This window comes from Nicotiana sylvestris, chromosome 8 (genome assembly GCF_000393655.2).
Source record: "Nicotiana sylvestris chromosome 8, ASM39365v2, whole genome shotgun sequence".
NCBI lineage: Eukaryota > Viridiplantae > Streptophyta > Magnoliopsida > Solanales > Solanaceae > Nicotiana > Nicotiana sylvestris.
In genome coordinates this window covers 225878712-226022890 of record NC_091064.1, presented here as the reverse complement: position 1 = coordinate 226022890, position 144179 = coordinate 225878712, and positions in this window count along the sequence as shown.

The window sequence follows — 144179 nt, the reverse complement described above, 5'->3', positions numbered from 1 at the left end:
ATAGCCCATGCCTTCCGCCTTGGGCCCGGATGGATCCGTCGTGGAATCGCCTAATATTTGTCTCGGACATCAAATACGGCGTAAGAAACAATTTCCACCCACTCGAAATGACCGCATTATATTTTTTTGGCATTTACATCCATAAAACTGCAAATCCGCGCGAGTCCCAAATTTTTGTGTGCTATAGCCCATCCCTTCCGCCTTGGGCCCGGATGGATCCGTCGTGGAATCGCCTAATATTTGTCTCGGACATCAAATACGGCGTAAGAAACAATTTCCACCCACTCGAAATGACCGCATTATATTTTTTTGGCATTTTACAGCCATAAAACTGCAAATCCGCGTGAGTCCCAAATTTTTGTGTGCTATAGCCCATGCCTTCCGCCTTTGGCCCGGATGGATCCGTCGTGGAATCGCCTAATATTTGTCCCGGACTTCAAATACGGCTTAAGAAACAATTTCCACCCACTCTAAATGACTACATTATGTTTTTTGGCATTTTACAGCCATAAAACTGCAAATCCGCGCGAGTCCCAAATTTTTGTATGCTATAGCCCATGCCTTCCGCCTTGGGCCCGAATGGATCCATCATGGAATTGCCTAATATTTGTCCCGGACATCAAATACGGCGTAAGAAACAATTTCCACCCACTCGAAATGACCACATTATATTTTTTTGGCATTTTACAGCCATAAAACTGCAAATCCGCACGAGTCCCAAATTTTTGTGTGCTATAGCCCATGCCTTCCGCCTTGGGCCCGGATGGATCCGTCGTGGAATCGCCTAATATTTGTCCCAGACATCAAATACTGCGTAAGAAACAATTTCCACCCACTCGAAATGACCACATTATATGTTTTGGCATTTTACATCCATAAAACTGCAAATCCGCGCGAGTCCCAAATTTTTGTGTGCTATAGCCCATGCCTTCCGCCTTGTGCCCGGATGGATCCGTCGTGGAATCGCCTAATATTTGTCCCAGACATCAAATACGGCGTAAGAAACAATTTCCACCCACTCGAAATGACCACATTATATTTTTTGGCATTTTACATCCATAAAACTGCAAATCCGCGCGAGTCCCAAATATTTGTGTGCTATAGCCCATGCCTTCCGCCTTTGGCCCGGATGGATCCGTCGTGGAATCGCCTAATATTTGTCCCGGACATCAAATACGGCGTAAGAAACAATTTCCACCCACTCGAAATGACCACATTATATTTCTTTGGCATTTTACACCCATAAAACTGCAAATCCGCGCGAGTCCCAAATTTTTGTGTGCTATAGCCCATGCCTTCCGCCTTGGGCCCGGATGGATCCGTCGTGGAATCGCCTAATATTTGTGTCGGACATCAAATACGGCGTAAGAAACAATTTCCACCCACTCGAAATGACCGCATTATATTTTTTGGCATTTTACAGCCATAAAACTGCAAATCCGCACGAGTCCCAAATTTTTGTGTGCTATAGCCCATGCCTTCCGCCTTGGGCCCGGATGGATCCGTCGTGGAATCGCCTACTATTTGTCCCGGACATCAAATACGGCCTAAGAAACAATTTCCACCCACTCGAAATGACCATATTATATTTTTTGGCATTTTACAGCCATAAAACTGCAAATCCGCGCGAGTCCCAAATTTTTGTGTGCTATAGCCCATGCCTTCCGCCTTGGGCCCGGATGGATCCGTCGTGGAATCGCCTAATATTTGTCTCGGACATCAAATACGGCGTAAGAAACAATTTCCACCCACTCGAAATGACCGCATTATATTTTTTTGGCATTTACATCCATAAAACTGCAAATCCGCGCGAGTCCCAAATTTTTGTGTGCTATAGCCCATGCCTTCCGCCTTGTGCCCGGATGGATCCGTCGTGGAATCGCCTAATATTTGTCCCAGACATCAAATACGGCGTAAGAAACAATTTCCACCCACTCGAAATGACCACATTATATTTTTTTGGCATTTTACAGCCATAAAACTGCAAATCCGCGTGAGTCCCAAATTTTTGTGTGCTATAGCCCATGCCTTCCGCCTTTGGCCCGGATGGATCCGTCGTGGAATCGCCTAATATTTGTCTCGGACATCAAATACGGCGTAAGAAACAATTTCCACCCACTCGAAATGACCGCATTATATTTTTTTGGCATTTACATCCATAAAACTGCAAATCCGCACGAGTCCCAAATTTTTGTGTGCTATAGCCCATGCCTTCCGCCTTGGGCCCGGATGGATCCGTCGTGGAATCGCCTACTATTTGTCCCGGACATCAAATACGGCGTAAGAAACAATTTCCACCCACTCGAAATGACCATATTATATTTTTTGGCATTTTACAGCCATAAAACTGCAAATCCGCGCGAGTCCCAAATTTTTGTGTGCTATAGCCCATGCCTTCCGCCTTGGGCCCGGATGGATCCGTCGTGGAATCGCCTAATATTTGTCTCGGACATCAAATACGGCGTAAGAAACAATTTCCACCCACTCGAAATGACCGCATTATATTTTTTTGGCATTTACATCCATAAAACTGCAAATCCGCGCGAGTCCCAAATTTTTGTGTGCTATAGCCCATGCCTTCCGCCTTGGGCCCGGATGGATCCGTCGTGGAATCGCCTAATATTTGTCCCGGACATCAAATACGGCCTAAGAAACAATTTCCACCCACTCGAAATGACCATATTATATTTTTTGGCATTTTACAGCCATAAAACTGCAAATCCGCGCGAGTCCCAAATTTTTGTGTGCTATAGCCCATGCCTTCCGCCTTGGGCCCGGATGGATCCGTCGTGGAATCGCCTAATATTTGTCTCGGACATCAAATACGGCGTAAGAAACAATTTCCACCCACTCGAAATGACCGCATTATATTTTTTTGGCATTTACATCCATAAAACTGCAAATCCGCGCGAGTCCCAAATTTTTGTGTGCTATAGCCCATGCCTTCCGCCTTGTGCCCGGATGGATCCGTCGTGGAATCGCCTAATATTTGTCCCAGACATCAAATACGGCGTAAGAAACAATTTCCACCCACTCGAAATGACCACATTATATTTTTTTGGCATTTTACAGCCATAAAACTGCAAATCCGCGTGAGTCCCAAATTTTTGTGTGCTATAGCCCATGCCTTCCGCCTTTGGCCCGGATGGATCCGTCGTGGAATCGCCTAATATTTGTCTCGGACATCAAATACGGCGTAAGAAACAATTTCCACCCACTCGAAATGACCGCATTATATTTTTTTGGCATTTACATCCATAAAACTGCAAATCCGCACGAGTCCCAAATTTTTGTGTGCTATAGCCCATGCCTTCCGCCTTGGGCCCGGATGGATCCGTCGTGGAATCGCCTACTATTTGTCCCGGACATCAAATACGGCGTAAGAAACAATTTCCACCCACTCGAAATGACCATATTATATTTTTTGGCATTTTACAGCCATAAAACTGCAAATCCGCGCGAGTCCCAAATTTTTGTGTGCTATAGCCCATGCCTTCCGCCTTGGGCCCGGATGGATCCGTCGTGGAATCGCCTAATATTTGTCTCGGACATCAAATACGGCGTAAGAAACAATTTCCACCCACTCGAAATGACCGCATTATATTTTTTTGGCATTTACATCCATAAAACTGCAAATCCGCGCGAGTCCCAAATTTTTGTGTGCTATAGCCCATGCCTTCCGCCTTGGGCCCGGATGGATCCGTCGTGGAATCGCCTAATATTTGTCCCGGACATCAAATACGGCCTAAGAAACAATTTCCACCCACTCGAAATGACCATATTATATTTTTTGGCATTTTACAGCCATAAAACTGCAAATCCGCGCGAGTCCCAAATTTTTGTGTGCTATAGCCCATGCCTTCCGCCTTGGGCCCGGATGGATCCGTCGTGGAATCGCCTAATATTTGTCTCGGACATCAAATACGGCGTAAGAAACAATTTCCACCCACTCGAAATGACCGCATTATATTTTTTTGGCATTTACATCCATAAAACTGCAAATCCGCGCGAGTCCCAAATTTTTGTGTGCTATAGCCCATCCCTTCCGCCTTGGGCCCGGATGGATCCGTCGTGGAATCGCCTAATATTTGTCTCGGACATCAAATACGGCGTAAGAAACAATTTCCACCCACTCGAAATGACCGCATTATATTTTTTTGGCATTTTACAGCCATAAAACTGCAAATCCGCGTGAGTCCCAAATTTTTGTGTGCTATAGCCCATGCCTTCCGCCTTTGGCCCGGATGGATCCGTCGTGGAATCGCCTAATATTTGTCCCGGACTTCAAATACGGCTTAAGAAACAATTTCCACCCACTCTAAATGACTACATTATGTTTTTTGGCATTTTACAGCCATAAAACTGCAAATCCGCGCGAGTCCCAAATTTTTGTGTGCTATAGCCCATGCCTTCCGCCTTTGGCCCGGATGGATCCGTCGTGGAATCGCCTAATATTTGTCTCGGACATCAAATACGGCGTAAGAAACAATTTCCACCCACTCGAAATGACCGCATTATATTTTTTTGGCATTTTACAGCCATAAAACTGCAAATCCGCGTGAGTCCCAAATTTTTGTGTGCTATAGCCCATGCCTTCCGCCTTTGGCCCGGATGGATCCGTCGTGGAATCGCCTAATATTTGTCCCGGACTTCAAATACGGCTTAAGAAACAATTTCCACCCACTCTAAATGACTACATTATGTTTTTTGGCATTTTACAGCCATAAAACTGCAAATCCGCGTGAGTCCCAAATTTTTGTGTGCTATAGCCCATGCCTTCCGCCTTTGGCCCGGATGGATCCGTCGTGGAATCGCCTAATATTTGTCCCGGACTTCAAATACGGCTTAAGAAACAATTTCCACCCACTCTAAATGACTACATTATGTTTTTTTGGCATTTTACAGCCATAAAACTGCAAATCCGCACGAGTCCCAAATTTTTGTGTGCTATAGCCCATGCCTTCCGCCTTGGGCCCGGATGGATCCGTCGTGGAATCGCCTAATATTTGTCCCAGACATCAAATACTGCGTAAGAAACAATTTCCACCCACTCGAAATGACCACATTATATGTTTTGGCATTTTACATCCATAAAACTGCAAATCCGCACGAGTCCCAAATTTTTGTGTGCTATAGCCCATGCCTTCCGCCTTTGGCCCGGATGGATCCGTCGTGGAATCGCCTAATATTTGTCCCGGACTTCAAATACGGCTTAAGAAACAATTTCCACCCACTCGAAATGACCACATTATATTTTTTGGCATTTTACATCCATAAAACTGCAAATCCGCGCGAGTCCCAAATTTTTGTGTGCTATAGCCCATGCCTTCCGCCTTGGGCCCGGATGGATCCGTCGTGGAATCGCCTAATATTTGTCCCGGACATCAAATACGGCGTAAGAAACAATTTCCACCCACTCGAAATGACCACATTATATTTTTTGGCATTTTACAGCCATAAAACTGCAAATCCGCGCGAGTCCCAAATTTTTGTGTGCTATAGCCCATGCCTTCCGCCTTGGGCCCGGATGGATCCGTCGTGGAATCGCCTAATATTTGTCCCGGACATCAAATACGGCGTAAGAAACAATTTCCACCCACTCGAAATGACCACATTATATTTTTTGGCATTTTACAGCCATAAAACTGCAAATCCGCGCGAGTCCCAAATTTTTGTGTGCTATAGCCCATGCCTTCCTCCTTTGGCCCGGATGGATCCATCGTGGAATCGCCTAATATTTGTCCCAGACATCAAATACGGCGTAAGAAACAATTTCCACCCACTCGAAATGACCACATTATATTTTTTGGCATTTTACATCCATAAAACTGCAAATCCGCGCGAGTCCCAAATTTTTGTGTGCTATAGCCCATGCCTTCCTCCTTTGGCCCGGATGGATCCATCGTGGAATCGCCTAATATTTGTCCCGGACATCAAATACGGCGTAAGAAACAATTTCCACCCACTCGAAATGACCACATTATATTTTTTTGGCATTTTACAGCCATAAAACTGCAAATCCGCGCGAGTCCCAAATATTTGTGTGCTATAGCCCATGCCTTCCGCCTTTGGCCCGGATGGATCCGTCGTGGAATCGCCTAATATTTGTCTCAGACATCAAATACGGCGTAAGAAACAATTTCCACCAACTCGAAATGACCACATTATATTTTTTTGGCATTTTACAGCCATAAAACTGCAAATCCGCGCGAGTCCCAAATATTTGTGTGCTATAGCCCATGCCTTCCGCCTTTGGCTTGGATGGATCCGTCGTGGAATCGCCTAATATTTGTCCCGGACATCAAATACGTCCTAAGAAACAATTTCCACCCACTCGAAATGACCACATTATATTTTTTGGTATTTTACAGCCATAAAACTGCAAATCCGCGCGAGTCCCAAATATTTGTGTGCTATAGCCCATGCCTTCCGCCTTTGGCCCGGATGGATCCGTCGTGGAATCGCCTAATATTTGTCCCGGACATCAAATACGGCGTAAGAAACAATTTCCACCCACTCGAAATGACCACATTATATTTCTTTGCCATTTTACACCCATAAAACTGCAAATCCGCGCGAGTCCCAAATTTTTGTGTGCTATAGCCCATGCCTTCCGCCTTGGGCCCGGATGGATCCGTCGTGGAATCGCCTAATATTTGTCCCGGACATCAAATACGGCATAAGAAACAATTTCCACCCACTCGAAATGACCACATTATATTTTTTGGCATTTTACAGCCATAAAACTGCAAATCCGCACGAGTCCCAAATTTTTGTGTGCTATAGCCCATGCCTTCCGCCTTGGGCCCGGATGGATCCGTCGTGGAATCGCCTAATATTTGTCCCGGACATCAAATACGGCCTAAGAAACAATTTCCACCCACTCGAAATGACCATATTATATTTTTTGGCATTTTACAGCCATAAAACTGCAAATCCGCGCGAGTCCCAAATTTTTGTGTGCTATAGCCCATGCCTTCCGCCTTGGGCCCGGATGGATCCGTCGTGGAATCGCCTAATATTTGTCTCGGACATCAAATACGGCGTAAGAAACAATTTCCACCCACTCGAAATGACCGCATTATATTTTTTTGGCATTTACATCCATAAAACTGCAAATCCGCGCGAGTCCCAAATTTTTGTGTGCTATAGCCCATCCCTTCCGCCTTGGGCCCGGATGGATCCGTCGTGGAATCGCCTAATATTTGTCTCGGACATCAAATACGGCGTAAGAAACAATTTCCACCCACTCGAAATGACCGCATTATATTTTTTTGGCATTTTACAGCCATAAAACTGCAAATCCGCGTGAGTCCCAAATTTTTGTGTGCTATAGCCCATGCCTTCCGCCTTTGGCCCGGATGGATCCGTCGTGGAATCGCCTAATATTTGTCCCGGACTTCAAATACGGCTTAAGAAACAATTTCCACCCACTCTAAATGACTACATTATGTTTTTTGGCATTTTACAGCCATAAAACTGCAAATCCGCGCGAGTCCCAAATTTTTGTATGCTATAGCCCATGCCTTCCGCCTTGGGCCCGAATGGATCCATCATGGAATTGCCTAATATTTGTCCCGGACATCAAATACGGCGTAAGAAACAATTTCCACCCACTCGAAATGACCACATTATATTTTTTTGGCATTTTACAGCCATAAAACTGCAAATCCGCACGAGTCCCAAATATTTGTGTGCTATAGCCCATGCCTTCCGCCTTGGGCCCGGATGGATCCGTCGTGGAATCGCCTAATATTTGTCCCAGACATCAAATACTGCGTAAGAAACAATTTCCACCCACTCGAAATGACCACATTATATGTTTTGGCATTTTACATCCATAAAACTGCAAATCCGCGCGAGTCCCAAATTTTTGTGTGCTATAGCCCATGCCTTCCGCCTTGTGCCCGGATGGATCCGTCGTGGAATCGCCTAATATTTGTCCCAGACATCAAATACGGCGTAAGAAACAATTTCCACCCACTCGAAATGACCACATTATATTTTTTGGCATTTTACATCCATAAAACTGCAAATCCGCGCGAGTCCCAAATATTTGTGTGCTATAGCCCATGCCTTCCGCCTTAGGCCCGGATGGATCCGTCGTTGAATCGCCTAATATTTGTCCCGGATATCAAATACGGCGTAAGAAACAATTTCCACCCACTCGAAATGACCACATTATATTTCTTTGGCATTTTACACCCATAAAACTGCAAATCCGCGCGAGTCCCAAATTTTTGTGTGCTATAGCCCATGCCTTCCGCCTTAGGCCCGGATGGATCCGTCGTTGAATCGCCTAATATTTGTCCCGGACATCAAATACGGCGTAAGAAACAATTTCCACCCACTCGAAATGACCACATTATATTTCTTTGGCATTTTACACCCATAAAACTGCAAATCCGCGCGAGTCCCAAATTTTTGTGTGCTATAGCCCATGCCTTCCGCCTTAGGCCCGGATGGATCCGTCGTTGAATCGCCTAATATTTGTCCCGGATATCAAATACGGCGTAAGAAACAATTTCCACCCACTCGAAATGACCACATTATATTTCTTTGGCATTTTACACCCATAAAACTGCAAATCCGCGCGAGTCCCAAATTTTTGTGTGCTATAGCCCATCCCTTCCGCCTTGGGCCCGGATGGATCCGTCGTGGAATCGCCTAATATTTGTCTCGGACATCAAATACGGCGTAAGAAACAATTTCCACCCACTCGAAATGACCGCATTATATTTTTTTGGCATTTACATCCATAAAACTGCAAATCCGCGCGAGTCCCAAATTTTTGTGTGCTATAGCCCATCCCTTCCGCCTTGGGCCCGGATGGATCCGTCGTGGAATCGCCTAATATTTGTCTCGGACATCAAATACGGCGTAAGAAACAATTTTCACCCACTCGAAATGACCGCATTATATTTTTTTGGCATTTACATCCATAAAACTGCAAATCCGCGCGAGTCCCAAATTTTTGTGTGCTATAGCCCATCCCTTCCGCCTTGGGCCCGGATGGATCCGTCGTGGAATCGCCTAATATTTGTCTCGGACATCAAATACGGCGTAAGAAACAATTTCCACCCACTCGAAATGACCGCATTATATTTTTTTGGCATTTTACAGCCATAAAACTGCAAATCCGCGTGAGTCCCAAATTTTTGTGTGCTATAGCCCATGCCTTCCGCCTTTGGCCCGGATGGATCCGTCGTGGAATCGCCTAATATTTGTCCCGGACTTCAAATACGGCTTAAGAAACAATTTCCACCCACTCTAAATGACTACATTATGTTTTTTGGCATTTTACAACCATAAAACTGCAAATCCGCGCGAGTCCCAAATTTTTGTATGCTATAGCCCATGCCTTCCGCCTTGGGCCCGAATGGATCCATCATGGAATTGCCTAATATTTGTCCCGGACATCAAATACGGCGTAAGAAACAATTTCCACCCACTCGAAATGACCACATTATATTTTTTTGGCATTTTACAGCCATAAAACTGCAAATCCGCACGAGTCCCAAATTTTTGTGTGCTATAGCCCATGCCTTCCGCCTTGGGCCCGGATGGATCCGTCGTGGAATCGCCTAATATTTGTCCCAGACATCAAATACGGCGTAAGAAACAATTTCCACCCACTCGAAATGACCACATTATATTTTTTGGCATTTTACATCCATAAAACTGCAAATCCGCGCGAGTCCCAAATTTTTGTGTGCTATAGCCCATGCCTTCCTCCTTTGGCCCGGATGGATCCATCGTGGAATCGCCTAATATTTGTCCCGGACATCAAATACGGCGTAAGAAACAATTTCCACCCACTCGAAATGACCACATTATATTTTTTGGCATTTTACATCCATAAAACTGCAAATCCGCGCGAGTCCCAAATTTTTGTGTGCTATAGCCCATGCCTTCCTCCTTTGGCCCGGATGGATCCGTCGTTGAATCGCCTAATATTTGTGTCGGACATCAAATACGGCGTAAGAAACAATTTCCACCCACTCGAAATGACCACATTATATTTTTTTGGCATTTTACAGCCATAAAACTGCAAATCCGCACGAGTCCCAAATTTTTGTGTGCTATAGCCCATGCCTTCCGCCTTTGGCCCGGATGGATCCGTCGTGGAATCGCCTAATATTTGTCTCAGACATCAAATACGGCGTAAGAAACAATTTCCACCAACTCGAAATGACCACATTATATTTTTTTGGCATTTTACAGCCATAAAACTGCAAATCCGCGCGTGTCCCAAATATTTGTGTGCTATAGCCCATGCCTTCCGCCTTTGGCCAGGATGGATCCGTCGTGGAATCGCCTAATATTTGTCCCGGACATCAAATACGTCCTAAGAAACAATTTCCACCCACTCGAAATGACCACATTATATTTTTTGGCATTTTACAGCCATAAAACTGCAAATCCGCGCGAGTCCCAAATATTTGTGTGCTATAGCCCATGCCTTCCGCCTTTGGCCCGGATGGATCCGTCGTGGAATCGCCTAATATTTGTCCCGAACATCAAATACGGCGTAAGAAACAATTTCCACCCACTCGAAATGACCACATTATATTTCTTTGGCATTTTACACCCATAAAACTGCAAATCCGCGCGAGTCCCAAATTTTTGTGTGCTATAGCCCATGCCTTCCGCCTTAGGCCCGGATGGATCCGTCGTTGAATCGCCTAATATTTGTCCCGGACATCAAATACGGCATAAGAAACAATTTCCACCCACTCGAAATGACCACATTATATTTCTTTGGCATTTTACACCCATAAAACTGCAAATCCGCGCGAGTCCCAAATTTTTGTGTGCTATAGCCCATGCCTTCCGCCTTAGGCCCGGATGGATCCGTCGTTGAATCGCCTAATATTTGTGTCGGACATCAAATACGGCGTAAGAAACAATTTCCACCCACTCGAAATGACCGCATTATATTTTTTGGCATTTTACAACCATAAAACTGCAAATCCGCGCGAGTCCCAAATTTTTGTATGCTATAGCCCATGCCTTCCGCCTTGGGCCCGAATGGATCCATCATGGAATTGCCTAATATTTGTCCCGGACATCAAATACGGCGTAAGAAACAATTTCCACCCACTCGAAATGACCACATTATATTTTTTTGGAATTTTACAGCCATAAAACTGCAAATCCGCACGAGTCCCAAATTTTTGTGTGCTATAGCCCATGCCTTCCGCCTTGGGCCCGGATGGATCCGTCGTGGAATCGCCTAATATTTGTCCCAGACATCAAATACTGCGTAAGAAACAATTTCCACCCACTCGAAATGACCACATTATATGTTTTGGCATTTTACATCCATAAAACTGCAAATCCGCGCGAGTCCCAAATTTTTGTGTGCTATAGCCCATGCCTTCCGCCTTGTGCCCGGATGGATCCGTCGTGGAATCGCCTAATATTTGTCCCAGACATCAAATACGGCGTAAGAAACAATTTCCACCCACTCGAAATGACCACATTATATTTTTTGGCATTTTACATCCATAAAACTGCAAATCCGCGCGAGTCCCAAATTTTTGTGTGCTATAGCCCATGCCTTCCTCCTTTGGCCCGGATGGATCCATCGTGGAATCGCCTAATATTTGTCCCGGACATCAAATACGGCGTAAGAAACAATTTCCACCCACTCGAAATGACCACATTATATTTCTTTGGCATTTTACACCCATAAACCTGCAAATCCGCGCGAGTCCCAAATTTTTGTGTGCTATAGCCCTTGCCTTCCGCCTTGGGCCCGGATGGATCCGTCGTTGAATCGCCTAATATTTGTGTCGGACATCAAATACGGCGTAAGAAACAATTTCCACCCACTCGAAATGACCACATTATATTTTTTTGGCATTTTACAGCCATAAAACTGCAAATCCGCACGAGTCCCAAATTTTTGTGTGCTATAGCCCATGCCTTCCGCCTTTGGCCCGGATGGATCCGTCGTGGAATCGCCTAATATTTGTCTCAGACATCAAATACGGCGTAAGAAACAATTTCCACCAACTCGAAATGACCACATTATATTTTTTTGGCATTTTACAGCCATAAAACTGCAAATCCGCGCGTGTCCCAAATATTTGTGTGCTATAGCCCATGCCTTCCGCCTTTGGCCAGGATGGATCCGTCGTGGAATCGCCTAATATTTGTCCCGGACATCAAATACGTCCTAAGAAACAATTTCCACCCACTCGAAATGACCACATTATATTTTTTGGCATTTTACAGCCATAAAACTGCAAATCCGCGCGAGTCCCAAATATTTGTGTGCTATAGCCCATGCCTTCCGCCTTTGGCCCGGATGGATCCGTCGTGGAATCGCCTAATATTTGTCCCGAACATCAAATACGGCGTAAGAAACAATTTCCACCCACTCGAAATGACCACATTATATTTCTTTGGCATTTTACACCCATAAAACTGCAAATCCGCGCGAGTCCCAAATTTTTGTGTGCTATAGCCCATGCCTTCCGCCTTAGGCCCGGATGGATCCGTCGTTGAATCGCCTAATATTTGTCCCGGACATCAAATACGGCATAAGAAACAATTTCCACCCACTCGAAATGACCACATTATATTTCTTTGGCATTTTACACCCATAAAACTGCAAATCCGCGCGAGTCCCAAATTTTTGTGTGCTATAGCCCATGCCTTCCGCCTTAGGCCCGGATGGATCCGTCGTTGAATCGCCTAATATTTGTGTCGGACATCAAATACGGCGTAAGAAACAATTTCCACCCACTCGAAATGACCGCATTATATTTTTTGGCATTTTACAACCATAAAACTGCAAATCCGCGCGAGTCCCAAATTTTTGTATGCTATAGCCCATGCCTTCCGCCTTGGGCCCGAATGGATCCATCATGGAATTGCCTAATATTTGTCCCGGACATCAAATACGGCGTAAGAAACAATTTTCACCCACTCGAAATGACCACATTATATTTTTTGGAATTTTACAGCCATAAAACTGCAAATCCGCACGAGTCCCAAATTTTTGTGTGCTATAGCCCATGCCTTCCGCCTTGGGCCCGGATGGATCCGTCGTGGAATCGCCTAATATTTGTCCCAGACATCAAATACTGCGTAAGAAACAATTTCCACCCACTCGAAATGACCACATTATATGTTTTGGCATTTTACATCCATAAAACTGCAAATCCGCGCGAGTCCCAAATTTTTGTGTGCTATAGCCCATGCCTTCCGCCTTGTGCCCGGATGGATCCGTCGTGGAATCGCCTAATATTTGTCCCAGACATCAAATACGGCGTAAGAAACAATTTCCACCCACTCGAAATGACCACATTATATTTTTTGGCATTTTACATCCATAAAACTGCAAATCCGCGCGAGTCCCAAATTTTTGTGTGCTATAGCCCATGCCTTCCTCCTTTGGCCCGGATGGATCCATCGTGGAATCGCCTAATATTTGTCCCGGACATCAAATACGGCGTAAGAAACAATTTCCACCCACTCGAAATGACCACATTATATTTCTTTGGCATTTTACACCCATAAACCTGCAAATCCGCGCGAGTCCCAAATTTTTGTGTGCTATAGCCCTTGCCTTCCGCCTTGGGCCCGGATGGATCCGTCGTTGAATCGCCTAATATTTGTGTCGGACATCAAATACGGCGTAAGAAACAATTTCCACCCACTCGAAATGACCACATTATATTTTTTTGGCATTTTACAGCCATAAAACTGCAAATCCGCACGAGTCCCAAATTTTTGTGTGCTATAGCCCATGCCTTCCGCCTTTGGCCCGGATGGATCCGTCGTGGAATCGCCTAATATTTGTCTCAGACATCAAATACGGCGTAAGAAACAATTTCCACCAACTCGAAATGACCACATTATATTTTTTTGGCATTTTACAGCCATAAAACTGCAAATCCGCGCGAGTCCCAAATATTTGTGTGCTATAGCCCATGCCTTCCGCCTTTGGCCTGGATGGATCCGTCGTGGAATCGCCTAATATTTATCCCGGACATCAAATACGTCCTAAGAAACAATTTCCACCCACTCGAAATGACCACATTATATTTTTTGGCATTTTACAGCCATAAAACTGCAAATCCGCGCGAGTCCCAAATATTTGTGTGCTATAGCCCATGCCTTCCGCCTTTGGCCCGGATGGATCCGTCGTGGAATCGCCTAATATTTGTCCCGGACATCAAATACGGCGTAAGAAACAATTTCCACCCACTCGAAATGACCACATTATATTTCTTTGGCATTTTACACCCATAAAACTGCAAATCCGCGCGAGTCCCAAATTTTTGTGTGCTATAGCCCATGCCTTCCGCCTTAGGCCCGGATGGATCCGTCGTTGAATCGCCTAATATTTGTCCCGGACATCAAATACGGCGTAAGAAACAATTTCCACCCACTCGAAATGACCACATTATATTTCTTTGGCATTTTACACCCATAAAACTGCAAATCCGCGCGAGTCCCAAATTTTTGTGTGCTATAGCCCATGCCTTCCGCCTTAGGCCCGGATGGATCCGTCGTTGAATCGCCTAATATTTGTGTCGGACATCAAATACGGCGTAAGAAACAATTTCCACCCACTCGAAATGACCGCATTATATTTTTTGGCATTTTACATCCATAAAACTGCAAATCCGCGCGAGTCCCAAATTTTTGTGTGCTATAGCCCATCCCTTCCGCCTTGGGCCCGGATGGATCCGTCGTGGAATCGCCTAATATTTGTCTCGGACATCAAATACGGCGTAAGAAACAATTTCCACCCACTCGAAATGACCGCATTATATTTTTTTGGCATTTACATCCATAAAACTGCAAATCCGCGCGAGTCCCAAATTTTTGTGTGCTATAGCCCATCCCTTCCGCCTTGGGCCCGGATGGATCCGTCGTGGAATCGCCTAATATTTGTCTCGGACATCAAATACGGCGTAAGAAACAATTTCCACCCACTCGAAATGACCGCATTATATTTTTTTGGCATTTACATCCATAAAACTGCAAATCCGCGCGAGTCCCAAATTTTTGTGTGCTATAGCCCATCCCTTCCGCCTTGGGCCCGGATGGATCCGTCGTGGAATCGCCTAATATTTGTCTCGGACATCAAATACGGCGTAAGAAACAATTTCCACCCACTCGAAATGACCGCATTATATTTTTTTGGCATTTTACAGCCATAAAACTGCAAATCCGCGTGAGTCCCAAATTTTTGTGTGCTATAGCCCATGCCTTCCGCCTTTGGCCCGGATGGATCCGTCGTGGAATCGCCTAATATTTGTCCCGGACTTTAAATACGGCTTAAGAAACAATTTCCACCCACTCTAAATGACTACATTATGTTTTTTGGCATTTTACAACCATAAAACTGCAAATCCGCGCGAGTCCCAAATTTTTGTATGCTATAGCCCATGCCTTCCGCCTTGGGCCCGAATGGATCCATCATGGAATTGCCTAATATTTGTCCCGGACATCAAATACGGCGTAAGAAACAATTTCCACCCACTCGAAATGACCACATTATATTTTTTTGGCATTTTACAGCCATAAAACTGCAAATCCGCACGAGTCCCAAATTTTTGTGTGCTATAGCCCATGCCTTCCGCCTTGGGCCCGGATGGATCCGTCGTGGAATCGCCTAATATTTGTCCCAGACATCAAATACGGCGTAAGAAACAATTTCCACCCACTCGAAATGACCACATTATATTTTTTGGCATTTTACATCCATAAAACTGCAAATCCGCGCGAGTCCCAAATTTTTGTGTGCTATAGCCCATGCCTTCCGCCTTGTGCCCGGATGGATCCGTCGTGGAATCGCCTAATATTTGTCCCAGACATCAAATACGGCGTAAGAAACAATTTCCACCCACTCGAAATGACCACATTATATTTTTTGGCATTTTACATCCATAAAACTGCAAATCCGCGCGAGTCCCAAATTTTTGTGTGCTATAGCCCATGCCTTCCTCCTTTGGCCCGGATGGATCCATCGTGGAATCGCCTAATATTTGTCCCGGACATCAAATACGGCGTAAGAAACAATTTCCACCCACTCGAAATGACCACATTATATTTCTTTGGCATTTTACACCCATAAAACTGCAAATCCGCGCGAGTCCCAAATATTTGTGTGCTATAGCCCATGCCTTCCGCCTTTGGCCTGGATGGATCCGTCGTGGAATCGCCTAATATTTGTCCCGGACATCAAATACGTCCTAAGAAACAATTTCCACCCACTCGAAATGACCACATTATATTTTTTGGCATTTTACAGCCATAAAACTGCAAATCCGCGCGAGTCCCAAATATTTGTGTGCTATAGCCCATGCCTTCCGCCTTTGGCCCGGATGGATCCGTCGTGGAATCGCCTAATATTTGTCCCGGACATCAAATACGGCGTAAGAAACAATTTCCACCCACTCGAAATGACCACATTATATTTCTTTGGCATTTTACACCCATAAAACTGCAAATCCGCGCGAGTCCCAAATTTTTGTGTGCTATAGCCCATGCCTTCCGCCTTGGGCCCGGATGGATCCGTCGTTGAATCGCCTAATATTTGTGTCGGACATCAAATACGGCGTAAGAAACAATTTCCACCCACTCGAAATGACCGCATTATATTTTTTGGCATTTTACAGCCATAAAACTGCAAATCCGCACGAGTCCCAAATTTTTGTGTGCTATAGCCCATGCCTTCCGCCTTGGGCCCGGATGGATCCGTCGTGGAATCGCCTAATATTTGTCCCGGACATCAAATACGGCATAAGAAACAATTTCCACCCACTCGAAATGACCATATTATATTTTTTGGCATTTTACAGCCATAAAACTGCAAATCCGCGCGAGTCCCAAATTTTTGTGTGCTATAGCCCATGCCTTCCGCCTTGGGCCCGGATGGATCCGTCGTGGAATCGCCTAATATTTGTCCCGGACATCAAATACGGCCTAAGAAACAATTTCCACCCACTCGAAATGACCACATTATATTTTTTTGGCATTTTACAGCCATAAAACTGCAAATCCGCACGAGTCCCAAATTTTTGTGTGCTATAGCCCATGCCTTCCGCCTTTGGCCCGGATGGATCCGTCGTGGAATCGCCTAATATTTGTCTCAGACATCAAATACGGCGTAAGAAACAATTTCCACCAACTCGAAATGACCACATTATATTTTTTTGGCATTTTACAGCCATAAAACTGCAAATCCGCGCGAGTCCCAAATATTTGTGTGCTATAGCCCATGCCTTCCGCCTTTGGCCTGGATGGATCCGTCGTGGAATCGCCTAATATTTGTCCCGGACATCAAATACGTCCTAAGAAACAATTTCCACCCACTCGAAATGACCACATTATATTTTTTGGCATTTTACAGCCATAAAACTGCAAATCCGCGCGAGTCCCAAATATTTGTGTGCTATAGCCCATGCCTTCCGCCTTGGGCCCGGATGGATCCGTCGTGGAATCGCCTAATATTTGTCCCGGACATCAAATACGGCGTAAGAAACAATTTCCACCCACTCGAAATGACCACATTATATTTTTTGGCATTTTACAGCCATAAAACTGCAAATCCGCGCGAGTCCCAAATTTTTGTGTGCTATAGCCCATGCCTTCCGCCTTGGGCCCGGATGGATCCGTCGTGGAATCGCCTAATATTTGTCCCGGACATCAAATACGGCATAAGAAACAATTTTCACCCACTCGAAATGACCACATTATATTTTTTGGCATTTTACAGCCATAAAACTGCAAATCCGCACGAGTCCCAAATTTTTGTGTGCTATAGCCCATGCCTTCCGCCTTGGGCCCGGATGGATCCGTCGTGGAATCGCCTAATATTTGTCCCGGACATCAAATACGGCCTAAGAAACAATTTCCACCCACTCTAAATGACCACATTATATGTTTTGGCATTTTACAACCATAAAACTGCAAATCCGCGCGAGTCCCAAATTTTTGTGTGCTATAGCCCATGCCTTCCGCCTTGGGCCCGGATGGATCCGTCGTGGAATCGCCTAATATTTGTCTCGGACATCAAATACGGCGTAAGAAACAATTTCCACCCACTCGAAATGACCGCATTATATTTTTTTGGCATTTTACAGCCATAAAACTGCAAATCCGCGTGAGTCCCAAATTTTTGTGTGCTATAGCCCATGCCTTCCGCCTTTGGCCCGGATGGATCCGTCGTGGAATCGCCTAATATTTGTCCCGGACTTCAAATACGGCTTAAGAAACAATTTCCACCCACTCTAAATGACTACATTATGTTTTTTGGCATTTTACAGCCATAAAACTGCAAATCCGCGCGAGTCCCAAATTTTGTATGCTATAGCCCATGCCTTCCGCCTTGGGCCCGAATGGATCCATCGTGGAATTGCCTAATATTTGTCCCGGACATCAAATACGGCGTAAGAAACAATTTCCACCCACTCGAAATGACCACATTATATTTTTTTGGCATTTTACAGCCATAAAACTGCAAATCCGCACGAGTCCCAAATTATAGCCCATGCCTTCCGCCTTGGGCCCAGATGGATCCGTCGTGGAATCGCCTAATATTTGTCCCAAACATCAAATACGGCGTAAGAAACAATTTCCACCCACTCGAAATGACCACATTATATTTTTTGGCATTTTACATCCATAAAAGTGCAAATCCGCGCGAGTCCCAAATTTTTGTGTGCTATAGCCCATGCCTTCCGCCTTGTGCCCGGATGGATCCGTCGTGGAATCGCCTAATATTTGTCCCAGACATCAAATACGGCGTAAGAAACAATTTCCACCCACTCGAAATGACCACATTATATTTTTTGGCATTTTACATCCATAAAACTGCAAATCCGCGCGAGTCCCAAATTTTTGTGTGCTATAGCCCATGCCTTCCTCCTTTGGCCCGGATGGATCCATCGTGGAATCGCCTAATATTTGTCCCGGACATCAAATACGGCGTAAGAAACAATTTCCACCCACTCGAAATGACCACATTATATTTCTTTGGCATTTTACACCCATAAAACTGCAAATCCGCGCGAGTCCCAAATATTTGTGTGCTATAGCCCATGCCTTCCGCCTTTGGCCTGGATGGATCCGTCGTGGAATCGCCTAATATTTGTCCCGGACATCAAATACGTCCTAAGAAACAATTTCCACCCACTCGAAATGACCACATTATATTTTTTGGCATTTTACAGCCATAAAACTGCAAATCCGCGCGAGTCCCAAATATTTGTGTGCTATAGCCCATGCCTTCCGCCTTTGGCCCGGATGGATCCGTCGTGGAATCGCCTAATATTTGTCCCGGACATCAAATACGGCGTAAGAAACAATTTCCACCCACTCGAAATGACCACATTATATTTCTTTGGCATTTTACACCCATAAAACTGCAAATCCGCGCGAGTCCCAAATTTTTGTGTGCTATAGCCCATGCCTTCCGCCTTGGGCCCGGATGGATCCGTCGTTGAATCGCCTAATATTTGTGTCGGACATCAAATACGGCCTAAGAAACAATTTCCACCCACTCTAAATGACCGCATTATATTTTTTGGCATTTTACAGCCATAAAACTGCAAATCCGCACGAGTCCCAAATTTTTATGTGCTATAGCCCATGCCTTCCGCCTTGGGCCCGGATGGATCCGTCGTGGAATCGCCTAATATTTGTCCCGGACATCAAATACGGCCTAAGAAACAATTTCCACCCACTCTAAATGACCATATTATATTTTTTGGCATTTTACAGCCATAAAACTGCAAATCCGCGTGAGTCCCAAATTTTTGTGTGCTATAGCCCATGCCTTCCGCCTTGGGACCGGATGGATCCGTCGTGGAATCGCCTAATATTTGTCTCGGACATCAAATACGGCGTAAGAAACAATTTCCACCCACTCGAAATGACCGCATTATATTTTTTTGGCATTTTACATCCATAAAACTGCAAATCCGCGCGAGTCCCAAATTTTTGTGTGCTATAGCCCATGCCTTCCGCCTTTGGCCTGGATGGATCCGGCGTGGAATCGCCTAATATTTGTCCCGGACTTCAAATACGGCTTAAGAAACAATTTCCACCCACTCTAAATGACCACATTATGTTTTTTGGCATTTTACAGCCATAAAACTGCAAATCCGCGCGAGTCCCAAATATTTGTGTGCTATAGCCCATGCCTTCCGCCTTTGGCCCGGATGGATCCGTCGTGGAATCGCCTAATATTTGTCCCGGACATCAAATACGGCCTAAGAAACAATTTCCACCCACTCGAAATGACCACATTATATTTTTTTGGCATTTTACAGCCATAAAACTGCAAATCCGCGCGAGTCCCAAATTTTTGTGTGCTATAGCCCATGCCTTCCGCCTTGGGCCCGGATGGATCCGTCGTGGAATCGCCTAATATTTGTCCCGGACTTCAAATACGGCCTAAGAAACAATTTCCACCCACTCGAAATGACCATATTATATTTTTTGGCATTTTACAGCCATAAAACTGCAAATCCGCACGAGTCCCAAATTTTTGTGTGCTATAGCCCATGCCTTCCGCCTTGGGCCCGGATGGATCCGTCGTGGAATCGCCTAATATTTGTCTCAGACATCAAATACGGCGTAAGAAACAATTTCCACCCACTCGAAATGACCACATTATATTTTTTTGGCATTTTACATCCATAAAACTGCAAATCCGCGCGAGTCCCAAATTTTTGTGTGCTATAGCCCATGCCTTGCGCCTTTGGCCCGGATGGATCCGTCGTGGAATCGCCTAATATTTGTCCCGGACTTCAAATACGGCGTAAGAAACAATTTCCACCCACTCGAAATGACCACATTATATTTTTTGGCATTTTACAGCCATAAAACTGCAAATCCGCACGAGTCCCAAATATTTGTGTGCTATAGCCCATGCCTTCCGCCTTTGGCCCGGATGGATCCGTCGTGGAATCGCCTAATATTTGTCCCGGACATCAAATACGGCCTAAGAAACAATTTCCACCCACTCGAAATGACCACATTATATTTTTTTGGCATTTTACAGCCATAAAACTGCAAATCCGCGCGAGTCCCAAATTTTTGTGTGCTATAGCCCATGCCTTCCGCCTTTGGCCCGGATGGATCCGTCGTGGAATCGCCTAATATTTGTCCCGGACATCAAATACGGCCTAAGAAACAATTTCCACCCACTCGAAATGACCACATTATATTTTTTGGCATTTTACAGCCATAAAACTGCAAATCCGCGCGAGTCCCAAATTTTTGTGTGCTATAGCCCATGCCTTCCGCCTTGGGCCCGGATGGATCCGTCGTGGAATCGCCTAATATTTGTCTCGGACATCAAATACGGCGTAAGAAACAATTCCACCCACTCGAAATGACCGCATTATATTTTTTTGGCATTTTACAGCCATAAAACTGCAAATCCGCGCGAGTCCCAAATTTTTGTGTGCTATAGCCCATGCCTTCCGCCTTTGGCCCGGATGGATCCGTCGTGGAATCGCCTAATATTTGTCCCGGACTTCAAATACGGCTTAAGAAACAATTTCCACCCACTCTAAATGACCACATTATGTTTTTTGGCATTTTACAGCCATAAAACTGCAAATCCGCGCGAGTCCCAAATATTTGTGTGCTATAGCCCATGCCTTCCGCCTTTGGCCCGGATGGATCCGTCGTGGAATCGCCTAATATTTGTCCCGGACATGAAATACGGCCTAAGAAACAATTTCCACCCACTCGAAATGACCACATTATATTTTTTTGGCATTTTACAGCCATAAAACTGCAAATCCGCACGAGTCCCAAATTTTTGTGTGCTATAGCCCATGCCTTCCGCCTTGGGCCCGGATGGATCCGTCGTGGAATCGCCTAATATTTGTCCCGGACTTGAAATACGGCCTAAGAAACAATTTCCACCCACTCGAAATGACCACATTATATTTTTTTGGCATTTTACAGCCATAAAACTGCAAATCCGCACGAGTCCCAAATTTTTGTGTGCTATAGCCCATGCCTTCCGCCTTGGGCCCGGATGGATCCGTCGTGGAATCGCCTAATATTTGTCCCGGACATCAAATACGGCCTAAGAAACAATTTCCACCCACTCGAAATGACCACATTATATTTCTTTGGCATTTTACACCCATAAAACTGCAAATCCGCGCGAGTCCCAAATTTTTGTGTGCTATAGCCCATGCCTTCCGCCTTTGGCCCGGATGGATCCGTCGTGGAATCGCCTAATATTTGTCCCGGACTTCAAATACGGCATAAGAAACAATTTCCACCCGCTCGAAATGACCACATTATATTTTTTGGCATTTTACAGCCATAAAACTGCAAATCCGCGCGAGTCCCAAATTTTTGTGTGCTATAGCCCATGCCTTCCGCCTTTGGCCCGGATGGATCCGTCGTGGAATCGCCTAATATTTGTCCCGGACTTCAAATACGGCATAAGAAACAATTTCCACCCACTCGAAATGACCACATTATATTTTTTGGCATTTTACAGCCATAAAACTGCAAATCCGCGCGAGTCCCAAATATTTGTGTGCTATAGCCCATGCCTTCCGCCTTGGGCCCGGATGGATCCGTCGTGGAATCGCCTAATATTTGTCCCGGACATCAAATACGGCCTAAGAAACAATTTCCACCCACTCGAAATGACCACATTATATTTTTTTGGCATTTTACAGCCATAAAACTGCAAATCCGCACGAGTCCCAAATTTTTGTGTGCTATAGCCCATGCCTTCCGCCTTTGACCCGGATGGATCCGTCGTGGAATCGCCTAATATTTGTCCCGGACTTCAAATACGGCCTAAGAAACAATTTCCACCCACTCTAAATGACCACATTATGTTTTTTGGCATTTTACAGCCATAAAACTGCAAATCCGCGCGAGTCCCAAATATTTGTGTGCTATAGCCCATGCCTTCCGCCTTTGGCCCGGATGGATCCGTCGTGGAATCGCCTAATATTTGTCCCGGACATCAAATACGGCCTAAGAAACAATTTCCACCCACTCTAAATGACCACATTATGTTTTTTGGCATTTTACAGCCATAAAACTGCAAATCCGCGCGAGTCCCAAATATTTGTGTGCTATAGCCCATGCCTTCCGCCTTTGGCCCGGATGGATCCGTCGTGGAATCGCCTAATATTTGTCCCGGACATCAAATACGGCATAAGAAACAATTTCCACCCGCTCAAAATGACCACATTATATTTTTTGGCATTTTACAGCCATAAAACTGCAAATCCGCGCGAGTCCCAAATTTTTGTGTGCTATAGCCCATGCCTTGCGCCTTTGGCCCGGATGGATCCGTCGTGGAATCGCCTAATATTTGTCCCGGACTTCAAATACGGCCTTAAGAAACAATTTCCACCCACTCTAAATGACCACATTATGTTTTTTGGCATTTTACAGCCATAAAACTGCAAATCCGCGCGAGTCCCAAATATTTGTGTGCTATAGCCCATGCCTTCCGCCTTTGGCCCGGATGGATCCGTCGTGGAATCGCCTAATATTTGTCCCGGACATGAAATACGGCCTAAGAAACAATTTCCACCCACTCGAAATGACCACATTATATTTTTTTGGCATTTTACAGCCATAAAACTGCAAATCCGCACGAGTCCCAAATTTTTGTGTGCTATAGCCCATGCCTTGCGCCTTTGGCCCGGATGGATCCGTCGTGGAATCGCCTAATATTTGTCCCGGACTTCAAATACGGCGTAAGAAACAATTTCCACCCACTCGAAATGACCACATTATATTTTTTGGCATTTTACAGCCATAAAACTGCAAATCCGCACGAGTCCCAAATATTTGTGTGCTATAGCCCATGCCTTCCGCCTTTGGCCCGGATGGATCCGTCGTGGAATCGCCTAATATTTGTCCCGGACATCAAATACGGCCTAAGAAACAATTTCCACCCACTCGAAATGACCACATTATATTTTTTGGCATTTTACAGCCATAAAACTGCAAATCCGCACGAGTCCCAAATATTTGTGTGCTATAGCCCATGCCTTCCGCCTTGGGCCCGGATGGATCCGTCGTGGAATCGCCTAATATTTGTCCCGGACATCAAATACGGCCTAAGAAACAATTTCCACCCACTCGAAATGACCACATTATGTTTTTTGGCATTTTACAGCCATAAAACTGCAAATCCGCTTGAGTCCCAAATTTTTGTGTGCTATAGCCCATGCCTTCCGCCTTGGGCCCGGATGGATCCATCGTGGAATCGCCTAATATTTGTCCCGGACTTCAAATACGGCTTAAGAAACAATTTCCACCCACTCTAAATGACCACATTATGTTTTTTGGCATTTTACAGCCATAAAACTGCAAATCCGCGCGAGTCCCAAATATTTGTGTGCTATAGCCCATGCCTTCCGCCTTTGGCCCGGATGGATCCGTCGTGGAATCGCCTAATATTTGTCCCGGACATCAAATACGGCCTAAGAAACAATTTCCACCCACTCTAAATGACCACATTATGTTTTTTGGCATTTTACAGCCATAAAACTGCAAATCCGCGCGAGTCCCAAATATTTGTGTGCTATAGCCCATGCCTTCCGCCTTTGGCCTGGATGGATCCGTCGTGGAATCGCCTAATATTTGTCCCGGACATCAAATACGGCATAAGAAACAATTTCCACCCGCTCGAAATGACCACATTATATTTTTTGGCATTTTACAGCCATAAAACTGCAAATCCGCGCGAGTCCCAAATTTTTGTGTGCTATAGCCCATGCCTTCCGCCTTTGGCCCGGATGGATCCGTCGTGGAATCGCCTAATATTTGTCCCGGACTTCAAATACGGCCTAAGAAACAATTTCCACCCACTCTAAATGACCACATTATGTTTTTTGGCATTTTACAGCCATAAAACTGCAAATCCGCGCGAGTCCCAAATATTTGTGTGCTATAGCCCATGCCTTCCGCCTTTGGCCCGGATGGATCCGTCGTGGAATCGCCTAATATTTGTCCCGGACATGAAATACGGCCTAAGAAACAATTTCCACCCACTCGAAATGACCACATTATATTTTTTTGGCATTTTACAGCCATAAAACTGCAAATCCGCACGAGTCCCAAATTTTTGTGTGCTATAGCCCATGCCTTGCGCCTTTGGCCCGGATGGATCCGTCGTGGAATCGCCTAATATTTGTCCCGGACTTCAAATACGGCGTAAGAAACAATTTCCACCCACTCGAAATGACCACATTATATTTTTTGGCATTTTACAGCCATAAAACTGCAAATCCGCACGAGTCCCAAATATTTGTGTGCTATAGCCCATGCCTTGCGCCTTTGGCCCGGATGGATCCGTCGTGGAATCGCCTAATATTTGTCCCGGACATCAAATACGGCCTAAGAAACAATTTCCACCCACTCGAAATGACCACATTATATTTTTTTGGCATTTTACAGCCATAAAACTGCAAATCCGCACGAGTCCCAAATATTTGTGTGCTATAGCCCATGCCTTCCGCCTTTGGCCTGGATGGATCCGTCGTGGAATCGCCTAATATTTGTCCCGGACTTCAAATACGGCCTAAGAAACAATTTCCACCCACTCTAAATGACCACATTATGTTTTTTGGCATTTTACAGCCATAAAACTGCAAATCCGCGCGAGTCCCAAATATTTGTGTGCTATAGCCCATGCCTTCCGCCTTTGGCCCGGATGGATCCGTCGTGGAATCGCCTAATATTTGTCCCGGACATGAAATACGGCCTAAGAAACAATTTCCACCCACTCGAAATGACCACATTATATTTTTTTGGCATTTTACAGCCATAAAACTGCAAATCCGCACGAGTCCCAAATTTTTGTGTGCTATAGCCCATGCCTTGCGCCTTTGGCCCGGATGGATCCGTCGTGGAATCGCCTAATATTTGTCCCGGACTTCAAATACGGCGTAAGAAACAATTTCCACCCACTCGAAATGACCACATTATATTTTTTGGCATTTTACAGCCATAAAACTGCAAATCCGCACGAGTCCCAAATATTTGTGTGCTATAGCCCATGCCTTCCGCCTTTGGCCCGGATGGATCCGTCGTGGAATCGCCTAATATTTGTCCCGGACATCAAATACGGCCTAAGAAACAATTTCCACCCACTCGAAATGACCACATTATATTTTTTTGGCATTTTACAGCCATAAAACTGCAAATCCGCACGAGTCCCAAATATTTGTGTGCTATAGCCCATGCCTTCCGCCTTGGGCCCGGATGGATCCGTCGTGGAATCGCCTAATATTTGTCCCGGACATCAAATACGGCCTAAGAAACAATTTCCACCCACTCGAAATGACCACATTATGTTTTTTGGCATTTTACAGCCATAAAACTGCAAATCCGCTTGAGTCCCAAATTTTTGTGTGCTATAGCCCATGCCTTCCGCCTTGGGCCCGGATGGATCCATCGTGGAATCGCCTAATATTTGTCCCGGACTTCAAATACGGCTTAAGAAACAATTTCCACCCACTCTAAATGACCACATTATGTTTTTTGGCATTTTACAGCCATAAAACTGCAAATCCGCGCGAGTCCCAAATATTTGTGTGCTATAGCCCATGCCTTCCGCCTTGGGCCCGGATGGATCCGTCGTGGAATCGCCTAATATTTGTCCCGGACATCAAATACGGCCTAAGAAACAATTTCCACCCACTCGAAATGACCACATTATATTTTTTGGCATTTTACAGCCATAAAACTGCAAATCCGCACGAGTCCCAAATTTTTGTGTGCTATAGCCCATGCCTTGCGCCTTTGGCCCGGATGGATCCGTCGTGGAATCGCCTAATATTTGTCCCGGACTTCAAATACGGCCTAAGAAACAATTTCCACCCACTCGAAATGACCACATTATATTTTTTTGGCATTCTACAGCCATAAAACTGCAAATCCGCGCGAGTCCCAAATTTTTGTGTGCTATAGCCCATGCCTTGCGCCTTTGGCCCGGATGGATCCGTCGTGGAATCGCCTAATATTTGTCCCGGACTTCAAATACGGCCTAAGAAACAATTTCCACCCACTCTAAATGACCACATTATGTTTTTTGGCATTTTACAGCCATAAAACTGCAAATCCGCGCGAGTCCCAAATATTTGTGTGCTATAGCCCATGCCTTCCGCCTTTGGCCCGGATGGATCCGTCGTGGAATCGCCTAATATTTGTCCCGGACATGAAATACGGCCTAAGAAACAATTTCCACCCACTCGAAATGACCACATTATATTTTTTTGGCATTTTACAGCCATAAAACTGCAAATCCGCACGAGTCCCAAATTTTTGTGTGCTATAGCCCATGCCTTGCGCCTTTGGCCCGGATGGATCCGTCGTGGAATCGCCTAATATTTGTCCCGGACTTCAAATACGGCGTAAGAAACAATTTCCAACCCACTCGAAATGACCACATTATATTTTTTGGCATTTTACAGCCATAAAACTGCAAATCCGCACGAGTCCCAAATATTTGTGTGCTATAGCCCATGCCTTCCGCCTTTGGCCCGGATGGATCCGTCGTGGAATCGCCTAATATTTGTCCCGGACATCAAATACGGCCTAAGAAACAATTTCCACCCACTCGAAATGACCACATTATATTTTTTTGGCATTTTACAGCCATAAAACTGCAAATCCGCACGAGTCCCAAATATTTGTGTGCTATAGCCCATGCCTTCCGCCTTTGGCCTGGATGGATCCGTCGTGGAATCGCCTAATATTTGTCCCGGACTTCAAATACGGCCTAAGAAACAATTTCCACCCACTCTAAATGACCACATTATGTTTTTTGGCATTTTACAGCCATAAAACTGCAAATCCGCGCGAGTCCCAAATATTTGTGTGCTATAGCCCATGCCTTCCGCCTTTGGCCCGGATGGATCCGTCGTGGAATCGCCTAATATTTGTCCCGGACATGAAATACGGCCTAAGAAACAATTTCCACCCACTCGAAATGACCACATTATATTTTTTTGGCATTTTACAGCCATAAAACTGCAAATCCGCACGAGTCCCAAATATTTGTGTGCTATAGCCCATGCCTTGCGCCTTTGGCCCGGATGGATCCGTCGTGGAATCGCCTAATATTTGTCCCGGACTTCAAATACGGCCTAAGAAACAATTTCCACCCACTCGAAATGACCACATTATATTTTTTGGCATTCTACAGCCATAAAACTGCAAATAAGCGCGAGTCCCAAATTTTTGTGTGCTATAGCCCATGCCTTGCGCCTTTGGCCCGGATGGATCCGTCGTGGAATCGCCTAATATTTGTCCCGGACTTCAAATACGGCCTAAGAAACAATTTCCACCCACTCTAAATGACCACATTATGTTTTTTGGCATTTTACAGCCATAAAACTGCAAATCCGCGCGAGTCCCAAATATTTGTGTGCTATAGCCCATGCCTTGCGCCTTTGGCCCGGATGGATCCGTCGTGGAATCGCCTAATATTTGTCCCGGACTTCAAATACGGCCTAAGAAACAATTTCCACCCACTCGAAATGACCACATTATATTTTTTTGGCATTCTACAGCCATAAAACTGCAAATAAGCGCGAGTCCCAAATTTTTGTGTGCTATAGCCCATGCCTTGCGCCTTTGGCCCGGATGGATCCGTCGTGGAATCGCCTAATATTTGTCCCGGACTTCAAATACGGCCTAAGAAACAATTTCCACCCACTCTAAATGACCACATTATGTTTTTTGGCATTTTACAGCCATAAAACTGCAAATCCGCGCGAGTCCCAAATATTTGTGTGCTATAGCCCATGCCTTGCGCCTTTGGCCCGGATGGATCCGTCGTGGAATCGCCTAATATTTGTCCCGGACATGAAATACGGCCTAAGAAACAATTTCCACCCACTCGAAATGACCACATTATATTTTTTTGGCATTTTACAGCCATAAAACTGCAAATCCGCACGAGTCCCAAATTTTTGTGTGCTATAGCCCATGCCTTGCGCCTTTGGCCCGGATGGATCCGTCGTGGAATCGCCTAATATTTGTCCCGGACTTCAAATACGGCGTAAGAAACAATTTCCACCCACTCGAAATGACCACATTATATTTTTTGGCATTTTACAGCCATAAAACTGCAAATCCGCACGAGTCCCAAATATTTGTGTGCTATAGCCCATGCCTTCCGCCTTTGGCCCGGATGGATCCGTCGTGGAATCGCCTAATATTTGTCCCGGACATCAAATACGGCCTAAGAAACAATTTCCACCCACTCGAAATGACCACATTATATTTTTTTGGCATTTTACAGCCATAAAACTGCAAATCCGCACGAGTCCCAAATATTTGTGTGCTATAGCCCATGCCTTCCGCCTTTGGCCCGGATGGATCCGTCGTGGAATCGCCTAATATTTGTCCCGGACATGAAATACGGCCTAAGAAACAATTTCCACCCACTCGAAATGACCACATTATATTTTTTTGGCATTTTACAGCCATAAAACTGCAAATCCGCACGAGTCCCAAATTTTTGTGTGCTATAGCCCATGCCTTGCGCCTTTGGCCCGGATGGATCCGTCGTGGAATCGCCTAATATTTGTCCCGGACTTCAAATACGGCGTAAGAAACAATTTCCACCCACTCGAAATGACCACATTATATTTTTTGGCATTTTACAGCCATAAAACTGCAAATCCGCACGAGTCCCAAATATTTGTGTGCTATAGCCCATGCCTTCCGCCTTTGGCCCGGATGGATCCGTCGTGGAATCGCCTAATATTTGTCCCGGACATCAAATACGGCCTAAGAAACAATTTCCACCCACTCGAAATGACCACATTATATTTTTTTGGCATTTTACAGCCATAAAACTGCAAATCCGCTTGAGTCCCAAATTTTTGTGTGCTATAGCCCATGCCTTCCGCCTTGGGCCCGGATGGATCCATCGTGGAATCGCCTAATATTTGTCCCGGACTTCAAATACGGCTTAAGAAACAATTTCCACCCACTCTAAATGACCACATTATGTTTTTTTGGCATTTTACAGCCATAAAACTGCAAATCCGCACGAGTCCCAAATATTTGTGTGCTATAGCCCATGCCTTCCGCCTTTGGCCCGGATGGATCCGTCGTGGAATAGCCTAATATTTGTCCCGGACATGAAATACGGCCTAAGAAACAATTTCCACCCACTCGAAATGACCACATTATATTTTTTTGGCATTTTACAGCCATAAAACTGCAAATCCGCACGAGTCCCAAATATTTGTGTGCTATAGCCCATGCCTTCCGCCTTTGGCCCGGATGGATCCGTCGTGGAATCGCCTAATATTTGTCCCGGACATGAAATACGGCCTAAGAAACAATTTCCACCCACTCGAAATGACCACATTATATTTTTTTGGCATTTTACAGCCATAAAACTGCAAATCCGCACGAGTCCCAAATTTTTGTGTGCTATAGCCCATGCCTTGCGCCTTTGGCCCGGATGGATCCGTCGTGGAATCGCCTAATATTTGTCCCGGACTTCAAATACGGCGTAAGAAACAATTTCCACCCACTCGAAATGACCACATTATATTTTTTGGCATTTTACAGCCATAAAACTGCAAATCCGCACGAGTCCCAAATATTTGTGTGCTATAGCCCATGCCTTCCGCCTTTGGCCCGGATGGATCCGTCGTGGAATCGCCTAATATTTGTCCCGGACATCAAATACGGCCTAAGAAACAATTTCCACCCACTCGAAATGACCACATTATATTTTTTTGGCATTTTACAGCCATAAAACTGCAAATCCGCACGAGTCCCAAATATTTGTGTGCTATAGCCCATGCCTTCCGCCTTTGGCCTGGATGGATCCGTCGTGGAATCGCCTAATATTTGTCCCGGACTTCAAATACGGCCTAAGAAACAATTTCCACCCACTCTAAATGACCACATTATGTTTTTTGGCATTTTACAGCCATAAAACTGCAAATCCGCGCGAGTCCCAAATATTTGTGTGCTATAGCCCATGCCTTCCGCCTTTGGCCCGGATGGATCCGTCGTGGAATCGCCTAATATTTGTCCCGGACATGAAATACGGCCTAAGAAACAATTTCCACCCACTCGAAATGACCACATTATATTTTTTTGGCATTTTACAGCCATAAAACTGCAAATCCGCACGAGTCCCAAATATTTGTGTGCTATAGCCCATGCCTTCCGCCTTTGGCCCGGATGGATCCGTCGTGGAATCGCCTAATATTTGTCCCGGACATGAAATACGGCCTAAGAAACAATTTCCACCCACTCGAAATGACCACATTATATTTTTTTGGCATTTTACAGCCATAAAACTGCAAATCCGCACGAGTCCCAAATTTTTGTGTGCTATAGCCCATGCCTTGCGCCTTTGGCCCGGATGGATCCGTCGTGGAATCGCCTAATATTTGTCCCGGACTTCAAATACGGCGTAAGAAACAATTTCCACCCACTCGAAATGACCACATTATATTTTTTTGGCATTTTACAGCCATAAAACTGCAAATCCGCACGAGTCCCAAATATTTGTGTGCTATAGCCCATGCCTTCCGCCTTTGGCCCGGATGGATCCGTCGTGGAATCGCCTAATATTTGTCCCGGACATCAAATACGGCCTAAGAAACAATTTCCACCCACTCGAAATGACCACATTATATTTTTTTGGCATTTTACAGCCATAAAACTGCAAATCCGCTTGAGTCCCAAATTTTTGTGTGCTATAGCCCATGCCTTCCGCCTTGGGCCCGGATGGATCCATCGTGGAATCGCCTAATATTTGTCCCGGACTTCAAATACGGCTTAAGAAACAATTTCCACCCACTCTAAATGACCACATTATGTTTTTTGGCATTTTACAGCCATAAAACTGCAAATCCGCACGAGTCCCAAATATTTGTGTGCTATAGCCCATGCCTTCCGCCTTTGGCCCGGATGGATCCGTCGTGGAATCGCCTAATATTTGTCCCGGACATGAAATACGGCCTAAGAAACAATTTCCACCCACTCGAAATGACCACATTATATTTTTTTGGCATTTTACAGCCATAAAACTGCAAATCCGCACGAGTCCCAAATTTTTGTGTGCTATAGCCCATGCCTTGCGCCTTTGGCCCGGATGGATCCGTCGTGGAATCGCCTAATATTTGTCCCGGACATCAAATACGGCCTAAGAAACAATTTCCACCCACTCGAAATGACCACATTATATTTTTTTGGCATTTTACAGCCATAAAACTGCAAATCCGCACGAGTCCCAAATTTTTGTGTGCTATAGCCCATGCCTTGCGCCTTTGGCCCGGATGGATCCGTCGTGGAATCGCCTAATATTTGTCCCGGACTTCAAATACGGCGTAAGAAACAATTTCCACCCACTCGAAATGACCACATTATATTTTTTGGCATTTTACAGCCATAAAACTGCAAATCCGCACGAGTCCCAAATATTTGTGTGCTATAGCCCATGCCTTCCGCCTTTGGCCCGGATGGATCCGTCGTGGAATCGCCTAATATTTGTCCCGGACTTCAAATACGGCCTAAGAAACAATTTCCACCCACTCTAAATGACCACATTATGTTTTTTGGCATTTTACAGCCATAAAACTGCAAATCCGCGCGAGTCCCAAATTTTTGTGTGCTATAGCCCATGCCTTGCGCCTTTGGCCCGGATGGATCCGTCGTGGAATCGCCTAATATTTGTCCCGGACTTCAAATACGGCGTAAGAAACAATTTCCACCCACTCGAAATGACCACATTATATTTTTTGGCATTTTACAGCCATAAAACTGCAAATCCGCACGAGTCCCAAATATTTGTGTGCTATAGCCCATGCCTTCCGCCTTTGGCCCGGATGGATCCGTCGTGGAATCGCCTAATATTTGTCCCGGACATCAAATACGGCCTAAGAAACAATTTCCACCCACTCGAAATGACCACATTATATTTTTTTGGCATTTTACAGCCATAAAACTACAAATCCGCTTGAGTCCCAAATTTTTGTGTGCTATAGCCCATGCCTTCCGCCTTTGGCCCGGATGGATCCGTCGTGGAATCGCCTAATATTTGTCCCGGACTTCAAATACGGCTTAAGAAACAATTTCCACCCACTCTAAATGACCACATTATGTTTTTTGGCATTTTACAGCCATAAAACTGCAAATCCGCGCGAGTCCCAAATATTTGTGTGCTATAGCCCATGCCTTCCGCCTTGGGCCCGGATGGATCCGTCGTGGAATCGCCTAATATTTGTCCCGGACATCAAATACGGCATAAGAAACAATTTCCACCCGCTCGAAATGACCACATTATATTTTTTGGCATTTTACAGCCATAAAACTGCAAATCCGCGCGAGTCCCAAATTTTTGTGTGCTATAGCCCATGCCTTCCGCCTTGGGCCCGGATGGATCCGTCGTGGAATCGCCTAATATTTGTCCCGGACATCAAATACGGCGTAAGAAACAATTTCCACCCACTCGAAATGACCGCATTATATTTTTTTGGCATTTTACAGCCATAAAACTGCAAATCCGCACGAGTCCCAAATATTTGTGTGCTATAGCCCATGCCTTCCGCCTTTGGCCCGGATGGATCCGTCGTGGAATCGCCTAATATTTGTCCCGGACTTCAAATACGGCGTAAGAAACAATTTCCACCCACTCGAAATGACCACATTATATTTTTTGGCATTTTACAGCCATAAAACTGCAAATCCGCACGAGTCCCAAATATTTGTGTGCTATAGCCCATGCCTTCCGCCTTTGGCCCGGATGGATCCGTCGTGGAATCGCCTAATATTTGTCCCGGACATCAAATACGGCCTAAGAAACAATTTCCACCAACTCGAAATGACCACATTATATTTTTTGGCATTTTACAGCCATAAAACTGCAAATCCGCACGAGTCCCAAATTTTTGTGTGCTATAGCCCATGCCTTGCGCCTTTGGCCCGGATGGATCCGTCGTGGAATCGCCTAATATTTGTCCCGGACTTCAAATACGGCCTAAGAAACAATTTCCACCCACTCTAAATGACCACATTATGTTTTTTGGCATTTTACAGCCATAAAACTGCAAATCCGCGCGAGTCCCAAATATTTGTGTGCTATAGCCCATGCCTTCCGCCTTTGGCCCGGATGGATCCGTCGTGGAATCGCCTAATATTTGTCCCGGACATGAAATACGGCCTAAGAAACAATTTCCACCCACTCGAAATGACCACATTATATTTTTTTGGCATTTTACATCCATAAAACTGCAAATCCGCACGAGTCCCAAATTTTTGTGTGCTAGCCCATGCCTTGCGCCTTTGGCCCGGATGGATCCGTCGTGGAATCGCCTAATATTTGTCCCGGACTTCAAATACGGCGTAAGAAACAATTTCCACCCACTCGAAATGACCACATTATATTTTTTGGCATTTTACAGCCATAAAACTGCAAATCCGCACGAGTCCCAAATATTTGTGTGCTATAGCCCATGCCTTCCGCCTTTGGCCCGGATGGATCCGTCGTGGAATCGCCTAATATTTGTCCCGGACATCAAATACGGCCTAAGAAACAATTTCCACCCACTCGAAATGACCACATTATATTTTTTTGGCATTTTACAGCCATAAAACTGCAAATCCGCTTGAGTCCCAAATTTTTGTGTGCTATAGCCCATGCCTTCCGCCTTGGGCCCGGATGGATCCATCGTGGAATCGCCTAATATTTGTCCCGGACATCAAATACGGCCTAAGAAACAATTTCCACCCACTCGAAATGACCACATTATATTTTTTTGGCATTTTACAGCCATAAAACTGCAAATCCGCGCGAGTCCCAAATTTTTGTGTGCTATAGCCCATGCCTTCCGCCTTGGGCCCGGATGGATCCGTCGTGGAATCGCCTAATATTTGTCCCGGACATCAAATACGGCATAAGAAACAATTTCCACCCGCTCGAAATGACCACATTATATTTTTTGGCATTTTACAGCCATAAAACTGCAAATCCGCGCGAGTCCCAAATTTTTGTGTGCTATAGCCCATGCCTTGCGCCTTTGGCCCGGATGGATCCGTCGTGGAATCGCCTAATATTTGTCCCGGACTTCAAATACGGCGTAAGAAACAATTTCCACCCACTCGAAATGACCACATTATATTTTTTGGCATTTTACAGCCATAAAACTGCAAATCCGCACGAGTCCCAAATATTTGTGTGCTATAGCCCATGCCTTCCGCCTTTGGCCCGGATGGATCCGTCGTGGAATCGCCTAATATTTGTCCCGGACATCAAATACGGCCTAAGAAACAATTTCCACCCACTCGAAATGACCACATTATATTTTTTTGGCATTTTACAGCCATAAAACTTCAAATCCGCACGAGTCCCAAATATTTGTGTGCTATAGCCCATGCCTTCCGCCTTTGGCCTGGATGGATCCGTCGTGGAATCGCCTAATATTTGTCCCGGACTTCAAATACGGCCTAAGAAACAATTTCCACCCACTCTAAATGACCACATTATGTTTTTTGGCATTTTACAGCCATAAAACTGCAAATCCGCGCGAGTCCCAAATATTTGTGTGCTATAGCCCATGCCTTCCGCCTTTGGCCCGGATGGATCCGTCGTGGAATCGCCTAATATTTGTCCCGGACATGAAATACGGCCTAAGAAACAATTTCCACCCACTCGAAATGACCACATTATATTTTTTTGGCATTTTACAGCCATAAAACTGCAAATCCGCACGAGTCCCAAATTTTTGTGTGCTATAGCCCATGCCTTGCGCCTTTGGCCCGGATGGATCCGTCGTGGAATCGCCTAATATTTGTCCCGGACTTCAAATACGGCGTAAGAAACAATTTCCACCCACTCGAAATGACCACATTATATTTTTTGGCATTTTACAGCCATAAAACTGCAAATCCGCACGAGTCCCAAATATTTGTGTGCTATAGCCCATGCCTTCCGCCTTTGGCCCGGATGGATCCGTCGTGGAATCGCCTAATATTTGTCCCGGACATCAAATACGGCCTAAGAAACAATTTCCACCCACTCGAAATGACCACATTATATTTTTTTGGCATTTTACAGCCATAAAACTGCAAATCCGCACGAGTCCCAAATTTTTTTGTGTGCTATAGCCCATGCCTTGCGCCTTTGGCCCGGATGGATCCGTCGTGGAATCGCCTAATATTTGTCCCGGACTTCAAATACGGCCTAAGAAACAATTTCCACCCACTCTAAATGACCACATTATGTTTTTTGGCATTTTACAGCCATAAAACTGCAAATCCGCGCGAGTCCCAAATATTTGTGTGCTATAGCCCATGCCTTCCGCCTTTGGCCCGGATGGATCCGTCGTGGAATCGCCTAATATTTGTCCCGGACATGAAATACGGCCTAAGAAACAATTTCCACCCACTCGAAATGACCACATTATATTTTTTTGGCATTTTACATCCATAAAACTGCAAATCCGCACGAGTCCCAAATTTTTGTGTGCTAGCCCATGCCTTGCGCCTTTGGCCCGGATGGATCCGTCGTGGAATCGCCTAATATTTGTCCCGGACTTCAAATACGGCGTAAGAAACAATTTCCACCCACTCGAAATGACCACATTATATTTTTTGGCATTTTACAGCCATAAAACTGCAAATCCGCACGAGTCCCAAATATTTGTGTGCTATAGCCCATGCCTTCCGCCTTTGGCCCGGATGGATCCGTCGTGGAATCGCCTAATATTTGTCCCGGACATCAAATACGGCCTAAGAAACAATTTCCACCCACTCGAAATGACCACATTATATTTTTTTGGCATTTTACAGCCATAAAACTGCAAATCCGCTTGAGTCCCAAATTTTTGTGTGCTATAGCCCATGCCTTCCGCCTTGGGCCCGGATGGATCCATCGTGGAATCGCCTAATATTTGTCCCGGACTTCAAATACGGCTTAAGAAACAATTTCCACCCACTCTAAATGACCACATTATGTTTTTTGGCATTTTACAGCCATAAAACTGCAAATCCGCGCGAGTCCCAAATATTTGTGTGTTATAGCCCATGCCTTCCGCCTTTGGCCCGGATGGATCCGTCGTGGAATCGCCTAATATTTGTCCCGGACTTCAAATACGGCATAAGAAACAATTTCCACCCGCTCGAAATGACCACATTATATTTTTTGGCATTTTACAGCCATAAAACTGCAAATCCGCGCGAGTCCCAAATATTTGTGTGCTATAGCCCATGCCTTGCGCCTTTGGCCCGGATGGATCCGTCGTGGAATCGCCTAATATTTGTCCCGGACTTCAAATACGGCCTAAGAAACAATTTCCACCCACTCTAAATGACCACATTATGTTTTTTGGCATTTTACAGCCATAAAACTGCAAATCCGCGCGAGTCCCAAATATTTGTGTGCTATAGCCCATGCCTTCCGCCTTTGGCCCGGATGGATCCGTCGTGGAATCGCCTAATATTTGTCCCGGACATGAAATACGGCCTAAGAAACAATTTCCACCCACTCGAAATGACCACATTATATTTTTTTGGCATTTTACAGCCATAAAACTGCAAATCCGCACGAGTCCCAAATTTTTGTGTGCTATAGCCCATGCCTTGCGCCTTTGGCCCGGATGGATCCGTCGTGGAATCGCCTAATATTTGTCCCGGACTTCAAATACGGCGTAAGAAACAATTTCCACCCACTCGAAATGACCACATTATATTTTTTGGCATTTTACAGCCATAAAACTGCAAATCCGCACGAGTCCCAAATATTTGTGTGCTATAGCCCATGCCTTCCGCCTTTGGCCCGGATGGATCCGTCGTGGAATCGCCTAATATTTGTCCCGGACATGAAATACGGCCTAAGAAACAATTTCCACCCACTCGAAATGACCACATTATATTTTTTTGGCATTTTACAGCCATAAAACTGCAAATCCGCACGAGTCCCAAATATTTGTGTGCTATAGCCCATGCCTTCCGCCTTTGGCCTGGATGGATCCATCGTGGAATCGCCTAATATTTGTCCCGGACTTCAAATACGGCTTAAGAAACAATTTCCACCCACTCTAAATGACCACATTATGTTTTTTGGCATTTTACAGCCATAAAACTGCAAATCCGCGCGAGTCCCAAATATTTGTGTGCTATAGCCCATGCCTTCCGCCTTTGGCCCGGATGGATCCGTCGTGGAATCGCCTAATATTTGTCCCGGACATGAAATACGGCCTAAGAAACAATTTCCACCCACTCGAAATGACCACATTATATTTTTTTGGCATTTTACAGCAATAAAACTGCAAATCCGCACGAGTCCCAAATTTTTGTGTGCTAGCCCATGCCTTGCGCCTTTGGCCCGGATGGATCCGTCGTGGAATCGCCTAATATTTGTCCCGGACTTCAAATACGGCGTAAGAAACAATTTCCACCCACTCGAAATGACCACATTATATTTTTTGGCATTTTACAGCCATAAAACTGCAAATCCGCACGAGTCCCAAATATTTGTGTGCTATAGCCCATGCCTTCCGCCTTTGGCCCGGATGGATCCGTCGTGGAATCGCCTAATATTTGTCCCGGACATCAAATACGGCCTAAGAAACAATTTCCACCCACTCGAAATGACCACATTATATTTTTTGGCATTTTACAGCCATAAAACTGCAAATCCGCTTGAGTCCCAAATTTTTGTGTGCTATAGCCCATGCCTTCCGCCTTGGGCCCGGATGGATCCATCGTGGAATCGCCTAATATTTGTCCCGGACTTCAAATACGGCTTAAGAAACAATTTCCACCCACTCTAAATGACCACATTATGTTTTTTGGCATTTTACAGCCATAAAACTGCAAATCCGCGCGAGTCCCAAATATTTGTGTGTTATAGCCCATGCCTTCCGCCTTTGGCCCGGATGGATCCGTCGTGGAATCGCCTAATATTTGTCCCGGACTTCAAATACGGCATAAGAAACAATTTCCACCCGCTCGAAATGACCACATTATATTTTTTGGCATTTTACAGCCATAAAACTGCAAATCCGCGCGAGTCCCAAATATTTGTGTGCTATAGCCCATGCCTTGCGCCTTTGGCCCGGATGGATCCGTCGTGGAATCGCCTAATATTTGTCCCGGACTTCAAATACGGCCTAAGAAACAATTTCCACCCACTCTAAATGACCACATTATGTTTTTTGGCATTTTACAGCCATAAAACTGCAAATCCGCGCGAGTCCCAAATATTTGTGTGCTATAGCCCATGCCTTCCGCCTTTGGCCCGGATGGATCCGTCGTGGAATCGCCTAATATTTGTCCCGGACATGAAATACGGCCTAAGAAACAATTTCCACCCACTCGAAATGACCACATTATATTTTTTTGGCATTTTACAGCCATAAAACTGCAAATCCGCACGAGTCCCAAATTTTTGTGTGCTATAGCCCATGCCTTGCGCCTTTGGCCCGGATGGATCCGTCGTGGAATCGCCTAATATTTGTCCCGGACTTCAAATACGGCGTAAGAAACAATTTCCACCCACTCGAAATGACCACATTATATTTTTTGGCATTTTACAGCCATAAAACTGCAAATCCGCACGAGTCCCAAATATTTGTGTGCTATAGCCCATGCCTTCCGCCTTTGGCCCGGATGGATCCGTCGTGGAATCGCCTAATATTTGTCCCGGACATGAAATACGGCCTAAGAAACAATTTCCACCCACTCGAAATGACCACATTATATTTTTTGGCATTTTACAGCCATAAAACTTCAAATCCGCACGAGTCCCAAATATTTGTGTGCTATAGCCCATGCCTTCCGCCTTTGGCCTGGATGGATCCGTCGTGGAATCGCCTAATATTTGTCCCGGACTTCAAATACGGCCTAAGAAACAATTTCCACCCACTCTAAATGACCACATTATGTTTTTGGCATTTTACAGCCATAAAACTGCAAATCCGCGCGAGTCCCAAATATTTGTGTGCTATAGCCCATGCCTTCCGCCTTTGGCCCGGATGGATCCGTCGTGGAATCGCCTAATATTTGTCCCGGACATGAAATACGGCCTAAGAAACAATTTCCACCCACTCGAAATGACCACATTATATTTTTTTGGCATTTTACAGCCATAAAACTGCAAATCCGCACGAGTCCCAAATTTTTGTGTGCTATAGCCCATGCCTTGCGCCTTTGGCCCGGATGGATCCATCGTGGAATCGCCTAATATTTGTCCCGGACTTCAAATACGGCGTAAGAAACAATTTCCACCCACTCGAAATGACCACATTATATTTTTTGGCATTTTACAGCCATAAAACTGCAAATCCGCACGAGTCCCAAATATTTGTGTGCTATAGCCCATGCCTTCCGCCTTTGGCCCGGATGGATCCGTCGTGGAATCGCCTAATATTTGTCCCGGACATCAAATACAGCCTAAGAAACAATTTCCACCCACTCGAAATGACCACATTATATTTTTTTGGCATTTTACAGCCATAAAACTGCAAATCCGCACGAGTCCCAAATTTTTGTGTGCTATAGCCCATGCCTTGCGCCTTTGGCCCGGATGGATCCGTCGTGGAATCGCCTAATATTTGTCCCGGACATTCAAATACGGCCTAAGAAACAATTTCCACCCACTCGAAATGACCACATTATATTTTTTTGGCATTTTACAGCCATAAAACTTCAAATCCGCACGAGTCCCAAATATTTGTGTGCTATAGCCCATGCCTTCCGCCTTTGGCCTGGATGGATCCGTCGTGGAATCGCCTAATATTTGTCCCGGACTTCAAATACGGCCTAAGAAACAATTTCCACCCACTCTAAATGACCACATTATGTTTTTGGCATTTTACAGCCATAAAACTGCAAATCCGCGCGAGTCCCAAATATTTGTGTGCTATAGCCCATGCCTTCCGCCTTGGGCCCAGATGGATCCGTCGTGGAATCGCCTAATATTTGTCCCGGACATCAAATACGGCCTAAGAAACAATTTCCACCCACTCGAAATGACCACATTATATTTTTTGGCATTTTACAGCCATAAAACTGCAAATCCGCACGAGTCCCAAATTTTTGTGTGCTATAGCCCATGCCTTGCGCCTTTGGCCCGGATGGATCCGTCGTGGAATCGCCTAATATTTGTCCCGGACTTCAAATACGGCGTAAGAAACAATTTCCACCCACTCGAAATGACCACATTATATTTTTTGGCATTTTACAGCCATAAAACTGCAAATCCGCACGAGTCCCAAATTTTTGTGTGCTATAGCCCATGCCTTGCGCCTTTGGCCCGGATGGATCCGTCGTGGAATCGCCTAATATTTGTCCCGGACTTCAAATACGGCCTAAGAAACAATTTCCACCCACTCTAAATGACCACATTATGTTTTTTGGCATTTTACAGCCATAAAACTGCAAATCCGCGCGAGTCCCAAATATTTGTGTGCTATAGCCCATGCCTTCCGCCTTTGGCCCGGATGGATCCGTCGTGGAATCGCCTAATATTTGTCCCGGACATGAAATACGGCCTAAGAAACAATTTCCACCCACTCGAAATGACCACATTATATTTTTTTGGCATTTTACATCCATAAAACTGCAAATCCGCACGAGTCCCAAATTTTTGTGTGCTAGCCCATGCCTTGCGCCTTGGGCCCGGATGGATCCGTCGTGGAATCGCCTAATATTTGTCCCGGACATCAAATACGGCGTAAGAAACAATTTCCACCCACTCGAAATGACCACATTATATTTTTTTGGCATTTTACAGCCATAAAACTGCAAATCCGCACGAGTCCCAAATTTTTGTGTGCTATAGCCCATGCCTTGCGCCTTTGGCCCGGATGGATCCGTCGTGGAATCGCCTAATATTTGTCCCGGACTTCAAATACGGCGTAAGAAACAATTTCCACCCACTCGAAATGACCACATTATATTTTTTGGCATTTTACAGCCATAAAACTGCAAATCCGCACGAGTCCCAAATTTTTGTGTGCTATAGCCCATGCCTTGCGCCTTTGGCCCGGATGGATCCGTCGTGGAATCGCCTAATATTTGTCCCGGACTTCAAATACGGCCTAAGAAACAATTTCCACCCACTCTAAATGACCACATTATGTTTTTTGGCATTTTACAGCCATAAAACTGCAAATCCGCGCGAGTCCCAAATATTTGTGTGCTATAGCCCATGCCTTGCGCCTTTGGCCCGGATGGATCCGTCGTGGAATCGCCTAATATTTATCCCGGACATCAAATACGGCCTAAGAAACAATTTCCACCCACTCGAAATGACCACATTATATTTTTTTGGCATTTTACAGCCATAAAACTGCAAATCCGCACGAGTCCCAAATTTTTGTGTGCTATAGCCCATGCCTTGCGCCTTTGGCCCGGATGGATCCGTCGTGGAATCGCCTAATATTTGTCCCGGACTTCAAATACGGCCTAAGAAACAATTTCCACCCACTCGAAATGACCACATTATATTTTTTGGCATTTTACAGCCATAAAACTTCAAATCCGCACGAGTCCCAAATATTTGTGTGCTATAGCCCATGCCTTCCGCCTTTGGCCTGGATGGATCCGTCGTGGAATCGCCTAATATTTGTCCCGGACTTCAAATACGGCCTAAGAAACAATTTCCACCCACTCTAAATGACCACATTATGTTTTTGGCATTTTACAGCCATAAAACTGCAAATCCGCGCGAGTCCCAAATATTTGTGTGCTATAGCCCATGCCTTCCGCCTTTGGCCCGGATGGATCCGTCGTGGAATCGCCTAATATTTGTCCCGGACATGAAATACGGCCTAAGAAACAATTTCCACCCACTCGAAATGACCACATTATATTTTTTTGGCATTTTACAGCCATAAAACTGCAAATCCGCACGAGTCCCAAATTTTTGTGTGCTATAGCCCATGCCTTGCGCCTTTGGCCCGGATGGATCCATCGTGGAATCGCCTAATATTTGTCCCGGACTTCAAATACGGCGTAAGAAACAATTTCCACCCACTCGAAATGACCACATTATATTTTTTGGCATTTTACAGCCATAAAACTGCAAATCCGCACGAGTCCCAAATTTTTGTGTGCTATAGCCCATGCCTTGCGCCTTTGGCCCGGATGGATCCGTCGTGGAATCGCCTAATATTTGTCCCGGACTTCAAATACGGCCTAAGAAACAATTTCCACCCACTCTAAATGACCACATTATGTTTTTTGGCATTTTACAGCCATAAAACTGCAAATCCGCGCGAGTCCCAAATATTTGTGTGCTATAGCCCATGCCTTGCGCCTTTGGCCCGGATGGATCCGTCGTGGAATCGCCTAATATTTGTCCCGGACATGAAATACGGCCTAAGAAACAATTTCCACCCACTCGAAATGACCACATTATATTTTTTTGGCATTTTACATCCATAAAACTGCAAATCCGCACGAGTCCCAAATTTTTGTGTGCTAGCCCATGCCTTGCGCCTTTGGCCCGGATGGATCCGTCGTGGAATCGCCTAATATTTGTCCCGGACTTCAAATACGGCGTAAGAAACAATTTCCACCCACTCGAAATGACCACATTATATTTTTTGGCATTTTACAGCCATAAAACTGCAAATCCGCACGAGTCCCAAATATTTGTGTGCTATAGCCCATGCCTTCCGCCTTTGGCCCGGATGGATCCGTCGTGGAATCGCCTAATATTTGTCCCGGACATGAAATACGGCCTAAGAAACAATTTCCACCCACTCGAAATGACCACATTATATTTTTTTGGCATTTTACAGCCATAAAACTGCAAATCCGCTCGAGTCCCAAATATTTGTGTGCTATAGCCCATGCCTTCCGCCTTGGGCCCGGATGGATCCATCGTGGAATCGCCTAATATTTGTCCCGGACTTCAAATACGGCTTAAGAAACAATTTCCACCCACTCTAAATGACCACATTATGTTTTTTGGCATTTTACAGCCATAAAACTGCAAATCCGCGCGAGTCCCAAATTTTTGTGTGCTATAGCCCATGCCTTCCGCCTTTGGCCCGGATGGATCCGTCGTGGAATCGCCTAATATTTGTCCCGGACATCAAATACGGCCTAAGAAACAATTTCCACCCACTCGAAATGACCACATTATATTTTTTTGGCATTTTACAGCCATAAAACTTCAAATCCGCACGAGTCCCAAATATTTGTGTGCTATAGCCCATGCCTTCCGCCTTTGGCCTGGATGGATCCGTCGTGGAATCGCCTAATATTTGTCCCGGACTTCAAATACGGCCTAAGAAACAATTTCCACCCACTCTAAATGACCACATTATGTTTTTTGGCATTTTACAGCCATAAAACTGCAAATCCGCGCGAGTCCCAAATATTTGTGTGCTATAGCCCATGCCTTCCGCCTTTGGCCCGGATGGATCCGTCGTGGAATCGCCTAATATTTGTCCCGGACATGAAATACGGCCTAAGAAACAATTTCCACCCACTCGAAATGACCACATTATATTTTTTTGGCATTTTACAGCCATAAAACTGCAAATCCGCACGAGTCCCAAATTTTTGTGTGCTATAGCCCATGCCTTGCGCCTTTGGCCCGGATGGATCCGTCGTGGAATCGCCTAATATTTGTCCCGGACTTCAAATACGGCGTAAGAAACAATTTCCACCCACTCGAAATGACCACATTATATTTTTTGGCATTTTACAGCCATAAAACTGCAAATCCGCACGAGTCCCAAATATTTGTGTGCTATAGCCCATGCCTTCCGCCTTTGGCCCGGATGGATCCGTCGTGGAATCGCCTAATATTTGTCCCGGACATGAAATACGGCCTAAGAAACAATTTCCACCCACTCGAAATGACCACATTATATTTTTTTGGCATTTTACAGCCATAAAACTGCAAATCCGCACGAGTCCCAAATTTTTGTGTGCTATAGCCCATGCCTTGCGCCTTTGGCCCGGATGGATCCGTCGTGGAATCGCCTAATATTTGTCCCGGACTTCAAATACGGCCTAAGAAACAATTTCCACCCACTCTAAATGACCACATTATGTTTTTTGGCATTTTACAGCCATAAAACTGCAAATCCGCGCGAGTCCCAAATATTTGTGTGCTATAGCCCATGCCTTCCGCCTTTGGCCCGGATGGATCCGTCGTGGAATCGCCTAATATTTGTCCCGGACATGAAATACGGCCTAAGAAACAATTTCCACCCACTCGAAATGACCACATTATATTTTTTTGGCATTTTACATCCATAAAACTGCAAATCCGCACGAGTCCCAAATTTTTGTGTGCTAGCCCATGCCTTGCGCCTTTGGCCCGGATGGATCCGTCGTGGAATCGCCTAATATTTGTCCCGGACTTCAAATACGGCGTAAGAAACAATTTCCACCCACTCGAAATGACCACATTATATTTTTTGGCATTTTACAGCCATAAAACTGCAAATCCGCACGAGTCCCAAATATTTGTGTGCTATAGCCCATGCCTTCCGCCTTTGGCCCGGATGGATCCGTCGTGGAATCGCCTAATATTTGTCCCGGACATCAAATACGGCCTAAGAAACAATTTCCACCCACTCGAAATGACCACATTATATTTTTTTGGCATTTTACAGCCATAAAACTGCAAATCCGCTTGAGTCCCAAATTTTTGTGTGCTATAGCCCATGCCTTCCGCCTTGGGCCCGGATGGATCCATCGTGGAATCGCCTAATATTTGTCCCGGACTTCAAATACGGCTTAAGAAACAATTTCCACCCACTCTAAATGACCACATTATGTTTTTTGGCATTTTACAGCCATAAAACTGCAAATCCGCGCGAGTCCCAAATATTTGTGTGTTATAGCCCATGCCTTCCGCCTTTGGCCCGGATGGATCCGTCGTGGAATCGCCTAATATTTGTCCCGGACTTCAAATACGGCATAAGAAACAATTTCCACCCGCTCGAAATGACCACATTATATTTTTTGGCATTTTACAGCCATAAAACTGCAAATCCGCGCGAGTCCCAAATATTTGTGTGCTATAGCCCATGCCTTGCGCCTTTGGCCCGGATGGATCCGTCGTGGAATCGCCTAATATTTGTCCCGGACTTCAAATACGGCCTAAGAAACAATTTCCACCCACTCTAAATGACCACATTATGTTTTTTGGCATTTTACAGCCATAAAACTGCAAATCCGCGCGAGTCCCAAATATTTGTGTGCTATAGCCCATGCCTTCCGCCTTTGGCCCGGATGGATCCGTCGTGGAATCGCCTAATATTTGTCCCGGACATGAAATACGGCCTAAGAAACAATTTCCACCCACTCGAAATGACCACATTATATTTTTTTGGCATTTTACAGCCATAAAACTGCAAATCCGCACGAGTCCCAAATTTTTGTGTGCTATAGCCCATGCCTTGCGCCTTTGGCCCGGATGGATCCGTCGTGGAATCGCCTAATATTTGTCCCGGACTTCAAATACGGCGTAAGAAACAATTTCCACCCACTCGAAATGACCACATTATATTTTTTGGCATTTTACAGCCATAAAACTGCAAATCCGCACGAGTCCCAAATATTTGTGTGCTATAGCCCATGCCTTCCGCCTTTGGCCCGGATGGATCCGTCGTGGAATCGCCTAATATTTGTCCCGGACTTCAAATACGGCTTAAGAAACAATTTCCACCCACTCTAAATGACCACATTATGTTTTTTGGCATTTTACAGCCATAAAACTGCAAATCCGCGCGAGTCCCAAATATTTGTGTGCTATAGCCCATGCCTTCCGCCTTTGGCCCGGATGGATCCGTCGTGGAATCGCCTAATATTTGTCCCGGACATGAAATACGGCCTAAGAAACAATTTCCACCCACTCGAAATGACCACATTATATTTTTTTGGCATTTTACATCCATAAAACTGCAAATCCGCACGAGTCCCAAATTTTTGTGTGCTAGCCCATGCCTTGCGCCTTTGGCCCGGATGGATCCGTCGTGGAATCGCCTAATATTTGTCCCGGACTTCAAATACGGCGTAAGAAACAATTTCCACCCACTCGAAATGACCACATTATATTTTTTGGCATTTTACAGCCATAAAACTGCAAATCCGCACGAGTCCCAAATATTTGTGTGCTATAGCCCATGCCTTCCGCCTTTGGCCCGGATGGATCCGTCGTGGAATCGCCTAATATTTGTCCCGGACATCAAATACGGCCTAAGAAACAATTTCCACCCACTCGAAATGACCACATTATATTTTTTTGGCATTTTACAGCCATAAAACTGCAAATCCGCTTGAGTCCCAAATTTTTGTGTGCTATAGCCCATGCCTTCCGCCTTGGGCCCGGATGGATCCATCGTGGAATCGCCTAATATTTGTCCCGGACTTCAAATACGGCTTAAGAAACAATTTCCACCCACTTCTAAATGACCACATTATGTTTTTTGGCATTTTACAGCCATAAAACTGCAAATCCGCGCGAGTCCCAAATATTTGTGTGTTATAGCCCATGCCTTCCGCCTTTGGCCCGGATGGATCCGTCGTGGAATCGCCTAATATTTGTCCCGGACTTCAAATACGGCATAAGAAACAATTTCCACCCGCTCGAAATGACCACATTATATTTTTTGGCATTTTACAGCCATAAAACTGCAAATCCGCGCGAGTCCCAAATATTTGTGTGCTAGCCCATGCCTTGCGCCTTTGGCCCGGATGGATCCGTCGTGGAATCGCCTAATATTTGTCCCGGACTTCAAATACGGCCTAAGAAACAATTTCCACCCACTCTAAATGACCACATTATGTTTTTTGGCATTTTACAGCCATAAAACTGCAAATCCGCGCGAGTCCCAAATATTTGTGTGCTATAGCCCATGCCTTCCGCCTTTGGCCCGGATGGATCCGTCGTGGAATCGCCTAATATTTGTCCCGGACATGAAATACGGCCTAAGAAACAATTTCCACCCACTCGAAATGACCACATTATATTTTTTTGGCATTTTACATCCATAAAACTGCAAATCCGCACGAGTCCCAAATTTTTGTGTGCTAGCCCATGCCTTGCGCCTTTGGCCCGGATGGATCCGTCGTGGAATCGCCTAATATTTGTCCCGGACTTCAAATACGGCGTAAGAAACAATTTCCACCCACTCGAAATGACCACATTATATTTTTTGGCATTTTACAGCCATAAAACTGCAAATCCGCACGAGTCCCAAATATTTGTGTGCTATAGCCCATGCCTTCCGCCTTTGGCCCGGATGGATCCGTCGTGGAATCGCCTAATATTTGTCCCGGACATCAAATACGGCCTAAGAAACAATTTCCACCCACTCGAAATGACCACATTATATTTTTTTGGCATTTTACAGCCATAAAACTGCAAATCCGCTTGAGTCCCAAATTTTTGTGTGCTATAGCCCATGCCTTCCGCCTTGGGCCCGGATGGATCCATCGTGGAATCGCCTAATATTTGTCCCGGACTTCAAATACGGCTTAAGAAACAATTTCCACCCACTCTAAATGACCACATTATGTTTTTTGGCATTTTACAGCCATAAAACTGCAAATCCGCGCGAGTCCCAAATATTTGTGTGTTATAGCCCATGCCTTCCGCCTTTGGCCCGGATGGATCCGTCGTGGAATCGCCTAATATTTGTCCCGGACTTCAAATACGGCATAAGAAACAATTTCCACCCGCTCGAAATGACCACATTATATTTTTTGGCATTTTACAGCCATAAAACTGCAAATCCGCGCGAGTCCCAAATATTTGTGTGCTATAGCCCATGCCTTGCGCCTTTGGCCCGGATGGATCCGTCGTGGAATCGCCTAATATTTGTCCCGGACTTCAAATACGGCCTAAGAAACAATTTCCACCCACTCTAAATGACCACATTATGTTTTTTGGCATTTTACAGCCATAAAACTGCAAATCCGCGCGAGTCCCAAATATTTGTGTGCTATAGCCCATGCCTTCCGCCTTTGGCCCGGATGGATCCGTCGTGGAATCGCCTAATATTTGTCCCGAACTTCAAATACGGCCTAAGAAACAATTTCCACCCACTCTAAATGACCACATTATGTTTTTTGGCATTTTACAGCCATAAAACTGCAAATCCGCGCGAGTCCCAAATATTTGTGTGCTATAGCCCATGCCTTCCGCCTTTGGCCCGGATGGATCCGTCGTGGAATCGCCTAATATTTGTCCCGAACTTCAAATACGGCTTAAGAAACAATTTCCACCCACTCTAAATGACCACATTATGTTTTTTGGCATTTTACAGCCATAAAACTGCAAATCCGCGCGAGTCCCAAATTTTTGTGTGCTATAGCCCATGCCTTCCGCCTTTGGCCCGGATGGATCCGTCGTGGAATCGCCTAATATTTGTCCCGGACATGAAATACGGCCTAAGAAACAATTTCCACCCACTCGAAATGACCACATTATATTTTTTTGGCATTTTACAGCCATAAAACTGCAAATCCGCACGAGTCCCAAATTTTTGTGTGCTATAGCCCATGCCTTGCGCCTTTGGCCCGGATGGATCCGTCGTGGAATCGCCTAATATTTGTCCCGGACTTCAAATACGGCGTAAGAAACAATTTCCACCCACTCGAAATGACCACATTATATTTTTTGGCATTTTACAGCCATAAAACTGCAAATCCGCACGAGTCCCAAATATTTGTGTGCTATAGCCCATGCCTTCCGCCTTTGGCCCGGATGGATCCGTCGTGGAATCGCCTAATATTTGTCCCGGACTTCAAATACGGCTTAAGAAACAATTTCCACCCACTCTAAATGACCACATTATGTTTTTTGGCATTTTACAGCCATAAAACTGCAAATCCGCGCGAGTCCCAAATATTTGTGTGCTATAGCCCATGCCTTCCGCCTTTGGCCCGGATGGATCCGTCGTGGAATCGCCTAATATTTGTCCCGGACATGAAATACGGCCTAAGAAACAATTTCCACCCACTCGAAATGACCACATTATATTTTTTTGGCATTTTACAGCCATAAAACTGCAAATCCGCACGAGTCCCAAATTTTTGTGTGCTATAGCCCATGCCTTGCGCCTTTGGCCCGGATGGATCCATCGTGGAATCGCCTAATATTTGTCCCGGACTTCAAATACGGCGTAAGAAACAATTTCCACCCACTCGAAATGACCACATTATATTTTTTGGCATTTTACAGCCATAAAACTGCAAATCCGCACGAGTCCCAAATATTTGTGTGCTATAGCCCATGCCTTCCGCCTTTGGCCCGGATGGATCCGTCGTGGAATCGCCTAATATTTGTCCCGGACATGAAATACGGCCTAAGAAACAATTTCCACCCACTCGAAATGACCACATTATATTTTTTTGGCATTTTACAGCCATAAAACTGCAAATCCGCACGAGTCCCAAATTTTTGTGTGCTATAGCCCATGCCTTGCGCCTTTGGCCCGGATGGATCCGTCGTGGAATCGCCTAATATTTGTCCCGGACTTCAAATACGGCCTAAGAAACAATTTCCACCCACTCGAAATGACCACATTATATTTTTTTGGCATTTTACAGCCATAAAACTTCAAATCCGCACGAGTCCCAAATATTTGTGTGCTATAGCCCATGCCTTCCGCCTTTGGCCTGGATGGATCCGTCGTGGAACCGCCTAATATTTGTCCCGGACTTCAAATACGGCCTAAGAAACAATTTCCACCCACTCTAAATGACCACATTATGTTTTTGGCATTTTACAGCCATAAAACTGCAAATCCGCGCGAGTCCCAAATATTTGTGTGCTATAGCCCATGCCTTCCGCCTTTGGCCCGGATGGATCCGTCGTGGAATCGCCTAATATTTGTCCCGGACATGAAATACGGCCTAAGAAACAATTTCCACCCACTCGAAATGACCACATTATATTTTTTTGGCATTTTACAGCCATAAAACTGCAAATCCGCACGAGTCCCAAATTTTTGTGTGCTATAGCCCATGCCTTGCGCCTTTGGCCCGGATGGATCCGGTCGTGGAATCGCCTAATATTTGTCCCGGACTTCAAATACGGCGTAAGAAACAATTTCCACCCACTCGAAATGACCACATTATATTTTTTGGCATTTTACAGCCATAAAACTGCAAATCCGCACGAGTCCCAAATATTTGTGTGCTATAGCCCATGCCTTCCGCCTTTGGCCCGGATGGATCCGTCGTGGAATCGCCTAATATTTGTCCCGGACATCAAATACGGCCTAAGAAACAATTTCCACCCACTCGAAATGACCACATTATATTTTTTTGGCATTTTACAGCCATAAAACTGCAAATCCGCTTGAGTCCCAAATTTTTGTGTGCTATAGCCCATGCCTTCCGCCTTGGGCCCGGATGGATCCATCGTGGAATCGCCTAATATTTGTCCCGGACTTCAAATACGGCTTAAGAAACAATTTCCACCCACTCTAAATGACCACAATATGTTTTTTGGCATTTTACAGCCATAAAACTGCAAATCCGCGCGAGTCCCAAATATTTGTGTGCTATAGCCCATGCCTTCCGCCTTTGGCCCGGATGGATCCGTCGTGGAATCGCCTAATATTTGTCCCGGACTTCAAATACGGCATAAGAAACAATTTCCACCCGCTCGAAATGACCACATTATATTTTTTGGCATTTTACAGCCATAAAACTGCAAATCCGCGCGAGTCCCAAATTTTTGTGTGCTATAGCCCATGCCTTGCGCCTTTGGCCCGGATGGATCCGTCGTGGAATCGCCTAATATTTGTCCCGGACTTCAAATACGGCCTAAGAAACAATTTCCACCCACTCTAAATGACCACATTATGTTTTTTGGCATTTTACAGCCATAAAACTGCAAATCCGCGCGAGTCCCAAATATTTGTGTGCTATAGCCCATGCCTTCCGCCTTTGGCCCGGATGGATCCGTCGTGGAATCGCCTAATATTTGTCCCGGACATGAAATACGGCCTAAGAAACAATTTCCACCCACTCGAAATGACCACATTATATTTTTTTGGCATTTTACAGCCATAAAACTTCAAATCCGCACGAGTCCCAAATATTTGTGTGCTATAGCCCATGCCTTCCGCCTTTGGCCTGGATGGATCCGTCGTGGAATCGCCTAATATTTGTCCCGGACTTCAAATACGGCCTAAGAAACAATTTCCACCCACTCTAAATGACCACATTATGTTTTTGGCATTTTACAGCCATAAAACTGCAAATCCGCGCGAGTCCCAAATATTTGTGTGCTATAGCCCATGCCTTCCGCCTTTGGCCCGGATGGATCCGTCGTGGAATCGCCTAATATTTGTCCCGGACATGAAATACGGCCTAAGAAACAATTTCCACCCACTCGAAATGACCACATTATATTTTTTTGGCATTTTACAGCCATAAAACTGCAAATCCGCACGAGTCCCAAATTTTTGTGTGCTATAGCCCATGCCTTGCGCCTTTGGCCCGGATGGATCCATCGTGGAATCGCCTAATATTTGTCCCGGACTTCAAATACGGCGTAAGAAACAATTTCCACCCACTCGAAATGACCACATTATATTTTTTGGCATTTTACAGCCATAAAACTGCAAATCCGCACGAGTCCCAAATATTTGTGTGCTATAGCCCATGCCTTCCGCCTTTGGCCCGGATGGATCCGTCGTGGAATCGCCTAATATTTGTCCCGGACATGAAATACGGCCTAAGAAACAATTTCCACCCACTCGAAATGACCACATTATATTTTTTTGGCATTTTACAGCCATAAAACTGCAAATCCGCACGAGTCCCAAATTTTTGTGTGCTATAGCCCATGCCTTGCGCCTTTGGCCCGGATGGATCCGTCGTGGAATCGCCTAATATTTGTCCCGGACTTCAAATACGGCCTAAGAAACAATTTCCACCCACTCGAAATGACCACATTATATTTTTTTGGCATTTTACAGCCATAAAACTTCAAATCCGCACGAGTCCCAAATATTTGTGTGCTATAGCCCATGCCTTCCGCCTTTGGCCTGGATGGATCCGTCGTGGAACCGCCTAATATTTGTCCCGGACTTCAAATACGGCCTAAGAAACAATTTCCACCCACTCTAAATGACCACATTATGTTTTTGGCATTTTACAGCCATAAAACTGCAAATCCGCGCGAGTCCCAAATATTTGTGTGCTATAGCCCATGCCTTCCGCCTTTGGCCCGGATGGATCCGTCGTGGAATCGCCTAATATTTGTCCCGGACATGAAATACGGCCTAAGAAACAATTTCCACCCACTCGAAATGACCACATTATATTTTTTTGGCATTTTACAGCCATAAAACTGCAAATCCGCACGAGTCCCAAATTTTTGTGTGCTATAGCCCATGCCTTGCGCCTTTGGCCCGGATGGATCCGTCGTGGAATCGCCTAATATTTGTCCCGGACTTCAAATACGGCGTAAGAAACAATTTCCACCCACTCGAAATGACCACATTATATTTTTTGGCATTTTACAGCCATAAAACTGCAAATCCGCACGAGTCCCAAATATTTGTGTGCTATAGCCCATGCCTTCCGCCTTTGGCCCGGATGGATCCGTCGTGGAATCGCCTAATATTTGTCCCGGACATCAAATACGGCCTAAGAAACAATTTCCACCCACTCGAAATGACCACATTATATTTTTTTGGCATTTTACAGCCATAAAACTGCAAATCCGCTTGAGTCCCAAATTTTTGTGTGCTATAGCCCATGCCTTCCGCCTTGGGCCCGGATGGATCCATCGTGGAATCGCCTAATATTTGTCCCGGACTTCAAATACGGCTTAAGAAACAATTTCCACCCACTCTAAATGACCACAATATGTTTTTTGGCATTTTACAGCCATAAAACTGCAAATCCGCGCGAGTCCCAAATATTTGTGTGCTATAGCCCATGCCTTCCGCCTTTGGCCCGGATGGATCCGTCGTGGAATCGCCTAATATTTGTCCCGGACTTCAAATACGGCATAAGAAACAATTTCCACCCGCTCGAAATGACCACATTATATTTTTTGGCATTTTACAGCCATAAAACTGCAAATCCGCGCGAGTCCCAAATTTTTGTGTGCTATAGCCCATGCCTTGCGCCTTTGGCCCGGATGGATCCGTCGTGGAATCGCCTAATATTTGTCCCGGACTTCAAATACGGCGTAAGAAACAATTTCCACCCACTCGAAATGACCACATTATATTTTTTGGCATTTTACAGCCATAAAACTGCAAATCCGCACGAGTCCCAAATATTTGTGTGCTATAGCCCATGCCTTCCGCCTTTGGCCCGGATGGATCCGTCGTGGAATCGCCTAATATTTGTCCCGGACATCAAATACGGCCTAAGAAACAATTTCCACCCACTCGAAATGACCACATTATATTTTTTTGGCATTTTACAGCCATAAAACTGCAAATCCGCACGAGTCCCAAATTTTTGTGTGCTATAGCCCATGCCTTGCGCCTTTGGCCCGGATGGATCCGTCGTGGAATCGCCTAATATTTGTCCCGGACTTCAAATACGGCCTAAGAAACAATATTTCCACCCACTCGAAATGACCACATTATATTTTTTTGGCATTTTACAGCCATAAAACTTCAAATCCGCACGAGTCCCAAATATTTGTGTGCTATAGCCCATGCCTTCCGCCTTTGGCCTGGATGGATCCGTCGTGGAACCGCCTAATATTTGTCCCGGACTTCAAATACGGCCTAAGAAACAATTTCCACCCACTCTAAATGACCACATTATGTTTTTGGCATTTTACAGCCATAAAACTGCAAATCCGCGCGAGTCCCAAATATTTGTGTGCTATAGCCCATGCCTTCCGCCTTTGGCCCGGATGGATCCGTCGTGGAATCGCCTAATATTTGTCCCGGACATGAAATACGGCCTAAGAAACAATTTCCACCCACTCGAAATGACCACATTATATTTTTTTGGCATTTTACAGCCATAAAACTGCAAATCCGCACGAGTCCCAAATTTTTGTGTGCTATAGCCCATGCCTTGCGCCTTTGGCCCGGATGGATCCGGTCGTGGAATCGCCTAATATTTGTCCCGGACTTCAAATACGGCGTAAGAAACAATTTCCACCCACTCGAAATGACCACATTATATTTTTTGGCATTTTACAGCCATAAAACTGCAAATCCGCACGAGTCCCAAATATTTGTGTGCTATAGCCCATGCCTTCCGCCTTTGGCCCGGATGGATCCGTCGTGGAATCGCCTAATATTTGTCCCGGACATCAAATACGGCCTAAGAAACAATTTCCACCCACTCGAAATGACCACATTATATTTTTTGGCATTTTACAGCCATAAAACTGCAAATCCGCTTGAGTCCCAAATTTTTGTGTGCTATAGCCCATGCCTTCCGCCTTGGGCCCGGATGGATCCATCGTGGAATCGCCTAATATTTGTCCCGGACTTCAAATACGGCTTAAGAAACAATTTCCACCCACTCTAAATGACCACAATATGTTTTTTGGCATTTTACAGCCATAAAACTGCAAATCCGCGCGAGTCCCAAATATTTGTGTGCTATAGCCCATGCCTTCCGCCTTTGGCCCGGATGGATCCGTCGTGGAATCGCCTAATATTTGTCCCGGACTTCAAATACGGCATAAGAAACAATTTCCACCCGCTCGAAATGACCACATTATATTTTTTGGCATTTTACAGCCATAAAACTGCAAATCCGCGCGAGTCCCAAATTTTTGTGTGCTATAGCCCATGCCTTGCGCCTTTGGCCCGGATGGATCCGTCGTGGAATCGCCTAATATTTGTCCCGGACTTCAAATACGGCCTAAGAAACAATTTCCACCCACTCTAAATGACCACATTATGTTTTTTGGCATTTTACAGCCATAAAACTGCAAATCCGCGCGAGTCCCAAATATTTGTGTGCTATAGCCCATGCCTTCCGCCTTTGGCCCGGATGGATCCGTCGTGGAATCGCCTAATATTTGTCCCGGACATGAAATACGGCCTAAGAAACAATTTCCACCCACTCGAAATGACCACATTATATTTTTTTGGCATTTTACAGCCATAAAACTGCAAATCCGCACGAGTCCCAAATTTTTGTGTGCTATAGCCCATGCCTTGCGCCTTTGGCCCGGATGGATCCGTCGTGGAATCGCCTAATATTTGTCCCGGACTTCAAATACGGCGTAAGAAACAATTTCCACCCACTCGAAATGACCACATTATATTTTTTGGCATTTTACAGCCATAAAACTGCAAATCCGCACGAGTCCCAAATATTTGTGTGCTATAGCCCATGCCTTCCGCCTTTGGCCCGGATGGATCCGTCGTGGAATCGCCTAATATTTGTCCCGGACATCAAATACGGCCTAAGAAACAATTTCCACCCACTCGAAATGACCACATTATATTTTTTTGGCATTTTACAGCCATAAAACTGCAAATCCGCTTGAGTCCCAAATTTTTGTGTGCTATAGCCCATGCCTTCCGCCTTGGGCCCGGATGGATCCATCGTGGAATCGCCTAATATTTGTCCCGGACTTCAAATACGGCTTAAGAAACAATTTCCACCCACTCTAAATGACCACAATATGTTTTTTGGCATTTTACAGCCATAAAACTGCAAATCCGCGCGAGTCCCAAATATTTGTGTGCTATAGCCCATGCCTTCCGCCTTTGGCCCGGATGGATCCGTCGTGGAATCGCCTAATATTTGTCCCGGACTTCAAATACGGCATAAGAAACAATTTCCACCCGCTCTAAATGACCACATTATGTTTTTTGGCATTTTACAGCCATAAAACTGCAAATCCGCGCGAGTCCCAAATATTTGTGTGCTATAGCCCATGCCTTCCGCCTTTGGCCCGGATGGATCCGTCGTGGAATCGCCTAATATTTGTCCCGGACATCAAATACGGCCTAAGAAACAATTTCCACCCACTCGAAATGACCACATTATATTTTTTTGGCATTTTACAGCCATAAAACTGCAAATCCGCTTGAGTCCCAAATTTTTGTGTGCTATAGCCCATGCCTTCCGCCTTGGGCCCGGATGGATCCATCGTGGAATCGCCTAATATTTGTCCCGGACTTCAAATACGGCTTAAGAAACAATTTCCACCCACTCTAAATGACCACAATATGTTTTTTGGCATTTTACAGCCATAAAACTGCAAATCCGCGCGAGTCCCAAATATTTGTGTGCTATAGCCCATGCCTTCCGCCTTTGGCCCGGATGGATCCGTCGTGGAATCGCCTAATATTTGTCCCGGACTTCAAATACGGCATAAGAAACAATTTCCACCCGCTCGAAATGACCACATTATATTTTTTGGCATTTTACAGCCATAAAACTGCAAATCCGCGCGAGTCCCAAATTTTTGTGTGCTATAGCCCATGCCTTGCGCCTTTGGCCCGGATGGATCCGTCGTGGAATCGCCTAATATTTGTCCCGGACTTCAAATACGGCCTAAGAAACAATTTCCACCCACTCTAAATGACCACATTATGTTTTTTGGCATTTTACAGCCATAAAACTGCAAATCCGCGCGAGTCCCAAATATTTGTGTGCTATAGCCCATGCCTTCCGCCTTTGGCCCGGATGGATCCGTCGTGGAATCGCCTAATATTTGTCCCGGACATGAAATACGGCCTAAGAAACAATTTCCACCCACTCGAAATGACCACATTATATTTTTTTGGCATTTTACAGCCATAAAACTGCAAATCCGCACGAGTCCCAAATTTTTGTGTGCTATAGCCCATGCCTTGCGCCTTTGGCCCGGATGGATCCGTCGTGGAATCGCCTAATATTTGTCCCGGACTTCAAATACGGCGTAAGAAACAATTTCCACCCACTCGAAATGACCACATTATATTTTTTGGCATTTTACAGCCATAAAACTGCAAATCCGCACGAGTCCCAAATATTTGTGTGCTATAGCCCATGCCTTCCGCCTTTGGCCCGGATGGATCCGTCGTGGAATCGCCTAATATTTGTCCCGGACATCAAATACGGCCTAAGAAACAATTTCCACCCACTCGAAATGACCACATTATATTTTTTTGGCATTTTACAGCCATAAAACTGCAAATCCGCTTGAGTCCCAAATTTTTGTGTGCTATAGCCCATGCCTTCCGCCTTGGGCCCGGATGGATCCATCGTGGAATCGCCTAATATTTGTCCCGGACTTCAAATACGGCTTAAGAAACAATTTCCACCCACTCTAAATGACCACAATATGTTTTTTGGCATTTTACAGCCATAAAACTGCAAATCCGCGCGAGTCCCAAATATTTGTGTGCTATAGCCCATGCCTTCCGCCTTTGGCCCGGATGGATCCGTCGTGGAATCGCCTAATATTTGTCCCGGACTTCAAATACGGCATAAGAAACAATTTCCACCCGCTCTAAATGACCACATTATGTTTTTTGGCATTTTACAGCCATAAAACTGCAAATCCGCGCGAGTCCCAAATATTTGTGTGCTATAGCCCATGCCTTCCGCCTTTGGCCCGGATGGATCCATCGTGGAATCGCCTAATATTTGTCCCGGACATGAAATACGGCCTAAGAAACAATTTCCACCCACTCGAAATGACCACATTATATTTTTTTGGCATTTTACAGCCATAAAACTGCAAATCCGCACGAGTCCCAAATTTTTGTGTGCTATAGCCCATGCCTTGCGCCTTTGGCCCGGATGGATCCGTCGTGGAATCGCCTAATATTTGTCCCGGACTTCAAATACGGCCTAAGAAACAATTTCCACCCACTCTAAATGACCACATTATATTTTTTGGCATTTTACAGCCATAAAACTGCAAATCCGCGCGAGTCCCAAATATTTGTGTGCTATAGCCCATGCCTTCCGCCTTTGGCCCGGATGGATCCGTCGTGGAATCGCCTAATATTTGTCCCGGACATCAAATACGGCCTAAGAAACAATTTCCACCCACTCTAAATGACCACATTATGTTTTTTGGCATTTTACAGCCATAAAACTGCAAATCCGCGCGAGTCCCAAATATTTGTGTGCTATAGCCCATGCCTTCCGCCTTTGGCCCGGATGGATCCGTCGTGGAATCGCCTAATATTTGTCCCGGACATGAAATACGGCCTAAGAAACAATTTCCACCCACTCGAAATGACCACATTATATTTTTTTGGCATTTTACAGCCATAAAACTGCAAATCCGCGCGAGTCCCAAATATTTGTGTGCTATAGCCCATGCCTTCCGCCTTTGGCCCGGATGGATCCGTCGTGGAATCGCCTAATATTTGTCCCGGACATCAAATACGGCCTAAGAAACAATTTCCACCCACTCGAAATGACCACATTATATTTTTTTGGCATTTTACAGCCATAAAACTGCAAATCCGCTTGAGTCCCAAATTTTTGTGTGCTATAGCCCATGCCTTCCGCCTTGGGCCCGGATGGATCCATCGTGGAATCGCCTAATATTTGTCCCGGACTTCAAATACGGCTTAAGAAACAATTTCCACCCACTATAAATGACCACATTATGTTTTTTGGCATTTTACAGCCATAAAACTGCAAATCCGCGCGAGTCCCAAATATTTGTGTGCTATAGCCCATGCCTTCCGCCTTTGGCCCGGATGGATCCGTCGTGGAATCGCCTAATATTTGTCCCGGACTTCAAATACGGCCTAAGAAACAATTTCCACCCACTCTAAATGACCACATTATGTTTTTTGGCATTTTACAGCCATAAAACTGCAAATCCGCGCGAGTCCCAAATATTTGTGTGCTATAGCCCATGCCTTGCGCCTTTGGCCCGGATGGATCCGTCGTGGAATCGCCTAATATTTGTCCCGGACTTCAAATACGGCCTAAGAAACAATTTCCACCCACTCGAAATGACCACATTATATTTTTTTGGCATTTTACAGCCATAAAACTGCAAATCCGCACGAGTCCCAAATATTTGTGTGCTATAGCCCATGCCTTCCGCCTTTGGCCTGGATGGATCCGTCGTGGAATCGCCTAATATTTGTCCCGGACATCAAATACGGCCTAAGAAACAATTTCCACCCACTCGAAATGACCACATTATATTTTTTGGCATTTTACAGCCATAAAACTGCAAATCCGCACGAGTCCCAAATATTTGTGTGCTATAGCCCATGCCTTCCGCCTTTGGCCCGGATGGATCCATCGTGGAATCGCCTAATATTTGTCCCGGACTTGAAATACGGCCTAAGAAACAATTTCCACCCACTCGAAATGACCACATTATATTTTTTTGGCATTTTACAGCCATAAAACTGCAAATCCGCGCGAGTCCCAAATATTTGTGTGCTATAGCCCATGCCTTCCGCCTTTGGCCCGGATGGATCCATCGTGGAATCGCCTAATATTTGTCCCGGACATCAAATACGGCCTAAGAAACAATTTCCACCCACTCTAAATGACCACATTATGTTTTTTGGCATTTTACAGCCATAAAACTGCAAATCCGCGCGAGTCCCAAATATTTGTGTGCTATAGCCCATGCCTTCCGCCTTTGGCCCGGATGGATCCGTCGTGGAATCGCCTAATATTTGTCCCGGACATCAAATACGGCCTAAGAAACAATTTCCACCCACTCGAAATGACCACATTATATTTTTTTGGCATTTTACAGCCATAAAACTGCAAATCCGCTTGAGTCCCAAATTTTTGTGTGCTATAGCCCATGCCTTCCGCCTTGGGCCCGGATGGATCCATCGTGGAATCGCCTAATATTTGTCCCGGACTTCAAATACGGCTTAAGAAACAATTTCCACCCACTATAAATGACCACATTATGTTTTTTGGCATTTTACAGCCATAAAACTGCAAATCCGCGCGAGTCCCAAATATTTGTGTGCTATAGCCCATGCCTTCCGCCTTTGGCCCGGATGGATCCGTCGTGGAATCGCCTAATATTTGTCCCGGACTTCAAATACGGCCTAAGAAACAATTTCCACCCACTCTAAATGACCACATTATATTTTTTGGCATTTTACAGCCATAAAACTGCAAATCCGCGCGAGTCCCAAATATTTGTGTGCTATAGCCCATGCCTTCCGCCTTTGGCCCGGATGGATCCGTCGTGGAATCGCCTAATATTTGTCCCGGACATCAAATACGGCCTAAGAAACAATTTCCACCCACTCTAAATGACCACATTATGTTTTTTGGCATTTTACAGCCATAAAACTGCAAATCCGCGCGAGTCCCAAATATTTGTGTGCTATAGCCCATGCCTTCCGCCTTTGGCCCGGATGGATCCGTCGTGGAATCGCCTAATATTTGTCCCGGACATGAAATACGGCCTAAGAAACAATTTCCACCCACTCGAAATGACCACATTATATTTTTTTGGCATTTTACAGCCATAAAACTGCAAATCCGCGCGAGTCCCAAATATTTGTGTGCTATAGCCCATGCCTTCCGCCTTTGGCCCGGATGGATCCGTCGTGGAATCGCCTAATATTTGTCCCGGACATCAAATACGGCCTAAGAAACAATTTCCACCCACTCGAAATGACCACATTATATTTTTTTGGCATTTTACAGCCATAAAACTGCAAATCCGCTTGAGTCCCAAATTTTTGTGTGCTATAGCCCATGCCTTCCGCCTTGGGCCCGGATGGATCCATCGTGGAATCGCCTAATATTTGTCCCGGACTTCAAATACGGCTTAAGAAACAATTTCCACCCACTATAAATGACCACATTATGTTTTTTGGCATTTTACAGCCATAAAACTGCAAATCCGCGCGAGTCCCAAATATTTGTGTGCTATAGCCCATGCCTTCCGCCTTTGGCCCGGATGGATCCGTCGTGGAATCGCCTAATATTTGTCCCGGACTTCAAATACGGCCTAAGAAACAATTTCCACCCACTCTAAATGACCACATTATGTTTTTTGGCATTTTACAGCCATAAAACTGCAAATCCGCGCGAGTCCCAAATATTTGTGTGCTATAGCCCATGCCTTGCGCCTTTGGCCCGGATGGATCCGTCGTGGAATCGCCTAATATTTGTCCCGGACTTCAAATACGGCCTAAGAAACAATTTCCACCCACTCGAAATGACCACATTATATTTTTTTGGCATTTTACAGCCATAAAACTGCAAATCCGCACGAGTCCCAAATATTTGTGTGCTATAGCCCATGCCTTCCGCCTTTGGCCTGGATGGATCCGTCGTGGAATCGCCTAATATTTGTCCCGGACATCAAATACGGCCTAAGAAACAATTTCCACCCACTCGAAATGACCACATTATATTTTTTGGCATTTTACAGCCATAAAACTGCAAATCCGCACGAGTCCCAAATATTTGTGTGCTATAGCCCATGCCTTCCGCCTTTGGCCCGGATGGATCCATCGTGGAATCGCCTAATATTTGTCCCGGACATGAAATACGGCCTAAGAAACAATTTCCACCCACTCGAAATGACCACATTATATTTTTTTGGCATTTTACAGCCATAAAACTGCAAATCCGCACGAGTCCCAAATTTTTGTGTGCTATAGCCCATGCCTTGCGCCTTTGGCCCGGATGGATCCGTCGTGGAATCGCCTAATATTTGTCCCGGACTTCAAATACGGCGTAAGAAACAATTTCCACCCACTCGAAATGACCACATTATATTTTTTGGCATTTTACAGCCATAAAACTGCAAATCCGCACGAGTCCCAAATATTTGTGTGCTATAGCCCATGCCTTCCGCCTTTGGCCCGGATGGATCCGTCGTGGAATCGCCTAATATTTGTCCCGGACATCAAATACGGCCTAAGAAACAATTTCCACCCACTCGAAATGACCACATTATATTTTTTTGGCATTTTACAGCCATAAAACTGCAAATCCGCACGAGTCCCAAATATTTGTGTGCTATAGCCCATGCCTTCCGCCTTTGGCCTGGATGGATCCGTCGTGGAATCGCCTAATATTTGTCCCGGACTTCAAATACGGCCTAAGAAACAATTTCCACCCACTCTAAATGACCACATTATGTTTTTTGGCATTTTACAACCATAAAACTGCAAATCCGCGCGAGTCCCAAATATTTGTGTGCTATAGCCCATGCCTTCCGCCTTTGGCCCGGATGGATCCGTCGTGGAATCGCCTAATATTTGTCCCGGACATGAAATACGGCCTAAGAAACAATTTCCACCCACTCGAAATGACCACATTATATTTTTTTGGCATTTTACAGCCATAAAACTGCAAATCCGCGCGAGTCCCAAATTTTTGTGTGCTATAGCCCATGCCTTCCGCCTTTGGCCCGGATGGATCCGTCGTGGAATCGCCTAATATTTGTCCCGGACTTCAAATACGGCATAAGAAACAATTTCCACCCACTCGAAATGACCACATTATATTTTTTGGTATTTTACAGCCATAAAACTGCAAATCCGCACGAGTCCCAAATTTTTGTGTGCTATAGCCCATGCCTTCCGCCTTGGGCCCAGATGGATCCGGCGTGGAATCGCCTAATATTTGTCCCGGACATCAAATACGGCCTAAGAAACAATTTCCACCCACTCTAAATGACCACATTATATTTTTTTGGCATTTTACATCCATAAAACTGCAAATCCGCGCGAGTCCCAAATTTTTGTGTGCAATAGCCCATGCCTTCCTCCTTGGGCCCGGATGGATCCGTCGTGGAATCGCCTAATATTTGTCCCGGACATCAAATACGGCCTACGAAACAATTTCCACCCACTCGAAATGACCACATTATATTTCTTTGGCATTTTACACCCATAAAACTTCAAATCCGCGCGAGTCCCAAATTTTTGTGTGCTATAGCCCATGCCTTCCGCCTTTGGCCCGGATGGATCCATCGTGGAATCGCCTAATATTTGTCCCGGACTTCAAATACGGCGTAAGAAACAATTTCCACCCACTCTAAATGACCACATTATGTTTTTTGGCATTTTACAGCCATAAAACTGCAAATCCGCGCGAGTCCCAAATATTTGTGTGCTATAGCCCATGCCTTCCGCCTTTGGCCCGGATGGATCCGTCGTGGAATCGCCTAATATTTGTCCCGGACATCAAATACGGCCTAAGAAACAATTTCCACCCACTCTAAATGACCACATTATGTTTTTTGGCATTTTACAGCCATAAAACTGCAAATCCGCGCGAGTCCCAAATATTTGTGTGCTATAGCCCATGCCTTCCGCCTTTGGCCTGGATGGATCCGTCGTGGAATCGCCTAATATTTGTCCCGGACATCAAATACGGCCTAAGAAACAATTTCCACCCACTCGAAATGACCACATTATATTTTTTTGGCATTTTACAGCCATAAAACTGCAAATCCGCGCGAGTCCCAAATTTTTGTGTGCTATAGCCCATGCCTTCCGCCTTGGGCCCGGATGGATCCGTCGTGGAATCGCCTAATATTTGTCTCAGACATCAAATACGGCGTAAGAAACAATTTCCACCCACTCGAAATGACCACATTATATTTCTTTGGCATTTTACACCCATAAAACTGCAAATCCGCGCGAGTCCCAAATTTTTGTGTGCTATAGCCCATGCCTTCCGCCTTTGGCCCGGATGGATCCGTCGTGGAATCGCCTAATATTTGTCCCGGACTTCAAATACGGCTTAAGAAACAATTTCCACCCACTCGAAATGACCACATTATATTTTTTTGGCATTTTACATCCATAAAACTGCAAATCCGCGCGAGTCCCAAATTTTTGTGTGCTATAGCCCATGCCTTCCGCCTTGGGCCCGGATGGATCCGTCGTGGAATCGCCTAATATTTGTCTCAGACATCAAATACGGCGTAAGAAACAATTTCCACCCACTCGAAATGACCACATTATATTTCTTTGGCATTTTACACCCATAAAACTGCAAATCCGCGCGAGTCCCAAATTTTTGTGTGCTATAGCCCATGCCTTCCGCCTTGGGCCCGGATGGATCCGGCGTGGAATCGCCTAATATTTGTCCCGGACATCAAATACATGTTTTTTGGCATTTTACAGCCATAAAACTGCAAATCCGCGCGAGTCCCAAATATTTGTGTGCTATAGCCCATGCCTTCCGCCTTTGGCCTGGATGGATCCGGCGTGGAATCGCCTAATATTTGTCCCGGACATCAAATACGGCCTAAGAAACAATTTCCACCCACTCGAAATGACCACATTATATTTCTTTGGCATTTTACACCCATAAAACTGCAAATCCGCGCGAGTCCCAAATTTTTGTGTGCTATAGCCCATGCCTTCCGCCTTTGGCCCGGATGGATCCGTCGTGGAATCGCCTAATATTTGTACCGGACTTCAAATACGGCTTAAGAAACAATTTCCACCCACTCTAAATGACCACATTATGTTTTTTGGCATTTTACAGCCATAAAACTGCAAATCCGCGCGTGTCCCAAATATTTATGTGCTATAGCCCATGCCTTCCGCCTTTGGCCCGGATGGATCCGTCGTGGAATCGCCTAATATTTGTCCCGGACATCAAATACGGCCTAAGAAACAATTTCCACCCACTTTAATGACCACATTATGTTTTTTGGCATTTTACAGCCATAAAACTGCAAATCCGCGCGAGTCCCAAATATTTGTGTGCTATAGCCCATGCCTTCCGCCTTTGGCCTGGATGGATCCGGCGTGGAATCGCCTAATATTTGTCCCGGACATCAAATACGGCGTAAGAAACAATTTCCACCCACTCGAAATGACCACATTATATTTCTTTGGCATTTTACACCCATAAAACTGCAAATCCGCGCGAGTCCCAAATTTTTGTGTGCTATAGCCCATGCCTTCCGCCTTTGGCCCGGATGGATCCGTCGTGGAATCGCCTAATATTTGTCCCGGACTTCAAATACGGCGTAAGAAACAATTTCCACCCACTCGAAATGACCACATTATATTTTTTTGGCATTTTACAGCCATAAAACTGCAAATCCGCGCGAGTCCCAAATTTTTGTGTGTTATAGCCCATGCCTTCCGCCTTTGGCCCGGATGGATCCGTCGTGGAATCGCCTAATATTTGTCCCGGACTTCAAATACGGCATAAGAAACAATTTCCACCCACTCGAAATGACCACATTATATTTTTTGGTATTTTACAGCCATAAAACTGCAAATCCGCACGAGTCCCAAATTTTTGTGTGCTATAGCCCATGCCTTCCGCCTTGGGCCCGGATGGATCCGGCGTGGAATCGCCTAATATTTGTCCCGGACATCAAATACGGCCTAAGAAACAATTTCCACCCACTCTAAATGACCAACATTATATTTTTTTGGCATTTTACATCCATAAAACTGCAAATCCGCGCGAGTCCCAAATTTTTGTGTGCTATAGCCCATGCCTTCCTCCTTGGGCCCGGATGGATCCGTCGTGGAATCGCCTAATATTTGTCCCGGACATCAAATACGGCCTACGAAACAATTTCCACCCACTCGAAATGACCATATTATATTTTTTGGCATTTTACAGCCATAAAACTGCAAATCCGCACGAGTCCCAAATTTTTGTGTGCTATAGCCCATGCCTTCCGCCTTGGGCCCGGATGGATCCGTCGTGGAATCGCCTAATATTTGTCTCAGACATCAAATACGGCGTAAGAAACAATTTCCACCCACTCGAAATGACCACATTATATTTCTTTGGCATTTTACACCCATAAAACTGCAAATCCGCGCGAGTCCCAAATTTTTGTGTGCTATAGCCCATGCCTTCCGCCTTTGGCCCGGATGGATCCGTCGTGGAATCGCCTAATATTTGTCCCGGACTTCAAATACGGCTTAAGAAACAATTTCCACCCACTCTAAATGACCACATTATATTTTTTGGTATTTTACAGCCATAAAACTGCAAATCCGCACGAGTCCCAAATTTTTGTGTGCTATAGCCCATGCCTTCCGCCTTGGGCCCGGATGGATCCGGCGTGGAATCGCCTAATATTTGTCCCGGACATCAAATACGGCCTATTGGCATTTTACAGCCATAAAACTGCAAATCCGCGCGAGTCCCAAATATTTGTGTGCTATAGCCCATGCCTTCCGCCTTTGGCCTGGATGGATCCGGCGTGGAATCGCCTAATATTTGTCCCGGACATCAAATACGGCCTAAGAAACAATTTCCACCCACTCGAAATGACCACATTATATTTCTTTGGCATTTTACACCCATAAAACTGCAAATCCGCGCGAGTCCCAAATTTTTGTGTGCTATAGCCCATGCCTTCCGCCTTTGGCCCGGATGGATCCGTCGTGGAATCGCCTAATATTTGTCCCGGACTTCAAATACGGCTTAAGAAACAATTTCCACCCACTCTAAATGACCACATTATGTTTTTTGGCATTTTACAGCCATAAAACTGCAAATCCGCGCGAGTCCCAAATATTTATGTGCTATAGCCCATGCCTTCCGCCTTTGGCCCGGATGGATCCGTCGTGGAATCGCCTAATATTTGTCCCGGACATCAAATACGGCCTAAGAAACAATTTCCACCCACTTTAATGACCACATTATGTTTTTTGGCATTTTACAGCCATAAAACTGCAAATCCGCGCGAGTCCCAAATATTTGTGTGCTATAGCCCATGCCTTCCGCCTTTGGCCTGGATGGATCCGGCGTGGAATCGCCTAATATTTGTCCCGGACATCAAATACGGCCTAAGAAACAATTTCCACCCACTCGAAATGACCACATTATATTTCTTTGGCATTTTACACCCATAAAACTGCAAATCCGCGCGAGTCCCAAATTTTTGTGTGCTATAGCCCATGCCTTCCGCCTTTGGCCCGGATGGATCCGTCGTGGAATCGCCTAATATTTGTACCGGACTTCAAATACGGCTTAAGAAACAATTTCCACCCACTCTAAATGACCACATTATGTTTTTTGGCATTTTACAGCCATAAAACTGCAAATCCGCGCGAGTCCCAAATATTTATGTGCTATAGCCCATGCCTTCCGCCTTTGGCCCGGATGGATCCGTCGTGGAATCGCCTAATATTTGTCCCGGACATCAAATACGGCCTAAGAAACAATTTCCACCCACTTTAATGACCACATTATGTTTTTTGGCATTTTACAGCCATAAAACTGCAAATCCGCGCGAGTCCCAAATATTTGTGTGCTATAGCCCATGCCTTCCGCCTTTGGCCTGGATGGATCCGGCGTGGAATCGCCTAATATTTGTCCCGGACATCAAATACGGCCTAAGAAACAATTTCCACCCACTCTAAATGACCACATTATATTTTTTTGGCATTTTACATCCATAAAACTGCAAATCCGCGCGAGTCCAAAATTTTTGTGTGCTATAGCCCATGCCTTCCGCCTTGGGCCCGGATGGATCCGTCGTGGAATCGCCTAATATTTGTCCCGGACATCAAATACGGCCAAAGAAACAATTTCCACCCACTCGAAATGACCATATTATATTTTTTGGCATTTTACAGCCATAAAACTGCAAATCCGCACGAGTCCCAAATTTTTGTGTGCTATAGCCCATGCCTTCCGCCTTGGGCCCGGATGGATCCGTCGTGGAATCGCCTAATATTTGTCTCAGACATCAAATACGGCGTAAGAAACAATTTCCACCCACTCGAAATGACCACATTATATTTTTTTGGCATTTTACAGCCATAAAACTGCAAATCCGCGCGAGTCCCAAATTTTTGTGTGCTATAGCCCATGCCTTCCGCCTTTGGCCCGGATGGATCCGTCGTGGAATCGCCTAATATTTGTCCCGGACTTCAAATACGGCATAAGAAACAATTTCCACCCACTCGAAATGACCACATTATATTTTTTGGTATTTTACAGCCATAAAACTGCAAATCCGCAACGAGTCCCAAATTTTTGTGTGCTATAGCCCATGCCTTCCGCCTTGGGCCCGGATGGATCCGGCGTGGAATCGCCTAATATTTGTCCCGGACATCAAATACGGCCTAAGAAACAATTTCCACCCACTCTAAATGACCACATTATATTTTTTTGGCATTTTACATCCATAAAACTGCAAATCCGCGCGAGTCCCAAATTTTTGTGTGCTATAGCCCATGCCTTCCTCCTTGGGCCCGGATGGATCCGTCGTGGAATCGCCTAATATTTGTCCCGGACATCAAATACGGCGTAAGAAACAATTTCCACCCACTCGAAATGACCACATTATATTTCTTTGGCATTTTACACCCATAAAACTGCAAATCCGCGCGAGTCCCAAATTTTTGTGTGCTATAGCCCATGCCTTCCGCCTTTGGCCCGGATGGATCCGTCGTGGAATCGCCTAATATTTGTCCCGGACTTCAAATACGGCTTAAGAAACAATTTCCACCCACTCTAAATGACCACATTATATTTTTTGGTATTTTACAGCCATAAAACTGCAAATCCGCGCGAGTCCCAAATTTTTGTGTGCTATAGCCCATGCCTTCCTCCTTGGGCCCGGATGGATCCGTCGTGGAATCGCCTAATATTTGTCCCGGACATCAAATACGGCCTACGAAACAATTTCCACCCACTCGAAATGACCATATTATATTTTTTGGTATTTTACAGCCATAAAACTGCAAATCCGCACGAGTCCCAAATTTTTGTGTGCTATAGCCCATGCCTTCCGCCTTGGGCCCGGATGGATCCGGCGTGGAATCGCCTAATATTTGTCCCGGACATCAAATACGGCCTAAGAAACAATTTCCACCCACTCTAAATGACCACATTATATTTTTTGGCATTTTACATCCATAAAACTGCAAATCCGCGCGAGTCCCAAATTTTTGTGTGCTATAGCCCATGCCTTCCGCCTTTGGCCCGGATGGATCCGTCGTGGAATCGCCTAATATTTGTCCCGGACTTCAAATACGGCATAAGAAACAATTTCCACCCACTCGAAATGACCACATTATATTTTTTGGTATTTTACAGCCATAAAACTGCAAATCCGCACGAGTCCCAAATTTTTGTGTGCTATAGCCCATGCCTTCCGCCTTGGGCCCGGATGGATCCGTCGTGGAATCGCCTAATATTTGTCCCGGACATCAAATACGGCCTAAGAAACAATTTCCACCCACTCGAAATGACCATATTATATTTTTTGGCATTTTACAGCCATAAAACTGCAAATCCGCGCGAGTCCCAAATTTTTGTGTGCTATAGCCCATGCCTTCCGCCTTTGGCCCGGATGGATCCGTCGTGGAATCGCCTAATATTTGTCCCGGACTTCAAATACGGCTTAAGAAACAATTTCCACCCACTCTAAATGACCACATTATATTTTTTGGTATTTTACAGCCATAAAACTGCAAATCCGCACGAGTCCCAAATTTTTGTGTGCTATAGCCCATGCCTTCCGCCTTGGGCCCGGATGGATCCGGCGTGGAATCGCCTAATATTTGTCCCGGACATCAAATACGGCCTAAGAAACAATTTCCACCCACTCTAAAACTGCAAATCCGCGCGAGTCCCAAATATTTGTGTGCTATAGCCCATGCCTTCCGCCTTTGGCCTGGATGGATCCGGCGTGGAATCGCCTAATATTTGTCCCGGACATCAAATACGGCCTAAGAAACAATTTCCACCCACTCGAAATGACCACATTATATTTCTTTGGCATTTTACACCCATAAAACTGCAAATCCGCGCGAGTCCCAAAATTTTTGTGTGCTATAGCCCATGCCTTCCGCCTTTGGCCCGGATGGATCCGTCGTGGAATCGCCTAATATTTGTCCCGGACATCAAATACGGCCTAAGAAACAATTTCCACCCACTCGAAATGACCACATTATATTTCTTTGGCATTTTACACCCATAACACTGCAAATCCGCGCGACACCCAAATTTTTGTGTGCTATAGCCCATGCCTTCCGCCTTGGGCCCGGATGGATCCGTCGTGGAATCGCTTAATATTTGTCTCAGACATCAAATACGGCGTAAGAAACAATTTCCACCGACTCGAAATGACCACATTATATTTTTTTTGGCATTTTACAGCCATAAAACTGCAAATCCGCGCGAGTCCCAAATTTTTGTGTGCTATAGCCCATGCCTTCCGCCTTTGGCCCGGATGGATCCGTCGTGGAATCGCCTAATATTTGTCCCGGACTTCAAATACGGCATAAGAAACAATTTCCACCCACTCGAAATGACCACATTATATTTTTTGGTATTTTACAGCCATAAAACTGCAAATCCGCACGAGTCCCAAATTTTTGTGTGCTATAGCCCATGCCTTCCGCCTTGGGCCCGGATGGATCCGGCGTGGAATCGTCTAATATTTGTCCCGGACATCAAATACGGCCTAAGAAACAATTTCCACCCACTCTAAATGACCACATTATATTTTTTTGGCAATTTACATCCATAAAACTGCAAATCCGCGCGAGTCCCAAATTTTTGTGTGCTATAGCCCATGCCTTCCTCCTTGGGCCCGGATGGATCCGTCGTGGAATCGCCTAATATTTGTCCCGGACATCAAATACGGCCTACGAAACAATTTCCACCCACTCGAAATGACCATATTATATTTTTTGGCATTTTACAGCCATAAAACTGCAAATCCGCACGAGTTCCAAATTTTTGTGTGCTATAGCCCATGCCTTCCGCCTTGGGCCCGGATGGATCCGTCGTGGAATCGCCTAATATTTGTCTCAGACATCAAATACGGCGTAAGAAACAATTTCCACCCACTCGAAATGACCACATTATATTTCTTTGGCATTTTACACCCATAAAACTGCAAATCCGCGCGAGTCCCAAATTTTTGTGTGCTATAGCCCATGCCTTCCGCCTTTGGCCCGGATGGATCCGTCGTGGAATCGCCTAATATTTGTCCCGGACTTCAAATACGGCTTAAGAAACAATTTCCACCCACTCTAAATGACCACATTATATTTTTTGGTATTTTACAGCCATAAAACTGCAAATCCGCACGAGTCCCAAATTTTTGTGTGCTATAGCCCATGCCTTCCGGCGTGGAATCGCCTAATATTTGTCCCGGACATCAAATACATGTTTTTTGGCATTTTACAGCCATAAAACTGCAAATCCGCGCGAGTCCCAAATATTTGTGTGCTATAGCCCATGCCTTCCGCCTTTGGCCTGGATGGATCCGGCGTGGAATCGCCTAATATTTGTCCCGGACATCAAATACGGCCTAAGAAACAATTTCCACCCACTCGAAATGACCACATTATATTTCTTTGGCATTTTACACCCATAAAACTGCAAATCCGCGCGAGTCCCAAATTTTTGTGTGCTATAGCCCATGCCTTCCGCCTTTAGCCCGGATGGATCCGTCGTGGAATCGCCTAATATTTCTCCCGGACTTCAAATACGGCTTAAGAAACAATTTCCACCCACTCTAAATGACCACATTATGTTTTTTGGCATTTTACAGCCATAAAACTGCAAATCCGCGCGAGTCCCAAATATTTATGTGCTATAGCCCATGCCTTCCGCCTTTGGCCCGGATGGATCCGTCGTGGAATCGCCTAATATTTGTCCCGGACATCAAATACGGCCTAAGAAACAATTTCCACCCACTCTAAATGACCACATTATGTTTTTTGGCATTTTACATCCATAAAACTGCAAATCCGCGCGAGTCCCAAATATTTGTGTGCTATAGCCCATGCCTTCCGCCTTTGGCCTGGATGGATCCGGCGTGGAATCGCCTAATATTTGTCCCGGACATCAAATACGGCCTAAGAAACAATTTCCACCCACTCTAAATGACCACATTATATTTTTTTGGCATTTTACATCCATAAAACTGCAAATCCGCGCGAGTCCAAAATTTTTGTGTGCTATAGCCCATGCCTTCCGCCTTGGGCCCGGATGGATCCGTCGTGGAATCGCCTAATATTTGTCCCGGACATCAAATACGGCCTAAGAAACAATTTCCACCCACTCGAAATGACCATATTATATTTTTTGGCATTTTACAGCCATAAAACTGCAAATCCGCACGAGTCCCAAATTTTTGTGTGCTATAGCCCATGCCTTACGCCTTGGGCCCGGATGGATCCATCGTGGAATCGCCTAATATTTGTCTCAGACATCAAATACGGCGTAAGAAACAATTTCCACCCACTCGAAATGACCACATTATATTTCTTTGGCATTTTACACCCATAAAACTGCAAATCCGCGCGAGTCCCAAATTTTTGTGTGCTATAGCCCATGCCTTCCGCCTTTGGCCCGGATGGATCCGTCGTGGAATCGCCTAATATTTGTCCCGGACTTCAAATACGGCTTAAGAAACAATTTCCACCCACTCTAAATGACCACATTATATTTTTTGGTATTTTACAGCCATAAAACTGCAAATCCGCACGAGTCCCAAATTTTTGTGTGCTATAGCCCATGCCTTCCGGCGTGGAATCGCCTAATATTTGTCCCGGACATCAAATACATGTTTTTTGGCATTTTACAGCCATAAAACTGCAAATCCGCGCGAGTCCCAAATATTTGTGTGCTATAGCCCATGCCTTCCGCCTTTGGCCTGGATGGATCCGGCGTGGAATCGCCTAATATTTGTCCCGGACATCAAATACGGCCTAAGAAACAATTTCCACCCACTCGAAATGACCACATTATATTTCTTTGGCATTTTACACCCATAAAACTGCAAATCCGCGCGAGTCCCAAATTTTTGTGTGCTATAGCCCATGCCTTCCGCCTTTAGCCCGGATGGATCCGTCGTGGAATCGCCTAATATTTCTCCCGGACTTCAAATACGGCTTAAGAAACAATTTCCACCCACTCTAAATGACCACATTATGTTTTTTGGCATTTTACAGCCATAAAACTGCAAATCCGCGCGAGTCCCAAATATTTATGTGCTATAGCCCATGCCTTCCGCCTTTGGCCCGGATGGATCCATCGTGGAATCGCCTAATATTTGTCCCGGACATCAAATACGGCCTAAGAAACAATTTCCACCCACTCTAAATGACCACATTATGTTTTTTGGCATTTTACATCCATAAAACTGCAAATCCGCGCGAGTCCCAAATATTTGTGTGCTATAGCCCATGCCTTCCGCCTTTGGCCTGGATGGATCCGGCGTGGAATCGCCTAATATTTGTCCCGGACATCAAATACGGCCTAAGAAACAATTTCCACCCACTCTAAATGACCACATTATATTTTTTTGGCATTTTACATCCATAAAACTGCAAATCCGCGCGAGTCCAAAATTTTTGTGTGCTATAGCCCATGCCTTCCGCCTTGGGCCCGGATGGATCCGTCGTGGAATCGCCTAATATTTGTCCCGGACATCAAATACGGCCTAAGAAACAATTTCCACCCACTCGAAATGACCATATTATATTTTTTGGCATTTTACAGCCATAAAACTGCAAATCCGCACGAGTCCCAAATTTTTGTGTGCTATAGCCCATGCCTTACGCCTTGGGCCCGGATGGATCCGTCGTGGAATTGCCTAATATTTGTCTCAGACATCAAATACAGCGTAAGAAACAATTTCCACCCACTCGAAATGACCACATTATATTTTTTTGGCATTTTACAGCCATAAAACTGCAAATCCGCGCGAGTCCCAAATTTTTGTGTGCTATAGCCCATGCCTTCCGCCTTTGGCCCGGATGGATCCGTCGTGGAATCGCCTAATATTTGTCCCGGACTTCAAATACGGCATAAGAAACAATTTCCACCCACTCGAAATGACCACATTATATTTTTTGGTATTTTACAGCCATAAAACTGCAAATCCGCACGAGTCCCAAATTTTTGTGGGCTATAGCTCATGCCTTCCGCCTTGGGCCCGGATGGATCCGTCATGGAATCGCCTAATATTTGTCTCAGACATCAAATACGGCGTAAGAAACAATTTCCACCCACTCTAAATGACCACATTATATTTTTTGGCATTTTACAGCCATAAAACTGCAAATCCGCGCGAGTCCCAAATATTTATGTGCTATAGCCCTTGCCTTCCGCCTTTGGCCCGGATGGATCCGTCGTGGAATCGCCTCATATTTGTCCCGGACATCAAATACGGCCTAAGAAACAATTTCCACCCACTCGAAATGACCACATTATATTTCTTTGGCATTTTACACCCATAACACTGCAAATCCGCGCGAGTCCCAAATTTTTGTGTGCTATAGCCCATGCCGTCCGCCTTTGGCCCGGATGGATCCGTCGTGGAATCGCCTAATATTTGTCCCGGACTTCAAATACGGCTTAAGAAACAATTTCCACCCACTCTAAATGACCACATTATGTTTTTTGGCATTTTACAGCCATAAAACTGCAAATCCGCGCGAGTCCCAAATATTTATGTGCTATAGCCCATGCCTTCCGCCTTTGGCCCGAATGGATCCGTCGTGGAATCGCCTAATATTTGTCCCGGACATCAAATACGGCCTAAGAAACAATTTCCACCCACTCTAAATGACCACATTATGTTTTTTGGCATTTTACAGCCATAAAACTGCAAATCCGCGCGAGTCCCAAATATTTGTGTGCTATAGCCCATGCCTTCCGCCTTTGGCCTGGATGGATCCGGCGTGGAATCGCCTAATATTTGTCCCGGACATCAAATACGGCCTAAGAAACAATTTCCACCCACTCTAAATGACCACATTATATTTTTTTGGTATTTTACAGCCATAAAACTGCAAATCCGCACGAGTCCCAAATTTTTGTGTGCTATAGCCCATGCCTTCCGCCTTGGGCCCGGATGGATCCGGCGTGGAATAGCCTAATATTTGTCCCGGACATCAAATACATGTTTTTTGGCATTTTACAGCCATAAAACTTCAAATCCGCGCGAGTCCCAAATATTTGTGTGCTATAGCCCATGCCTTCCGCCTTTGGCCTGGATGGATCCGGCGTGGAATCGCCTAATATTTGTCCCGGACATCAAATACGGCCTAAGAAACAATTTCCACCCACTCGAAATGACCACATTATATTTCTTTGGCATTTTACACCCATAAAACTGCAAATCCGCGCGAGTCCCAAAATTTTTGTGTGCTATAGCCCATGCCTTCCGCCTTTGGCCCGGATGGATCCGTCGTGGAATCGCCTAATATTTGTCCCGGACATCAAATACGGCGTAAGAAACAATTTCCACCCACTCGAAATGACCACATTATATTTTTTTGGCATTTTACATCCATAAAACTGCAAATCCGCGCGAGTCCCAAATTTTTGTGTGCTATAGCCCATGCCTTCCGCCTTGGGCCCGGATGGATCCGTCGTGGAATCGCCTAATATTTGTCTCAGACATCAAATACGGCGTAAGAAACAATTTCCACCCACTCGAAATGACCACATTATATTTTTTTGGCATTTTACAGCCATAAAACTGCAAATCCGCGCGAGTCCCAAATTTTTGTGTGCTATAGCCCATGCCTTCCGCCTTTGGCCCGGATGGATCCGTCGTGGAATCGCCTAATATTTGTCCCGGACTTCAAATACGGCATAAGAAACAATTTCCACCCACTCGAAATGACCACATTATATTTTTTGGTATTTTACAGCCATAAAACTGCAAATCCGCACGAGTCCCAAATTTTTGTGTGCTATAGCCCATGCCTTCCGCCTTGGGCCCGGATGGATCCGGCGTGGAATCGTCTAATATTTGTCCCGGACATCAAATACGGCCTAAGAAACAATTTCCACCCACTCTAAATGACCACATTATATTTTTTTGGCAATTTACATCCATAAAACTGCAAATCCGCGCGAGTCCCAAATTTTTGTGTGCTATAGCCCATGCCTTCCTCCTTGGGCCCGGATGGATCCGTCGTGGAATCGCCTAATATTTGTCCCGGACATCAAATACGGCCTACGAAACAATTTCCACCCACTCGAAATGACCATATTATATTTTTTGGCATTTTACAGCCATAAAACTGCAAATCCGCACGAGTTCCAAATTTTTGTGTGCTATAGCCCATGCCTTCCGCCTTGGGCCCGGATGGATCCGTCGTGGAATCGCCTAATATTTGTCTCAGACATCAAATACGGCGTAAGAAACAATTTCCACCCACTCGAAATGACCACATTATATTTCTTTGGCATTTTACACCCATAAAACTGCAAATCCGCGCGAGTCCCAAATTTTTGTGTGCTATAGCCCATGCCTTCCGCCTTTGGCCCGGATGGATCCGTCGTGGAATCGCCTAATATTTGTCCCGGACTTCAAATACGGCTTAAGAAACAATTTCCACCCACTCTAAATGACCACATTATATTTTTTGGTATTTTACAGCCATAAAACTGCAAATCCGCACGAGTCCCAAATTTTTGTGTGCTTGGGCCCGGATGGATCCGGCGTGGAATCGCCTAATATTTGTCCCGGACATCAAATACATGTTTTTTGGCATTTTACAGCCATAAAACTGCAAATCCGCGCGAGTCCCAAATATTTGTGTGCTATAGCCCATGCCTTCCGCCTTTGGCCTGGATGGATCCGGCGTGGAATCGCCTAATATTTGTCCCGGACATCAAATACGGCCTAAGAAACAATTTCCACCCACTCGAAATGACCACATTATATTTCTTTGGCATTTTACACCCATAAAACTGCAAATCCGCGCGAGTCCCAAATTTTTGTGTGCTATAGCCCATGCCTTCCGCCTTTAGCCCGGATGGATCCGTCGTGGAATCGCCTAATATTTCTCCCGGACTTCAAATACGGCTTAAGAAACAATTTCCACCCACTCTAAATGACCACATTATGTTTTTTGGCATTTTACAGCCATAAAACTGCAAATCCGCGCGAGTCCCAAATATTTATGTGCTATAGCCCATGCCTTCCGCCTTTGGCCCGGATGGATCCGTCGTGGAATCGCCTAATATTTGTCCCGGACATCAAATACGGCCTAAGAAACAATTTCCACCCACTCTAAATGACCACATTATGTTTTTTGGCATTTTACATCCATAAAACTGCAAATCCGCGCGAGTCCCAAATATTTGTGTGCTATAGCCCATGCCTTCCGCCTTTGGCCTGGATGGATCCGGCGTGGAATCGCCTAATATTTGTCCCGGACATCAAATACGGCCTAAGAAACAATTTCCACCCACTCTAAATGACCACATTATATTTTTTTGGCATTTTACATCCATAAAACTGCAAATCCGCGCGAGTCCAAAATTTTTGTGTGCTATAGCCCATGCCTTCCGCCTTGGGCCCGGATGGATCCGTCGTGGAATCGCCTAATATTTGTCCCGGACATCAAATACGGCCTAAGAAACAATTTCCACCCACTCGAAATGACCATATTATATTTTTTGGCATTTTACAGCCATAAAACTGCAAATCCGCACGAGTCCCAAATTTTTGTGTGCTATAGCCCATGCCTTACGCCTTGGGCCCGGATGGATCCGTCGTGGAATCGCCTAATATTTGTCTCAGACATCAAATACAGCGTAAGAAACAATTTCCACCCACTCGAAATGACCACATTATATTTTTTTGGCATTTTACAGCCATAAAACTGCAAATCCGCGCGAGTCCCAAATATTTGTGTGCTATAGCCCATGCCTTCCGCCTTTGGCCCGGATGGATCCGTCGTGGAATCGCCTAATATTTGTCCCGGACTTCAAATACGGCCTAAGAAACAATTTCCACCCACTCGAAATGACCACATTATATTTTTCGGTATTTTACAGCCATAAAACTGCAAATCCGCACGAGTCCCAAATTTTTGTGGGCTATAGCTCATGCCTTCCGCCTTGGGCCCGGATGGATCCGTCGTGGAATCGCCTAATATTTGTCTCAGACATCAAATACGGCGTAAGAAACAATTTCCACCCACTCTAAATGACCACATTATATTTTTTGGCATTTTACAGCCATAAAACTGCAAATCCGCGCGAGTCCCAAATATTTATGTGCTATAGCCCTTGCCTTCCGCCTTTGGCCCGGATGGATCCGTCGTGGAATCGCCTCATATTTGTCCCGGACATCAAATACGGCCTAAGAAACAATTTCCACCCACTCGAAATGACCACATTATATTTCTTTGGCATTTTACACCCATAACACTGCAAATCCGCGCGAGTCCCAAATTTTTGTGTGCTATAGCCCATGCCTTCCGCCTTTGGCCTGGATGGATCCGGCGTGGAATCGCCTAATATTTGTCCCGGACATCAAATACGGCCTAAGAAACAATTTCCACCCACTCTAAATGACCACATTATATTTTTTTGGCATTTTACATCCATAAAACTGCAAATCCGCGCGAGTCCAAAATTTTTGTGTGCTATAGCCCATGCCTTCCGCCTTGGGCCCGGATGGATCCGTCGTGGAATCGCCTAATATTTGTCCCGGACATCAAATACGGCCTAAGAAACAATTTCCACCCACTCGAAATGACCATATTATATTTTTTGGCATTTTACAGCCATAAAACTGCAAATCCGCACGAGTCCCAAATTTTTGTGTGCTATAGCCCATGCCTTACGCCTTGGGCCCGGATGGATCCGTCGTGGAATCGCCTAATATTTGTCTCAGACATCAAATACAGCGTAAGAAACAATTTCCACCCACTCGAAATGACCACATTATATTTTTTTGGCATTTTACAGCCATAAAACTGCAAATCCGCGCGAGTCCCAAATTTTTGTGTGCTATAGCCCATGCCTTCCGCCTTTGGCCCGGATGGATCTGTCGTGGAATCGCCTAATATTTGTCCCGGACTTCAAATACGGCATAAGAAACAATTTCCACCCACTCGAAATGACCACATTATATTTTTTGGTATTTTACAGCCATAAAACTGCAAATCCGCACGAGTCCCAAATTTTTGTGGGCTATAGCTCATGCCTTCCGCCTTGGGCCCGGATGGATCCGTCGTGGAATCGCCTAATATTTGTCTCAGACATCAAATACGGCGTAAGAAACAATTTCCACCCACTCTAAATGACCACATTATATTTTTTGGCATTTTACAGCCATAAAACTGCAAATCCGCGCGAGTCCCAAATATTTATGTGCTATAGCCCTTGCCTTCCGCCTTTGGCCCGGATGGATCCGTCGTGGAATCGCCTCATATTTGTCCCGGACATCAAATACGGCCTAAGAAACAATTTCCACCCACTCGAAATGACCACATTATATTTCTTTGGCATTTTACACCCATAACACTGCAAATCCGCGCGAGTCCCAAATTTTTGTGTGCTATAGCCCATGCCTTCCGCCTTTGGCCCGGATGGATCTGTCGTGGAATCGCCTAATATTTGTCCCGGACTTCAAATACGGCATAAGAAACAATTTCCACCCACTCGAAATGACCACATTATATTTTTTGGTATTTTACAGCCATAAAACTGCAAATCCGCACGAGTCCCAAATTTTTGTGGGCTATAGCTCATGCCTTCCGCCTTGGGCCCGGATGGATCCGTCGTGGAATCGCCTAATATTTGTCTCAGACATCAAATACGGCGTAAGAAACAATTTCCACCCACTCTAAATGACCACATTATATTTTTTGGCATTTTACAGCCATAAAACTGCAAATCCGCGCGAGTCCCAAATATTTATGTGCTATAGCCCTTGCCTTCCGCCTTTGGCCCGGATGGATCCGTCGTGGAATCGCCTCATATTTGTCCCGGACATCAAATACGGCCTAAGAAACAATTTCCACCCACTCGAAATGACCACATTATATTTCTTTGGCATTTTACACCCATAACACTGCAAATCCGCGCGAGTCCCAAATTTTTGTGTGCTATAGCCCATGCCGTCCGCCTTTGGCCCGGATGGATCCGTCGTGGAATCGCCTAATATTTGTCCCGGACTTCAAATACGGCTTAAGAAACAATTTCCACCCACTCTAAATGACCACATTATGTTTTTTGGCATTTTACAGCCATAAAACTGCAAATCCGCGCGAGTCCCAAATATTTATGTGCTATAGCCCATGCCTTCCGCCTTTGGCCCGAATGGATCCGTCGTGGAATCGCCTAATATTTGTCCCGGACATCAAATACGGCCTAAGAAACAATTTCCACCCACTCTAAATGACCACATTATGTTTTTTGGCATTTTACAGCCATAAAACTGCAAATCCGCGCGAGTCCCAAATATTTGTGTGCTATAGCCCATGCCTTCCGCCTTTGGCCTGGATGGATCCGGCGTGGAATCGCCTAATATTTGTCCCGGACATCAAATACGGCCTAAGAAACAATTTCCACCCACTCTAAATGACCACATTATATTTTTTTGGCATTTTACATCCATAAAACTGCAAATACGCGCGAGTCCAAAATTTTTGTGTGCTATAGCCCATGCCTTCCGCCTTGGGCCCGGATGGATCCGTCGTGGAATCGCCTAATATTTGTCCCGGACATCAAATACGGCCAAAGAAACAATTTCCACCCACTCGAAATGACCATATTATATTTTTTGGCATTTTACAGCCATAAAACTGCAAATCCGCACGAGTCCCAAATTTTTGTGTGCTATAGCCCATGCCTTCCGCCTTGGGCCCGGATGGATCCGTCGTGGAATCGCCTAATATTTGTCTCAGACATCAAATACGGCGTAAGAAACAATTTCCACCCACTCGAAATGACCACATTATATTTTTTTGGCATTTTACAGCCATAAAACTGCAAATCCGCGCGAGTCCCAAATTTTTGTGTGCTATAGCCCATGCCTTCCGCCTTTGGCCCGGATGGATCCGTCGTGGAATCACCTAATATTTGTCCCGGACTTCAAATACGGCATAAGAAACAATTTCCACCCACTCGAAATGACCACATTATATTTTTTGGTATTTTACAGCCATAAAACTGCAAATCCGCAAGAGTCCCAAATTTTTGTGTGCTATAGCCCATGCCTTCCGCCTTGGGCCCGGATGGATCTGGCGTGGAATCGCCTAATATTTGTCCCGGACATCAAATATGGCCTAAGAAACAATTTCCACCCACTCTAAATGACCACATTATATTTTTTTGGCATTTTACATCCATAAAACTGCAAATCCGCGCGAGTCCCAAATTTTTGTGTGCTATAGCCCATGCCTTCCTCCTTGGGCCCGGATGGATCCGTCGTGGAATCGCCTAATATTTGTCCCGGACATCAAATACGGCCTACGAAACAATTTCCACCCACTCGAAATGACCATATTATATTTTTTGGCATTTTACAGCCATAAAACTGCAAATCCGCACGAGTTCCAAATTTTTGTGTGCTATAGCCCATGCCTTCCGCCTTGGGCCCGGATGGATCCGTCGTGGAATCGCCTAATATTTGTCTCAGACATCAAATACGGCGTAAGAAACAATTTCCACCCACTCGAAATGACCACATTATATTTCTTTGGCATTTTACACCCATAAAACTGCAAATCCGCGCGAGTCCCAAATTTTTGTGTGCTATAGCCCATGCCTTCCGCCTTTGGCCCGGATGGATCCGTCGTGGAATCGCCTAATATTTGTCCCGGACTTCAAATACGGCTTAAGAAACAATTTCCACCCACTCTAAATGACCACATTATATTTTTTGGTATTTTACAGCCATAAAACTGCAAATCCGCACGAGTCCCAAATTTTTGTGTGCTATAGCCCATGCCTTCCGCCTTGGGCCCAGATGGATCCGGCGTGGAATCGCCTAATATTTGTCTCAGACATCAAATACGGCGTAAGAAACAATTTCCACCCACTCTAAATGACCACATTATATTTTTTGGCATTTTACAGCCATAAAACTGCAAATCCGCGCGAGTCCCAAATATTTATGTGCTATAGCCCTTGCCTTCCGCCTTTGGCCCGGATGGATCCGTCGTGGAATCGCCTCATATTTGTCCCGGACATCAAATACGGCCTAAGAAACAATTTCCACCCACTCGAAATGACCACATTATATTTCTTTGGCATTTTACACCCATAACACTGCAAATCCGCGCGAGTCCCAAATTTTTGTGTGCTATAGCCCATGCCGTCCGCCTTTGGCCCGGATGGATCCGTCGTGGAATCGCCTAATATTTGTCCCGGACTTCAAATACGGCTTAAGAAACAATTTCCACCCACTCTAAATGACCACATTATGTTTTTTGGCATTTTACAGCCATAAAACTGCAAATCCGCGCGAGTCCCAAATATTTATGTGCTATAGCCCATGCCTTCCGCCTTTGGCCCGAATGGATCCGTCGTGGAATCGCCTAATATTTGTCCCGGACATCAAATACGGCCTAAGAAACAATTTCCACCCACTCTAAATGACCACATTATGTTTTTTGGCATTTTACAGCCATAAAACTGCAAATCCGCGCGAGTCCCAAATATTTGTGTGCTATAGCCCATGCCTTCCGCCTTTGGCCTGGATGGATCCGGCGTGGAATCGCCTAATATTTGTCCCGGACATCAAATACGGCCTAAGAAACAATTTCCACCCACTCTAAATGACCACATTATATTTTTTTGGCATTTTACATCCATAAAACTGCAAATACGCGCGAGTCCAAAATTTTTGTGTGCTATAGCCCATGCCTTCCGCCTTGGGCCCGGATGGATCCGTCGTGGAATCGCCTAATATTTGTCCCGGACATCAAATACGGCCAAAGAAACAATTTCCACCCACTCGAAATGACCATATTATATTTTTTGGCATTTTACAGCCATAAAACTGCAAATCCGCACGAGTCCCAAATTTTTGTGTGCTATAGCCCATGCCTTCCGCCTTGGGCCCGGATGGATCCGTCGTGGAATCGCCTAATATTTGTCTCAGACATCAAATACGGCGTAAGAAACAATTTCCACCCACTCGAAATGACCACATTATATTTTTTTGGCATTTTACAGCCATAAAACTGCAAATCCGCGCGAGTCCCAAATTTTTGTGTGCTATAGCCCATGCCTTCCGCCTTTGGCCCGGATGGATCCGTCGTGGAATCACCTAATATTTGTCCCGGACTTCAAATACGGCATAAGAAACAATTTCCACCCACTCGAAATGACCACATTATATTTTTTGGTATTTTACAGCCATAAAACTGCAAATCCGCAAGAGTCCCAAATTTTTGTGTGCTATAGCCCATGCCTTCCGCCTTGGGCCCGGATGGATCTGGCGTGGAATCGCCTAATATTTGTCCCGGACATCAAATATGGCCTAAGAAACAATTTCCACCCACTCTAAATGACCACATTATATTTTTTTGGCATTTTACATCCATAAAACTGCAAATCCGCGCGAGTCCCAAATTTTTGTGTGCTATAGCCCATGCCTTCCTCCTTGGGCCCGGATGGATCCGTCGTGGAATCGCCTAATATTTGTCCCGGACATCAAATACGGCCTACGAAACAATTTCCACCCACTCGAAATGACCATATTATATTTTTTGGCATTTTACAGCCATAAAACTGCAAATCCGCACGAGTTCCAAATTTTTGTGTGCTATAGCCCATGCCTTCCGCCTTGGGCCCGGATGGATCCGTCGTGGAATCGCCTAATATTTGTCTCAGACATCAAATACGGCGTAAGAAACAATTTCCACCCACTCGAAATGACCACATTATATTTCTTTGGCATTTTACACCCATAAAACTGCAAATCCGCGCGAGTCCCAAATTTTTGTGTGCTATAGCCCATGCCTTCCGCCTTTGGCCCGGATGGATCCGTCGTGGAATCGCCTAATATTTGTCCCGGACTTCAAATACGGCTTAAGAAACAATTTCCACCCACTCTAAATGACCACATTATATTTTTTGGTATTTTACAGCCATAAAACTGCAAATCCGCACGAGTCCCAAATTTTTGTGTGCTATAGCCCATGCCTTCCGCCTTGGGCCCAGATGGATCCGGCGTGGAATCGCCTAATATTTGTCTCAGACATCAAATACGGCGTAAGAAACAATTTCCACCCACTCTAAATGACCACATTATATTTTTTGGCATTTTACAGCCATAAAACTGCAAATCCGCGCGAGTCCCAAATATTTATGTGCTATAGCCCTTGCCTTCCGCCTTTGGCCCGGATGGATCCGTCGTGGAATCGCCTCATATTTGTCCCGGACATCAAATACGGCCTAAGAAACAATTTCCACCCACTCGAAATGACCACATTATATTTCTTTGGCATTTTACACCCATAACACTGCAAATCCGCGCGAGTCCCAAATTTTTGTGTGCTATAGCCCATGCCGTCCGCCTTTGGCCCGGATGGATCCGTCGTGGAATCGCCTAATATTTGTCCCGGACTTCAAATACGGCTTAAGAAACAATTTCCACCCACTCTAAATGACCACATTATGTTTTTTGGCATTTTACAGCCATAAAACTGCAAATCCGCGCGAGTCCCAAATATTTATGTGCTATAGCCCATGCCTTCCGCCTTTGGCCCGAATGGATCCGTCGTGGAATCGCCTAATATTTGTCCCGGACATCAAATACGGCCTAAGAAACAATTTCCACCCACTCTAAATGACCACATTATGTTTTTTGGCATTTTACAGCCATAAAACTGCAAATCCGCGCGAGTCCCAAATATTTGTGTGCTATAGCCCATGCCTTCCGCCTTTGGCCTGGATGGATCCGGCGTGGAATCGCCTAATATTTGTCCCGGACATCAAATACGGCCTAAGAAACAATTTCCACCCACTCTAAATGACCACATTATATTTTTTTGGCATTTTACATCCATAAAACTGCAAATACGCGCGAGTCCAAAATTTTTGTGTGCTATAGCCCATGCCTTCCGCCTTGGGCCCGGATGGATCCGTCGTGGAATCGCCTAATATTTGTCCCGGACATCAAATACGGCCAAAGAAACAATTTCCACCCACTCGAAATGACCATATTATATTTTTTGGCATTTTACAGCCATAAAACTGCAAATCCGCACGAGTCCCAAATTTTTGTGTGCTATAGCCCATGCCTTCCGCCTTGGGCCCGGATGGATCCGTCGTGGAATCGCCTAATATTTGTCTCAGACATCAAATACGGCGTAAGAAACAATTTCCACCCACTCGAAATGACCACATTATATTTTTTTGGCATTTTACATCCATAAAACTGCAAATCCGCGCGAGTCCCAAATTTTTGTGTGCTATAGCCCATGCCTTCCGCCTTGGGCCCGGATGGATCCGTCGTGGAATCGCCTAATATTTGTCTCAGACATCAAATACGGCGTAAGAAACAATTTCCACCCACTCGAAATGACCACATTATATTTTTTTGGTATTTTACAGCCATAAAACTGCAAATCCGCAAGAGTCCCAAATTTTTGTGTGCTATAGCCCATGCCTTCCGCCTTGGGCCCGGATGGATCTGGCGTGGAATCGCCTAATATTTGTCCCGGACATCAAATATGGCCTAAGAAACAATTTCCACCCACTCTAAATGACCACATTATATTTTTTTGGCATTTTACATCCATAAAACTGCAAATCCGCGCGAGTCCCAAATTTTTGTGTGCTATAGCCCATGCCTTCCTCCTTGGGCCCGGATGGATCCGTCGTGGAATCGCCTAATATTTGTCCCGGACATCAAATACGGCCTACGAAACAATTTCCACCCACTCGAAATGACCATATTATATTTTTTGGCATTTTACAGCCATAAAACTGCAAATCCGCACGAGTTCCAAATTTTTGTGTGCTATAGCCCATGCCTTCCGCCTTGGGCCCGGATGGATCCGTCGTGGAATCGCCTAATATTTGTCTCAGACATCAAATACGGCGTAAGAAACAATTTCCACCCACTCGAAATGACCACATTATATTTCTTTGGCATTTTACACCCATAAAACTGCAAATCCGCGCGAGTCCCAAATTTTTGTGTGCTATAGCCCATGCCTTCCGCCTTTGGCCCGGATGGATCCGTCGTGGAATCGCCTAATATTTGTCCCGGACTTCAAATACGGCTTAAGAAACAATTTCCACCCACTCTAAATGACCACATTATATTTTTTGGTATTTTACAGCCATAAAACTGCAAATCCGCACGAGTCCCAAATTTTTGTGTGCTATAGCCCATGCCTTCCGCCTTGGGCCCAGATGGATCCGGCGTGGAATCGCCTAATATTTGTCCCGGACATCAAATACATGTTTTTTGGCATTTTACAGCCATAAAACTGCAAATCCGCGCGAGTCCCAAATATTTGTGTGCTATAGCCCATGCCTTCCGCCTTTGGCCTGGATGGATCCGGCGTGGAATCGCCTAATATTTGTCCCGGACATCAAATACGGCCTAAGAAACAATTTCCACCCACTCGAAATGACCACATTATATTTCTTTGGCATTTTACACCCATAAAACTGCAAATCCGCGCGAGTCCCAAATTTTTGTGTGCTATAGCCCATGCCTTCCGCCTTTAGCCCGGATGGATCCGTCGTGGAATCGCCTAATATTTCTCCCGGACTTCAAATACGGCTTAAGAAACAATTTCCACCCACTCTAAATGACCACATTATGTTTTTTGGCATTTTACAGCCATAAAACTGCAAATCCGCGCGAGTCCCAAATATTTATGTGCTATAGCCCATGCCTTCCGCCTTTGGCCCGGATGGATCCGTCGTGGAATCGCCTAATATTTGTCCCGGACATCAAATACGGCCTAAGAAACAATTTCCACCCACTCTAAATGACCACATTATGTTTTTTGGCATTTTTACATCCATAAAACTGCAAATCCGTGCGAGTCCCAAATATTTGTGTGCTATAGCCCATGCCTTCCGCCTTTAGCCTGGATGGATCCGGCGTGGAATCGCCTAATATTTGTCCCGGACATCAAATACGGCCTAAGAAACAATTTCCACCCACTCTAAATGACCACATTATATTTTTTTGGCATTTTACATCCATAAAACTGCAAATCCGCGCGAGTCCAAAATTTTTGTGTGCTATAGCCCATGCCTTCCGCCTTGGGCCCGGATGGATCCGTCGTGGAATCGCCTAATATTTGTCCCGGACATCAAATACGGCCTAAGAAACAATTTCCACCCACTCGAAATGACCATATTATATTTTTTGGCATTTTACAGCCATAAAACTGCAAATCCGCACGAGTCCCAAATTTTTGTGTGCTATAGCCCATGCCTTACGCCTTGGGCCCGGATGGATCCGTCGTGGAATCGCCTAATATTTGTCTCAGACATCAAATACAGCGTAAGAAACAATTTCCACCCACTCGAAATGACCACATTATATTTTTTTGGCATTTTACAGCCATAAAACTGCAAATCCGCGCGAGTCCCAAATTTTTGTGTGCTATAGCCCATGCCTTCCGCCTTTGGCCCGGATGGATCCGTCGTGGAATCACCTAATATTTGTCCCGGACTTCAAATACGGCATAAGAAACAATTTCCACCCACTCGAAATGACCACATTATATTTTTTGGTATTTTACAGCCATAAAACTGCAAATCCGCACGAGTCCCAAATTTTTGTGTGCTATAGCCCATGCCTTCCGCCTTGGGCCCGGATGGATCTGGCGTGGAATCGCCTAATATTTGTCCCGGACATCAAATACGGCCTAAGAAACAATTTCCACCCACTCTAAATGACCACATTATATTTTTTTGGCATTTTACATCCATAAAACTGCAAATCCGCGCGAGTCCCAAATTTTTGTGTGCTATAGCCCATGCCTTCCTCCTTGGGCCCGGATGGATCCGTCGTGGAATCGCCTAATATTTGTCCCGGACATCAAATACGGCCTACGAAACAATTTCCACCCACTCGAAATGACCATATTATATTTTTTGGCATTTTACAGCCATAAAACTGCAAATCCGCACGAGTTCCAAATTTTTGTGTGCTATAGCCCATGCCTTCCGCCTTGGGCCCGGATGGATCCGTCGTGGAATCGCCTAATATTTGTCTCAGACATCAAATACGGCGTAAGAAACAATTTCCACCCACTCGAAATGACCACATTATATTTCTTTGGCATTTTACACCCATAAAACTGCAAATCCGCGCGAGTCCCAAATTTTTGTGTGCTATAGCCCATGCCTTCCGCCTTTGGCCCGGATGGATCCGTCGTGGAATCACCTAATATTTGTCCCGGACTTCAAATACGGCATAAGAAACAATTTCCACCCACTCGAAATGACCACATTATATTTTTTGGTATTTTACAGCCATAAAACTGCAAATCCGCACGAGTCCCAAATTTTTGTGTGCTATAGCCCATGCCTTCCGCCTTGGGCCCGGATGGATCCGGCGTGGAATCGCCTAATATTTGTCCCGGACATCAAATACATGTTTTTTGGCATTTTACAGCCATAAAACTGCAAATCCGCGCGAGTCCCAAATATTTGTGTGCTATAGCCCATGCCTTCCGCCTTTGGCCTGGATGGATCCGGCGTGGAATCGCCTAATATTTGTCCCGGACATCAAATACGGCCTAAGAAACAATTTCCACCCACTCGAAATGACCACATTATATTTCTTTGGCATTTTACACCCATAAAACTGCAAATCCGCGCGAGTCCCAAATTTTTGTGTGCTATAGCCCATGCCTTCCGCCTTTAGCCCGGATGGATCCGTCGTGGAATCGCCTAATATTTCTCCCGGACTTCAAATACGGCTTAAGAAACAATTTCCACCCACTCTAAATGACCACATTATGTTTTTTGGCATTTTACAGCCATAAAACTGCAAATCCGCGCGAGTCCCAAATATTTATGTGCTATAGCCCATGCCTTCCGCCTTTGGCCCGGATGGATCCGTCGTGGAATCGCCTAATATTTGTCCCGGACATCAAATACGGCCTAAGAAACAATTTCCACCCACTCTAAATGACCACATTATGTTTTTTGGCATTTTTACATCCATAAAACTGCAAATCCGTGCGAGTCCCAAATATTTGTGTGCTATAGCCCATGCCTTCCGCCTTTAGCCTGGATGGATCCGGCGTGGAATCGCCTAATATTTGTCCCGGACATCAAATACGGCCTAAGAAACAATTTCCACCCACTCTAAATGACCACATTATATTTTTTTGGCATTTTACATCCATAAAACTGCAAATCCGCGCGAGTCCAAAATTTTTGTGTGCTATAGCCCATGCCTTCCGCCTTGGGCCCGGATGGATCCGTCGTGGAATCGCCTAATATTTGTCCCGGACATCAAATACGGCCTAAGAAACAATTTCCACCCACTCGAAATGACCATATTATATTTTTTGGCATTTTACAGCCATAAAACTGCAAATCCGCACGAGTCCCAAATTTTTGTGTGCTATAGCCCATGCCTTACGCCTTGGGCCCGGATGGATCCGTCGTGGAATCGCCTAATATTTGTCTCAGACATCAAATACAGCGTAAGAAACAATTTCCACCCACTCGAAATGACCACATTATATTTTTTTGGCATTTTACAGCCATAAAACTGCAAATCCGCGCGAGTCCCAAATTTTTGTGTGCTATAGCCCATGCCTTCCGCCTTTGGCCCGGATGGATCCGTCGTGGAATCACCTAATATTTGTCCCGGACTTCAAATACGGCATAAGAAACAATTTCCACCCACTCGAAATGACCACATTATATTTTTTGGTATTTTACAGCCATAAAACTGCAAATCCGCACGAGTCCCAAATTTTTGTGTGCTATAGCCCATGCCTTCCGCCTTGGGCCCGGATGGATCTGGCGTGGAATCGCCTAATATTTGTCCCGGACATCAAATACGGCCTAAGAAACAATTTCCACCCACTCTAAATGACCACATTATATTTTTTTGGCATTTTACATCCATAAAACTGCAAATCCGCGCGAGTCCCAAATTTTTGTGTGCTATAGCCCATGCCTTCCTCCTTGGGCCCGGATGGATCCGTCGTGGAATCGCCTAATATTTGTCCCGGACATCAAATACGGCCTACGAAACAATTTCCACCCACTCGAAATGACCATATTATATTTTTTGGCATTTTACAGCCATAAAACTGCAAATCCGCACGAGTTCCAAATTTTTGTGTGCTATAGCCCATGCCTTCCGCCTTGGGCCCGGATGGATCCGTCGTGGAATCGCCTAATATTTGTCTCAGACATCAAATACGGCGTAAGAAACAATTTCCACCCACTCGAAATGACCACATTATATTTCTTTGGCATTTTACACCCATAAAACTGCAAATCCGCGCGAGTCCCAAATTTTTGTGTGCTATAGCCCATGCCTTCCGCCTTTGGCCCGGATGGATCCGTCGTGGAATCGCCTAATATTTGTCCCGGACTTCAAATACGGCTTAAGAAACAATTTCCACCCACTCTAAATGACCACATTATATTTTTTGGTATTTTACAACCATAAAACTGCAAATCCGCACGAGTCCCAAATTTTTGTGTGCTATAGCCCATGCCTTCCGCCTTGGGCCCGGATGGATCCGGCGTGGAATCGCCTAATATTTGTCCCGGACATCAAATACATGTTTTTTGGCATTTTACAGCCATAAAACTGCAAATCCGCGCGAGTCCCAAATATTTATGTGCTATAGCCCATGCCTTCCGCCTTTGGCCCGGATGGATCCGTCGTGGAATCGCCTAATATTTGTCCCGGACATCAAATACAGCCTAAGAAACAATTTCCACCCACTCTAAATGACCACATTATGTTTTTTGGCTTTTTACATCCATAAAACTGCAAATCCGTGCGAGTCCCAAATATTTGTGTGCTATAGCCCATGCCTTCCGCCTTTGGCCTGGATGGATCCGACGTGGAATCGCCTAATATTTGTCCCGGACATCAAATACGGCCTAAGAAACAATTTCCACCCACTCTAAATGACCACATTATATTTTTTGGCATTTTACATCCATAAAACTGCAAATCCGCGCGAGTCCAAAATTTTTGTGTGCTATAGCCCATGCCTTCCGCCTTGGGCCCGGATGGATCCGTCGTGGAATCGCCTAATATTTGTCCCGGACATCAAATACGGCCTAAGAAACAATTTCCACCCACTCGAAATGACCATATTATATTTTTTGGCATTTTACAGCCATAAAACTGCAAATCCGCACGAGTTCCAAATTTTTGTGTGCTATAGCCCATGCCTTCCGCCTTGGGCCCGGATGGATCTGGCGTGGAATCGCCTAATATTTGTCCCGGACATCAAATACGGCCTAAGAAACAATTTCCACCCACTCTAAATGACCACATTATATTTTTTTGGCATTTTACATCCATAAAACTGCAAATCCGCGCGAGTCCCAAATTTTTGTGTGCTATAGCCCATGCCTTCCTCCTTGGGCCCGGATGGATCCGTCGTGGAATCGCCTAATATTTGTCCCGGACATCAAATACGGCCTACGAAACAATTTCCACCCACTCGAAATGACCATATTATATTTTTTGGCATTTTACAGCCATAAAACTGCAAATCCGCACGAGTTCCAAATTTTTGTGTGCTATAGCCCATGCCTTCCGCCTTGGGCCCGGATGGATCCGGCGTGGAATCGCCTAATATTTGTCCCGGACATCAAATACATGTTTTTTGGCATTTTACAGCCATAAAACTGCAAATCCGCGCGAGTCCCAAATATTTGTGTGCTATAGCCCATGCCTTCCGCCTTTGGCCTGGATGGATCCGGCGTGGAATCGCCTAATATTTGTCCCGGATATCAAATACGGCCTAAGAAACAATTTCCACCCACTCGAAATGACCACATTATATTTCTTTGGCATTTTACACCCATAAAACTGCAAATCCGCGCGAGTCCCAAATTTTTGTGTGCTATAGCCCATACCTTCCGCCTTTAGCCCGGATGGATCCGTCGTGGAATCGCCTAATATTTCTCCCGGACTTCAAATACGGCTTAAGAAACAATTTCCACCCACTCTAAATGACCACATTATGTTTTTTGGCATTTTACAGCCATAAAACTGCAAATCCGCGCGAGTCCCAAATATTTATGTGCTATAGCCCATGCCTTCCGCCTTTGGCCCGAATGGATCCGTCGTGGAATCGCCTAATATTTGTCCCGGACATCAAATACGGCCTAAGAAACAATTTCCACCCACTCTAAATGACCACATTATATTTTTTTGGTATTTTACAGCCATAAAACTGCAAATCCGCACGAGTCCCAAATTTTTGTGTGCTATAGCCCATGCCTTCCGCCTTGGGCCCGGATGGATCCGGCGTGGAATCGCCTAATATTTGTCCCGGACATCAAATACATGTTTTTTGGCATTTTACAGCCATAAAACTGCAAATCCGCGCGAGTCCCAAATATTTGTGTGCTATAGCCCATGCCTTCCGCCTTTGGCCTGGATGGATCCGGCGTGGAATCGCCTAATATTTGTCCCGGATATCAAATACGGCCTAAGAAACAATTTCCACCCACTCGAAATGACCACATTATATTTCTTTGGCATTTTACACCCATAAAACTGCAAATCCGCGCGAGTCCCAAATTTTTGTGTGCTATAGCCCATACCTTCCGCCTTTAGCCCGGATGGATCCGTCGTGGAATCGCCTAATATTTCTCCCGGACTTCAAATACGGCTTAAGAAACAATTTCCACCCACTCTAAATGACCACATTATGTTTTTTGGCATTTTACAGCCATAAAACTGCAAATCCGCGCGAGTCCCAAATATTTATGTGCTATAGCCCATGCCTTCCGCCTTTGGCCCGGATGGATCCGTCGTGGAATCGCCTAATATTTGTCCCGGACTTCAAATACGGCTTAAGAAACAATTTCCACCCACTCTAAATGACCACATTATATTTTTTGGTATTTTACAACCATAAAACTGCAAATCCGCACGAGTCCCAAATTTTTGTGTGCTATAGCCCATGCCTTCCGCCTTGGGCCCGGATGGATCCGGCGTGGAATCGCCTAATATTTGTCCCGGACATCAAATACATGTTTTTTGGCATTTTACAGCCATAAAACTGCAAATCCGCGCGAGTCCCAAATATTTATGTGCTATAGCCCATGCCTTCCGCCTTTGGCCCGGATGGATCCGTCGTGGAATCGCCTAATATTTGTCCCGGACATCAAATACAGCCTAAGAAACAATTTCCACCCACTCTAAATGACCACATTATGTTTTTTGGCTTTTTACATCCATAAAACTGCAAATCCGTGCGAGTCCCAAATATTTGTGTGCTATAGCCCATGCCTTCCGCCTTTGGCCTGGATGGATCCGACGTGGAATCGCCTAATATTTGTCCCGGACATCAAATACGGCCTAAGAAACAATTTCCACCCACTCTAAATGACCACATTATATTTTTTTGGCATTTTACATCCATAAAACTGCAAATCCGCGCGAGTCCAAAATTTTTGTGTGCTATAGCCCATGCCTTCCGCCTTGGGCCCGGATGGATCCGTCGTGGAATCGCCTAATATTTGTCCCGGACATCAAATACGGCCTAAGAAACAATTTCCACCCACTCGAAATGACCATATTATATTTTTTGGCATTTTACAGCCATAAAACTGCAAATCCGCACGAGTTCCAAATTTTTGTGTGCTATAGCCCATGCCTTCCGCCTTGGGCCCGGATGGATCTGGCGTGGAATCGCCTAATATTTGTCCCGGACATCAAATACGGCCTAAGAAACAATTTCCACCCACTCTAAATGACCACATTATATTTTTTTGGCATTTTACATCCATAAAACTGCAAATCCGCGCGAGTCCCAAATTTTTGTGTGCTATAGCCCATGCCTTCCTCCTTGGGCCCGGATGGATCCGTCGTGGAATCGCCTAATATTTGTCCCGGACATCAAATACGGCCTACGAAACAATTTCCACCCACTCGAAATGACCATATTATATTTTTTGGCATTTTACAGCCATAAAACTGCAAATCCGCACGAGTTCCAAATTTTTGTGTGCTATAGCCCATGCCTTCCGCCTTGGGCCCGGATGGATCCGGCGTGGAATCGCCTAATATTTGTCCCGGACATCAAATACATGTTTTTTGGCATTTTACAGCCATAAAACTGCAAATCCGCGCGAGTCCCAAATATTTGTGTGCTATAGCCCATGCCTTCCGCCTTTGGCCTGGATGGATCCGGCGTGGAATCGCCTAATATTTGTCCCGGATATCAAATACGGCCTAAGAAACAATTTCCACCCACTCGAAATGACCACATTATATTTCTTTGGCATTTTACACCCATAAAACTGCAAATCCGCGCGAGTCCCAAATTTTTGTGTGCTATAGCCCATACCTTCCGCCTTTAGCCCGGATGGATCCGTCGTGGAATCGCCTAATATTTCTCCCGGACTTCAAATACGGCTTAAGAAACAATTTCCACCCACTCTAAATGACCACATTATGTTTTTTGGCATTTTACAGCCATAAAACTGCAAATCCGCGCGAGTCCCAAATATTTATGTGCTATAGCCCATGCCTTCCGCCTTTGGCCCGGATGGATCCGTCGTGGAATCGCCTAATATTTGTCCCGGACATCAAATACAGCCTAAGAAACAATTTCCACCCACTCTAAATGACCACATTATGTTTTTTGGCTTTTTACATCCATAAAACTGCAAATCCGTGCGAGTCCCAAATATTTGTGTGCTATAGCCCATGCCTTCCGCCTTGGGCCCGGATGGATCCGTCGTGGAATCGCCTAATATTTGTCCCGGACATCAAATACGGCCTAAGAAACAATTTCCACCCACTCGAAATGACCACATTATATTTTTTGGCATTTTACAGCCATAAAACTGCAAATCCGCGCGAGTCCCAAATATTTGTGTGCTATAGCCCATGCCTTCCGCCTTGGGCCCGGATGGATCCGTCGTGGAATCGCCTAATATTTGTCCCGGACATCAAATACGGCCTAAGAAACAATTTCCACCCACTCGAAATGACCATATTATATTTTTTGGCATTTTACAGCCATAAAACTGCAAATCCGCACGAGTCCCAAATTTTTGTGTGCTATAGCCCATGCCTTACGCCTTGGGCCCGGATGGATCCGTCGTGGAATCGCCTAATATTTGTCCCGGACATCAAATACGGCCTAAGAAACAATTTCCACCCACTCGAAATGACCACATTATATTTTTTTGGCATTTTACAGCCATAAAACTGCAAATCCGCGCGAGTCCCAAATTTTTGTGTGCTATAGCCCATGCCTTCCGCCTTGGGCCCGGATGGATCCGTCGTGGAATCGCCTAATATTTGTCCCGGACATCAAATACGGCCTAAGAAACAATTTCCACCCACTCGAAATGACCATATTATATTTTTTGGCATTTTACAGCCATAAAACTGCAAATCCGCACGAGTCCCAAATTTTTGTGTGCTATAGCCCATGCCTTACGCCTTGGGCCCGGATGGATCCGTCGTGGAATCGCCTAATATTTGTCTCAGACATCAAATACAGCGTAAGAAACAATTTCCACCCACTCGAAATGACCACATTATATTTTTTTGGCATTTTACAGCCATAAAACTGCAAATCCGCGCGAGTCCCAAATTTTTGTGTGCTATAGCCCATGCCTTCCGCCTTTGGCCCGGATGGATCCGTCGTGGAATCACCTAATATTTGTCCCGGACTTCAAATACGGCATAAGAAACAATTTCCACCCACTCGAAATGACCACATTATATTTTTTGGTATTTTACAGCCATAAAACTGCAAATCCGCACGAGTCCCAAATTTTTGTGTGCTATAGCCCATGCCTTCCGCCTTGGGCCCGGATGGATCTGGCGTGGAATCGCCTAATATTTGTCCCGGACATCAAATACGGCCTAAGAAACAATTTCCACCCACTCTAAATGACCACATTATATTTTTTTGGCATTTTACATCCATAAAACTGCAAATCCGCGCGAGTCCCAAATTTTTGTGTGCTATAGCCCATGCCTTCCTCCTTGGGCCCGGATGGATCCGTCGTGGAATCGCCTAATATTTGTCCCGGACATCAAATACGGCCTACGAAACAATTTCCACCCACTCGAAATGACCATATTATATTTTTTGGCATTTTACAGCCATAAAACTGCAAATCCGCACGAGTTCCAAATTTTTGTGTGCTATAGCCCATGCCTTCCGCCTTGGGCCCGGATGGATCCGTCGTGGAATCGCCTAATATTTGTCTCAGACATCAAATACGGCGTAAGAAACAATTTCCACCCACTCGAAATGACCACATTATATTTCTTTGGCATTTTACACCCATAAAACTGCAAATCCGCGCGAGTCCCAAATTTTTGTGTGCTATAGCCCATGCCTTCCGCCTTTAGCCCGGATGGATCCGTCGTGGAATCGCCTAATATTTCTCCCGGACTTCAAATACGGCTTAAGAAACAATTTCCACCCACTCTAAATGACCACATTATGTTTTTTGGCATTTTACAGCCATAAAACTGCAAATCCGCGCGAGTCCCAAATATTTATGTGCTATAGCCCATGCCTTCCGCCTTTGGCCCGGATGGATCCGTCGTGGAATCGCCTAATATTTGTCCCGGACATCAAATACAGCCTAAGAAACAATTTCCACCCACTCTAAATGACCACATTATGTTTTTTGGCTTTTTACATCCATAAAACTGCAAATCCGTGCGAGTCCCAAATATTTGTGTGCTATAGCCCATGCCTTCCGCCTTTGGCCTGGATGGATCCGACGTGGAATCGCCTAATATTTGTCCCGGACATCAAATACGGCCTAAGAAACAATTTCCACCCACTCTAAATGACCACATTATATTTTTTTGGCATTTTACATCCATAAAACTGCAAATCCGCGCGAGTCCAAAATTTTTGTGTGCTATAGCCCATGCCTTCCGCCTTGGGCCCGGATGGATCCGTCGTGGAATCGCCTAATATTTGTCCCGGACATCAAATACGGCCTAAGAAACAATTTCCACCCACTCGAAATGACCATATTATATTTTTTGGCATTTTACAGCCATAAAACTGCAAATCCGCACGAGTCCCAAATTTTTGTGTGCTATAGCCCATGCCTTACGCCTTGGGCCCGGATGGATCCGTCGTGGAATCGCCTAATATTTGTCTCAGACATCAAATACAGCGTAAGAAACAATTTCCACCCACTCGAAATGACCACATTATATTTTTTTGGCATTTTACAGCCATAAAACTGCAAATCCGCGCGAGTCCCAAATTTTTGTGTGCTATAGCCCATGCCTTCCGCCTTTGGCCCGGATGGATCCGTCGTGGAATCACCTAATATTTGTCCCGGACTTCAAATACGGCATAAGAAACAATTTCCACCCACTCGAAATGACCATATTATATTTTTTGGCATTTTACAGCCATAAAACTGCAAATCCGCACGAGTCCCAAATTTTTGTGTGCTATAGCCCATGCCTTACGCCTTGGGCCCGGATGGATCCGTCGTGGAATCGCCTAATATTTGTCTCAGACATCAAATACAGCGTAAGAAACAATTTCCACCCACTCGAAATGACCACATTATATTTTTTTGGCATTTTACAGCCATAAAACTGCAAATCCGCGCGAGTCCCAAATTTTTGTGTGCTATAGCCCATGCCTTCCGCCTTTGGCCCGGATGGATCCGTCGTGGAATCACCTAATATTTGTCCCGGACTTCAAATACGGCATAAGAAACAATTTCCACCCACTCGAAATGACCACATTATATTTTTTGGTATTTTACAGCCATAAAACTGCAAATCCGCACGAGTCCCAAATTTTTGTGTGCTATAGCCCATGCCTTCCGCCTTGGGCCCGGATGGATCTGGCGTGGAATCGCCTAATATTTGTCCCGGACATCAAATACGGCCTAAGAAACAATTTCCACCCACTCGAAATGACCACATTATATTTTTTGGTATTTTACAGCCATAAAACTGCAAATCCGCACGAGTCCCAAATTTTTGTGTGCTATAGCCCATGCCTTCCGCCTTGGGCCCGGATGGATCTGGCGTGGAATCGCCTAATATTTGTCCCGGACATCAAATACGGCCTAAGAAACAATTTCCACCCACTCTAAATGACCACATTATATTTTTTTGGCATTTTACATCCATAAAACTGCAAATCCGCGCGAGTCCCAAATTTTTGTGTGCTATAGCCCATGCCTTCCTCCTTGGGCCCGGATGGATCCGTCGTGGAATCGCCTAATATTTGTCCCGGACATCAAATACGGCCTACGAAACAATTTCCACCCACTCGAAATGACCATATTATATTTTTTGGCATTTTACAGCCATAAAACTGCAAATCCGCACGAGTTCCAAATTTTTGTGTGCTATAGCCCATGCCTTCCGCCTTGGGCCCGGATGGATCCGTCGTGGAATCGCCTAATATTTGTCTCAGACATCAAATACGGCGTAAGAAACAATTTCCACCCACTCGAAATGACCACATTTTATTTTTTTGGCATTTTACATCCATAAAACTGCAAATCCGCGCGAGTCCCAAATTTTTGTGTGCTATAGCCCATGCCTTCCGCCTTGGGCCCGGATGGATCCGTCGTGGAATCGCCTAATATTTGTCCCGGACATCAAATACGGCCTAAGAAACAATTTCCACCCACTCGAAATGACCATATTATATTTTTTGGCATTTTACAGCCATAAAACTGCAAATCCGCACGAGTCCCAAATTTTTGTGTGCTATAGCCCATGCCTTCCGCCTTTGGCCCGGATGGATCCGTCGTGGAATCGCCTAATATTTGTCCCGGACTTCAAATACGGCTTAAGAAACAATTTCCACCCACTCTAAATGACCACATTATATTTTTTGGTATTTTACAGCCATAAAACTGCAAATCCGCACGAGTCCCAAATTTTTGTGTGCTATAGCCCATGCCTTCCGCCTTGGGCCCGAATGGATCCGGCGTGGAATCGCCTAATATTTGTCCCGGACATCAAATACATGTTTTTTGGCATTTTACAGCCATAAAACTGCAAATCCGTGCGAGTCCCAAATATTTGTGTGCTATAGCCCATGCCTTCCGCCTTTGGCCCGGATGGATCCGTCGTGGAATCGCCTAATATTTCTCCCGGACTTCAAATACGGCTTAAGAAACAATTTCCACCCACTCTAAATGACCACATTATATTTCTTTGGCATTTTACACCCATAAAACTGCAAATCCGCGCGAGTCCCAAATTTTTGTGTGCTATAGCCCATGCCTTCCGCCTTTGGCCCGGATGGATCCGACGTGGAATCGCCTAATATTTGTCCCGGACATCAAATACGGCCTAAGAAACAATTTCCACCCACTCTAAATGACCACATTATATTTTTTTGGCATTTTACATCCATAAAACTGCAAATCCGCGCGAGTCCCAAATTTTTGTGTGCTATAGCCCATGCCTTCCTCCTTGGGCCCGGATGGATCCGTCGTGGAATCGCCTAATATTTGTCCCGGACATCAAATACGGCCTACGAAACAATTTCCACCCACTCGAAATGACCATATTATATTTTTTGGCATTTTACAGCCATAAAACTGCAAATCCGCACGAGTTCCAAATTTTTGTGTGCTATAGCCCATGCCTTCCGCCTTGGGCCCGGATGGATCCGTCGTGGAATCGCCTAATATTTGTCTCAGACATCAAATACGGCGTAAGAAACAATTTCCACCCACTCGAAATGACCACATTTTATTTTTTTGGCATTTTACATCCATAAAACTGCAAATCCGCGCGAGTCCCAAATTTTTGTGTGCTATAGCCCATGCCTTCCGCCTTGGGCCCGGATGGATCCGTCGTGGAATCGCCTAATATTTGTCCCGGACATCAAATACGGCCTAAGAAACAATTTCCACCCACTCGAAATGACCATATTATATTTTTTGGCATTTTACAGCCATAAAACTGCAAATCCGCACGAGTCCCAAATTTTTGTGTGCTATAGCCCATGCCTTCCGCCTTTGGCCCGGATGGATCCGTCGTGGAATCGCCTAATATTTGTCCCGGACTTCAAATACGGCTTAAGAAACAATTTCCACCCACTCTAAATGACCACATTATATTTTTTGGTATTTTACAGCCATAAAACTGCAAATCCGCACGAGTCCCAAATTTTTGTGTGCTATAGCCCATGCCTTCCGCCTTGGGCCCGAATGGATCCGGCGAGGAATCGCTCTAAATGACCACATTATGTTTTTTGGCATTTTACAGCCATAAAACTGCAAATCCGCGCGAGTCCCAAATATTTATGTGCTATAGCCCATGCCTTCCGCCTTTGGCCCGGATGGATCCGTCGTGGAATCGCCTAATATTTGTCCCGGACATCAAATACGGCCTAAGAAACAATTTCCACCCACTCTAAATGACCACATTATGTTTTTTGGCTTTTTACATCCATAAAACTGCAAATCCGTGCGAGTCCCAAATATTTGTGTGCTATAGCCCATGCCTTCCGCCTTTGGCCTGGATGGATCCGGCGTGGAATCGCCTAATATTTGTCCCGGACATCAAATACGGCCTAAGAAACAATTTCCACCCACTCTAAATGACCACATTATATTTTTTTGGCATTTTACATCCATAAAACTGCAAATCCGCGCGAGTCCAAAATTTTTGTGTGCTATAGCCCATGCCTTCCGCCTTGGGCCCGGATGGATCCGTCGTGGAATCGCCTAATATTTGTCCCGGACATCAAATACGGCCTAAGAAACAATTTCCACCCACTCGAAATGACCATATTATATTTTTTGGCATTTTACAGCCATAAAACTGCAAATCCGCACGAGTCCCAAATTTTTGTGTGCTATAGCCCATGCCTTACGCCTTGGGCCCGGATGGATCCGTCGTGGAATCGCCTAATATTTCTCTCAGACATCAAATACAGCGTAAGAAACAATTTCCACCCACTCGAAATGACCACATTATATTTTTTTGGCATTTTACAGCCATAAAACTGCAAATCCGCGCGAGTCCCAAATTTTTGTGTGCTATAGCCCATGCCTTCCGCCTTTGGCCCGGATGGATCCGTCGTGGAATCGCCTAATATTTGTCCCGGACTTCAAATACGGCATAAGAAACAATTTCCACCCACTCGAAATGACCACATTATATTTTTTGGTATTTTACAGCCATAAAACTGCAAATCCGCACGAGTCCCAAATTTTTGTGTGCTATAGCCCATGCCTTCCGCCTTGGGCCCGGATGGATCCGTCGTGGAATCACCTAATATTTGTCCCGGACATCAAATACGGCATAAGAAACAATTTCCACCCACTCGAAATGACCACATTATATTTTTTGGCATTTTACAGCCATAAAACTGCAAATCCGCGCGAGTCCCAAATTTTTGTGTGCTATAGCCCATGCCTTCCGCCTTGGGCCCGGATGGATCTGTCGTGGAATCGCCTAATATTTGTCCCGGACATCAAATACGGCCTAAGAAACAATTTCCACCCACTCGAAATGACCATATTATATTTTTTGGCATTTTACAGCCATAAAACTGCAAATCCGCACGAGTCCCAAATTTTTGTGTGCTATAGCCCATGCCTTCCGCCTTGGGCCCGGATGGATCCGTCGTGGAATCGCCTAATATTTGTCTCAGACATCAAATACGGCGTAAGAAACAATTTCCACCCACTCGAAATGACCACATTATATTTTTTTGGCATTTTACAGCCATAAAACTGCAAATCCGCGCGAGTCCCAAATTTTTGTGTGCTATAGCCCATGCCTTCCGCCTTTGGCCCGGATGGATCCGTCGTGGAATCGCCTAATATTTGTCCCGGACTTCAAATACGGCATAAGAAACAATTTCCACCCACTCGAAATGACCACATTATATTTTTTGGTATTTTACAGCCATAAAACTGCAAATCCGCACGAGTCCCAAATTTTTGTGTGCTATAGCCCATGCCTTCCGCCTTGGGCCCGGATGGATCCGTCGTGGAATCGCCTAATATTTGTCTCAGACATCAAATACGTCGTAAGAAATAATTTCCACCCACTCGAAATGACCACATTATATTTGTTTGGCATTTTACAGCCATAAAACTGCAAATCCGCGCGAGTCCCAAATTTTTGTGTGCTATAGCCCATGCCTTCCGCCTTGGGCCCGGATGGATCCGTCGTGGAATCGCCTAATATTTGTCCCGGACATCAAATACGGCATAAGAAACAATTTCCACCCACTCGAAATGACCACATTATATTTTTTGGTATTTTACAGCCATAAAACTGCAAATCCGCACGAGTCCCAAATTTTTGTGTGCTATAGCCCATGCCTTCCGCCTTGGGCCCGGATGGATCCGTCGTGGAATCGCCTAATATTTGTCTCAGACATCAAATACGTCGTAAGAAATAATTTCCACCCACTCGAAATGACCACATTATATTTGTTTGGCATTTTACAGCCATAAAACTGCAAATCCGCGCGAGTCCCAAATTTTTGTGTGCTATAGCCCATGCCTTCCGCCTTGGGCCCGGATGGATCCGTCGTGGAATCGCCTAATATTTGTCCCGGACATCAAATACGGCCTAAGAAACAATTTCCACCCACTCGAAATGACCATATTATATTTTTTGGCATTTTACAGCCATAAAACTGCAAATCCGCACGAGTCCCAAATTTTTGTGTGCTATAGCCCATGCCTTCCGCCTTGGGCCCGGATGGATCCGTCGTGGAATCGCCTAATATTTGTCCCGGACTTCAAATACGGCATAAGAAACAATTTCCACCCACTCGAAATGACCACATTATATTTTTTGGTATTTTACAGCCATAAAACTGCAAATCCGCACGAGTCCCAAATTTTTGTGTGCTATAGCCCATGCCTTCCGCCTTGGGCCCGGATGGATCCGTCGTGGAATCGCCTAATATTTGTCTCAGACATCAAATACGGCGTAAGAAACAATTTCCACCCACTCGAAATGACCACATTATATATTTTTGGCATTTTACAGCCATAAAACTGCAAATCCGCGCGAGTCCCAAATTTTTGTGTGCTATAGCCCATGCCTTCCGCCTTGGGCCCGGATGGATCCGTCGTGGAATCGCCTAATATTTGTCTCGGACATCAAATACGGCCTAAGAAACAATTTCCACCCACTCGAAATGACCATATTATATTTTTTGGCATTTTACAGCCATAAAACTGCAAATCCGCGCGAGTCCCAAATTTTTGTGTGCTATAGCCCATGCCTTCCGCCTTTGGCACGGATGGATCCGTCGTGGAATTGCCTAATATTTGTCCCGGACTTCAAATACGGCATAAGAAACAATTTCCACCCACTCGAAATGACCACATTATATTTTTTGGTATTTTACAGCCATAAAACTGCAAATCCGCACGAGTCCCAAATTTTTGTGTGCTATAGCCCATGCCTTCCGCCTTGGGCCCGGATGGATCCGTCGTGGAATCGCCTAATATTTGTCTCAGACATCAAATACGTCGTAAGAAATAATTTCCACCCACTCGAAATGACCACATTATATTTTTTTGGCATTTTACAGCCATAAAACTGCAAATCCGCGCGAGTCCCAAATTTTTGTGTGCTATAGCCCATGCCTTCCGCCTTTGGCCCGGATGGATCCGTCGTGGAATCGCCTAATATTTGTCCCGGACATCAAATACGGCCTAAGAAACAATTTCCACCCACTCGAAATGACCATATTATATTTTTTGGCATTTTACAGCCATAAAACTGCAAATCCGCACGAGTCCCAAATTTTTGTGTGCTATAGCCCATGCCTTCCGCCTTGGGCCCGGATGGATCCGTCGTGGAATCGCCTAATATTTGTCTCAGACATCAAATACGGCGTAAGAAACAATTTCCACCCACTCGAAATGACCACATTATATTTTTTTGGCATTTTACAGCCATAAAACTGCAAATCCGCGCGAGTCCCAAATTTTTGTGTGCTATAGCCCATGCCTTCCGCCTTTGGCCCGGATGGATCCGTCGTGGAATCGCCTAATATTTGTCCCGGACTTCAAATACGGCTTAAGAAACTATTTCCACCCACTCTAAATGACCACATTATGTTTTTTGGCATTTTACAGCCATAAAACTGCAAATCCGCGCGAGTCCCAAATATTTGTGTGCTATAGCCCATGCCTTCCGCCTTGGGCCCGGATGGATCCGTCGTGGAATCGCCTAATATTTGTCCCGGACATCAAATACGGCCTAAGAAACAATTTCCACCCACTCTAAATGACCACATTATGTTTTTTGGCATTTTACAGCCATAAAACTGCAAATCCGCGCGAGTCCAAAATTTTTGTGTGCTATAGCCCATGCCTTCCGCCTTGGGCCCGGATGGATCCGTCGTGGAATCGCCTAATATTTGTCCCGGACATCAAATACGGCCAAAGAAACAATTTCCACCCACTCGAAATGACCATATTATATTTTTTGGCATTTTACAGCCATAAAACTGCAAATCCGCACGAGTCCCAAATTTTTGTGTGCTATAGCCCATGCCTTCCGCCTTGGGCCCGGATGGATCCGTCGTGGAATCGCCTAATATTTGTCTCAGACATCAAATACGGCGTAAGAAACAATTTCCACCCACTCGAAATGACCACATTATATTTCTTTGGCATTTTACACCCATAAAACTGCAAATCCGCGCGAGTCCCAAATTTTTGTGTGCTATAGCCCATGCCTTCCGCCTTGGGCCCGGATGGATCCGTCGTGGAATCGCCTAATATTTGTCCCGGACTTCAAATACGGCCTAAGAAACAATTTCCACCCACTCTAAATGACCACATTATGTTTTTTGGCATTTTACAGCCATAAAACTGCAAATCCGCGCGAGTCCAAAATTTTTGTGTGCTATAGCCCATGCCTTCCGCCTTGGGCCCGGATGGATCCGTCGTGGAATCGCCTAATATTTGTCCCGGACATCAAATACGGCCAAAGAAACAATTTCCACCCACTCGAAATGACCATATTATATTTTTTGGCATTTTACAGCCATAAAACTGCAAATCCGCACGAGTCCCAAATTTTTGTGTGCTATAGCCCATGCCTTCCGCCTTTGGCCCGGATGGATCCGTCGTGGAATCGCCTAATATTTGTCCCGGACTTCAAATACGGCTTAAGAAACAATTTCCACCCACTCGAAATGACCACATTATATTTTTTTGGCATTTTACAGCCATAAAACTGCAAATCCGCGCGAGTCCCAAATTTTTATGAGCTATAGCCCATGCCTTCCGCCTTGGGCCCGGATGGATCCGTCGTGGAATCGCCTAATATTTGTCCCGGACATCAAATACGGCCTAAGAAACAATTTCCACCCACTCTAAATGACCACATTATGTTTTTTGGCATTTTACAGCCATAAAACTGCAAATCCGCGCGAGTCCAAAATTTTTGTGTGCTATAGCCCATGCCTTCCGCCTTGGGCCCGGATGGATCCGTCGTGGAATCGCCTAATATTTGTCCCGGACATCAAATACGGCCAAAGAAACAATTTCCACCCACTCGAAATGACCATATTATATTTTTTGGCATTTTACAGCCATAAAACTGCAAATCCGCACGAGTCCCAAATTTTTGTGTGCTATAGCCCATGCCTTCCGCCTTGGGCCCGGATGGATCCGTCGTGGAATCGCCTAATATTTGTCTCAGACATCAAATACGGCGTAAGAAACAATTTCCACCCACTCGAAATGACCACATTATATTTCTTTGGCATTTTACACCCATAAAACTGCAAATCCGCGCGAGTCCCAAATTTTTGTGTGCTATAGCCCATGCCTTCCGCCTTGGGCCCGGATGGATCCGTCGTGGAATCGCCTAATATTTGTCCCGGACTTCAAATACGGCCTAAGAAACAATTTCCACCCACTCTAAATGACCACATTATGTTTTTTGGCATTTTACAGCCATAAAACTGCAAATCCGCGCGAGTCCAAAATTTTTGTGTGCTATAGCCCATGCCTTCCGCCTTGGGCCCGGATGGATCCGTCGTGGAATCGCCTAATATTTGTCCCGGACATCAAATACGGCCAAAGAAACAATTTCCACCCACTCGAAATGACCATATTATATTTTTTGGCATTTTACAGCCATAAAACTGCAAATCCGCACGAGTCCCAAATTTTTGTGTGCTATAGCCCATGCCTTCCGCCTTGGGCCCGGATAGATCCGTCGTGGAATCGCCTAATATTTGTCTCAGACATCAAATACGTCGTAAGAAATAATTTCCACCCACTCGAAATGACCACATTATATTTTTTTGGCATTTTACAGCCATAAAACTGCAAATCCGCGCGAGTCCCAAATTTTTGTGTGCTATAGCCCATGCCTTCCGCCTTTGGCCCGGATGGATCCGTCGTGGAATCGCCTAATATTTGTCCCGGACATCAAATACGGCCTAAGAAACAATTTCCACCCACTCGAAATGGACCATATTATATTTTTTGGCATTTTACAGCCATAAAACTGCAAATCCGCACGAGTCCCAAATTTTTGTGTGCTATAGCCCATGCCTTCCGCCTTGGGCCCGGATGGATCCGTCGTGGAATCGCCTAATATTTGTCTCAGACATCAAATACGGCGTAAGAAACAATTTCCACCCACTCGAAATGACCACATTATATTTCTTTGGCATTTTACACCCATAAAACTGCAAATCCGCGCGAGTCCCAAATTTTTGTGTGCTATAGCCCATGCCTTCCGCCTTGGGCCCGGATGGATCCGTCGTGGAATCGCCTAATATTTGTCCCGGACTTCAAATACGGCCTAAGAAACAATTTCCACCCACTCTAAATGACCACATTATGTTTTTTGGCATTTTACAGCCATAAAACTGCAAATCCGCGCGAGTCCAAAATTTTTGTGTGCTATAGCCCATGCCTTCCGCCTTGGGCCCGGATGGATCCGTCGTGGAATCGCCTAATATTTGTCCCGGACATCAAATACGGCCAAAGAAACAATTTCCACCCACTCGAAATGACCATATTATATTTTTTGGCATTTTACAGCCATAAAACTGCAAATCCGCACGAGTCCCAAATTTTTGTGTGCTATAGCCCATGCCTTCCGCCTTTGGCCCGGATGGATCCGTCGTGGAATCGCCTAATATTTGTCCCGGACTTCAAATACGGCTTAAGAAACAATTTCCACCCACTCGAAATGACCACATTATATTTTTTTGGCATTTTACAGCCATAAAACTGCAAATCCGCGCGAGTCCCAAATTTTTATGAGCTATAGCCCATGCCTTCCGCCTTGGGCCCAGATGGATCCGTCGTGGAACCGCCTAATATTTGTCCCAGACATCAAATACGGCCTAAGAAACAATTTCCACCCACTCTAAATGACCACATTATGTTTTTTGGCATTTTACAGCCATAAAACTGCAAATCCGCGCGAGTCCAAAATTTTTGTGTGCTATAGCCCATGCCTTCCGCCTTGGGCCCGGATGGATCCGTCGTGGAATCGCCTAATATTTGTCCCGGACATCAAATACGGCCAAAGAAACAATTTCCACCCACTCGAAATGACCATATTATATTTTTTGGCATTTTACAGCCATAAAACTGCAAATCCGCACGAGTCCCAAATTTTTGTGTGCTATAGCCCATGCCTTCCGCCTTGGGCCCGGATGGATCCGTCGTGGAATCGCCTAATATTTGTCTCAGACATCAAATACGGCGTAAGAAACAATTTCCACCCACTCGAAATGACCACATTATATTTCTTTGGCATTTTACACCCATAAAACTGCAAATCCGCGCGAGTCCCAAATTTTTGTGTGCTATAGCCCATGCCTTCCGCCTTGGGCCCGGATGGATCCGTCGTGGAATCGCCTAATATTTGTCCCGGACTTCAAATACGGCCTAAGAAACAATTTCCACCCACTCTAAATGACCACATTATGTTTTTTGGCATTTTACAGCCATAAAACTGCAAATCCGCGCGAGTCCAAAATTTTTGTGTGCTATAGCCCATGCCTTCCGCCTTGGGCCCGGATGGATCCGTCGTGGAATCGCCTAATATTTGTCCCGGACATCAAATACGGCCAAAGAAACAATTTCCACCCACTCGAAATGACCATATTATATTTTTTGGCATTTTACAGCCATAAAACTGCAAATCCGCACGAGTCCCAAATTTTTGTGTGCTATAGCCCATGCCTTCCGCCTTGGGCCCGGATAGATCCGTCGTGGAATCGCCTAATATTTGTCTCAGACATCAAATACGTCGTAAGAAATAATTTCCACCCACTCGAAATGACCACATTATATTTTTTTGGCATTTTACAGCCATAAAACTGCAAATCCGCGCGAGTCCCAAATTTTTGTGTGCTATAGCCCATGCCTTCCGCCTTTGGCCCGGATGGATCCGTCGTGGAATCGCCTAATATTTGTCCCGGACATCAAATACGGCCTAAGAAACAATTTCCACCCACTCGAAATGACCATATTATATTTTTTGGCATTTTACAGCCATAAAACTGCAAATCCGCACGAGTCCCAAATTTTTGTGTGCTATAGCCCATGCCTTCCGCCTTGGGCCCGGATGGATCCGTCGTGGAATCGCCTAATATTTGTCTCAGACATCAAATACGGCGTAAGAAACAATTTCCACCCACTCGAAATGACCACATTATATTTCTTTGGCATTTTACACCCATAAAACTGCAAATCCGCGCGAGTCCCAAATTTTTGTGTGCTATAGCCCATGCCTTCCGCCTTGGGCCCGGATGGATCCGTCGTGGAATCGCCTAATATTTGTCCCGGACTTCAAATACGGCCTAAGAAACAATTTCCACCCACTCTAAATGACCACATTATGTTTTTTGGCATTTTACAGCCATAAAACTGCAAATCCGCGCGAGTCCCAAATATTTGTGTGCTATAGCCCATGCCTTCCGCCTTGGGCCCGGATGGATCCGTCGTGGAATCGCCTAATATTTGTCTCGGACATCAAATACGGCCTAAGAAACAATTTCCACCCACTCGAAATGACCACATTATATTTTTTGGTATTTTACAGCCATAAAACTGCAAATCCGCACGAGTCCCAAATTTTTGTGTGCTATAGCCCATGCCTTCCGCCTTGGGCCCGGATGGATCCGTCGTGGAATCGCCTAATATTTGTCTCAGACATCAAATACGGCGTAAGAAACAATTTCCATCCACTCGAAATGACCACATTATATTTCTTTGGCATTTTACAGCCATAAAACTGCAAATCCGCGCGAGTCCCAAATTTTTGTATGCTATAGCCCATGCCTTCCGCCTTGGGCCCGGATGGATCCGTCGTGGAATCGCCTAATATTTGTCCCGGACTTCAAATACGACATAAGAAACAATTTCCACCCACTCGAAATGACCACATTATATTTTTTGGTATTTTACAGCCATAAAACTGCAAATCCGCACGAGTCCCAAATTTTTGTGTGCTATAGCCCATGCCTTCCGCCTTGGGCCCGGATGGATCCGTCGTGGAATCGCCTAATATTTGTCTCAGACATCAAATATGGCGTAAGAAACAATTTCCACCCACTCGAAATGACCACATTATATATTTTTGGCATTTTACAGCCATAAAACTGCAAATCCGCGCGAGTCCCAAATTTTTGTGTGCTATAGCCCATGCCTTCCGCCTTGGGCCCGGATGGATCCGTCGTGGAATCGCCTAATATTTGTCTCAGACATCAAATACGGCGTAAGAAACAATTTCCACCCACTCGAAATGACCACATTATATTTTTTTGGCATTTTACATCCATAAAACTGCAAATCCGCGCGAGTCCCAAATTTTTGTGTGCTATAGCCCATGCCTTCCGCCTTGGGCCCGGATGGATCCGTCGTGGAATCGCCTAATATTTGTCCCGGACTTCAAATACGACATAAGAAACAATTTCCACCCACTCGAAATGACCACATTATATTTTTTGGTATTTTACAGCCATAAAACTGCAAATCCGCACGAGTCCCAAATTTTTGTGTGCTATAGCCCATGCCTTCCGCCTTGGGCCCGGATGGATCCGTCGTGGAATCGCCTAATATTTGTCTCAGACATCAAATATGGCGTAAGAAACAATTTCCACCCACTCGAAATGACCACATTATATATTTTTGGCATTTTACAGCCATAAAACTGCAAATCCGCGCGAGTCCCAAATTTTTGTGTGCTATAGCCCATGCCTTCCGCCTTGGGCCCGGATGGATCCGTCGTGGAATCGCCTAATATTTGTCCCGGACTTCAAATACGGCCTAAGAAACAATTTCCACCCACTCTAAATGACCACATTATGTTTTTTGGCATTTTACAGCCATAAAACTGCAAATCCGCGCGAGTCCCAAATATTTGTGTGCTATAGCCCATGCCTTCCGCCTTGGGCCCGGATGGATCCGTCGTGGAATCGCCTAATATTTGTCTCGGACATCAAATACGGCCTAAGAAACAATTTCCACCCACTCGAAATGACCACATTATATTTTTTGGTATTTTACAGCCATAAAACTGCAAATCCGCACGAGTCCCAAATTTTTGTGTGCTATAGCCCATGCCTTCCGCCTTGGGCCCGGATGGATCCGTCGTGGAATCGCCTAATATTTGTCTCAGACATCAAATACGGCGTAAGAAACAATTTCCATCCACTCGAAATGACCACATTATATTTCTTTGGCATTTTACAGCCATAAAACTGCAAATCCGCGCGAGTCCCAAATTTTTGTATGCTATAGCCCATGCCTTCCGCCTTGGGCCCGGATGGATCCGTCGTGGAATCGCCTAATATTTGTCCCGGACTTCAAATACGACATAAGAAACAATTTCCACCCACTCGAAATGACCACATTATATTTTTTGGTATTTTACAGCCATAAAACTGCAAATCCGCACGAGTCCCAAATTTTTGTGTGCTATAGCCCATGCCTTCCGCCTTGGGCCCGGATGGATCCGTCGTGGAATCGCCTAATATTTGTCTCAGACATCAAATATGGCGTAAGAAACAATTTCCACCCACTCGAAATGACCACATTATATATTTTTGGCATTTTACAGCCATAAAACTGCAAATCCGCGCGAGTCCCAAATTTTTGTGTGCTATAGCCCATGCCTTCCGCCTTGGGCCCGGATGGATCCGTCGTGGAATCGCCTAATATTTGTCTCAGACATCAAATACGGCCTAAGAAACAATTTCCACCCACTCGAAATGACCATATTATATTTTTTGGCATTTTACAGCCATAAAACTGCAAATCGGCGCGAGTCCCAAATTTTTGTGTGCTATAGCCCATGCCTTCCGCCTTTGGCCCGGATGGATCCGTCGTGGAATCGCCTAATATTTGTCCCGGACTTCAAATACGGCATAAGAAACAATTTCCACCCACTCGAAATGACCACATTATATTTTTTGGTATTTTACAGCCATAAAACTGCAAATCCGCACGAGTCCCAAATTTTTGTGTGCTATAGCCCATGCCTTCCGCCTTGGGCCCGGATGGATCCGTCGTGGAATCGCCTAATATTTGTCTCAGACATCAAATACGTCGTAAGAAATAATTTCCACCCACTCGAAATGACCACATTATATTTTTTTGGCATTTTACAGCCATAAAACTGCAAATCCGCGCGAGTCCCAAATTTTTGTGTGCTATAGCCCATGCCTTCCGCCTTTGGCCCGGATGGATCCGTCGTGGAATCGCCTAATATTTGTCCCGGACATCAAATACGGCCTAAGAAACAATTTCCACCCACTCGAAATGACCATATTATATTTTTTGGCATTTTACAGCCATAAAACTGCAAATCCGCACGAGTCCCAAATTTTTGTGTGCTATAGCCCATGCCTTCCGCCTTGGGCCCGGATGGATTCGTCGTGGAATCGCCTAATATTTGTCTCAGACATCAAATACGGCGTAAGAAACAATTTCCACCCACTCGAAATGACCACATTATATTTTTTTGGCATTTTACAGCCATAAAACTGCAAATCCGCGCGAGTCCCAAATTTTTGTGTGCTATAGCCCATGCCTTCCGCCTTTGGCCCGGATGGATCCGTCGTGGAATCGCCTAATATTTGTCTCAGACATCAAATACGGCGTAAGAAACAATTTCCACCCACTCGAAATGACCACATTATATTTTTTTTGGCATTTTACAGCCATAAAACTGCAAATCCGCGCGAGTCCCAAATTTTTGTGTGCTATAGCCCATGCCTTGCGCCTTTGGCCCGGATGGATCCGTCGTGGAATCGCCTAATATTTGTCCCGGACTTCAAATACGGCCTAAGAAACAATTTCCACCCACTCGAAATGACCACATTATATTTTTTTGGCATTTTACAGCCATAAAACTGCAAATCCGCACGAGTCCCAATTTTTTGTGTGCTATAGCCCATGCCTTCCGCCTTGGGCCCGGATGGATCCGTCGTGGAATCGCCTAATATTTGTCCCGGACATCAAATACGGCGTAAGAAACAATTTCCACCCACTCGAAATGACCACATTATATTTTTTGGCATTTTACAGCCATAAAACTGCAAATCCGCGCGAGTCCCAAATTTTTGTGTGCTATAGCCCATGCCTTCCGCCTTGGGCCCGGATGGATCCATCGTGGAATCGCCTAATATTTGTCCCGGACATCAAATACGGCCTAAGAAACAATTTCCACCCACTCGAAATGACCACATTATATTTTTTTGGCATTTTACAGCCATAAAACTGCAAATCCGCACGAGTCCCAAATTTTTGTGTGCTATAGCCCATGCCTTGCGCCTTTGGCCCGGATGGATCCGTCGTGGAATCGCCTAATATTTGTCCCGGACTTCAAATACGGCCTAAGAAACAATTTCCACCCACTCGAAATGACCACATTATATTTTTTTGGCATTCTACAGCCATAAAACTGCAAATCCGCGCGAGTCCCAAATTTTTGTGTGCTATAGCCCATGCCTTCCGCCTTGGGCCCGGATGGATCCGTCGTGGAATCGCCTAATATTTGTCCCGGACTTCAAATACGGCCTAAGAAACAATTTCCACCCACTCTAAATGACCACATTATGTTTTTTGGCATTTTACAGCCATAAAACTGCAAATCCGCGCGAGTCCCAAATATTTGTGTGCTATAGCCCATGCCTTCCGCCTTTGGCCCGGATGGATCCGTCGTGGAATCGCCTAATATTTGTCCCGGACATGAAATACGGCCTAAGAAACAATTTCCACCCACTCGAAATGACCACATTATATTTTTTTGGCATTTTACAGCCATAAAACTGCAAATCCGCACGAGTCCCAAATTTTTGTGTGCTATAGCCCATGCCTTGCGCCTTTGGCCCGGATGGATCCGTCGTGGAATCGCCTAATATTTGTCCCGGACTTCAAATACGGCGTAAGAAACAATTTCCACCCACTCGAAATGACCACATTATATTTTTTGGCATTTTACAGCCATAAAACTGCAAATCCGCACGAGTCCCAAATATTTGTGTGCTATAGCCCATGCCTTCCGCCTTTGGCCCGGATGGATCCGTCGTGGAATCGCCTAATATTTGTCCCGGACATGAAATACGGCCTAAGAAACAATTTCCACCCACTCGAAATGACCACATTATATTTTTTTGGCATTTTACAGCCATAAAACTGCAAATCCGCACGAGTCCCAAATATTTGTGTGCTATAGCCCATGCCTTCCGCCTTTGGCCTGGATGGATCCGTCGTGGAATCGCCTAATATTTGTCCCGGACTTCAAATACGGCCTAAGAAACAATTTCCACCCACTCTAAATGACCACATTATGTTTTTTGGCATTTTACAGCCATAAAACTGCAAATCCGCGCGAGTCCCAAATATTTGTGTGCTATAGCCCATGCCTTCCGCCTTTGGCCCGGATGGATCCGTCGTGGAATCGCCTAATATTTGTCCCGGACATGAAATACGGCCTAAGAAACAATTTCCACCCACTCGAAATGACCACATTATATTTTTTTGGCATTTTACAGCCATAAAACTGCAAATCCGCACGAGTCCCAAATTTTTGTGTGCTATAGCCCATGCCTTGCGCCTTTGGCCCGGATGGATCCATCGTGGAATCGCCTAATATTTGTCCCGGACTTCAAATACGGCGTAAGAAACAATTTCCACCCACTCGAAATGACCACATTATATTTTTTGGCATTTTACAGCCATAAAACTGCAAATCCGCACGAGTCCCAAATATTTGTGTGCTATAGCCCATGCCTTCCGCCTTTGGCCCGGATGGATCCGTCGTGGAATCGCCTAATATTTGTCCCGGACATCAAATACGGGCCTAAGAAACAATTTCCACCCACTCGAAATGACCACATTATATTTTTTTGGCATTTTACAGCCATAAAACTGCAAATCCGCACGAGTCCCAAATTTTTGTGTGCTATAGCCCATGCCTTGCGCCTTTGGCCCGGATGGATCCATCGTGGAATCGCCTAATATTTGTCCCGGACTTCAAATACGGCCTAAGAAACAATTTCCACCCACTCTAAATGACCACATTATGTTTTTTGGCATTTTACAGCCATAAAACTGCAAATCCGCGCGAGTCCCAAATATTTGTGTGCTATAGCCCATGCCTTCCGCCTTTGGCCCGGATGGATCCGTCGTGGAATCGCCTAATATTTGTCCCGGACATGAAATACGGCCTAAGAAACAATTTCCACCCACTCGAAATGACCACATTATATTTTTTTGGCATTTTACAGCCATAAAACTGCAAATCCGCACGAGTCCCAAATTTTTGTGTGCTAGCCCATGCCTTGCGCCTTTGGCCCGGATGGATCCGTCGTGGAATCGCCTAATATTTGTCCCGGACTTCAAATACGGCGTAAGAAACAATTTCCACCCACTCGAAATGACCACATTATATTTTTTGGCATTTTACAGCCATAAAACTGCAAATCCGCACGAGTCCCAAATATTTGTGTGCTATAGCCCATGCCTTCCGCCTTTGGCCCGGATGGATCCGTCGTGGAATCGCCTAATATTTGTCCCGGACATCAAATACGGCCTAAGAAACAATTTCCACCCACTCGAAATGACCACATTATATTTTTTTGGCATTTTACAGCCATAAAACTGCAAATCCGCTTGAGTCCCAAATTTTTGTGTGCTATAGCCCATGCCTTCCGCCTTGGGCCCGGATGGATCCATCGTGGAATCGCCTAATATTTGTCCCGGACTTCAAATACGGCTTAAGAAACAATTTCCACCCACTCTAAATGACCACATTATGTTTTTTGGCATTTTACAGCCATAAAACTGCAAATCCGCGCGAGTCCCAAATATTTGTGTGCTATAGCCCATGCCTTCCGCCTTTGGCCCGGATGGATCCGTCGTGGAATCGCCTAATATTTGTCCCGGACTTCAAATACGGCATAAGAAACAATTTCCACCCACTCTAAATGACCACATTATGTTTTTTGGCATTTTACAGCCATAAAACTGCAAATCCGCGCGAGTCCCAAATATTTGTGTGCTATAGCCCATGCCTTCCGCCTTTGGCCCGGATGGATCCGTCGTGGAATCGCCTAATATTTGTCCCGGACATGAAATACGGCCTAAGAAACAATTTCCACCCACTCGAAATGACCACATTATATTTTTTTGGCATTTTACAGCCATAAAACTGCAAATCCGCACGAGTCCCAAATTTTTGTGTGCTATAGCCCATGCCTTGCGCCTTTGGCCCGGATGGATCCATCGTGGAATCGCCTAATATTTGTCCCGGACTTCAAATACGGCGTAAGAAACAATTTCCACCCACTCGAAATGACCACATTATATTTTTTGGCATTTTACAGCCATAAAACTGCAAATCCGCACGAGTCCCAAATATTTGTGTGCTATAGCCCATGCCTTCCGCCTTTGGCCCGGATGGATCCGTCGTGGAATCGCCTAATATTTGTCCCGGACATCAAATACGGCCTAAGAAACAATTTCCACCCACTCGAAATGACCACATTATATTTTTTTGGCATTTTACAGCCATAAAACTGCAAATCCGCACGAGTCCCAAATTTTTGTGTGCTATAGCCCATGCCTTGCGCCTTTGGCCCGGATGGATCCGTCGTGGAATCGCCTAATATTTGTCCCGGACTTCAAATACGGCCTAAGAAACAATTTCCACCCACTCTAAATGACCACATTATGTTTTTTGGCATTTTACAGCCATAAAACTGCAAATCCGCGCGAGTCCCAAATATTTGTGTGCTATAGCCCATGCCTTCCGCCTTTGGCCCGGATGGATCCGTCGTGGAATCGCCTAATATTTGTCCCGGACATGAAATACGGCCTAAGAAACAATTTCCACCCACTCGAAATGACCACATTATATTTTTTTGGCATTTTACAGCCATAAAACTGCAAATCCGCACGAGTCCCAAATTTTTGTGTGCTAGCCCATGCCTTGCGCCTTTGGCCCGGATGGATCCGTCGTGGAATCGCCTAATATTTGTCCCGGACTTCAAATACGGCGTAAGAAACAATTTCCACCCACTCGAAATGACCACATTATATTTTTTGGCATTTTACAGCCATAAAACTGCAAATCCGCACGAGTCCCAAATATTTGTGTGCTATAGCCCATGCCTTCCGCCTTTGGCCCGGATGGATCCGTCGTGGAATCGCCTAATATTTGTCCCGGACATCAAATACGGCCTAAGAAACAATTTCCACCCACTCGAAATGACCACATTATATTTTTTTGGCATTTTACAGCCATAAAACTGCAAATCCGCTTGAGTCCCAAATTTTTGTGTGCTATAGCCCATGCCTTCCGCCTTGGGCCCGGATGGATCCATCGTGGAATCGCCTAATATTTGTCCCGGACTTCAAATACGGCTTAAGAAACAATTTCCACCCACTCTAAATGACCACATTATGTTTTTTGGCATTTTACAGCCATAAAACTGCAAATCCGCGCGAGTCCCAAATATTTGTGTGCTATAGCCCATGCCTTCCGCCTTTGGCCCGGATGGATCCGTCGTGGAATCGCCTAATATTTGTCCCGGACTTCAAATACGGCATAAGAAACAATTTCCACCCGCTCGAAATGACCACATTATATTTTTTGGCATTTTACAGCCATAAAACTGCAAATCCGCGCGAGTCCCAAATTTTTGTGTGCTATAGCCCATGCCTTCCGCCTTGGGCCCGGATGGATCCGTCGTGGAATCGCCTAATATTTGTCCCGGACATCAAATACGGCCTAAGAAACAATTTCCACCCACTCGAAATGACCACATTATATTTTTTGGCATTTTACAGCCATAAAACTGCAAATCCGCGCGAGTCCCAAATTTTTGTGTGCTATAGCCCATGCCTTCCGCCTTGGGCCCGGATGGATCCGTCGTGGAATCGCCTAATATTTGTCCCGGACATCAAATACGGCATAAGAAACAATTTCCACCCACTCGAAATGACCACATTATATTTTTTTGGCATTTTACAGCCATAAAACTGCAAATCCGCGCGAGTCCCAAATTTTTGTGTGCTATAGCCCATGCCTTCCGCCTTTGGCCCGGATGGATCCGGTCGTGGAATCGCCTAATATTTGTCCCGGACTTCAAATACGGCATAAGAAACAATTTCCACCCGCTCGAAATGACCACATTATATTTTTTGGCATTTTACAGCCATAAAACTGCAAATCCGCGCGAGTCCCAAATTTTTGTGTGCTATAGCCCATGCCTTGCGCCTTTGGCCCGGATGGATCCGTCGTGGAATCGCCTAATATTTGTCCCGGACTTCAAATACGGCCTAAGAAACAATTTCCACCCACTCTAAATGACCACATTATGTTTTTTGGCATTTTACAGCCATAAAACTGCAAATCCGCGCGAGTCCCAAATTTTTGTGTGCTATAGCCCATGCCTTCCGCTTTGGGCCCGGATGGATCCGTCGTGGAATCGCCTAATATTTGTCTCAGACATCAAATACGGCGTAAGAAACAATTTCCACCCACTCGAAATGACCGCATTATATTTTTTTGGCATTTTACAGCCATAAAACTGCAAATCCGCGCGAGTCCCAAATTTTTGTGTGCTATAGCCCATGCCTTCCGCCTTTGGCCCGGATGGATCCGTCGTGGAATCGCCTAATATTTGTCCCGGACTTCAAATACGGCATAAGAAACAATTTCCACCCGCTCGAAATGACCACATTAAATTTTTTTGGCATTTTACAGCCATAAAACTGCAAATCCGCACGAGTCCCAAATTTTTGTGTGCTATAGCCCATGCCTTGCGCCTTTGGCCCGGATGGATCCATCGTGGAATCGCCTAATATTTGTCCCGGACTTCAAATACGGCGTAAGAAACAATTTCCACCCACTCGAAATGACCACATTATATTTCTTTGGCATTTTACACCCATAAAACTGCAAATCCGCGCGAGTCCCAAATTTTTGTGTGCTATAGCCCATGCCTTGCGCCTTTGGCCCGGATGGATCCGTCGTGGAATCGCCTAATATTTGTCCCGGACTTCAAATACGGCCTAAGAAACAATTTCCACCCACTCTAAATGACCACATTATGTTTTTTGGCATTTTACAAGCCATAAAACTGCAAATCCGCGCGAGTCCCAAATATTTGTGTGCTATAGCCCATGCCTTCCGCCTTTGGCCCGGATGGATCCGTCGTGGAATCGCCTAATATTTGTCCCGGACATGAAATACGGCCTAAGAAACAATTTCCACCCACTCGAAATGACCACATTATATTTTTTTGGCATTTTACAGCCATAAAACTGCAAATCCGCGCGAGTCCCAAATTTTTGTGTGCTATAGCCCATGCCTTCCGCCTTGGGCCCGGATGGATCCGTCGTGGAATCGCCTAATATTTGTCCCGGACATCAAATACGGCCTAAGAAACAATTTCCACCCACTCGAAATGACCACATTATATTTTTTGGCATTTTACAGCCATAAAACTGCAAATCCGCGCGAGTCCCAAATTTTTGTGTGCTATAGCCCATGCCTTCCGCTTTGGGCCCGGATGGATCCGTCGTGGAATCGCCTAATATTTGTCTCAGACATCAAATACGGCGTAAGAAACAATTTCCACCCACTCGAAATGACCGCATTATATTTTTTTGGCATTTTACAGCCATAAAACTGCAAATCCGCGCGAGTCCCAAATTTTTGTGTGCTATAGCCCATGCCTTCCGCCTTTGGCCCGGATGGATCCGGTCGTGGAATCGCCTAATATTTGTCCCGGACTTCAAATACGGCATAAGAAACAATTTCCACCCGCTCGAAATGACCACATTATATTTTTTGGCATTTTACAGCCATAAAACTGCAAATCCGCGCGAGTCCCAAATTTTTGTGTGCTATAGCCCATGCCTTGCGCCTTTGGCCCGGATGGATCCGTCGTGGAATCGCCTAATATTTGTCCCGGACTTCAAATACGGCCTAAGAAACAATTTCCACCCACTCTAAATGACCACATTATGTTTTTTGGCATTTTACAACCATAAAACTGCAAATCCGCGCGAGTCCCAAATATTTGTGTGCTATAGCCCATGCCTTCCGCCTTTGTCCCGGATGGATCCGTCGTGGAATCGCCTAATATTTGTCCCGGACATGAAATACGGCCTAAGAAACAATTTCCACCCACTCGAAATGACCACATTATATTTTTTTGGAATTTTACAGCCATAAAACTACAAATCCGCACGAGTCCCAAATTTTTGTGTGCTATAGCCAATGCCTTGCGCCTTTGGCCCGGATGGATCCGTCGTGGAATCGCCTAATATTTGTCCTGGACTTCAAATACGGCGTAAGAAACAATTTCCACCCACTCGAAATGACCACATTATATTTTTTGGCATTTTACAGCCATAAAACTACAAATCCGCACGAGTCCCAAATATTTGTGTGCTATAGCCCATGCCTTCCGCCTTTGGCCCGGATGGATCCGTCGTGGAATCGCCTAATATTTGTCCCGGACATCAAATACGGCCTAAGAAACAATTTCCACCCACTCGAAATGACCACATTATATATTTTTGGCATTTTACAGCCATAAAACTGCAAATCCGCGCGAGTCCCAAATTTTTGTGTGCTATAGCCCATGCCTTCCGCCTTTGGCCCGGATGGATCCGTCGTGGAATCGCCTAATATTTGTCCCGGACTTCAAATACGGCCTAAGAAACAATTTCCACCCACTCTAAATGACCACATTATGTTTTTTGGCATTTTACAGCCATAAAACTGCAAATCCGCGCGAGTCCCAAATATTTGTGTGCTATAGCCCATGCCTTCCGCCTTTGGCCCGGATGGATCCGTCGTGGAATCGCCTAATATTTGTCCCGGACATCAAATACGGCCTAAGAAACAATTTCCACCCACTCGAAATGACCACATTATATTTTTTGGCATTTTACAGCCATAAAACTGCAAATCCGCACGAGTCCCAAATTTTTGTGTGCTATAGCCCATGCCTTGCGCCTTTGGCCCGGATGGATCCGTCGTGGAATCGCCTAATATTTGTCCCGGACTTCAAATACGGCGTAAGAAACAATTTCCACCCACTCGAAATGACCACATTATGTTTTTTGGCATTTTACAGCCATAAAACTGCAAATCCGCGCGAGTCCCAAATATTTGTGTGCTATAGCCCATGCCTTCCGCCTTTGGCCCGGATGGATCCGTCGTGGAATCGCCTAATATTTGTCCCGGACATCAAATACGGCCTAAGAAACAATTTCCACCCACTCGAAATGACCACATTATATTTTTTTGGCATTTTACAGCCATAAAACTGCAAATCCGCACGAGTCCCAAATTTTTGTGTGCTATAGCCCATGCCTTGCGCCTTTGGCCCGGATGGATCCGTCGTGGAATCGCCTAATATTTGTCCCGGACTTCAAATACGGCGTAAGAAACAATTTCCACCCACTCGAAATGACCACATTATATTTTTTGGCATTTTACAGCCATAAAACTGCAAATCCGCACGAGTCCCAAATATTTGTGTGCTATAGCCCATGCCTTCCGCCTTTGGCCCGGATGGATCCGTCGTGGAATCGCCTAATATTTGTCCCGGACATCAAATACGGCCTAAGAAACAATTTCCACCCACTCGAAATGACCACATTATATTTTTTTGGCATTTTACAGCCATAAAACTTCAAATCCGCACGAGTCCCAAATATTTGTGTGCTATAGCCCATGCCTTCCGCCTTGGGCCCGGATGGATCCGTCGTGGAATCGCCTAATATTTGTCCCGGACTTCAAATACGGCCTAAGAAACAATTTCCACCCACTCTAAATGACCACATTATGTTTTTTGGCATTTTACAGCCATAAAACTGCAAATCCGCGCGAGTCCCAAATATTTGTGTGCTATAGCCCATGCCTTCCGCCTTTGGCCCGGATGGATCCGTCGTGGAATCGCCTAATATTTGTCCCGGACATGAAATACGGCCTAAGAAACAATTTCCACCCACTCGAAATGACCACATTAAATTTTTTTGGCATTTTACAGCCATAAAACTGCAAATCCGCACGAGTCCCAAATTTTTGTGTGCTATAGCCCATGCCTTGCGCCTTTGGCCCGGATGGATCCATCGTGGAATCGCCTAATATTTGTCCCGGACTTCAAATACGGCGTAAGAAACAATTTCCACCCACTCGAAATGACCACATTATATTTCTTTGGCATTTTACACCCATAAAACTGCAAATCCGCGCGAGTCCCAAATTTTTGTGTGCTATAGCCCATGCCTTCCGCCTTTGGCCCGGATGGATCCGTCGTGGAATCGCCTAATATTTGTCCCGGACATCAAATACGGCCTAAGAAACAATTTCCACCCGCTCGAAATGACCACATTATATTTTTTGGCATTTTACAGCCATAAAACTGCAAATCCGCGCGAGTCCCAAATTTTTGTGTGCTATAGCCCATGCCTTGCGCCTTTGGCCCGGATGGATCCGTCGTGGAATCGCCTAATATTTGTCCCGGACTTCAAATACGGCGTAAGAAACAATTTCCACCCACTCGAAATGACCACATTATGTTTTTTGGCATTTTACAGCCATAAAACTGCAAATCCGCGCGAGTCCCAAATATTTGTGTGTTATAGCCCATGCCTTCCGCCTTTGGCCCGGATGGATCCGTCGTGGAATCGCCTAATATTTGTCCCGGACTTCAAATACGGCATAAGAAACAATTTCCACCCGCTCGAAATGACCACATTATATTTTTTGGCATTTTACAGCCATAAAACTGCAAATCCGCACGAGTCCCAAATTTTTGTGTGCTATAGCCCATGCCTTGCGCCTTTGGCCCGGATGGATCCATCGTGGAATCGCCTAATATTTGTCCCGGACTTCAAATACGGCGTAAGAAACAATTTCCACCCACTCGAAATGACCACATTATATTTCTTTGGCATTTTACACCCATAAAACTGCAAATCCGCGCGAGTCCCAAATTTTTGTGTGCTATAGCCCATGCCTTCCGCCTTTGGCCCGGATGGATCCGTCGTGGAATCGCCTAATATTTGTCCCGGACTTCAAATACGGCCTAAGAAACAATTTCCACCCACTCTAAATGACCACATTATATTTTTTGGTATTTTACAGCCATAAAACTGCAAATCCGCGCGAGTCCCAAATTTTTGTGTGCTATAGCCCATGCCTTCCTCCTTGGGCCCGGATGGATCCGTCGTGGAATCGCCTAATATTTGTCCCGGACATCAAATACGGCCTACGAAACAATTTCCACCCACTCGAAATGACCATATTATATTTTTTGGCATTTTACAGCCATAAAACTGCAAATCCGCGCGAGTCCCAAATATTTGTGTGCTATAGCCCATGCCTTCCGCCTTTGGCCCGGATGGATCCGTCGTGGAATCGCCTAATATTTGTCCCGGACATGAAATACGGCCTAAGAAACAATTTCCACCCACTCGAAATGACCACATTATATTTTTTTGGCATTTTACATCCATAAAACTGCAAATCCGCACGAGTCCCAAATTTTTGTGTGCTAGCCCATGCCTTGCGCCTTTGGCCCGGATGGATCCGTCGTGGAATCGCCTAATATTTGTCCCGGACTTCAAATACGGCGTAAGAAACAATTTCCACCCACTCGAAATGACCACATTATATTTTTTGGCATTTTACAGCCATAAAACTGCAAATCCGCACGAGTCCCAAATATTTGTGTGCTATAGCCCATGCCTTCCGCCTTTGGCCCGGATGGATCCGTCGTGGAATCGCCTAATATTTGTCCCGGACATCAAATACGGCCTAAGAAACAATTTCCACCCACTCGAAATGACCACATTATATTTTTTTGGCATTTTACAGCCATAAAACTGCAAATCCGCGCGAGTCCCAAATTTTTGTGTGCTATAGCCCATGCCTTCCGCCTTGGGCCCGGATGGATCCGTCGTGGAATCGCCTAATATTTGTCCCGGACATCAAATACGGCCTAAGAAACAATTTCCACCCACTCGAAATGACCACATTATATTTTTTGGCATTTTACAGCCATAAAACTGCAAATCCGCGCGAGTCCCAAATATTTGTGTGTTATAGCCCATGCCTTCCGCCTTTGGCCCGGATGGATCCGTCGTGGAATCGCCTAATATTTGTCCCGGACTTCAAATACGGCATAAGAAACAATTTCCACCCGCTCGAAATGACCACATTATATTTTTTGGCATTTTACAGCCATAAAACTGCAAATCCGCGCGAGTCCCAAATTTTTGTGTGCTATAGCCCATGCCTTGCGCCTTTGGCCCGGATGGATCCGTCGTGGAATCGCCTAATATTTGTCCCGGACTTCAAATACGGCGTAAGAAACAATTTCCACCCACTCGAAATGACCACATTATATTTTTTGGCATTTTACAGCCATAAAACTGCAAATCCGCGCGAGTCCCAAATTTTTGTGTGCTATAGCCCATGCCTTGCGCCTTTGGCCCGGATGGATCCGTCGTGGAATCGCCTAATATTTGTCCCGGACATCAAATACGGCCTAAGAAACAATTTCCACCCACTCGAAATGACCACATTATATTTTTTTGGCATTTTACAGCCATAAAACTTCAAATCCGCACGAGTCCCAAATATTTGTGTGCTATAGCCCATGCCTTCCGCCTTGGGCCCGGATGGATCCGTCGTGGAATCGCCTAATATTTGTCCCGGACTTCAAATACGGCCTAAGAAACAATTTCCACCCACTCTAAATGACCACATTATGTTTTTTGGCATTTTACAGCCATAAAACTGCAAATCCGCGCGAGTCCCAAATATTTGTGTGCTATAGCCCATGCCTTCCGCCTTTGGCCCGGATGGATCCGTCGTGGAATCGCCTAATATTTGTCCCGGACATGAAATACGGCCTAAGAAACAATTTCCACCCACTCGAAATGACCACATTAAATTTTTTTGGCATTTTACAGCCATAAAACTGCAAATCCGCACGAGTCCCAAATTTTTGTGTGCTATAGCCCATGCCTTGCGCCTTTGGCCCGGATGGATCCATCGTGGAATCGCCTAATATTTGTCCCGGACTTCAAATACGGCGTAAGAAACAATTTCCACCCACTCGAAATGACCACATTATATTTCTTTGGCATTTTACACCCATAAAACTGCAAATCCGCGCGAGTCCCAAATTTTTGTGTGCTATAGCCCATGCCTTCCGCCTTTGGCCCGGATGGATCCGTCGTGGAATCGCCTAATATTTGTCCCGGACTTCAAATACGGCCTAAGAAACAATTTCCACCCACTCTAAATGACCACATTATATTTTTTGGTATTTTACAGCCATAAAACTGCAAATCCGCGCGAGTCCCAAATTTTTGTGTGCTATAGCCCATGCCTTCCTCCTTGGGCCCGGATGGATCCGTCGTGGAATCGCCTAATATTTGTCCCGGACATCAAATACGGCCTACGAAACAATTTCCACCCACTCGAAATGACCACATTATATTTTTTGGTATTTTACAGCCATAAAACTGCAAATCCGCGCGAGTCCCAAATATTTGTGTGCTATAGCCCATGCCTTCCGCCTTTGGCCCGGATGGATCCGTCGTGGAATCGCCTAATATTTGTCCCGGACATGAAATACGGCCTAAGAAACAATTTCCACCCACTCGAAATGACCACATTATATTTTTTTGGCATTTTACATCCATAAAACTGCAAATCCGCACGAGTCCCAAATTTTTGTGTGCTAGCCCATGCCTTGCGCCTTTGGCCCGGATGGATCCGTCGTGGAATCGCCTAATATTTGTCCCGGACTTCAAATACGGCGTAAGAAACAATTTCCACCCACTCGAAATGACCACATTATATTTTTTGGCATTTTACAGCCATAAAACTGCAAATCCGCACGAGTCCCAAATTTTTGTGTGCTATAGCCCATGCCTTCCGCCTTTGGCCCGGATGGATCCGTCGTGGAATCGCCTAATATTTGTCCCGGACATCAAATACGGCGTAAGAAACAATTTCCACCCACTCGAAATGACCACATTATATTTTTTGGCATTTTACAGCCATAAAACTGCAAATCCGCACGAGTCCCAAATATTTGTGTGCTATAGCCCATGCCTTCCGCCTTTGGCCCGGATGGATCCGTCGTGGAATCGCCTAATATTTGTCCCGGACATCAAATACGGCCTAAGAAACAATTTCCACCCACTCGAAATGACCACATTATATTTTTTTGGCATTTTACAGCCATAAAACTTCAAATCCGCACGAGTCCCAAATATTTGTGTGCTATAGCCCATGCCTTCCGCCTTGGGCCCGGATGGATCCGTCGTGGAATCGCCTAATATTTGTCCCGGACTTCAAATACGGCCTAAGAAACAATTTCCACCCACTCTAAATGACCACATTATGTTTTTTGGCATTTTACAGCCATAAAACTGCAAATCCGCGCGAGTCCCAAATATTTGTGTGCTATAGCCCATGCCTTCCGCCTTTGGCCCGGATGGATCCGTCGTGGAATCGCCTAATATTTGTCCCGGACATGAAATACGGCCTAAGAAACAATTTCCACCCACTCGAAATGACCACATTAAATTTTTTTGGCATTTTACAGCCATAAAACTGCAAATCCGCACGAGTCCCAAATTTTTGTGTGCTATAGCCCATGCCTTGCGCCTTTGGCCCGGATGGATCCATCGTGGAATCGCCTAATATTTGTCCCGGACTTCAAATACGGCGTAAGAAACAATTTCCACCCACTCGAAATGACCACATTATATTTCTTTGGCATTTTACACCCATAAAACTGCAAATCCGCGCGAGTCCCAAATTTTTGTGTGCTATAGCCCATGCCTTCCGCCTTTGGCCCGGATGGATCCGTCGTGGAATCGCCTAATATTTGTCCCGGACTTCAAATACGGCCTAAGAAACAATTTCCACCCACTCTAAATGACCACATTATATTTTTTGGTATTTTACAGCCATAAAACTGCAAATCCGCGCGAGTCCCAAATTTTTGTGTGCTATAGCCCATGCCTTCCTCCTTGGGCCCGGATGGATCCGTCGTGGAATCGCCTAATATTTGTCCCGGACATCAAATACGGCCTACGAAACAATTTCCACCCACTCGAAATGACCACATTATATTTTTTGGTATTTTACAGCCATAAAACTGCAAATCCGCGCGAGTCCCAAATATTTGTGTGCTATAGCCCATGCCTTCCGCCTTTGGCCCGGATGGATCCGTCGTGGAATCGCCTAATATTTGTCCCGGACATGAAATACGGCCTAAGAAACAATTTCCACCCACTCGAAATGACCACATTATATTTTTTGGTATTTTACAGCCATAAAACTGCAAATCCGCGCGAGTCCCAAATATTTGTGTGCTATAGCCCATGCCTTCCGCCTTTGGCCCGGATGGATCCGTCGTGGAATCGCCTAATATTTGTCCCGGACTTCAAATACGGCATAAGAAACAATTTCCACCCGCTCGAAATGACCACATTATATTTTTTGGCATTTTACAGCCATAAAACTGCAAATCCGCGCGAGTCCCAAATTTTTGTGTGCTATAGCCCATGCCTTGCGCCTTTGGCCCGGATGGATCCGTCGTGGAATCGCCTAATATTTGTCCCGGACTTCAAATACGGCCTAAGAAACAATTTCCACCCACTCTAAATGACCACATTATGTTTTTTGGCATTTTACAGCCATAAAACTGCAAATCCGCGCGAGTCCCAAATATTTGTGTGCTATAGCCCATGCCTTCCGCCTTTGGCCCGGATGGATCCGTCGTGGAATCGCCTAATATTTGTCCCGGACATGAAATACGGCCTAAGAAACAATTTCCACCCACTCGAAATGACCACATTATATTTTTTTGGCATTTTACAGCCATAAAACTGCAAATCCGCACGAGTCCCAAATTTTTGTGTGCTATAGCCCATGCCTTGCGCCTTTGGCCCGGATGGATCCGTCGTGGAATCGCCTAATATTTGTCCCGGACTTCAAATACGGCGTAAGAAACAATTTCCACCCACTCGAAATGACCACATTATATTTTTTGGCATTTTACAGCCATAAAACTGCAAATCCGCACGAGTCCCAAATTTTTGTGTGCTATAGCCCATGCCTTGCGCCTTTGGCCCGGATGGATCCGTCGTGGAATCGCCTAATATTTGTCCCGGACTTCAAATACGGCCTAAGAAACAATTTCCACCCACTCTAAATGACCACATTATGTTTTTTGGCATTTTACAGCCATAAAACTGCAAATCCGCGCGAGTCCCAAATATTTGTGTGCTATAGCCCATGCCTTCCGCCTTTGGCCCGGATGGATCCGTCGTGGAATCGCCTAATATTTGTCCCGGACATGAAATACGGCCTAAGAAACAATTTCCACCCACTCGAAATGACCACATTATATTTTTTTGGCATTTTACAGCCATAAAACTGCAAATCCGCACGAGTCCCAAATTTTTGTGTGCTATAGCCCATGCCTTGCGCCTTTGGCCCGGATGGATCCGTCGTGGAATCGCCTAATATTTGTCCCGGACTTCAAATACGGCGTAAGAAACAATTTCCACCCACTCGAAATGACCACATTATATTTTTTGGCATTTTACAGCCATAAAACTGCAAATCCGCACGAGTCCCAAATTTTTGTGTGCTATAGCCCATGCCTTGCGCCTTTGGCCCGGATGGATCCGTCGTGGAATCGCCTAATATTTGTCCCGGACTTCAAATACGGCGTAAGAAACAATTTCCACCCACTCGAAATGACCACATTATATTTTTTGGCATTTTACAGCCATAAAACTGCAAATCCGCACGAGTCCCAAATATTTGTGTGCTATAGCCCATGCCTTCCGCCTTTGGCCCGGATGGATCCGTCGTGGAATCGCCTAATATTTGTCCCGGACATCAAATACGGCCTTAGAAACAATTTCCACCCACTCGAAATGACCACATTATATTTTTTTGGCATTTTACAGCCATAAAACTGCAAATCCGCTTGAGTCCCAAATTTTTGTGTGCTATAGCCCATGCCTTCCGCCTTGGGCCCGGATGGATCCATCGTGGAATCGCCTAATATTTGTCCCGGACTTCAAATACGGCTTAAGAAACAATTTCCACCCACTCTAAATGACCACATTATGTTTTTTGGCATTTTACAGCCATAAAACTGCAAATCCGCGCGAGTCCCAAATATTTGTGTGCTATAGCCCATGCCTTCCGCCTTTGGCCCGGATGGATCCGTCGTGGAATCGCCTAATATTTGTCCCGGACATGAAATACGGCCTAAGAAACAATTTCCACCCACTCGAAATGACCACATTATATTTTTTTGGCATTTTACAGCCATAAAACTGCAAATCCGCACGAGTCCCAAATTTTTGTGTGCTATAGCCCATGCCTTGCGCCTTTGGCCCGGATGGATCCGTCGTGGAATCGCCTAATATTTGTCCCGGACTTCAAATACGGCGTAAGAAACAATTTCCACCCACTCGAAATGACCACATTATATTTTTTGGCATTTTACAGCCATAAAACTGCAAATCCGCACGAGTCCCAAATATTTGTGTGCTATAGCCCATGCCTTCCGCCTTTGGCCCGGATGGATCCGTCGTGGAATCGCCTAATATTTGTCCCGGACATCAAATACGGCCTTAGAAACAATTTCCACCCACTCGAAATGACCACATTATATTTTTTTGGCATTTTACAGCCATAAAACTGCAAATCCGCTTGAGTCCCAAATTTTTGTGTGCTATAGCCCATGCCTTCCGCCTTGGGCCCGGATGGATCCATCGTGGAATCGCCTAATATTTGTCCCGGACTTCAAATACGGCTTAAGAAACAATTTCCACCCACTCTAAATGACCACATTATGTTTTTTGGCATTTTACAGCCATAAAACTGCAAATCCGCGCGAGTCCCAAATATTTGTGTGCTATAGCCCATGCCTTCCGCCTTTGGCCCGGATGGATCCGTCGTGGAATCGCCTAATATTTGTCCCGGACTTCAAATACGGCATAAGAAACAATTTCCACCCACTCGAAATGACCACATTATATTTTTTTGGCATTTTACAGCCATAAAACTGCAAATCCGCTTGAGTCCCAAATTTTTGTGTGCTATAGCCCATGCCTTCCGCCTTGGGCCCGGATGGATCCATCGTGGAATCGCCTAATATTTGTCCCGGACTTCAAATACGGCTTAAGAAACAATTTCCACCCACTCTAAATGACCACATTATGTTTTTTGGCATTTTACAGCCATAAAACTGCAAATCCGCGCGAGTCCCAAATATTTGTGTGCTATAGCCCATGCCTTCCGCCTTTGGCCCGGATGGATCCGTCGTGGAATCGCCTAATATTTGTCCCGGACATGAAATACGGCCTAAGAAACAATTTCCACCCACTCGAAATGACCACATTATATTTTTTTGGCATTTTACAGCCATAAAACTGCAAATCCGCACGAGTCCCAAATTTTTGTGTGCTATAGCCCATGCCTTGCGCCTTTGGCCCGGATGGATCCGTCGTGGAATCGCCTAATATTTGTCCCGGACTTCAAATACGGCGTAAGAAACAATTTCCACCCACTCGAAATGACCACATTATATTTTTTGGCATTTTACAGCCATAAAACTGCAAATCCGCACGAGTCCCAAATATTTGTGTGCTATAGCCCATGCCTTCCGCCTTTGGCCCGGATGGATCCGTCGTGGAATCGCCTAATATTTGTCCCGGACATCAAATACGGCCTTAGAAACAATTTCCACCCACTCGAAATGACCACATTATATTTTTTTGGCATTTTACAGCCATAAAACTGCAAATCCGCTTGAGTCCCAAATTTTTGTGTGCTATAGCCCATGCCTTCCGCCTTGGGCCCGGATGGATCCATCGTGGAATCGCCTAATATTTGTCCCGGACTTCAAATACGGCTTAAGAAACAATTTCCACCCACTCTAAATGACCACATTATGTTTTTTGGCATTTTACAGCCATAAAACTGCAAATCCGCGCGAGTCCCAAATATTTGTGTGCTATAGCCCATGCCTTCCGCCTTTGGCCCGGATGGATCCGTCGTGGAATCGCCTAATATTTGTCCCGGACTTCAAATACAGCATAAGAAACAATTTCCACCCGCTCGAAATGACCACATTATATTTTTTGGCATTTTACAGCCATAAAACTGCAAATCCGCGCGAGTCCCAAATTTTTGTGTGCTATAGCCCATGCCTTGCGCCTTTGGCCCGGATGGATCCGTCGTGGAATCGCCTAATATTTGTCCCGGACTTCAAATACGGCCTAAGAAACAATTTCCACCCACTCTAAATGACCACATTATGTTTTTTGGCATTTTACAGCCATAAAACTGCAAATCCGCGCGAGTCCCAAATATTTATGTGCTATAGCCCATGCCTTCCGCCTTTGGCCCGGATGGATCCGTCGTGGAATCGCCTAATATTTGTCCCGGACATCAAATACGGCCTAAGAAACAATTTCCACCCACTCTAAATGACCACATTATATTTTTTTGGCATTTTACAGCCATAAAACTGCAAATCCGCACGAGTCCCAAATTTTTGTGTGCTATAGCCCATGCCTTGCGCCTTTGGCCCGGATGGATCCGTCGTGGAATCGCCTAATATTTGTCCCGGACTTCAAATACGGCGTAAGAAACAATTTCCACCCACTCGAAATGACCACATTATATTTTTTGGCATTTTACAGCCATAAAACTGCAAATCCGCACGAGTCCCAAATATTTGTGTGCTATAGCCCATGCCTTCCGCCTTTGGCCCGGATGGATCCGTCGTGGAATCGCCTAATATTTGTCCCGGACATCAAATACGGCCTTAGAAACAATTTCCACCCACTCGAAATGACCACATTATATTTTTTTGGCATTTTACAGCCATAAAACTGCAAATCCGCTTGAGTCCCAAATTTTTGTGTGCTATAGCCCATGCCTTCCGCCTTGGGCCCGGATGGATCCATCGTGGAATCGCCTAATATTTGTCCCGGACTTCAAATACGGCTTAAGAAACAATTTCCACCCACTCTAAATGACCACATTATGTTTTTTGGCATTTTACAGCCATAAAACTGCAAATCCGCGCGAGTCCCAAATATTTGTGTGCTATAGCCCATGCCTTCCGCCTTTGGCCCGGATGGATCCGTCGTGGAATCGCCTAATATTTGTCCCGGACTTCAAATACGGCATAAGAAACAATTTCCACCCGCTCGAAATGACCACATTATATTTTTTGGCATTTTACAGCCATAAAACTGCAAATCCGCGCGAGTCCCAAATTTTTGTGTGCTATAGCCCATGCCTTGCGCCTTTGGCCCGGATGGATCCGTCGTGGAATCGCCTAATATTTGTCCCGGACTTCAAATACGGCCTAAGAAACAATTTCCACCCACTCTAAATGACCACATTATGTTTTTTGGCATTTTACAGCCATAAAACTGCAAATCCGCGCGAGTCCCAAATATTTATGTGCTATAGCCCATGCCTTCCGCCTTTGGCCCGGATGGATCCGTCGTGGAATCGCCTAATATTTGTCCCGGACATCAAATACGGCCTAAGAAACAATTTCCACCCACTCTAAATGACCACATTATATTTTTTTGGCATTTTACAGCCATAAAACTGCAAATCCGCACGAGTCCCAAATTTTTGTGTGCTATAGCCCATGCCTTGCGCCTTTGGCCCGGATGGATCCGTCGTGGAATCGCCTAATATTTGTCCCGGACTTCAAATACGGCGTAAGAAACAATTTCCACCCACTCGAAATGACCACATTATATTTTTTGGCATTTTACAGCCATAAAACTGCAAATCCGCACGAGTCCCAAATATTTGTGTGCTATAGCCCATGCCTTCCGCCTTTGGCCCGGATGGATCCGTCGTGGAATCGCCTAATATTTGTCCCGGACATCAAATACGGCCTTAGAAACAATTTCCACCCACTCGAAATGACCACATTATATTTTTTTGGCATTTTACAGCCATAAAACTGCAAATCCGCTTGAGTCCCAAATTTTTGTGTGCTATAGCCCATGCCTTCCGCCTTGGGCCCGGATGGATCCATCGTGGAATCGCCTAATATTTGTCCCGGACTTCAAATACGGCTTAAGAAACAATTTCCACCCACTCTAAATGACCACATTATGTTTTTTGGCATTTTACAGCCATAAAACTGCAAATCCGCGCGAGTCCCAAATATTTGTGTGCTATAGCCCATGCCTTCCGCCTTTGGCCCGGATGGATCCGTCGTGGAATCGCCTAATATTTGTCCCGGACTTCAAATACGGCATAAGAAACAATTTCCACCCGCTCGAAATGACCACATTATATTTTTTGGCATTTTACAGCCATAAAACTGCAAATCCGCGCGAGTCCCAAATTTTTGTGTGCTATAGCCCATGCCTTGCGCCTTTGGCCCGGATGGATCCGTCGTGGAATCGCCTAATATTTGTCCCGGACTTCAAATACGGCTTAAGAAACAATTTCCACCCACTCTAAATGACCACATTATGTTTTTTGGCATTTTACAGCCATAAAACTGCAAATCCGCGCGAGTCCCAAATATTTATGTGCTATAGCCCATGCCTTCCGCCTTTGGCCCGGATGGATCCGTCGTGGAATCGCCTAATATTTGTCCCGGACATCAAATACGGCCTAAGAAACAATTTCCACCCACTCTAAATGACCACATTATATTTTTTTGGCATTTTACAGCCATAAAACTGCAAATCCGCACGAGTCCCAAATTTTTGTGTGCTATAGCCCATGCCTTGCGCCTTTGGCCCGGATGGATCCGTCGTGGAATCGCCTAATATTTGTCCCGGACTTCAAATACGGCGTAAGAAACAATTTCCACCCACTCGAAATGACCACATTATATTTTTTGGCATTTTACAGCCATAAAACTGCAAATCCGCACGAGTCCCAAATATTTGTGTGCTATAGCCCATGCCTTCCGCCTTTGGCCCGGATGGATCCGTCGTGGAATCGCCTAATATTTGTCCCGGACATCAAATACGGCCTTAGAAACAATTTCCACCCACTCGAAATGACCACATTATATTTTTTTGGCATTTTACAGCCATAAAACTGCAAATCCGCTTGAGTCCCAAATTTTTGTGTGCTATAGCCCATGCCTTCCGCCTTGGGCCCGGATGGATCCATCGTGGAATCGCCTAATATTTGTCCCGGACTTCAAATACGGCTTAAGAAACAATTTCCACCCACTCTAAATGACCACATTATGTTTTTTGGCATTTTACAGCCATAAAACTGCAAATCCGCGCGAGTCCCAAATATTTGTGTGCTATAGCCCATGCCTTCCGCCTTTGGCCCGGATGGATCCGTCGTGGAATCGCCTAATATTTGTCCCGGACTTCAAATACGGCATAAGAAACAATTTCCACCCGCTCGAAATGACCACATTATATTTTTTGGCATTTTACAGCCATAAAACTGCAAATCCGCGCGAGTCCCAAATTTTTGTGTGCTATAGCCCATGCCTTGCGCCTTTGGCCCGGATGGATCCGTCGTGGAATCGCCTAATATTTGTCCCGGACTTCAAATACGGCCTAAGAAACAATTTCCACCCACTCTAAATGACCACATTATGTTTTTTGGCATTTTACAGCCATAAAACTGCAAATCCGCGCGAGTCCCAAATATTTGTGTGCTATAGCCCATGCCTTCCGCCTTTGGCCCGGATGGATCCGTCGTGGAATCGCCTAATATTTGTCCCGGACATGAAATACGGCCTAAGAAACAATTTCCACCCACTCGAAATGACCACATTATATTTTTTTGGCATTTTACAGCCATAAAACTGCAAATCCGCACGAGTCCCAAATTTTTGTGTGCTATAGCCCATGCCTTGCGCCTTTGGCCCGGATGGATCCGTCGTGGAATCGCCTAATATTTGTCCCGGACTTCAAATACGGCGTAAGAAACAATTTCCACCCACTCGAAATGACCACATTATATTTTTTGGCATTTTACAGCCATAAAACTGCAAATCCGCACGAGTCCCAAATATTTGTGTGCTATAGCCCATGCCTTCCGCCTTTGGCCCGGATGGATCCGTCGTGGAATCGCCTAATATTTGTCCCGGACATGAAATACGGCCTAAGAAACAATTTCCACCCACTCGAAATGACAACATTATATTTTTTTGGCATTTTACAGCCATAAAACTTCAAATCCGCACGAGTCCCAAATATTTGTGTGCTATAGCCCATGCCTTCCGCCTTTGGCCCGGATGGATCCGTCGTGGAATCGCCTAATATTTGTCCCGGACTTCAAATACGGCCTAAGAAACAATTTCCACCCACTCTAAATGACCACATTATGTTTTTGGCATTTTACAGCCATAAAACTGCAAATCCGCGCGAGTCCCAAATATTTGTGTGCTATAGCCCATGCCTTCCGCCTTGGGCCCGGATGGATCCATCGTGGAATCGCCTAATATTTGTCCCGGACTTCAAATACGGCTTAAGAAACAATTTCCACCCACTCTAAATGACCACATTATGTTTTTTGGCATTTTACAGCCATAAAACTGCAAATCCGCGCGAGTCCCAAATATTTGTGTGCTATAGCCCATGCCTTCCGCCTTTGGCCCGGATGGATCCGTCGTGGAATCGCCTAATATTTGTCCCGGACTTCAAATACGGCTTAAGAAACAATTTCCACCCACTCTAAATGACCACATTATGTTTTTTGGCATTTTACAGCCATAAAACTGCAAATCCGCGCGAGTCCCAAATATTTGTGTGCTATAGCCCATGCCTTCCGCCTTTGGCCCGGATGGATCCGTCGTGGAATCGCCTAATATTTGTCCCGGACATGAAATACGGCCTAAGAAACAATTTCCACCCACTCGAAATGACCACATTATATTTTTTTGGCATTTTACAGCCATAAAACTGCAAATCCGCGCGAGTCCCAAATATTTGTGTGCTATAGCCCATGCCTTCCGCCTTTGGCCCGGATGGATCCGTCGTGGAATCGCCTAATATTTGTCCCGGACTTCAAATACGGCCTAAGAAACAATTTCCACCCACTCTAAATGACCACATTATGTTTTTGGCATTTTACAGCCATAAAACTGCAAATCCGCGCGAGTCCCAAATATTTGTGTGCTATAGCCCATGCCTTCCGCCTTTGGCCCGGATGGATCCGTCGTGGAATCGCCTAATATTTGTCCCGGACATGAAATACGGCCTAAGAAACAATTTCCACCCACTCGAAATGACCACATTATATTTTTTTGGCATTTTACAGCCATAAAACTGCAAATCCGCACGAGTCCCAAATTTTTGTGTGCTATAGCCCATGCCTTGCGCCTTTGGCCCGGATGGATCCGTCGTGGAATCGCCTAATATTTGTCCCGGACTTCAAATACGGCGTAAGAAACAATTTCCACCCACTCGAAATGACCACATTATATTTTTTGGCATTTTACAGCCATAAAACTGCAAATCCGCACGAGTCCCAAATATTTGTGTGCTATAGCCCATGCCTTCCGCCTTTGGCCCGGATGGATCCGTCGTGGAATCGCCTAATATTTGTCCCGGACTTCAAATACGGCATAAGAAACAATTTCCACCCGCTCGAAATGACCACATTATATTTTTTGGCATTTTACAGCCATAAAACTGCAAATCCGCGCGAGTCCCAAATTTTTGTGTGCTATAGCCCATGCCTTGCGCCTTTGGCCCGGATGGATCCGTCGTGGAATCGCCTAATATTTGTCCCGGACTTCAAATACGGCCTAAGAAACAATTTCCACCCACTCTAAATGACCACATTATGTTTTTTGGCATTTTACAGCCATAAAACTGCAAATCCGCGCGAGTCCCAAATATTTGTGTGCTATAGCCCATGCCTTCCGCCTTTGGCCCGGATGGATCCGTCGTGGAATCGCCTAATATTTGTCCCGGACATGAAATACGGCCTAAGAAACAATTTCCACCCACTCGAAATGACCACATTATATTTTTTTGGCATTTTACAGCCATAAAACTGCAAATCCGCACGAGTCCCAAATTTTTGTGTGCTATAGCCCATGCCTTGCGCCTTTGGCCCGGATGGATCCGTCGTGGAATCGCCTAATATTTGTCCCGGACTTCAAATACGGCGTAAGAAACAATTTCCACCCACTCGAAATGACCACATTATATTTTTTGGCATTTTACAGCCATAAAACTGCAAATCCGCACGAGTCCCAAATATTTGTGTGCTATAGCCCATGCCTTCCGCCTTTGGCCCGGATGGATCCGTCGTGGAATCGCCTAATATTTGTCCCGGACATCAAATACGGCCTAAGAAACAATTTCCACCCACTCGAAATGACCACATTATATTTTTTTGGCATTTTACAGCCATAAAACTGCAAATCCGCTTGAGTCCCAAATTTTTGTGTGCTATAGCCCATGCCTTCCGCCTTGGGCCCGGATGGATCCATCGTGGAATCGCCTAATATTTGTCCCGGACTTCAAATACGGCTTAAGAAACAATTTCCACCCACTCTAAATGACCACATTATGTTTTTTGGCATTTTACAGCCATAAAACTGCAAATCCGCGCGAGTCCCAAATATTTGTGTGCTATAGCCCATGCCTTCCGCCTTTGGCCCGGATGGATCCGTCGTGGAATCGCCTAATATTTGTCCCGGACTTCAAATACGGCATAAGAAACAATTTCCACCCGCTCGAAATGACCACATTATATTTTTTGGCATTTTACAGCCATAAAACTGCAAATCCGCGCGAGTCCCAAATTTTTGTGTGCTATAGCCCATGCCTTGCGCCTTTGGCCCGGATGGATCCGTCGTGGAATCGCCTAATATTTGTCCCGGACTTCAAATACGGCCTAAGAAACAATTTCCACCCACTCTAAATGACCACATTATGTTTTTTGGCATTTTACAGCCATAAAACTGCAAATCCGCGCGAGTCCCAAATATTTGTGTGCTATAGCCCATGCCTTCCGCCTTTGGCCCGGATGGATCCATCGTGGAATCGCCTAATATTTGTCCCGGACATGAAATACGGCCTAAGAAACAATTTCCACCCACTCGAAATGACCACATTATATTTTTTTGGCATTTTACAGCCATAAAACTGCAAATCCGCACGAGTCCCAAATTTTTGTGTGCTATAGCCCATGCCTTGCGCCTTTGGCCCGGATGGATCCGTCGTGGAATCGCCTAATATTTGTCCCGGACTTCAAATACGGCGTAAGAAACAATTTCCACCCACTCGAAATGACCACATTATATTTTTTGGCATTTTACAGCCATAAAACTGCAAATCCGCACGAGTCCCAAATATTTGTGTGCTATAGCCCATGCCTTCCGCCTTTGGCCCGGATGGATCCGTCGTGGAATCGCCTAATATTTGTCCCGGACATGAAATACGGCCTAAGAAACAATTTCCACCCACTCGAAATGACCACATTATATTTTTTTGGTATTTTACAGCCATAAAACTGCAAATCCGCACGAGTCCCAAATATTTGTGTGCTATAGCCCATGCCTTCCGCCTTTGGCCCGGATGGATCCGTCGTGGAATCGCCTAATATTTGTCCCGGACTTCAAATACGGCCTAAGAAACAATTTCCACCCACTCTAAATGACCACATTATGTTTTTTGGCATTTTACAGCCATAAAACTGCAAATCCGCGCGAGTCCCAAATATTTGTGTGCTATAGCCCATGCCTTCCGCCTTTGGCCCGGATGGATCCGTCGTGGAATCGCCTAATATTTGTCCCGGACATGAAATACGGCCTAAGAAACAATTTCCACCCACTCGAAATGACCACATTATATTTTTTTGGCATTTTACAGCCATAAAACTGCAAATCCGCGCGAGTCCCAAATTTTTGTGTGCTATAGCCCATGCCTTCCGCCTTTGGCCCGGATGGATCCGTCGTGGAATCGCCTAATATTTGTCCCGGACATCAAATACGGCATAAGAAACAATTTCCACCCACTCGAAATGACCACATTATATTTTTTGGCATTTTACAGCCATAAAACTGCAAATCCGCACGAGTCCCAAATTTTTGTGTGCTATAGCCCATGCCTTCCGCCTTGGGCCCGGATGGATCCGGCGTGGAATCGCCTAATATTTGTCCCGGACATCAAATACGGCCTAAGAAACAATTTCCACCCACTCTAAATGACCACATTATATTTTTTTGGCATTTTACATCCATAAAACTGCAAATCCGCGCGAGTCCCAAATTTTTGTGTGCAATAGCCCATGCCTTCCTCCTTGGGCCCGGATGGATCCGTCGTGGAATCGCCTAATATTTGTCCCGGACATCAAATACGGCCTACGAAACAATTTCCACCCACTCGAAATGACCACATTATATTTCTTTGGCATTTTACACCCATAAAACTTCAAATCCGCGCGAGTCCCAAATTTTTGTGTGCTATAGCCCATGCCTTCCGCCTTTGGCCCGGATGGATCCGTCGTGGAATCGCCTAATATTTGTCCCGGACTTCAAATACGGCTTAAGAAACAATTTCCACCCACTCTAAATGACCACATTATGTTTTTTGGCATTTTACAGCCATAAAACTGCAAATCCGCGCGAGTCCCAAATATTTGTGTGCTATAGCCCATGCCTTCCGCCTTTGGCCCGGATGGATCCGTCGTGGAATCGCCTAATATTTGTCCCGGACATCAAATACGGCCTAAGAAACAATTTCCACCCACTCTAAATGACCACATTATGTTTTTTGGCATTTTACAGCCATAAAACTGCAAATCCGCGCGAGTCCCAAATATTTGTGTGCTATAGCCCATGCCTTCCGCCTTTGGCCTGGATGGATCCGTCGTGGAATCGCCTAATATTTGTCCCGGACATCAAATACGGCCTAAGAAACAATTTCCACCCACTCGAAATGACCACATTATATTTTTTTGGCATTTTACAGCCATAAAACTGCAAATCCGCGCGAGTCCCAAATTTTTGTGTGCTATAGCCCATGCCTTCCGCCTTGGGCCCGGATGGATCCGTCGTGGAATCGCCTAATATTTGTCTCAGACATCAAATACGGCGTAAGAAACAATTTCCACCCACTCGAAATGACCACATTATATTTCTTTGGCATTTTACACCCATAAAACTGCAAATCCGCGCGAGTCCCAAATTTTTGTGTGCTATAGCCCATGCCTTCCGCCTTTGGCCCGGATGGATCCGTCGTGGAATCGCCTAATATTTGTCCCGGACTTCAAATACGGCTTAAGAAACAATTTCCACCCACTCGAAATGACCACATTATATTTTTTTGGCATTTTACAGCCATAAAACTGCAAATCCGCGCGAGTCCCAAATTTTTGTGTGCTATAGCCCATGCCTTCCGCCTTGGGCCCGGATGGATCCGTCGTGGAATCGCCTAATATTTGTCTCAGACATCAAATACGGCGTAAGAAACAATTTCCACCCACTCGAAATGACCACATTATATTTCTTTGGCATTTTACACCCATAAAACTGCAAATCCGCGCGAGTCCCAAATTTTTGTGTGCTATAGCCCATGCCTTCCGCCTTGGGCCCGGATGGATCCGGCGTGGAATCGCCTAATATTTGTCCCGGACATCAAATACATGTTTTTTGGCATTTTACAGCCATAAAACTGCAAATCCGCGCGAGTCCCAAATATTTGTGTGCTATAGCCCATGCCTTCCGCCTTTGGCCTGGATGGATCCGGCGTGGAATCGCCTAATATTTGTCCCGGACATCAAATACGGCCTAAGAAACAATTTCCACCCACTCGAAATGACCACATTATATTTCTTTGGCATTTTACACCCATAAAACTGCAAATCCGCGCGAGTCCCAAATTTTTGTGTGCTATAGCCCATGCCTTCCGCCTTTGGCCCGGATGGATCCGTCGTGGAATCGCCTAATATTTGTACCGGACTTCAAATACGGCTTAAGAAACAATTTCCACCCACTCTAAATGACCACATTATGTTTTTTGGCATTTTACAGCCATAAAACTGCAAATCCGCGCGTGTCCCAAATATTTATGTGCTATAGCCCATGCCTTCCGCCTTTGGCCCGGATGGATCCGTCGTGGAATCGCCTAATATTTGTCCCGGACATCAAATACGGCCTAAGAAACAATTTCCACCCACTTTAATGACCACATTATGTTTTTTGGCATTTTACAGCCATAAAACTGCAAATCCGCGCGAGTCCCAAATATTTGTGTGCTATAGCCCATGCCTTCCGCCTTTGGCCTGGATGGATCCGGCGTGGAATCGCCTAATATTTGTCCCGGACATCAAATACGGCCTAAGAAACAATTTCCACCCACTCTAAATGACCACATTATATTTTTTTGGCATTTTACATCCATAAAACTGCAAATCCGCGCGAGTCCAAAATTTTTGTGTGCTATAGCCCATGCCTTCTGCCTTGGGCCCGGATGGATCCGTCGTGGAATCGCCTAATATTTGTCCCGGACATCAAATACGACGTAAGAAACAATTTCCACCCACTCGAAATGACCACATTATATTTCTTTGGCATTTTACACCCATAAAACTTGCAAATCCGCGCGAGTCCCAAATTTTGGTGTGCTATAGCCCATGCCTTCCGCCTTGGGCCCGGATGGATCCATCGTGGAATCGCCTAATATTTGTCCCGGACTTCAAATACGGCGTAAGAAACAATTTCCACCCACTCGAAATGACCACATTATGTTTTTTTGGCATTTTACAGCCATAAAACTGCAAATCCGCGCGAGTCCCAAATTTTTGTGTGCTATAGCCCATGCCTTCCGCCTTTGGCCCGGATGGATCCGTCGTGGAATCGCCTAATATTTGTCTCGGACTTCAAATACGGCATAAGAAACAATTTCCACCCACTCGAAATGTCCACATTATATTTTTTGGTATTTTACAGCCATAAAACTGCAAATCCGCACGAGTCCCAAATTTTTGTGTGCTATAGCCCATGCCTTCCGCCTTGGGCCCGGATGGATCCGGCGTGGAATCGCCTAATATTTGTCCCGGACATCAAATACGGCCTAAGAAACAATTTCCACCCACTCTAAATGACCAACATTATATTTTTTTGGCATTTTACATCCATAAAACTGCAAATCCGCGCGAGTCCCAAATTTTTGTGTGCTATAGCCCATGCCTTCCTCCTTGGGCCCGGATGGATCCGTCGTGGAATCGCCTAATATTTGTCCCGGACATCAAATACGGACTAAGAAACAATTTCCACCCACTCGAAATGACCATATTATATTTTTTGGCATTTTACAGCCATAAAACTGCAAATCCGCACGAGTCCCAAATTTTTGTGTGCTATAGCCCATGCCTTCCGCCTTGGGCCCGGATGGATCCGTCGTGGAATCGCCTAATATTTGTCTCAGACATCAAATACGGCGTAAGAAACAATTTCCACCCACTCGAAATGACCACATTATATTTCTTTGGCATTTTACACCCATAAAACTGCAAATCCGCGCGAGTCCCAAATTTTTGTGTGCTATAGCCCATGCCTTCCGCCTTTGGCCCGGATGGATCCGTCGTGGAATCGCCTAATATTTGTCCCGGACTTCAAATACGGCTTAAGAAACAATTTCCACCCACTCTAAATGACCACATTATATTTTTTGGTATTTTACAGCCATAAAACTGCAAATCCGCACGAGTCCCAAATTTTTGTGTGCTATAGCCCATGCCTTCCGCCTTGGGCCCGGATGGATCCGGCGTGGAATCGCCTAATATTTGTCCCGGACATCAAATACATGTTTTTTGGCATTTTACAGCCATAAAACTGCAAATCCGCGCGAGTCCCAAATATTTGTGTGCTATAGCCCATGCCTTCCGCCTTTGGCCTGGATGGATCCGGCGTGGAATCGCCTAATATTTGTCCCGGACATCAAATACGGCCTAAGAAACAATTTCCACCCACTCGAAATGACCACATTATATTTCTTTGGCATTTTACACCCATAAAACTGCAAATCCGCGCGAGTCCCAAATTTTTGTGTGCTATAGCCCATGCCTTCCGCCTTTGGCCCGGATGGATCCGTCGTGGAATCGCCTAATATTTGTCCCGGACTTCAAATACGGCTTAAGAAACAATTTCCACCCACTCTAAATGACCACATTATGTTTTTTGGCATTTTACAGCCATAAAACTGCAAATCCGCGCGAGTCCCAAATATTTATGTGCTATAGCCCATGCCTTCCGCCTTTGGCCCGGATGGATCCGTCGTGGAATCGCCTAATATTTGTCCCGGACATCAAATACGGCCTAAGAAACAATTTCCACCCACTTTAATGACCACATTATGTTTTTTGGCATTTTACAGCCATAAAACTGCAAATCCGCGCGAGTCCCAAATATTTGTGTGCTATAGCCCATGCCTTCCGCCTTTGGCCTGGATGGATCCGGCGTGGAATCGCCTAATATTTGTCCCGGACATCAAATACGGCCTAAGAAACAATTTCCACCCACTCGAAATGACCACATTATATTTCTTTGGCATTTTACACCCATAAAACTGCAAATCCGCGCGAGTCCCAAATTTTTGTGTGCTATAGCCCATGCCTTCCGCCTTTGGCCCGGATGGATCCGTCGTGGAATCGCCTAATATTTGTACCGGACTTCAAATACGGCTTAAGAAACAATTTCCACCCACTCTAAATGACCACATTATGTTTTTTGGCATTTTACAGCCATAAAACTGCAAATCCGCGCGAGTCCCAAATATTTATGTGCTATAGCCCATGCCTTCCGCCTTTGGCCCGGATGGATCCGTCGTGGAATCGCCTAATATTTGTCCCGGACATCAAATACGGCCTAAGAAACAATTTCCACCCACTTTAATGACCACATTAT